This window comes from Crocuta crocuta, unplaced genomic scaffold (assembly GCF_008692635.1).
Source record: "Crocuta crocuta isolate KB4526 unplaced genomic scaffold, BGI_CrCroc_1.0 scaffold45, whole genome shotgun sequence".
Classification (NCBI taxonomy): domain Eukaryota; kingdom Metazoa; phylum Chordata; class Mammalia; order Carnivora; family Hyaenidae; genus Crocuta; species Crocuta crocuta.
In genome coordinates, this window is record NW_027530544.1 from 2,384,786 (window position 1) to 2,528,964 (window position 144,179).

Consider the following 144,179-nt stretch of genomic DNA (forward strand, 5'->3'; position numbering starts at 1 on the left):
TGGTTTCTGTTAATTTTAAAGAATTCTTCCTAATATATAAATCAAAGAAATAATTATATAATGAAAACTTGACCTAGACTGAATCCCAAATCTGGCTGACTAAAGAAACACCTGGAAAGCTCTGGAAAAACAAAGATTCCCTGACTCCACAGGAAAGGCACGCGTTATTTTGCAAACAATGCTCCCAAAGGGATTTTGTTATCAGCTAGTTCTGGAACCACCACCATGAGAAAATAGAGGCATTAGGCATGTCCTTCCTTTGAAGTTTTTTCAAGGTAGTTATAGATCTAAAATGTTACCATGAAAAAAAAAATGAAACAAAAGATAAAAACATTCCATAATAATAAATGATGTATCAGCACCAAAAGAATGTTGCAGAGACCAATTGCAACAGGACTTGGAACAAGGTCATGAACTTGAAGCTAGAGAGGTCAGCGGCAGCACCTGACAGGTACTAGGGACTTAATTAATTCCCTGAACAAAAATTTAAGGATAGAAGGACATGCTACTCAAAGAGGCAAGTGAAGAATATTCCAGGAGAGGATTAAGTCATACTCAACAGCAGAGAAGAAAGTGTGTACATTGGCTTCAAGGACAGTAAGTGAACCAGTCCCTCTGGTTTGGAGGTCAGATTATGGAAGCCCCTCAGCTTCAGGTTCAGGTTGTCCTGTAAGAAGTGGGGAGCCACTGAAGGTTTCTGAAGTTGGAGTGAGGCAGTTAGGCTGTGCTTTAAGACTTGTTAACAAAGTTATCAAGTGTAAAATGTATTTGTGCCACAGAGAGACTAGAGTTAATACTCCAAGTGTGAGCTAGCAAAGGTCTGGTTAGGAGCAATAGCAGTACGAAAATAAAACCAAGGGATTCTCTGCCTGGGAAAACCAGAGGGCCTAAAAGAGGAAGGCCTGAGTGGCTGCGTGACCAGCAGGAGCCCTACGTGGCTGTCCAATCACAACAGAAAACTTGAGAACTCCCCAAAGCATCACTGGTTGAAATGCCATGGGGTAAAGTCAGTAGCAACTGCAGTAACTTTATCATGCCCACCATGAGGCTCTACTGTGAAAACAGAAGCTTTGGGTAGTAGGAGGCAGGTTCCACGCACTCTGAAACAACCTGTTGCCTCCTCAATTACATATTCATTTCCACAAGGTTAGCAACCAAGTGGCTACAGAAATGATCACTCTGTTGACACCAATATGGAAGTATCGAATAGCAACTTAACCTGGTTAATGGGGAAGGGTAGGAATAGTCCACTGCAGGCATGTTCCATGACTCAGCTTAGCACTCAGCTAGAAAAATGCATAAAACTCAGGAGAAAAATTAGAATGGTTATACCTAACCATAAAGATATAACTGCAGGGGCGCCTGGGTGGCTTAGTCGGTTAAGCGTCCGACTTTCGCTTAGGTCATGATCTCGCGGTTCGTGGGTTCGAGCCCTGCGTCAGCTCGGAGCCTGGAGCCTGTTTCAGTCTGTGACTCCCTCTCTCTCTGACCCTCCCCTGTTCACGCTGTCTCTCTCTCTCTCCTAGAAATAAAAAAAAATTAAAAAAATTAAAATAAAAAAAGATATAACTGCAAAAAATAGGTAGATGAGTGGAAAGTGCTTTCTTATAGAGCAACAGATGGAAACACCTTAGAATCTTTTCCTGAGCACTTCAATTCACCCCATTACCAAGTCCTAGACTAAGGAAGGCAGCCTTCTAGACCCTGGAAAACCAGGCAGAGATGATAAAATCAAACTGCATCCACTCCTCTCACCCCATCACCATACTCCATCAGATTGGGTTGATAACTCCAGCTGCTTCTGGTTCTGCCCCCCCAATTGTTTGGCCTCTTAGGTGAGGGTTTCCACCTCAGTATAATGCAGGTGTCAGGTGGACTGGTCTCCTCCAGCCCCAATGCCTGCCATTCCGAAACCAGGAAATGAGCTACAATAAATGAATCACAAGGAAAGAACACAAAGCTCTGAGAACCCAAAAGTCTTCTGTGGGTCTAGACTTTCACTTTGGCTGTGGATTTGTCTCTCATTATTTTACTTTATTTTACTTTATTTTATTTTACTTTACTTTATTTTACTTTATTTTATTTTATTTATTTATTTTTTTTTTTTGGAGAGAGAGAGAGAGAGAGACAGCGTGAGCAGGGGAGGGTCNACCGACTAAGCCACCCAGGCGCCCCTATCTCTCATTATTTTTGACTCAGTATAAAATTAAAACAAAAATTTTCCAGGAATATTCTAGGCACCAGAGGGAAAACAAGCCTGGAATGAAAACCATCCCCCAAAGAAATCTCGGAACAAGGGGGCCTGCATGGCTGAGAGCTCACCGCAGGGTCAAAGGTGTGGCACCAGCTTCCACCAAAGGAGGGGCTGGAACTTGCGGACACTACAGCCAAGTACTCCTACCTTCCTCTCTCCCAGTCAGTACTCCCCTCCCTTCAGGGTCTGCTCAGGCCCACCCTCCTTCCTCACAGCCCTGAATTTTTGGCCACCCCTAGATGCCCTGATTGATCTGTACCACAGAACTTGTCTCTGTTTTCCAATTTCCTCATAAATGTTAGCTTTCCCCCCCATAAAGACCCAAAGTCTCTTGGGCATAGTACCTTTGTTTCATAAACCTCCACAGGGCCACATGGAGGGTAGGTCCAGTAATTAATATTTGCTGGCGGAGGTATAGGTCATTCTACAGGTAAAAAGAACATGACTCAATTTGTACGGTAATAGTTATTCCTTCTTTTGTGCCTCTTATATTCATATGTTGCTTTAATTTTTATAACTACCCTCACTGTCAGATGAGGAAACTAAAGTCACTCACAGAGGTTTAATACCATGACCAAGAACCAGAGCCAGTAAGGGAACAGGATGGCTCTGAACCGAAGTTTAAAGCCAAAGATCCCATTCTACCCTTGTGCTGCTTTCTCCTGCCAGAGATCTGAAGGAGAGCTACTCTGTACTAGAAATCTCAGTCTCTGAAATAAATAAATTAATTAATTAAAAGCATCCTCAACTATGAAAATCTGTAACTGTAGGAGTTGGTTCCCAAAAGATTATGAGAAATAATTCACAAGATCCCAGATTAACAAATTAGCATCAGACCTGGGGGCCCAGAGTGGAGGGGTGGGGGTAAAGAAACAGACCTAAAAGGAAATCTCTCATCATCCCTTTTGCCTTCAGGGGACTCTGCACTCAGGACCCAGGAGAAGAGAGGAGGGGAGGAAGGGGACAGAAGTACCAATGGTGGGGGCACGGGGACAATGGTGGGAAACCTGAGACGCTGGATCTACACAAAAAGTCCCACAGCTCCCTAGTGAGGTGCCCATTGTGAGCATTCACCGTCAGACACCAAGGGACAGCGGGCAGAGGACAATGAAAAGAAGGTGGTGTGAGCATCTGGAAATTCAGCCATATCCCCACGAGCTGCAAACAGGGAGCCATTCTTACTAGCCCTCTTCCTGCCCCAGCCCCACCGGCTGGCTGTCACTATCCCTCTTACAAGAGCCTCAGCAGGTGTGTACAAGGGAGGAAGGATGCACCTGCCGGTGTGTAGTGACAAACACTGAGGTCTGCTTACCTTAAGATTGTAAGAATTGCATTTGCTTGACACACTGACTTAAAACAAATGGAAAGGTATGAAGCCAAAACTCAATAACGAGATAGGAATTCATCTACAGAACAGCACAGGTGGGAGAGGTGAGTGGCTGGCTCAGCAGATCCCAGCCCAGCACGTTCACTTTCTGTGCTTGTGGGGCAAGAATATGGGGAAGTGAAGGGAAAGGGGCAGAAGTCACATGGCATGGGAACCCATCCCAGTGACATGTGCGATGTCCTCACTCTGGATTATGCTTGAGACTGAGCCCACATGCCGCCCAAATGTCCACTTGTACATTTCCCATGCAAATAGTCCTATCTAGGCTTCTCTGGGTGCACCTTCTATCAGTGAGAGAAAAGTGACACAATAGTCAAGACAGGCAAAGACAATGTCTTCTGTGGGGAAAAGTTACTTTCTAAGGCTTGTTCTCTGAATTTTACTACATTTCAGAAAGGATAGATGGGAAGCTTTTAAGAGTGAATAATTTTCCAACCTGCTTGTGTTGGTCTGAATTGGGGTAAAGACGGTCAGGCTTCCAAGTGGGCTTGGCATGTATTTTCAGAATACCAAGAAGTGTTGTTTCCAGAAAGACACTAAATAAAACTTCACATGTTTATGGATAACCTGGACCCCTACCTACATTCTAGGTGACATTCTGAGCCCCTTACAAGGCAAAGGGCCAAGAAATCAACTAGTTTCACAGACTCCAGACTCATATTTGGGGGGGGGGAATCTAGGGGTCATTCTTGTAGACACTGAGTACATGATGACCCCAGAGTGTTCACAATCTATTACTCTGAGGCTGGCGAAGACCCTCGCCAGGATCAAGACCCCTCGCCCATGTTGTTGGCCACATCAGTCTCTTGCTGAGAGGGGTCAGCAAACCTCACACAAAGAAAAACTATTATAAGTCCCCAGCTAGCCCCCTCCTCAGTTAGCTAGTTAGTTATTGCACAAAAGAAGCCAAATAAAGGAGGATGGACCAGCACAAATCCTTCACCACCGTGGAATCATTCTCCAGGCTCAAGCCTAGTGGTATGTGAGAACCAGCATCACTTTGCATCATCAGTAAATGAGGAAAAAGATATGCACTCCCAGTGAAAAGGCTCCTGTGCAAGTCCTCCAGAGTACCCACTACCTAATCCAGCATCCAGTGTCCAGTCACTCCCCACCTAGAGCCAACTCTCCGGACCCCTACCTGTTCCGGCTCAAGGACCCTGACCCACTGAGGGTGGGAGACAAAGGTGGAACCTCAACAGGAGGGAACATTCCAAACTGCTCTAGAACACTGTGGTGCCTTGAAGTGTGGGGAAGAGACGAAGATAGGCTCACAGAAGAGAGAAGGGAAGGAGGTCAAGAATTTAAGGGGAAAGAGAGGGAAAGAAAGTAATAAAAAACAAAAACTACCAGACAAAAACTATTTTTTATTTAAAAAATAAAAACTACCCTTATTGGGTTAATTTACCAGAACCCAATAAGGGACCTTTAGGGGCCCAATAAGGTTAGCAGAAGCACCTACACCTCCCTCAGAGACTTGCATTGTGGATACCTGACACTTTAAAGTGTCAAGGGTTTCTCAAATGGTCCTCTCAAGCCCCCCATTTGGAGATAATTTATAACAAGTCGTTCACTTTGACCTAAAGGATTTTATGAAGTCGGAAAAGAACCCATACCCACCCCCCCTCCCCCGGCCCTTGGAAGTGGGATGCAGCTCTAGGGCAAGCACCTAAAGGTCTGGAGGAGGGTTAGATGGGGACACTGAACATTCTCTGCTCTTGGCACCTGGGGAGAGGAGGGATGGTGAAAAACAGTGGCCTGGGCCCTGGCACCATGCCCACTGCCCAAGTGTACCCCACACCCCCGCCCACTTCCCTGAACTGCAATAGCTACTTTTGCCCTTCTTTAGGTCCCAAAGGCCTAGCTAGGTCCTTCTCTTTCAGCTTTTGATACACAGGGTGTGCCCCCAACCAAAGAAGGCCTTTTCTACCTCTCCCCATCAGTCCATCTACCCATCTGTAGTATCACCCCTAAAAATTCAGTCCTTTGGGTGTTGAAGGGTGCTAGTAGCCACAGTTCCAAGGAAGAGTTCTACCTCAACCACTGACATCTGACGCGTCCTGGGAATTAGTTATCCAAAACTCTCTAACCGCAATGATCTGCAAACAAGGGTCCCTCACCACGGAACCGAAGTAGAAGCTCAGGAGGCAGAAGGAGGGGAGGGGCTTGAGTAAGGAGCTAGGAGAGAAAGTAAGACCGCAACGCCCGAAGCACCAATTTTCCCTGGGACCCCGCGGCTGCCTCTACTGCCTTACCTTCCCACACTCACATCTGGGCTGGGAGGACCTTCACGTGGCATCCTGGGAACTGGGAGATGAGCCCACCCTTTTTCCTTGGGGGCTTCGGCTATTAGCACCCCTCAAATCAAAGGCATCCCCCTTTAGAAAGACGTCTGTCCAGACAACCGTATCACGGTTCCCCAGGACCTCACCTCCCCAAAAGAAAACTCCCGGCTGTCCGGAGTCACTGGGGTCGTTCCCTTACGCTGCCCTCCCCCACCCTCCGCCCTGAAAAACATCCTCCTTGCTGCATCCTCTCCAACTGGGGAGTCGGGGGCAGGCTTCCGAGCAAGGGTCCCGACCCCCGAACCCCACCCTCAGAAACTGACTTCCAGGGGCCGCACGGGGACAAAAGCGCGGGGCGGGCTCACTCACCCGCGCGGCGGAGGCGGCCGGGTAGCCAGGGCACCACGCTCGGCGAGTGCGCCCCTGCTGCAAGGCGCCCAGCGCGGGCCCTGCGCTCGCTCCGCCGCGGGCTGCGGTCCGGGCAGCGGGGGGAGCAGGCGAGGCGCGTCCCGGGCGGGCCGGATGGGACAGTGGTGAGCGGCCGGCGAGAAAGCAAGTGTGAAAGCGAAGAGCGAATGCGCGTGTGTGCGAACACGGAGAGCGCGGCGCTCGGGGTCGGACTCGGACCGCCGGCTAGCAGCTCACACGCTTTGATTTACATGTCATTTGCATAGCGCTCCAGGAATGGCCCCGAGGTCCTTCCCGCCACGCCCACCGTCACTGCGCCTCTGAGCCGGGAGCCCCGAATCCCAAGCAAACGAAGCGCGGGACGCCGCGCCGCCCCAGCTCGTCTGGCTGCGGTCAGCGTGTTATCTCGATTTGTTTTGTATTTTCGCTTGGCAGACCACCCGATATGGGACAAAAGAGGTCCGCTCACTGGAGAAACGCAAAGTAGGCTTCAAAATTAATTTCCTTGGTCTCTGATGTGGCGATTAAAACAACGAATCGAGTAGATCGGTCAAAAGGAGACAATTTTGGTTTTTTGATAAAGTATCGTGAAAAAACAATTCGGTCACTTTTAAAACTAGAACAAGTTCCGTGCCATTTTGTTCAATAAGTGAAGAAATACAGATTGTACAGTCAGGATAAGCTAGTTCTTAAAAGTGTGGAGTTTGGAGTTGAGAACCCTACTCTACTTTCCAGGCGCAAAATTTTGGGCGACTTAAGATCTCTGTTACTCGGGTCTACCACTAAAATGGGGTTAATCTAAGTGCCTCAAAGGAATGCGAGGCTTCAATGAGATATGGCAGGTAAAGCTCTTAGGGAAGTAACTAATATATAGTTAAACTTTTTAAAAAATTTTTCTTAATGTTCATTTATTTTTGAGAGAGAGAGAAAGTGTGAGCGGGGGAGGGGCAGAGAGAGAGAGGGAAACAGAATCCCAAGCCCAACTTCAGGCTGTGAGGTGTCAGCACAGAGCCCTATGTGAGGCTCCAACACCGGAACCATGAGATCATGACCTGAGCCAAGTCGGAGGCTTAACCAACTGAGCCACCCAGGTGCCCTCAGTTATTGTTAACTCAAATGTGCAAGTATGATCAGTGACTCTTTAACACACAGAGCAAGGAAAGACAAGGAGGGAGAAGGGGAAGAAGCTATAGAAGGCAAAGAGATAACGCCCTAAGGTTAAGAGTCTCTGGAAGATTCAGACCAGGGTTTCCCACCCAACTCTGCTGTCAGGCTAAGTAGCCCCAGATCTGAGAAAGCCGTTATTTCATCTTCTTTCTCCCTAGAAGATCCAGCTTTGAATGCATTCTTTGAAATGTCCTCTTAGGAATGTTTTGGAGAAACATAAAAAGTTCAACTAGACATTTCTTTTAAAAAGAACAGAAGAAAAGAAGAGAGAAGAAAAGAAAAGAAAAAGTGAAAGAAAATAATTAAAGTGTAAAGGAAGCAAAGTCTGTGCTGTGGTGGGTAAAGTCCCAGACTGGCAGACATAGGTGTTAGATCTGCTTCTAGCACTAGCTTTGCAGAGCTTGCACAAGACACTCAGTGTCTCTGGGCTTCAATTTTACTAACCTGTAAAATGAGGAGACTCCGTGGGATTTTTTTTTCAGGCCTCTTTCATCTCTGAAATTTGAGCTCCAGGGTTCCTCTGACATCTTCCCTTTGTTGTGTGTTAAGAATCTCTTATTGGTTTGTAAGATACCTACAAAATCTTTTTTTAAAAAAATTGGTTTTTTGACTCGCCTAATCCTTAGTTTGCACCAGAAATGAAATATATTGTAGAATTTCCTGATCTATTTACTTGGAGGTAAAGATCTTTGCAGTGACTACCTTGGTCAACAAAGGGAACTCTGCCAGGCATCTTGCAAGTCTCTCCATTGTCCCAGCCCAATAAGGACCCTAGTCTCTGTGCTTCCAAAACCAACCACTAGCCTCACTTCTTATATAACGACTTTTATGGGTGAAGGTTCGACTTCAGCTCAAGTCATAATCTCCCAGTTTGTGAGTTTGAGCCCTGCATTGTGTTCACTGCTATCAGCACTGAGCCGCTTCAGATTTTCTGTCCCTCTCTCTCTCTGCCCCTTCCCTGCTTGTGCTCCCTCTCAAAAATAAATAAATCTTTTAAAAAGCATATAAATATATGTATGTATGTATGTATGTATATAATGACTTTTGCTAGTTTCTTTGCAGTGTTATCTCTCAAGTGCATCTTGTGGCTTGTTTGGTTTTGCTTTTGTTTTTAGCTTGTGGTCCCTTTTAAGTCTTTGTTACAAGAATCAGTTGAACTTAGGCCTTTTGACCTATGGAGTTTCCCATAGTCTGGAAATTGCACTTTTATGGGGCCGTTCAGCATATTCCTGTCCTTTGCATTTCCTGGAATTTGGCAGCTGATCCAGAGGTTTTACCAGACCGAGGTTTGATTCCTTTTGCAAGACTATAGGTGGTGGCGTATTCTTTGATCAAGAGGCACATGATATTTGGTTTTGTTCTTCTCTAAGGTTAGCAGCTGTTATCGCTCAATTCTTAGATCCATGAATTCACTGAGGGCTGCAAAATGGTGATATTTTAATTCTGTAATTTTGTTTTTATTTATTAGCTGAATGTGTTTATAAGGAGGTGTGTCCTCCCATCTAATATCTGGTTGCCAGGAGGTAAGTTCATATAGGAAAGTCCAGATAAATATTTGCTTCTTTCTTTTAAGTTACCCCATTTTCAAGATAATAAATTGGTTCTGTCATCCTCAGAAGGTAACTTTTAAGTTTGTTTCTTAATATTATTAAAAATTCATGGATTTAATCTACTGCAGTTTTAATCCTTATTAAAGCAAAACTTGTCCCTCTCATCTTTAGCCAGTAGGTAACTTCCTTGCTACCTGATATGACAGAATGATCCAGGCTCATCATACATTTGCTGTCCCAGACATGGAATCATCCACTTCTCCAAGAAGCTCTACTTTCTTTTCTTGACATTTTAAGATGACGGTATAAGAACTAGGGGTATTCATTACTACTAGATTTGTAACCGTCTCTAGGCTTTTTCAAAAGATAGAAGTAGGATAGAATACTTCATGAGTTCATATTAATAGTTCAGATTCAGTTTCAGGACTATGGGGTTTTTATTTAACCTCTTCTATATTACATTACCCTTTCTTTCCTTTCTTGCACACAAAGAATTCTGGTTCTCAAAGATAATAGAATTAAAATATTTACTAATTTGAAATGTACTAATTTGCTTTATCCCACATTAAACATACGATAATCTCAAAGTAACAATATTAATACTACCACCACTGATTCTGATTCTTGAAAAAAACAGTTAATTTTTTGCATGTTGTATCCATTTTATTATAGTTGTACTCTTTTGAAATTATTAGCTTCTATAGCCATTGCATACTATAATATTTTTCATTGAACCCTCATTTGGTCTTAGTTCTATAGGTAAATTATGTATTTACTGCTCACCATTAGTTTCTTTTTTTAATTTTTTTAAAATTTATTTCTGAGAGAGAGAGAGACAGCGTGAGCAGGGAAGGGTCAGAGAGAGAGGGAGACTGCTCCAGGCTCGGAACTGGCTGTCAGCACAGAGCCCGATGCGGGGCTCAAACCCACCAACTGAGCCACCCAGGTGCCCTTGCTCACCATTAGTTCCTTATGTCTCTCTAATCTAGTCACTTTGATTGTGTGAAAGCCTGTCTGCTAGTAGATTCCTTAGGAAACGCTATGGAAATAGTATTCTCTGAGTTCTTGCATGTTCATTATAGTTTGTCTAAGCCATTTATAATTGAAGGCCAAATTTACTGGATATAAAATGCTTGGCTTGCATTTTCCTTCCCTAAAAATCTTACATATACTTTGCAACTTATTTATGGCATAAAGCATTGCTGTCAAAATGTCTGATATAATCTATTTTTCTTTCCCTTGTTACAGAATCTTCTTGCATAGATACCCAAATAATTTTATCTTTTTTTTTGAGCCCAGTAATTTTCCTAGAACATGCTCTTGGTCATTCCAGTTTGATATTTCTCAGGTAGACAGTGTGTCCTTTCAAAATGTAGCCTCAAGGGATGCGTGGGTGATTCAGTCAGTTGAGCTCAGGTCATGATCCCAGGATCATGGATTCCAGCCTTATGTTGTGCTCCATGCTGAGCATGGCGTCTGCTTAAGGTTCTGTCTCTCTCTCCCTCTGCTCCTCTCCCCTGCTTGTGCCCTCTATCTAAAATTAAAAAAATAAAAAGTCTCAAATATATGTATTTAATTTCAGTAAAGTTTTATTTGATTATAGTTTTTAAAATTTGTTTTGTTCCCTTGCTTTGTTTTTTTTAATTTTTTAAAATGTTTTTATTTATTTATTTCTGAGAGAGAGAGAGAGGCAGCCTGAGCAGGGGATGGTCAGAGAGAGATACAGAATCAGAAGCAGGCTCCAGGCTCTGAGCTAGCTGTCAGCACAGAGACCGACAGAGAGCTCCAACCCACAAACTGTGAGATCATGACCTGAGCTGAAGTCGGACGCTTAACCGCTTAACCGACTGAGCCACCCAGGCGCTCCATTGGTTCTCTTGCTTTGGATTGCTTCTCTGGGACTTCTGTTATCTGTATGTTGGACCTCTTTTGCCTGTCTTCAATATTTGTCACTTTCCCTCAAGTCCTTTTATTTTCTTCCTTCATTATTGTTTATTTTAAAATTTCTCCTTGGGGCGCCTGGGTGGCTCAGTCGGTTAAGCATCTGACTTCGGCTCAGGTCATGCTCTCACAGTTTGTGGGTTCGAGCCCCGTGTAGGGCTCTGGGCTGGCAGCTCAGATCCTGGAGCCTGTTTCAGATTCTGTATCTCCCTCTCTCTCTGACCCTCCCCTGCTCACAATGTCTCTCTCTTTCTCTCTCAGAAATAAATAAAACATTAAAAAAAAATTTTTTTTTAAATTTCTCCTCATTTTACTTTCTCTTTAAGGCTTTCTTTGTTGCATTTATTTGCTCCTTTGTTCCTTATAGTTTAATCTTTATTTGTCAGATTTTTAAAAAAATTCTGATTATTCTTTGAGTTCTGATCCAATTTTTTAGTTTCTCTAATTCTGGTTTATGTTATTCTCATACTATTTTCTCAATTTCTTTTAGCTCTTTTAGAACATTACAGCTTTTATCTGTTTTTTGAATGTATCTTTCTGGCAGGTTTTCGTTGTAGGCATATTATTCGGATTCTTACTCACTTTTTAAAAGCAATTTCCTTGAGAGTTAGCCCTGATAATTTTCTGTTGCTCATTTTGATATGAATTTTATTTTCCTAAACTTTTAGAAGAAGGCTTTGTCCAGATAGCTTTTCTGACTTTACAGAGCTACCCATTTCGTTGTTTCTGTGTAGTGTTAAAAAAAAATTGGTGGCTGAATTTCTGTGATTTCCTGACTTTGTTTCTCTCACTCATGTTTATCTGGCTCTTCCTTCTCCTTCCACTCTAATTTTCTCTATCATGTCAATTTTTTGTCCACTTTTTTATTGTGGCAAAACATACATAACATGTAACATTTTAACCATTTTTAAGTGTACCGTTCAGTAGTATTAAGTATCTTTACAGTGTTGTATAACCATTGCCACTATTTCCAGACCTTTTCCATCATCTCAGATAGAAACTCTGTACATATTAAGCAACAACTACTCCATACCCCATCTGCTCCAGTCCCTGGTAATCTCCATTCTACTTTTTGTCTCGATCAATTTGCCTATTCTAGATATCCCATATAGTTGGAATCATAAAATATTTGTCCTTCTGTGTGTGTTTGTTTCATTTAACATAATGTTTTCAAAGGCCATCCATGTTGTACCATTCACCAAAGCTTCATTCCTTCTTATGGCTGAATAACACTCCATTGTATGTATATGCCACATTTTACCTATTCATTCATCTATTGAATAGTTGATGGTTGATTCTACCTTTTGGCTATTGTGAACAATGCCACTATAAATATTGACATATAAATAATTGTTTGAATCCATGTTTTCAACTTTGTCAAGTATATATCTAGAAGCGGAATTGTTGGGGCTCACATGGTAAGTCTAGTTATTTAAGGAACCACTAAAATTTTTAGAGGAAACACCAAACTGTTTCCATAATGTTTGCACCTTTTACATTCTCACCAGCAATGCACAAGGGTTCCAACTTCTCATCCTCACCAATGTTGATTTCTTCTTTGATCCATGTGTTTTATAGACGTGTGTTATTTAATGCCCAAGTATTTTAGGATTTTTAAGTTATCTGTCTGTTATTGGTTTCTAGTTTAATTCCACTGTGATGTGAGGGCAGACATGTGATTTCTATTCTTTTATATTTGTCAATGTGTGTTTGATCATCCAGAATGTGGTCTTTCAGTGAATGTTCCATGTGAGCTTGGGAAGAATGTTTACTCTGCTGTCACTAGATAAAGTAGTCTATGGATGTCAATTTTATCCAGTTGATTGATGGTGTTCTTGAATTCAACTATGTCCTTACTGATTTTCTGCCTGCTGATTTGTCCATTTCTGATAGACAGTGATGTTGGCTCCTACACTAGTAGTGGATTCATCTATTTCAACTTGCAGTTGTGTCAGTTTTTGCCTCATGTGTTTTGTTGCTATGTTGCTAGGCACATACACGTTAAGAATTATTATGTCTTCTTGGAGAATTGACTCCATCATTACATAATGCCCTCTTTTATCTCTGATGACTTTCTTTGCTCTGAAGTCTGCTCTTTCTGAAATTAATATAACTACCACTGCTTCTGTAAATTAGTGTTACCATAGTGTATCTGTCTCCAACCATTTGTTTTGTATTTTTATGTGTCTTTATATTTAAAGTATGCTTGTTGCAGACAACATATAGTTGGGTCTTATTTTTTATATTCTGTGAAAATCTCTGTGTTTTAATATGGCACATTTAGACCATTGAGATTCAAAGTGACTGTTGATATAGCTGGATTAATAGCTACCATATTTGCTACTGTTTTCTACTTGTTCCCCTGTCCTTTTCTGATATTCACTGTGAGGGCCAAGTTGAGCTATGGAGGTAAAACTCATAAAAGTGTGGTTCCCTCTCCCCTTCATGTTTGGGATCTTCTGAAGATTTGAACTCTCGGACTTGTCTGTACTGAGCTTCCATCAGTTTGTCAATTACAGTTCATTTTTTTCCTATGCTGTCACTGGTCAGTGCTTCTGCTTCTGGGTTTCTGCTTTGGTAAGTTGTGATTCTCTATATCCACTTGTCTATCTCCAATATTGGAAGCAGCAATTTGCCCTGTGAGATCACTTTTCTCAAAGATAGAAGAAGAATTGTGGATTAGCAGCGCCTGAGTGGCTCAGTTGGTTAAGGGTTTGACATCGGCTCAGGTCATGAGGCTCAGGTCATGATCTCACAGTTCATGGGTTCCAGCCCTGCTTTGGGCTCTGTGCTGACAGCTCAGAGACTGGAGCTTGCTTTTGATTCTGTGTCTCCCTGTCTCTCTGCCCCTCCTGCACTTTCTCTCTCTCTCTAAAATAAACAAACATTAAAAATTTAAAAAAAAACATTAAAAATTAAAAAAAAGAATTGTTGATTTTTGTTTGCTCAGCTTTTTACTTGTTATGATGAAGATTTCTAAAATTCTTACATGACAAACCACAAACCAGAAGTTTCTTATCAACATAATTAATTTTCTGGATTTTTTTTCAATAATAGCCATCTAACTGGGTATTAATAAGTATATTCCATTGAGGTTTTGATTTGCATATCCCTGATGACTAATGATGTTGAGCATCTCTTCATGTATTGGCCATTTGTATATCTTCTTTGGAGAAATATCTTTGAATTCTTTTGCCCATTTTTTAATTGGATTGTTGGGGGAGTTGTCTTTGAATGGTAGATGTTCTTTATATATTCTGGATATTAATCCTTTGTCAGATATATGATTTGTACATATTTTCTCCCATTCCATGGGTTGCCTTTTCATTTTGTTGATTTTTTCTTTTGATGCACAAAAGTTTTACATTTTGATGAGATCCAGTTTTTTGTTCTTTTGTTGCCTGTGCTATTGATGTCATAAACTACTGCCAAATCCGAGGTCATAAAGATTTTCTCCTATGTAGTCTTCTAAAAATTTTATACTTTTATCTCTTACATTTAGGTCTTTAATCCATTAATTAATTTTTTATGTCGTTTCACATGTGGATATCTAGTTTTGCCAGCAGCGTTTGTTAAAAAACAAAAACAACAACAAAAAAAAACCAACTCTGTTTTCCTCACTGAATGGTCTTGGCACCCTTCTCAAAAATCGATTAACCATATATGCAAGGGTTTATTTCTGGACTGCCTTTTCTATCCCATTGGTCTATATGTCTGTTCTTATGCCAGTATCATACTTTATGACGGCTGCATCTTTGTTTTCAGTTTTAAAATCATGAGTGTGAGACTTCCAGCTTTTTTTTTTTTTTTTTTTTTTGAGAGTGTTTTGACTATTAGGGGGTTCCTGGAGATTTCAGGTAAAGCTTCGGATTTTTTCTTTCTATTTTCTCCAAAAACCAACATTGGAATTTTGATAGGGATTACATAGATTGCTTTGGTATTACTGTCATCTTAACAATACTAAGGCTTGCAACCCATGAACATAGGATGTCTTCCTATTTATTTAGGTCTTCTTTCATTTCTTTCAGCAATGTTTTGTAGTTTACAATGTGCAAGTCTAGCCTTTTTCATTAAATTTATTCCTAAGTACTTTATGCTTTTTGATGCTATCAAAAATGGATTTGTTTCCTTAATTTCCTTTTCAGATTGTCCATTGTTAGTGTATAGAAATACAACTGATTTTTGCTTGTTGATTTTGTATCCTGCCCTATATTGTCAATTTTATTCAGCTCTAAAAATTTCTTCTTAGAAAGAGTCCTCTCCTAAAAGGGAGACCTAGCTGATCATTTCTAAGAATTAATGAGAGCTAAACAGCACCAGGCCTTTTAAACTCTGGTTACTGACTAGAGACGAAAAGGTTTTGCCCAAAGTTCTAGAAAATATATCACTTAGTCTGAAAAAAAATGCCATGGTCCAAACACACAAACCTAGCACATACATCTGGTTTGTCAAAATGAAATAAATCTGCTTCAAAGAGAAACTTGGTTTTTGTCCCGTTAAATATCCTGAAATGATGCAAGTTAGCTCCTTTGCCCGAAAACAAGAAAATAGTTGTAGAATATGTGCCTTTCATTGGTAGAGAGAGGGTGTCTGTTTATCTATACTGCCTTCCCAGGAAGCTTAATTTGCAAGCCCTGGCCTCCATCTGTCTGTGCACATCCTCTACACTCCCTTCCTACCTCTGGATCCCTTCACTGCCCTGGCCCCCTTTGCTGCTGGGCCATTGTTCGGAAAGCCAAAGAAGGAAAGGGAAATAAGAGAAGGTACTTAACCTCTCACAAGCACAAAATAATAAATGACTCCCCTTAGTTTCTGAATTTATTAAATCCACCTAGATCAGCATTGGTAGATTAAGGCTAAAGACTTGCTGGCTCTAAAGTCTGGCTGTATGTTGTATTCACCTGTGGAGATTTTTATCAATACTTATGCCTGGGTTCCTCCTCCAGAAATTGATTCAGTTGGTCTGGGATGTGGTCTGGGGAATGATTTTTTTTAATTCCCTGTAAGTCTGATGTGAGACCAGAGTTGAGAACTACTTATAGCTTAAGTAAAATCCAAAACAGAAACAACAATTTAGAAATCAACCAATGGTGCTTCTGTTTGCTCTTCAGTTCTTAAGGTTAATTATTTGTTTAAAGACCAGAGGAATTAACCTACGAAAATACTGACATACTGAACTCCAGAATGTTTGTAGATTTGTTCCTGTAAATATTTACTATAAATGAATTTTCTATACAGTTGACCCTTGAACAACAAGGATTTGAACTGCATGGGTCCACTTAAATGTGAATTTTTTTTTACAGTACAATACTGTAAATGCACTTTCTCTTCTTCATTTATAACAATTCTCCCCTCTGACTTAGTTTATTGTAACAACAAGTATATAAGATGTATAGCATACAAAGTATATGTTAATCAATTGTTTATGTTATTGGTAAGGCCTCCAGTCAACAGTAGGCTATTAGTAGTTAAGTTTTGAGGGAGTCAAAAGTTATACATGGATTTTTGACTGCATACAGGGCTGGTTCCTCTAACCACCAGATTGTTCAAGGGTCAACTGCCTTTAAATCTTATTGCATGAGGGGCGCCCGGGTGGCTTAGTCGGTTAAGCGTCCGACTTTCGCTCAGGTCATGATCTCGCGGTTTGTGGGTTCGGCCCGGCGTCGGGCTCTGTGCTGACTGCCAGCTCAGAGCCTGGAGCCTGTTTCAGTCTGTGACTCCCTCTGTCTCTGACCCTCCCCTGCTCACGCTGTCTCTCTCTCTCTCCTAGAAATAAATAAAACATTAAAAAAAAAATCTTATTGCATGCATTATCATTATATAATAGAAAAAGTTAGTTTTGGGGGGAGAAGTATTTTTGACTACAAAGCCAGAAATTAAAATATAATTCCTAATTCCAGAAAAATGTTTAAATTAATTTTTAACCATAAAAGTCACAATTCAAATTGATAGGAAAAGAAATAAAGGAGAGAACAGTATAGTAGTAGAAAGTAAAAGGTAACCATCATACTCCCCACAGCTGCTCACTCTAATCCCTCAAATATCCTCTACTGAGTACTTCTTGGGTATCTTTCAGGAAAGGGCTAATTTATTAGATCACTTCGTATAATAATAACTCTAAAATGTAGTCCATGATGTTGTGGCTAGGATGTTAGAAACAAATTTAATCCAAATCAATGATTTCAAGCTGCAGAAGCTCCAGAATTCCAAGAAGTGACTGGAGTGGATGGAGTGGAGACTCAGGCAAGGCTCCCAAGCGCTCATCCACTTGTCCAGAGCAACTTTGCTTTTCTTGACTTTACATATTAGGCTTTCATGTGTGACTTCACAGAACACTTAAAATCTTCTGTTTTATATAGTCAGAAAGAATAACAACAGTTTAAATAAACAGACAAATATGAACTGGAGTGATCACATTGTATTATTTCACATTCTATCATTCACCCTCACATTCTACTGCTAAACCTATAGGTTCTCTATTTGTTCCCCTTCCCCACCAAACACACTGTAGGGGTTTATCTTAGAAACCACAGAAAGAAGTGCTACAAAAACACACCACAGTGAAGACCATATTTCAGGGCCAAATGAGCACATGAAAATCATGGCTGAGAAATCCATCAATTATGTAAAACAAATTTGGGGGCATCTTATATGTAAGACCTATGATTTATAAATTTTGTAAACTCAGTTTTATGTATCTACAACCAGATAATGTCATCTATTAAGATTCCTCTGTTGTACAGAAAAGGAAATGGAGGTTAGAGAATAAGTAATACATGTTTATCTCAAATTCTTTGTGTGGAGGGAATATAGTAGTAAGATCTGAATCAGCCATTTGTTTTGCTTGGAAGCTTTGTCACTAACTAGTTGTGTGACCTTCGACAAGTAGCTTAAATGCTTCTGGGTCTTAATTTTCTAACTGTTAAAAATGAGATATGGGGCGCCTGGGTGGCTCACTCAGTTAAGCACCCAACTTCAGCTTAGGTCATGATCTCGCAGTTTGTGAGTTTGAGCCCTGCATCAGGCTCTGTGCTGACAGCCCTGAGCCTGGAGCCTGCTTCAGATTCTGTGTCTCCCTCTCTCTCTGCCTCTCCCCCACTCATGCTGTGTGTGTGTGTCTCTCTCTCAAAAATAAACATTAAAAAAATGTTTTTAATGAGATAGAAGTGAAATAAACCATGACTTCCTTATGGGTTTGTTTTGAATATTGAATGAGAAGATACACTGCAAAGCATATTATAGAGTACTTGATACCTAATAATTGTTCCATAGATGGTAATTATTATTCTGTGGAGTATCAATTAGTTCTCAGTCCTGCCATGCCAAATTCAATACTCTGGCCTCTGATGGGAAAAACATTTTTTCCATTATTTGTGAATATACAAAGTGAACATATGGGTATACTTATTGTATTACTTACCTGTGAAAAAAATTTTAAAGGTTTTTATTGCAAAACAAAATGGAATTTCTAAGAGGAAAAAAAAACCAGAAGAAGTCCTTCTTTAGGTAATTTTTGCTCTGGATTTACTCCTGCATATTTTACAATGGTCTCCTACAGGTCCATGTACCTACTGGAAAAACCTGTCAATTAAGTCAAGAACTCTCACATAAACAGAAGCCTGACATTAGGAGATTGGCTAAAACTGTAACATTCCAGATTCCTCTTCTTTGTAGGTCTTCCAGGACATCTGGTCACTCTCCCTACCACCAGCAAGACCATACCTAAATGGTTTTAGCTGCATGTCCTCCTTCCCTTTATGGTAATATGAGAAGCAGACTTCAAATCAGTTATGAGTTCCAGTGATAGGGCATTCTGACTGAAAGGTTTTTTCTAACGTCTATGTAGTCATTAATGCTAATAAAATCCACTCAAATCATGACAGTAACAACAATTCTAAATACTTATAGATTTAACAAGATAAACTCAGGATCTATACTGAAGAAAACTGGAAAAAGAACACAACTATTAAAACACACACACACACACACAAAACAGGATTTGAATACACTGAAAGTTATATTATGTTCCTAGAAGGAAAGAAAATACAAAACTGTTAATACTAATAAATTTATTTTTTAAGTTTATTTATTTTGAGAGAGAGTGAGCATGTGAGTAGGGGAGAGACACAGAGAGAGAGAGGCAGAGAGAGAGAATCCCAAGCAGCCTCCATGCTGTTAGCACAGAGCCCGATGCCTGCCCTGATCTCACGAATCATGAGATCATTACCTGGGTTGAAGTCAGAGTTGGATGCTTAACCGACTGAGCCACCCAGGCACCCCTCTAGTAAATTTAATATATACATTTTATGTAGTTCCAATTAGAATTCTAACAGTGTTTTTCTTGGAATTAGGTAAAATGATTCTAAAGTTCACATGGGAAATGAATGCCAAAGAAGAGCTAGTACAACTATAAAAATGTAAGAAAAGAGAGTGTGTATGGGGACAGGCTAACTAAGATATCAGTCGTATGATAAACATTATATATTCAAATCAGTATGGCATTTTGGAACAGAATAAATCATTGGTAATTACATGACAGTGGTTATTAGAAATGTGCCAAAGTGGTAGTTCAATGGGAAATTGTAATGGGAAATTTACTAAAATTTACTAAAAGTAAATTGCAATGGATTAAAGATTTAAAAATAATTTTTTAAAAATGTTTTATTTATTTCTAGGAGAGAGAGAGAGAGACAGTGTGAGCAGGGGAGGGTCAGAGAGAGAGGGAGTCACAGACTCTGAAACAGGCTCCAGGCTCTCAGCTGGCAGTCAGCACAGAGCCCGACGCGGGGCTCGAACCCACGAACCTCGAGATCACGAGATCACGACCAAAGCGAAAGTCGGACGCTTAACCGACTAAGCCATCCAGGCGCCCCAGCAACAGATTAAAGATTTAAATATAAAAGAAAAATAATTTTAAAACTTGAATTAAAAACTAAGAGATTACATGGATAATTTATGGTTTGGGGAGACTTTCTTTATTAAGAACCAATAAAGTATAAAATAAATGGCATAGTTGACCATATACAAATAACTTTTAGCAAAAGGTACTAAAACAAAGTTAATGGCCATCAAGATGTTAGGGAAAATGTTTGTGCCACTATATTCTTGCAAAAGATTCCTTTCTATACAAAACACCCTTAAAAATTGGTAAGATACAACCAACTGAATAGAAAATTATGCAAAAGACACAAATAATTCACTAGTAAGTAAAGTCAAAGATCCGATAAATATGAATATGCCCAAATTCACTAGAGATTAAAGAAACAAAAATGAAAGCAATATAAAATTATTGATACCCATCAAACTGGCATACATAAAAATATAGCCATAGCAAAGTTCCCACTGATCAATTTAAGGAATCATAACTGCAGTGAATTGAAACATCAAATAAATTCAATCCATGAATTCATAATGATACTAAAAAACATGTTGCCATTGAAGGATGCCTGGAAACCAATTCATTACTTTGAAAACTGATTTTTAAAAAAAAACCTGATTTAAAAAAAAAAGAAGCTATCATTTTTCCTGTCTAATGCATATAAACTATATCAATGGGTAATCAAATAGCAGAGGTGAGAAAGTTTTTACATTGTAAATGAAAAAGGATAGAGTTGGACTATCATCATTTTGCAACCCTAATGGATCTGGACACAGAATATCAATGATTGCTAACATCACAAACGGAGAGAGAATCAGGTATTATGTGACTCTGATGGAGGAACAGACACCATCTATGAATTATTCTTACCATAAAGGTCAAACATGACTCTGACAAAGCCTTTAAATTCCAGTAACCAATTCACAGGAAATAACAAGGACAAGGAATATACTCCATTACAACATAGGGATGCAATCTGCAAAATTCAGACTGTGGAAACTTCATAGCACTAACAACAATCTGGTTCTTCCAACAAACAAATTGTAAGGAATGAAAAGATGGAGAAGGAAACTATAAAAAGAACATAAAGACTTTAATTCATTGCAATTTGTGGATCTTATTTGAATTCTTACTCAAATAAAATGTAAACACCACTTGAATATTTTAAAAATTAATTTAAAAAATTATTAATTTTTAAAGATATGTTAATATTAAACTTATCTTTTAGAAATACATTTTTACTTATATTTATGGATGGAATAATATGGTGTCTAGCATTTGCTTTATCATATATGAAACAGGATAATTGGATGGGACAGGATTGGCCACGGATGGATGGTGATTGAGACTGGCTGATGGGAACATGAGAATTTATTATACTATTTGCCTACTCTACGCATATTTGAAATTCTCCATAATAAAAAGTAAAACATGCACACACTTACACAAAGCCATAGTGCCTATTGCTATTTGCTGGTAGTGTGTATGAAGGCGATTCTCACATGTTGCTGGCAGTATTGTAAAGTGATACAGACTTTTTAGAAGGCAATTTGGCAAGATCTATTTAAACAATTTTTTTAATGTTTATTTATTTTTGAGAGGGAGAGAGCACAAGCAGAGGAGGGGCAGAGAGAGAGGGAGACACAGAATCTGAAGCAGGCTCCAGGCTCTGAGCTATCAGCAAGAGCCCAATGCAAGGCTCGAGCCCACAAGCCACGAGATCATGACCTGAGCTGAAGTCAGATGCTTAACCAACTGAGCCACCCAGGCACCTCTGGCAAGATCTATTTTTGAAGATACATATCTCCTGTGACCCAGAGATTCTACCTCTGGGTTGCTATTCCTTAGAAATAGAAATAGAAACAGAAACAAATGAGGCTGCATGACAAGTATGTTTGCTGTGAGAATGTTCCTGGTGGATCACAAACTGGAAAGAAAGTGAATCACAGAAGATTTGGTAGACTGGCCCATTCTCCCTCCAATTAACACTTTGATTTTCTTTTTAAAAAAGTTTTTTTTAATGTTTATTTTTGAGAGGGAGATATAAAGAGGGAGGGGTGTGCTAGTAGGGGAGGGTAAGAGAGAGATACACAGAATCTGTAAGAGGCTCCAGGCTCTAAGCTGTCAGCACAGAGCCCGATGTGGGGCTGGAACATAGGAAGGGTGAGATCATGACCTGAACTGAAATCGGATGCTTAACCAACTGAGCCACCCAGGGGCCCCTAGTTAACACTTTTCTTGTGTGTCTATTTTGCAGAGACTGGAAAGCTAAAGACATACTTCCTGGACTCCTTTGAAGCTAGGGGTTTAGACCTGGCTAAACTAATTCTGCTAATCATTAGTGCCAGTGCGGATCTGACTGACACTGTGTAAGTCTGGAGTCAAAAGTTCTGATGGCAGCCACCTGATCCCCAGGTTGCAGCTAAAGTGGAATGATTCTGGAGCCAGCAGCTGGGACAGCATCTTTCTGACTTTGATGGATACAGATGTCCCCTTAGGGGACAGGTTCTGTGGGACTGTTATGGGAGCCATTCCTGGAAGCCCAGCCTAGAGCTTGTCACTTCGGTCCCTCTAATACTTTTTTTTTTAGTATATGTGCTGCCGAAGCGAGCACCCTCTAATACTTTTTTTAAGCCCTGAGTTCCCCACATTAAATCCTTTTTTACTTAAAATAACTCATTTCTATATTATACAATGAACCAAATTGTTGAATAAATTACAGTATTATATTTCCATATCATGGAATATCAAGCAGCCATTGAAAAGAACAAATTGGATGCATACTGAATGACTTTCTGGTCATCTAGAGGGATTTTCATAGGTACTTCTCAGTACTTAAGAATCGCTTATGGTTTGCCTCCCTTCTTCTCTCATAGGTACTTCTAAGTGTGAGAAAATAAATATAGAGAAAAATGAGTATAACATGACCCATTTTTGTAAAATAATGATCAAGTCCCTGAAATCCCCATGAATCCATGTGGGGTTTTATGAGCATGGAGAAAATACTGAGTTATGAATATAGATTACAGGTGTATAGCTAGGGAATAGAAAAGGCACTAATATGGGAAGAGGAAATGGAGTGGGAGGGTACTGATGAAAAACTAGCAAGCACAATATGATCCTATATATATATACATATATATACACATTTATTTGTCTATGTATATTGCATATATAAAGAATGCTTGAATGGAAAACCAACATGTCTCAGGATGATGAAATTTTAGGTGGGGTTTACTTTCATCATATATTTATATAAAGATCAAATTTTTACGATGACCATTTGGTTTGTTTGGGGTTTTTTTTTGGTATGATCAGGGAAAAAAAGGTATTTTCATTGTGGAAAAGAAAAAGGCCAAAAAAAGTGATTTACAATAGTAGTAAAAGCTGTAAGGTGCCTATGAATAAATCCCACAAAATTTTAACAAGATCTTTATGGGGCAATTAAATGGAACATTATACAATATTAATGGATTAAAGGTCTCAATATAATAAAGATGGCAATTATCCAAATTAACCTATAAATTCAAAGTAATTCCAATAAAATGTCAAGAGGATTTTTCACAGAACCTGACAAACTGATCCCTAAATTCACACAGAAAAGCAAAGGACCCAGAATAGCCAGAACAATTTACAAAATGAAGGAGAAAGGATCACCCTATTAGATTTCAAAATGCTATAAACCTGAAATAATTAAAAGTGTTGTATTGCACAGCGGCAGATAGCCTCAGTGAAATAGACTTGAGAGAGTAGCAATGGGCCCACAGATATTGCAGAACACGGTGAATGACAGAGGTGATATTACACATTATTAGGAAGGACAAGATGACAAACAAACATAGGTTGCTGGCCTCCTTTCACAATTCACCATAGAAATGCTACGGAAGTGATGGGTGGGTTAATGAATAAGAGAATATTATACAAAAACATTGAAAAACATTCAGGAATACAGAAGTGATTTCGTTCCAGTATATATTTGGACAATGGCAGCTTAGAATGGAAGAAGGCAAGGCCCAGAGGACAGGCTGTGAAGAACAATTTTATTATAGTTTCTTCCCTCCCCCACACTGTTCTGGGTGTGTCATTGCTCACCTTGACACCTCTGTGGAGCAGAAGAGTAATGCTAGCACAGTGCTACTGGATGGAAGAATAATATTAGGGCTGCTGATAGAGAGTGGCTAACAACAGGTGTAGATCAATGTTTTGACCCTGGAGCAATCCTTACTCATATCCCAATACTAAGGAAGGAAATCTTGAAAAAGAGCAGAGCTAAGGGAGAAGATACAGGAAAAGCCAATTCATGAGGGTAGGTAAATAGGGAATGATCAAATCCAGGCTGAAATAACAGAAGTCATCAGTCTAAGGAATATTTCCTGCCATACATTGTATAAACGCATTGTAAGAGGTCTTAGAGTATGGATTTCGGTCTCTTCTCCCAGGTATGAATTACCTGTCTAGGTAGCTAGTATTCCCAAAGTAATATGAAATTATAGAGGGGGAAGAATGATACAAATGATACAAAAATGATACAAATACATTGAGGTGTACATGCTCAATGGTTCATGCTAAAGGGAACAGAATCAATAGATCAGAGAAACAAAGATTTAAAATACACATAATAAATATACTGAACAAGATAAAAAGGGTATTGGAAATATAAAGCAGGAACAATATAACAACTGAAATTAAGAATTCAATAAATGAATTTATCAGCAAAATAGATATAAGTGAAAAACAAATTGCTGAGATGAAGATAAGATCATGAAACTCTCCACATAAAAGTTACAAATAAACCAAAAGATGGCAAAAATAAGAGAAAAGTTAAGACACATTAAGATTTGAAGTAAAAACTAAATAGAGATCACAGAAGGAGACAGGAAAGCAAGTTCCAAGGAAATACTGCAAGAAATACTGAGAATTTTCCAGAATTAGAAAAAGGTGTAAAATGAACATTGGGGCACATGTACCCCAATGTTCATAGCAGCACTCTCCACAATAGCTAAAACATGGAAAGAGCCTAAGTGTCCATCAACAGATGAATGGATCAAGAAGATGTGGTTTATCTATACCATGGAATACTACATGGCAATGAGAAACAATGAAATCTGGCCATGTGTAGCAACATGGATGGACCTTGAGGGTGTTATGCTGAGCGAAATAAGTCAGGCAGAGAAGGACAAATATCATATGTTTGCACGTATAGGAGGATTAGGAGGAACTTGACGGAGGAACAAGGGGGAGAAGAAGGGCGGAAATGGTGGGGGAAAGGGAGAGAGGCAAACCATGAGAGACTCTTGAATGCTGACAAAAACTGAGGACTGATGGATGTGGGGGGAGGGGGGATGGGCATGGAGGAGGACACTTGTGGGGATGAGCACTGAGTGTTATGTGGAAACTAATTTGACAATAAACTATTAAAAAAAAATATGAGTGCAAAAGCCAAAAAAAAAAAAAGAAAAAGGTGTAAAATTATTGATTTAAAGAGTTCATAGAGGGGTGCCTGGATGGCTCAGTTGGTAAAGCATCTGACTTCAGATCAGGTCATGATCTCATGGTTTGTGGGTTTGAGCCCCTTGTAAGGCTCTGTACTGATAGCTCAGAGCCTGGAGCCTGTTTCAGATTCTGTGTGTGTCTCTCTTTCTCTGCCCCTCCCCTACTCTCTCTCCCTCAAAAATAAATAAACATTAAATTAAAAAATAAACCACACAGACACAAACACAATATTGTCATATTATTAGAGTAAAATTGAAGATCAAATCCAGAGAAAATTCTAAAGGCTTACAATGAGACAAATTATATCACCTTCAAAGCAGTAAGGCTCTGCTCTATATGTCAGACTTCTTAATAGCCACAGTGGGAGCCAGAAGATAGTGCAGTGTAATATGCAACGTTGAAAGAAATCAATTTTGAACCTATAATTTTATATCAAAACTATCATGTTTTAAATTTATTGATTTTCTCTTCCTTTCTGAGATGGCTTAATTTCCGTCTTTCATTTATTTCCTAAAGTCTGCATTTGCTCCATCTCCTGTTGTCTCATCTTGTCCTTAAACTCTTGCTTCTCTGTTCAATGCTCTTGATTTGAGTAAATAGCTATTTTAAGTCAGTTTTAATATTTCATGGTCAAATATTTAGTCACAGCTTTTATCTATTCTATGGCAACACTTTTCTGGTAAGTGTTTTTAGTTTACAATTTGATTTTCCTATCTCTTTCATTTTTTTCTCTCATAATATTTTAGTATATATTCGCTGCTGGTCCTTCTTGATGACTTGTTTTTTTGAAACGTGTAACAAAGGTTTCCCTGGATCAGTTATCTGCAGAATCCTTGTGTGTCAGAAAGGTTAGAATTTTCCTTAATATTCAGAGTTCTGTGCAGATTTGTTAAGTGTTTCTTGTCCACATCGTAATAGGTATCTGTGTGTTTCCCCGTAACCTAAAGGCAATGGATCTTCTCATGTCATAAACTAAGGATTTAAAATTTTCTCTTTGGGTGTGCTTTACTAGCTCTTTCAGCTATCTGGGGTCATAGCATCTTCCCTCTATTCACTCTCATATGCACCCTGCCTGATGACTACTGCACAGATTGCACAGCCCAATCTGTGGCTGGGTTTTAGAGCTGTCTCCTGTTTTCCCCCACAAATGGAATTTGTACTCCTCTTGTTCATTTTGACTTCTACAAAAGAAGGGAAAGGGCAACTTTACACTACCATCTTCACATTGAAATCCAATGGAAACTATTGTTTAAATGTGAGAGTGAAATTAAGATATTCAAGTCCTTAGAAAGTCATCAAAGACACTCATTGAAAGTGATATCATACAAAAGAAAAATAAACATAGGGCAGCAATGCAAAGCTAAACTTCTATATGACGTCATCATGATTTGAATGTCTATCAGAGCTACGTGCCTACTTCCTTAGAAATTCCTTTGGTCTTGGGAGCCCTCTTTTTGGAAAATATAGCATTTTGAGCTGGAGAGTTTGAGATCATATCTTCTCATTTGGCACTTTTTGGGACTCAAGGTCCCTCAGAGGCACACTTTGTCTTATTTAACTTTAAATGCTCAGTGTGTACTACACAGTAGAGATTTAATAAATTATAAGTGAATGAAGGTCACATAGAATATGAAGAGTCACTTGATCATCTGACTCATGATCCAGAGCTCTTGCTCTTCTAAAGCGCCGTTATTAAAATGAACTTATCCATAGACTTAAATATCACTACCAAGTGTCTTAATATTCATCAATGATCTATTCTGACTTTTCCTCAAACTTTGGCCAAAGATAAAAAACTACAATTTAAATTCTATCCTTTCTGGGTAAGTTAGGGGGTGAAGGAGTTGCTTTATGCACTACTCACCCATTATTACAGAAGTTTGATCAGATGGATTTTTAATCCAGTTGGGATGGGAGGAGGGAAGAGATGATGACAGAGGGTTCAGTTCTCTGGTGAAAAAAATGATCATTGGCTTTGTGGTGGGGGAAGGATGGAGAGGTGGCATATAGGTCACTGCTCTAAATAATAAAGACCTACTTACTCAAATATTTATTTATTGACTTGTTCTAGTTGTGTCTCATCTTCTACCAATCTCCCTGTCCTAAGACAGAAAGTCTGATGGCAATGACCTAAAAAAAAGATTAATTTTCTCTCCATCCATTAAGGCTCTGGGATTTGAAAATTTATTTTCCCCTTACTCCTTTCTCCTCGCCAAACCACAAACAAAATACTACCCTCCGAGAAGGTCTGTTCTGCTTATTTTAGAGCTACTAAGTTTTTGAAATATTTGATTCTTGTAGCCTACCCCATTCTAGGCCTAGAGCAGACAAGTGCAGAATAATATGAAAAGGATGATGGGGTAAATATTACCTTGGCTGTGTGCAACCTACTGAGCAGTGGACATTTCTTGTTATAGATCTTAACAAATGTGGACACTTACAGCTCCAAAGGGGACCAGAATTTCCTCCCAGATAGTTTGTGATACCTCTGCAATTCTTTTTGAAGCATTCATGGAGAAATGAACCCTTTGGGCTGAGCTGAAGTCCTGGAAATGTCTGCACTGTGAATGCAGTGTCGATAGGAGAAAAACTCAAGTAATTTTCTCCACTTGAAACTCATGCAACTTTCTTCATTTGTTTAAAACCAAGTTTAAATAGTGACTTCTGATGAAATTGCCCAAGTGATCAGTTGGAGGATTATTTTACTAGTATTATGCCATAAAGGAAACAGAGATTTTAAAAACATTGTGTGCCTTTCAGAAAGCAAAAGTTAAACCTTAAGTATCTAGTACAGTATACATACAGGTACATAGATCAACTATATATAGTGATTATCATCATCTATTTAGTGTTTATAATTCACAAATTCCAGGAGGAATTTTTATGTATGTATGTATGTATGTATGTATTCATTCATTCATTCATTCCATATTAGACCATACTAGTAGAGAAAGAATGACATACAGCTAGATTCTGGTGAGATTTGGGGCTCCAGACTCAAGTGGTCATGAAAGTTAGATGGTTTCAAGGAGATTTTGAAAAAAAGTAGACTGAAAATCACAATACCTGTTCAAGGATTTAGTTGTATGGCTTTGAGCAAATGTCTTTAATATTTTTTTGGTTTCAATTTCCATAGTTCTTGAAATGAGATTGGACTAGAGAATCCTAAGGTCCCTTTTACCTATAAAATCTCTGTAAAAAATGAGGCAAAAATTATCCACAATCTTTTTTATGCCAGGAGTATTTCAGACTTCTAAGTATGGAATGCTAATAGAAATGGTGATGTTCAAAAATTAGTCCTGAGATAGAATTTATTTTTTAAATTTTTATAGTTTATTTATTTTTGAGACAGAGCATGAGCAGGGGAGGGGCAGAGAGAGAGAGGAAGACACAGAATCTGAAACAGGCTCCAGGCTCTGAGTGGCCAGCACAGAACCCGATGCAGGGCTCAAACCCACAAACCGCAAGATCATGACCTGAGCCGAAGTCAGACGCTTAACCGACTGAGGAACCCAGATGCCCTGAGATAGATTTTTTAATAGAGAGAAGAGTAATATCAGAATTTCTGAATCTTAGGTGACAAATAATGACCTTTCTATAAATTTCTCTAGAGTTGACAGGGCCATCCCATTGAGAGGGAAATGGCCTGTCCACTTCATCTAAAGTTCTAAATACCTTGAGCATAACCTTCACAGTTGACTAACTGAAAGATGTCCAGTCAAAATGCTAGAACACAATATTAAATAGAACCTCAAATCATGGAGAGACCAAAGAACTTTTAGTCAAATCTTCACATTTTATAACTGGAAAACAAAGTTGACACAGAAAAACAGTAGCAGAACCTGAACCTAGGTCTCCTGATGCCCGGCCTGCCTCTTTTCATGGTCCTTTGCGGCCTCTATGGACAGTCCTGGCTTCAAGGACAGATGAATTTGTGGTAAATTTGTGGTAAATCTCTGGGGCAGCTGAGACCACTTGTTTGATCAGAACCTCAGGTTTGAAGAACTGGTCACCAGCTGGACAGGAGCTGGGTCCCCCTGAGCTGTCCTAACATGATGCCACTCACCACCAAGAATGACCGTGTGAATATATCTGGAAATGAACTACAGCCCTAATGTAATCTGGAGTAGAATATAATGGCTAAAACAACTTTAACAAGATCTTAGGAAGTGATAATCTAACTGCATTCTGCTTGGTAACATCACATCCGGAGTTCATCTGTTCGTTGCTGGATTTAAGTTTTAAGACATTGACAAACTGGAGGACATCAAGAGAAGGCAAACAGGATGCCAAGGGCTCTCTAAATGTTGTAAGTCACAGTTTATACAATGCCCTCCAGATTTCAAAGTGCTTTGCCTACATTTATCCCTCCCACAAAGTGGTAAAGTAGGCTGGTAGGATAAATTATCCCTGCAATGGTGACAGAGTTAAATATTTCACCCAATCTCCTATCCTAAATATTAAAAAATATATATCTGTGGCTTCTCCACAGCACAAGTAGTGTGCAGATATTTGCTAAACAAGTGAATTTTGCTTCAGAAGTTAATGAAAGGAATAAAGAATAAAAAATCCAGGGAGGCTAATGCTAGGAGCTTAGAAGTGTGTAATAAAGCTATAAACTGTTGCATGAACTTACTGACACCAAGAGAAAATCAAGTGAAGCAGAGATGACCGTTTGTCAGGGATTTAGTTAAGTCCAACAATTGTTATTAATTGCCTACTATATGACAGGCAGCAAGCACCATGAGGGGTGTCAAAAATGAATAAATCCTGGGGCGCCTGGGTGGCTTAGTCGGTTGGGCGTCCGACTTTCGCTTAGGTCATGATCTCGCAGTTCGTGGGTTCGAGCCCCGCGTCGGGCTCTGTGCTGCCAGCTCAGAGCCTGGAGCCTGTTTTGGTCTGTGACTCCCTCTCTCTCTGACCTTCCCCTGCTCACGCTGTCTCTCTCTCTCTCTCTCCTAGAAATAAATAAAACATTAAAAAAAAATGAATAAATCCTGGTCCCTGCCCTTGAGAAGCATACAGGGTAGGAGAGGTTGATATGTAAACTGATACATGCATCATTGGAGGCATATACAAGGTACAGTCATAGTACCATGGGTTTGAAGAACGAGGAAGAATTTGTCAGGAGGAGACTGGACAAAATGGTGGTCCAGGTAAAAGGAATATACGTGATGCACTTGGGATCTTACCAGTAGCAGGTATCACTGTAGAACAGTTTCCTTCTTTGGGTATAAGAAGGACTTTTAAAGTTCTTTCAAAAACTCAACTTAAAGCCTTACAGAAGTCCTTAACATCTTACCATCTCTGACAATAATTCTCAGGGAGGTCCTACTCAGGCCAACTGCTTTAAATAAAAGAGCGTCAAGTTCTCTAGAAGTCGTGTGCTAAAACGTCACAATAGGAGGCAAATACAAGCAATTCTGAGCAGAAGGAAAACGACAGTTAACAGATCTGAAAAATGATTAAGCGAGTGTTAGCTCACAAAACCCAGCTTTATCTGGTGGAATGCTTAAATTCTAGATTCCTAAACAGAAGTTTTGAGAAGGGGTTTCTTACCCTAATAATGGAAAGTTAAGCCAATTCTATCATCTTTGTTCCCTTCCCATTTTTTCTTCCAGCATTTACAACTTCTGTTGCTTTGCTTTGCCCCGCTGTAATGTAAGCTCCTTGAGGGCAGAGAACATGTCTTATTTATTGTATTCTCAGAGACCAGAATAGTTGCTGGCAAATATTAGAGCTTTCATTTCATTTATTCATTTAATGAAGGAATCCTTAGCTGAAGAGATCACCCCACGATGGGAGCAGTAAATATTTGTAAGTTGTGATTTGGCCCCATGCCCTTTCTCTCTAACTATGCTTTGCAATTCTGCCCTCCTCTCCATGTGGCTCAAGCAGGCTTGTATGACTTTTAAGGCACTTGACATAAATGCCACCATTAGTGAAAAGAAAAGATTTTTGCAAGGCTGACTAAACTCTAAGAGCAGCAGGAATAAAGGAAGAAATGTGTTCAAAGTACTTCCTTGGCTTCTTTAGCCCTTAGTATCTCTACACTTGGTCAGACAGAATCATATTCCTCTTCAGTGGTATCCACAAATACTACAGCTATGTTGATGTTTGCACATTACCTTCACAGATCCAAGACAGGACAGAACGGTGACAAAATGCTGGAGGATGGTTCTTTCCCATTCTACATGGAGTTCACCCTCTCAGAAGCTGGGAGAAACTCCACTAATCAGCTTTTCATATTCTGGGACATCTGAAAAGGCTTTGTGGGGGGTGCTGGGATTTGGGGCCAGACTGACCCTTCTGAGACTATGAAGAGGCACTTATCCTGACTTCTTGTGTGAAGATCTAAAGAGGACTACTGAGAACAGGCATGCCTTTTCTTTTTATCCCACTCTCCATTATCAGTACTGTTATTGAGATGAGACTTAGAACTTGACCAAGAATTTTGTTTTTCACTTGAGATCTTGCTCAGTGGACTCAAACTGATCAAACTGGAACACTGAGGAGTCATCTTTGATTTCTCTTTCATTCTCTATTAAATCACCAAACCTATTGAAAAAATTTCAATTTCTCTCTCCTTTTTCACCTTTATTGCCACTTTTACTTTTGCTTGTCAGTTTGTCTGAACTATTGATAGGTGATAGGACAACCCTCAAATGTGCTGCTTACATGGATGGAGGTGATAGTGAACAGTTAAAAGCTGCTAGTATAGAGAAGCAGAAACTAACTTAGTTCATATTATTTATAAACTAGAGAATGTTCTCAGCTAACAGGCTGATAAAGAGTTATTAGTCCAGAAACGCAGAATTACAACCAGTGCAAGATTTAAAAACTCCTTTATGTTCAAATATAAGGACAAAAAAACAAATAAACATTTCTCATTTACTTAAAAACGCAAATTTCCCAAGCTATGACTTATCTGTTAGCATTTCTTTATCAGTCTGACTTAATTTTTATTTTTATTATTTTTTTTAATAGTTTATTGTCAAATTAGTTTCCACATAACACTCAGTGCTCATCCCCACAAGTGTCCTCCTCCATGCCCATCCCCCCTCCCCCCACATCCATCAGTCCTCNCTTCTTTATCAGTCTGACTTAATTTTTAAAAGGTCTTAAACACCCATTCAGGATAAAACAAATAAAAGTGCCAAAGCTTTAAGAAACCATATGCTGACTTAGGATGTTGTCTACATTTTCTTGGACCAATCAATGTTTTTTAAGAGGTGGAGATACTGGCATTTCTCTCTTAAAAGAAATGTTTATACACAATACTAGCCTGTTGCACAGAGCATCCCTCCCCCCCTCCAACACACACACACACACACACACACAAAAACCCACAATGCCATTAAAAACAAACAGGAATCCTGAAGGGAAAAGAAAGCCTCATTTGAATACAATAAATTGTACCCAGAGACTCCCTTCCCATTATCCTTTAGGACAAGCAGAGAAACCTGACCTGTACCCTTAGCCCAGATGGGTAAGAAAAGACCTCTAAGTAAGTAGTAAAATATTACTTATGATACTCCCAGTTGTCTACAGTTTTCTTCTCTTAACAAATATCAATTTCTTAAGATGAATTGTTTGTACAAGCTCCAGACTGTCAATATATTCCAAAGTAAATTTATTATTCATACAATTAATTATAATACATAATTAATATAAATCATCATTTCTCTAAAGAAATTTAAAATATACATTCAATGTAGCCAAGTTCTATTCTTAAAAAGAGGTACTCAATCCCTTTTCTTCTGAGTTCATTTCTCCAGAAGTCCAGTCCTTAAGGACTTCTGGAGTCTAGCGATATTGGCATCCAGTGCTGCAAGGCCGTTTCGGAAGTCCTGCTCATCTCGAGAAGTGAACGTTGAAAAAGAGGAGATGCTCCAGTCAGACGTCAAGTCAGAATTTAAAAAGCTACCATCACAAACAGCACTGCCTTTCACTTGAATGCCACCGCTCTGACAAGCAGAGGGGCCGGGACACGCCGCCAGCTCTGGTGGCTCCTCGGGGGTGGCAGGGATCTTACAGATGGCTTCCTTGATTTTCTTGAGGAGCTGCTTGTCTTCCATATCAGCTCTTCTGGAAAGTTTCTCAGGTGTCTCTTCTGCTTCCTTTTTGGAAGAGAAACAAACTCTGGGTGCACACGATTTATTGTCTTTTTCAGAGACAAGTCCACTGTTGCTGACCAGCTGTGGTGAAGCCACAGTGATCTGTGGCTGTGGGGATAATCTCTTAGATAATGGCGATTTCTTTTTAGAAGTGCTTCTAGCAAATGGAATGTAAATTGTATTATCCAAATTACACTCATCGTCTATTAAAGTTGTAACTTCGCTCTCCTCATCAGAATCCTGTTTTGAAAGGGTAGGAATGATCCCAGGGGCTGACACTTCCTCCTTGTTCCTTGTGTTACCATGCTGAGGGCTTTTGGAGGGCAAATCATTTTCATAAGGTCTACCTGGCTCTATGTTCTCCTCATTGTTAACTGTAGAAAGTGGCTCTGAATGTGTAAAAGCGTAGTCTGTTTCTAACTTTTTTAGGTAGCTCATTATGGAAGTGTGAGCTGGGATTGGGTCACACTTGGGTTGTTTTTCATAAATGTTCAAAAGTGATTTGGTAAGATTATTTCCAGACTTGCAGTGGGCACTGTCCATACTAAGATCTGAGAGAAGCTTTGCCATACTGCTCTGTAAAGTTCTGTTAAGAAGAAGTTAGTACAGTAATTATTCTTTTTACGTGTTTATTTCATTTATTTATTTATACAGCCTTTTTCAAAGAAAGGATCTGAGGCAAGCACCTGATTCGTAACATTGAAAAAAACAACTAAAAGCAAAAATCACAGAACGCACTCTGGAATAAGTAAATTACAATAACAAATTAATCAAAGATCTTACTCTGTATCAAACCTAATATTATGATATTTAGAAACAGAGGCTCAGCATTCTTTTCTCTTAGGGTATAAGATGCTTTACTGTAGAGCAACATTGCAAAATGGTATAAATTCTGTTAGTAATTAAGTTATTTCTCACCATTCAAAATATATATGCAAAGGACACTGAACAATACTGGGAAAAAAGGATAGCCAGAGATAAATATCTGGTATAATTAGATATGACGAACAGTTAGGTACCAGGAGAAGTGTGATATATGAAAAACCATTCAGGATCTGAAGTTAGACAGAAATGCAATCAAATACTATCACTAGCTATGATCTTAGGCAAGTCACTCAACCTTTCTGAATCTCAAATTCCTCAATTACAAAATGAAGATATCTACTTCAGAATTACAATGAACATTAAGTAAGATAAAATAATCAAATATGAGGGTAAGGTGTTTATTACTACTAGAACAGCTTTAGGCTATATGGGTGTTCATTTGATGGCAGCTTTTATTAGTAGTCCTATTAAAGCCATTTTCTACCAAGCTTTTGGACTGTTTGAATTGAATCATATATATGTTCTTACATATCAATAAGAAAAGAAATACATCAATTTTTAAAAAGATACAAAAGACATCACAGGAAATTTTAAAAGATTAAAACTAGCCAGTAAGCATATTTTAAAAGTTCAACTTTTAACTAGAGAAATTCAAAATTTTAAAATGTGATTTTTTGGGGGGCCTATCAAATTAACATGGTAAAATAAGAATGGTACCCACTGTCAGAGGTTCTTGAAGACGCAGGTACTACGAGTGAGAGTGTACACTGGAGTAACCCTTCCTGAGAGCAAACTGGTAATACATCAGATGACTTAAATATCTGTATATCCCACATTTCTGGACCCACTAGTTTGCACTTCTAGGAATTCATCCTACATATATATGCCAAGAGGCTGTGCCCAAGATACACTTACAAAAATATAATCTAGAATAGAAAATAGATGGATTTAGTATCTTTATCTTCAAATAGAGTAGAATGATTTAGGTAAATTATGCTCTAATTGCACCATAGTTATAGTTGTGCTGTAAGGAATATTTGTTGATGTCCATTACTTAAAGTTAAATTTAAAAGAGCAGTCCATAAATAACATGGAAATTATACTATTTTTTGTAAAAACAGTCACCCATAACAAATAAAATACTAAAAGGAAATCTATACTAAACAGCAGTGATTATTATCTCTGGATTTGGAAAAAGTGGGTTTTTTCCTACAAAAGAAACAACAAATTTTTTTCTAACCTGGCTTACTTATTACACTGTCATCTTACACTTATTTTGAGTTGACTGCTCTTCAAATGGGAATGGTTCTTACCACTTTTCCTCAGACCTTTTTCAAGAAGCCAACAAGCTATTATTAAAAGAAAAAATATGTTGTATGAACATATCTTTAAAAAAATTCTGAAAGGAAGAATGATCCACTAATTAATTTGATCAGACTACATACTGGAACTTTCATTTTTATTTGTTTTTAGAAAAGGAGTACTTAATTTGAGCTTTCTTTCCAGACTTAATAAAAATGTCATCTTCACTGTGAACAAAATCAATGATGAAGAAAGGGAGAAAGAGATAATGACATTAATAAGAGTTTAATCTCTGGAAATTAATAGCAACCATTAAGCTTCTGATTTATAAACGAAATGTGACTCACCATTACCTCCAAAACTAAAAGAAAAATCTCTGTAACTAAAGAAATGACAGTATGTCAAAATTTTAAAGAAAGCAATACGAACACCTGAATAGCTACAAAGTAGATATACTTCTGTTTCTATTCTATGGAATATACTATTAAAGTACATTGATTTTTGATGTTTAGAAAACGGACACATTTTTATAATAAGAAATTCAAGGTTCTCAGCTACTTATAAAAATACACTAATTTTGGGGCACCTGGGTGGCTCAGTCGGTTAAGCGTCCAACTCGGCTCAGGTCATGATCTCAAGGTTTGTGGGTTCGAGCCCCTCATCAGTCTCTGTGCTGACAGCTAGCTCAAAGCCTGGAGCCTGTCTTCAGATTCTGTGTCTCCCTCTCTCTCTGACCCTTCCCTGCTCATGCTGTCTCTCTCAAAAATAAATAAAACATTCAAAAAATAAATTAATTAAAATACACTAATTTAAATAACTATCAGTCCTTGTAACAGTGCTCTAGAAGCTATGAGAATACTACTTGTTTACTGAAAACATATTAATTTCCTCACATTTTAATGGTCTTATAGCATGTGCTATAGCAAAATTTTGAAAAAGTGGTAAGAATATATTTCAAAATTATTCAAGGTTGGAGAAGAGAGAGAGACATGGTTTAGGGTATTTGTTAAAAACTCATATGTGTACTTTCTAGTACCACTATCCTTCCCTAACAGTCTGAAAAAGGCATTTAGAAATTTTTTTGAAATCTTTATAAAAGACTATTTAAAACACATACAAAAAATATGCATCTTTCTTACTGCGATGTATGACTACAGGGAAGATGGACAGAATAGTTGAAAGTGAAGATTGAGCTCTACTGTTAGATGGTGCCGCTTTACCCTCTGGCAAAAGTAAAGTCGTCACAGTAGCCCAGCTATAGTATTGGAGATGTTCCTAATTAACTGAATTGCACAGGGTATCACCAAACATAGTATAAATCACCAACGTGGATGAATTTTTATACAATTAAGCTCAACTATCAACTTTTTGTTTTGTTTTGACAATACAAAAATTATCCATGGGTATACTTGGCATTTTGAAGCTCTTACTGAATGTAGGGGTAGAAACTCTGTGAGACACTGTGCTAATTTAAGCTTGCTCACCACATTTCTTTCTTTCTTTTTCTTGAGAGAGAAGGCACGAACAGGGAGGAGGCAGAGAGAGAGGGAGACACAGAATCTGAAGCAGGCTACAGGCTCTGAGCTGTCAGCACAGAGCCTGATGCGGGGCTTGAACTCACAAACTAAGAGATGAGTCATGACCTGAGTCGAAGTCATATGCTTATCCAACTGAGCCACCCAGGTGCCCCTCACTTACCATGTTTCTATAATCATTTAAAGAGACCTGTTAATCTAACAGGTGAGCTAGTAGTCAAGACACAGGATTTACGCCCAGTATAAGAAGAAAACATCCTTGACAACAATGGAAAAAACTGACAGGAAATATCTTGGAGTCTTAAGAGAGTAAAACATTTACACCTAGTATTTCAGACACAGTCTTCGAAAAGCAGATAATATAAAAGAAGTAATAACCTTTTTCATATCCTATGCTTCTACGTTAGGGTTGGTGTTAAAAGGCTCTACTTGCAAACAAACCCTTTTTCATTCCTAATGAAAAAGCAGACTGTGTTATTTTGAAAGAATGAGCGAGTACAAAGTTAGAAGAATCTCTCAAAAACAAATCCTCTTTTCTCAGAGAGAAGCTGCCCTTTCCAAAAGATAAAGCAAGGCTGAAGAGGGAATCTAAAATCTTGGTTCAGGTCCTAGCGTGGGCCCCAACTAGCTGTGAAAGGCAGGCAAGTCCTTTCATTTCTTTGGGTTTCCATTTATGCTAATTTCTCTAATAATTAAACTATTACTTACTCTGAAAATTGTCCTTACATTTTTGTTATCAATTTTCTCCACAAATGCACCACTATGTTACATGGTATTCAGTCAAGCTGATTCTTAAAAAAGGATGTATCTTCCTATATACATCATCAAAGCACTAGAAGTAAGCTTTTAGTTTGATGACATGGATATTTAGCAACTAAAATGATTACATATATTTGTATTTCACACATGTATATTCGGAATATACAATAAATGTTTGATGAATAAATGAATAATCAAATGAATCCATCCATTCATCCCTACATTTTTCAGGTAAAACAAAACAAAACAAAAAAACCTGCTAAGGTTCACTTAGACTAAATTAGGCAGTTAACCAGGAATTGTTGTTACCAGGAATAAACTGTTTTAGCTAAGGACATACCATGTGTAAGAGAGAAACCCTGGCTAGGGATTAAGAGATATGAGTTCTAGTCCCAGCTTATTAACTTCCTATTAATATTTAACTTGTATGGTCTCAGTTTCCCCATCTGTGAAAATGAGTTTATTAAAATCTTTCCATCATAAACGAGGACAAACAAAACAGACATGAGGGAAGACTTTGGGGGGAAAAAAATCAAAGTACATTATAAATAAAAAATAAAACCAGCTTCTGATTTCATGCTCATAAAGGAGCTAGGTTTAGTAGTATGAAGAAAAGCATTTTGAGAAGAAAAGCATATTCTCAGGCAACTAGATCCTCCACTGCATTTCCTGCTAGAGGCTGAGCACCATGCCCCTTAAATGAGGAGATGCTCCCAGGGACACCCAAGCAACTGGTCATGGAACCTGACCATGCTGAGTTGCTATCCTATTTTTCTTTTCCAAATGGACTATTTGCCACAGGTACATTTTAAAAAACGTTTATCGAGGGGCCTCTGGGTTGTTCTGTCAGTTAAGCATCAGACTCTGGGTTTCAGCTCAGGTCGTGATCTCACAGTTGGTGAGTTTGAGTCCGAGTCAAGCTCTGTGCTGAGAGCACAGAGCCTGCTTGGGATTTCTCTCTCTTTCTCTCTCTGTCTCCCCCTCGCTTGCTCACACTCTCTCAAAAAAATAAATAAGCAAATAAAATAAAATAAAATAAACATCACAAAAATTAAAAATAAATTTTACTGTTACATAATTTACTATAAAATTTACCCCTTGAAAGTGTACCACTGAGTTTTTAGTATATTCATGCAGTTATATAATCATTACCTTTATCCAATTTCAGAACATTTTCATTACCTTAAAAAGAAACTTCCCCTTTTCTCTCAGCCCTTGGCAACCACTAATCTATTTTTTGTTTCCAGGGGTTTGCCTATTTTGAACATTTCATATTAAGTGGAATCATACAATGTTTGGTCTTTTGTGACCGGCTTCTTTTACCATAAATATTTGAAAATAACAGAGTTTTCATCCCAAAATTACTCTTCAAAAAAGGAGACGCTTTCTTTGGAGACTTTATGAAGGCTTTCATGAGAAGGGACATCCTCTCACTTTTACTTTGAATAAGAGTATTAAAAGCCAGGGGCGCCTGGGTGGCTTAGTCGGTTAAGGGTCCGACTTTCGCTTAGGTCATGATCTCGCGGNTAGAAACTCTGACTAGAGCCTAATTAATTATAATACTACATGGATACACAAGTGTCTTTTGCTTTTCCGCATTGTTCGGTAAAAGTTTGAGTGAAATATGAATGTAGAAAAAAAGCAGTATTTCTATGTTAATACAGCTTATACAGAATCATTTCAAATGTTTATAAAATTAAATAGATTAAGTATTATATATATATTATTATCTCATCTATTTTCTTAAAAGTTTGTCATTCAAAATGGATCNTTATTTTATATTTGAACTATAAACTTCCAGTATCATTCAAATGTATGGTTAGATCTAATGATATTCAGGCCCTAAATAATGGACTTCTCCTCTAGGATTTAAGTAAGCAGTTGTAAATCCAATTCTTAACAAAAGTCTCAAGAGAAGACTGTACTTTTAAAGTATGTATCATGTAAAAATAATTGAGGGCAGTGATTTTATTTATTTGAGAAAAGACATGTCAGGGAACAAAGGGCTCTTAGGGGTTGCTGCCAACTCCCTCACTTTACTGATGAAATAACTGAGGCTCAAAGAGGCTCGATGACTTTCCCAAGATCATCTGGCATGAGGGCTTCCTGTGCTCAGTGCTTCATATGAATTATTTCTTAGTGTTCCCATCAACCCTAGTCATGCTCCACTTTCAGCTGAGGTTTAGAGAGGTTAAATAACTTGGTTAAAGCCACACAGCTAGCACAGGGAAGAGCTGGGATTCCATTCAGGTCTCTCTGGCTTCAGAGCCAGAGGGCTCTTAACAATTTGCTAAGTGAGTCTTTAGCTTACGTACATATAATAGGAAGAAGCTCTTTCTTTACAAGAGCCCTTTACCTGGAATCACATGGTTTAAAAAAGCATGGAGTCAGGTTTGGCATTTCTAAACCCAAATGGAGCAGAAGAAAACATTATTAGAAATTAGCAAAAACATTGACAAGAGACAAAGGGGAAGAAAGAGAGCAGATCCAAAATTGTTTTTGAAGTCTATAACTAATCTGACAAGAGGCATATTATTCATATGAAGTCAACATTACCTTGTTAATTCTCTCAGTCGGGTCACCTCAGCGTCACGCTGACGTAATGTTATTCCCAATATTTGATTTTCCTTTTCAGCAGCTTCTAACTTAAACCGGGAGCTTTTCACATTGACTAAGGCTTCCTCCAATTCTGAAACCACAATAAAATTTCAGTTTCCTTTTCCTTTTTAAAAAATGTGACCACAACCACAGATCAAATACATACCAATTTTTATTCTTGTTGTCTCAATGTCAAATTGTTGTTTATTTTCAAGTAAAGTTTGCTCTTTCTCTTTGAATATGCCAGCAAATTTTTTGTTTTCATCTTTCTGATTTTCAATGACTTTTAAAAGTTCTTCATTTTTACTCTGTAGTAATTCCTGGCTCTTCAGTGACTCCTGTAATTGGTTTTGCAGGGACTTGTTCAATGACTGAAGAGAAAACACTGCAAGACAAAACAGATCAAATTACTGTTTCCCTAATTGAAAAAGCACAAACATGAAAACGATCTGTGTATAAAAAAGAGAAGACCTGGAATGTATTGATTTTGCTAACAATTATATGCTTGAGCAGTTCCATGTAAATATTAAATATATTTTTAAAATTTGATGCAGAGATCATACCTTTCTTCTCCAACTAATATTTTGGGCTTTAAGATTTATTTTTCCTTTATTAATGAAAGAATGATACATGCACAAAGTAAAAAAAAATCAAACACGATAAAATACCAATGATACCGAATGATTCTCAGTGAAGAATCTCCCTCCCCACCCCACCTCCACTCTCTTTCCAAAGGCAACCTACAATTAACTTTGCTATCCTTCTGGAAAAATATTTGTGCATATAAGATATATATTTAAACAAAGATGAATCATACTTTTTACTCCATAAGATTAATATGTAAGTAGCACATAGATCTATCACATTCTTTTTAATGTCTGTAAAAGTATATGGCACCATTCACTTAACAAATACAGCCTTGAGTGAAGACTTACTATGTGTGAGACATGGTATTAGACACTGCACATAGAGTAGTGAATAACAGAGACATAACTAGTGCTCTCAAAAAGCTAATAACAAACAAGTAATCATACATAGCGATAAATGCTTTCAAGAAAACAATAAGGCAAATGGGCAGAGACTAAAAAGAGATAAGCTATTTAGAATGGCAACTACCAATCTCCTCATTTCCCTCTTGGCCCCTCCTCTCCCACATTTCCTCACTCCCATTGTTTATTCATAGTGGAATCAGAGTGACTTTTTCCAAGATTACTCTGGTGAAGATGAACACTTTTATGAAGTGTGTATTCTGTTGGGTACTTGTATTTTTCTTATTGCTTTGTAATAGCTATTTATATATTAAGAAAATTAAGCCTTTGTCATTTTATGTAGTATGAAAACATTGTCCCCATTTTGTTAATGCACTGTGAATGTGTTTACAATTTTGCCATGCAGAAAATGACAAAAATTCTGAGGACAAATCTTATCAGTCTTTTTGTTTGTGACATCTGAGCTTTGTCAGGCTTAGGAAAAGATTCCAAGAATAAAAAAAACAAAGAAACAAATGGTTCTAATCTTTTCCTCGTTACTATTATTTTTTTTTCTTTTTCCTATTATTTTAAGCTCTAGGATCTATAACCACAATTTGGCAATATCTGTCAAAATTGCAACTGTATATATCCTTTGACTATTAATTCTACAGCTATTATCTACAAAATGCTCACACATGCACAAAGACATACGTACAAAAATTTGACTGTAGCACTGTTTGCACTGGGAAAATACCTAAATAGCTATCATCAGAGGACTTCAAATACATTATGCTAGAAGCACATAAGCAGAATATTTAAATAATTCTTAAGCAGAAAGAAACATCTATGTATTTTGATACAGAAAAATGCGCACTACAGTTTTTATTGGAAGGGGGAGCTAAGATGGCAGCACAGTAGGAGGATCCTAGGCCTGCCTTATCCCTCGAACATAGCTAAATAACTATCATTCTGAATATACAAGAAATTGACCCGAGGACTGATAGAACAAACTGTACAACTGGAGGGAGAAAAGAGGCCACGTGGAAGAAGGTATGAGGTGCAGAGACATGGTTTGGGGGAGAAACAGATCACAGGTGCTATGGAGGCAAAGAAGGCTTTACATACAAGAACACTTTCACTAAGCCTTTGGCTGGGAAAACAAGAGGGGCTGATTTTCATGAGTTTTTGCAACCAGTGGGGCACAAAGAATGGAGTTTTAGAGGTCTACTGGCTGGGCTGGGAAGAGAGACCTGAGGGGTCTGCCCTACTCCTGGAGAGAAGGCAGGCAAGCAAATGCCAGGGCAGATGGCATGATCTGGGGATCGCCTAACATGTGTTGGGAGAGATGGTTCCTACTTCGTGGAGCACATCTGTGAATGGTAATGTTGCCTCTCCGGGGACAAAAGAGCTGATGGGTGCCCCTTCTCTCCACGCCCCCCTCGGCATAGGTACAGGCACCTGCTGTGGGAGGCTAACCTGGACACTGGCTGGTTAGCCTGCTTTGCTCCAAATCCCATGCCCCTGTGCTCTGGCGCAACTGCCTTCTCAGTCAAACCTGCATCACCTCCAGTGAGGTGAGACTCACCCGAAGACCAGTGCAGCTACCCCCCGCCTTCTCAGCACTCCTTTGAAGTCTGGAATTTTAAAAGTTAGCAGGCTTGGACGGGACAGAACCCAAAGTGCACTGTGCTGCTCCAGATAGGCAAGCAACCTAGAGACAAGCAGTGTGAAAACAGCAATCTGAAAAACACCTGAGAGACACTAGGGAAAATTACTCGCTCTTCTGGGAGTGCCTCCCTGAGAGCAGCATGTACCAGTCCCCTTTCCAGGACAAAGGAGCTGGAGCCCATTTCCTTCCTCTACCCGTAGGCATAAACCAACTTAAAAAAAAAAAAAAATCACAGCATCAACACTGCCAGCACTGGCTGTTTAACCTGCTTACACCAAGACCCACCCTCCTGTGCTCTGTTCGTACTGCTTTTCTCAGGCAAGTTTGCTAAAGGAGCAGTGCAACAGGCCCTTCTCCAAGAACACCGGCACAAACCCCTGCACACATCAGGTCTACTAACGACAGAGTTCTGCAAAGCTTCAGTTCTAGTGGAAGTAGCATCAAGTATCATTTAAGGAGGCCAGACACCTACCTAAAACTGACCACACTCTGGCCAAGGTCCAAACACTGCCCACTGCAGATAAGGAGAACCTCTGCAGAGGACTGACCTAAGGGATAGAGCAGCCAAAACATAGCAGTGGAGTGCATGCAGCACACACCAGAGATACTCCCTGAAGCACCAGGCCCTGGATACTATCTAACCTCTTCATAGAGCCATTACTCTCAGGAACAGGAAACACAACAGGTTTTTCTAACACAGAGAAGAAGACAGTGACCTAGACAAAATGCCAAGATGGAGGAATTCATTCCAAAAGAAATAACAAGAAAAAGTCATGGCTAGAAATCTAATTGAAACAGATACAAGTAATAAGACTTATGGAGATTTAAAAATAACAATCATAAGGATACTCACTGGGCATGAGGAAAGCATAGAAGACATCAGGGAGACCTTTACTACACAAATAAAAGAGTTAAAAAACAATTAGGCAGATATAAAAAATATAATAAATGAGATTCAAAACAAACTAGATGTAATGACCACAAGGATGGAAGACTGAGAGGAATGAATAAGTGATACAGAAGATAGAATTATGGAAAATAATTGGGATGCCTGATGCCTGAGTGACTCAGTCAGTTAAGCATCTGACTCTTGATCTGGGCTTAGGTCATGATCTGATGGTTTGTGAATTTGAGCCCCACATCAGGCTCCATGCTGTCAGTTTGGGATTCTGTCTCTGCCTTTCTCCACCCCTCCTACTTGCACACCCATGCTCTCACTCAAAATAAATAAATAAAAACTTAAAAACATAATTATGGAAAATAATGAAGCTGAACAAAAGAATGAAGAATGATGAATCATGAGAGTGGACTTAGGGAACTCAGTGACTTCATTAAAGGTAATAACATTTGTATCATAGGAGTCCCAGAAGAAAAAGAGAAAAGGGGGCAGAAGGTTTATTTGAGGAAATAATAGCTGAAAATTTCAGCTAATCTGAGGAAGAAAACAGACATCCAAATCCAGGAGTTAGAAAGAACTGCCATCAAAATCAACAAAACTAGGCTAACACCAAGACATATTATATTTAAATTTGCAAAATATAGTGATAAAGAAAAAATCCTAAAAGCAGTAAGACAAGAAAGTTCCTAACTTACAAGGAAACACCCATAAGGTTAGCTGCAGATCTTTCCACAGAAACTTGGCAAGCCAGAAGAAAGTGGCATGATATAGTCAACATGCTCAATGGGAAAAATCTGCAGCCAAGAATACTCTATCCAGCAAGGTTGTCATTCAGGACAGAAGTAGAGATAAAGAGTTTCCCAGACAAACAAAAACTAAAGGATTTCATGAACACTACACCAGCCCTGCAAGAAATATTAAAGGGGATTCTTTGAGTGGGAAGGAAAGATCAAAAGTGACAAAGACTAGAAAGAAACAGAGGAAATCTCCAGAAACAACAACAAAACAAGTAATAAAATGGTACTAAATACATATCTATCAATAATTACTCTGAATGTAAATGGCTAATCAAGACACAGAGAATAATCATAAGAGACATAGAGACATAATCAAGAATGTATATGTTCTAATCAAGACATAGAGTGTCAGAATGGATTAAAAAAAAAAAAGGATCTATACTCTATACTCTGGATCTATACACATCTATACTCTGCCTACTCATTTCAGACCAAAAGACACCTGCAGATTAAAAGTGAGGGGATGGAGAAAGATCTATCATGCAATGAACATAAAAATAAGCTGGAGAAGCAATACTTCTATCAGACTAACTAGATTTTAAAACAAAGACTGTAACAAGAGATGAATAAGGGCACTATATCATGATAAAGAGGACTATCCAACAAGATCTAACAATTATAAGTATTTATGCTCCCAAATTGAGAGTACCCAAACATATAAAGCAATTAATAATAAACATAAAGGAACATATCGATAATAATATAATAATAGTAGGTCACTTTAACATCCCACTTACACCAATGGACAGATCATCTAAGCAGAAAATCAACAAGGAAATAATGGCTTTGATTGACACACTGGACCAGACGGACTTAACAGATGTATTCAGAACATTTCATCCTAAAGCAGCAGAATATACATTCTTTTCAAGTGCACATAGGACAGTCTCCAGAGTAGATCACATACTAGATCACAAATCAGGCCTCAACAAGTACAAAAAGACTGAAATCATACCATGCATACTTTCTGACCATGAAAATTGAAGTCGGTCACAAGAAAAAATTGGGGAAGACCACAAATACAAGGAGGTTAAACAACATGTTACTAAAGAATGATGAGTCAACCAGGAAATTAAAGAAGAAATTTTAAAAAATACATGGAAACAAATGAAAATGAAAACATGATCGTCTAAAACCTTTGGGATGCAGCAGAAGTAGTCCTTAGAGGGAAGTATATAGCAACAAAGGCCTACCTCAAGAAGCAAGAAAAATCTCAAATAAACAACCTAACCTTACACCTAAAGGAGCTAGAAAAAGAACAACAAATGAAGCTTAAAGCCAGCAAAAGAAGGGAAATAATAAAGAACAGAGTAGAAATAAATGACAAACTGAAAAAAAAAACCCAACAAATCAATGAAACCAGGAGCTGGTTCTTTGAGAAAATTAATTAAATTAATAAATTCCTAGCCAGACTTATCAAAAAGAAAAGATAAAGGACTCACATAAACAAAATTACAAATGAGAGAGGATAAATAATAACCAATACCACAGAAATATAAATAATTATACAAGAATATTATAAAAACTATATGCCAACAAATTAGACAATCTAGAAGAAAATGATAAAGTTTCTAGTTCCTAGAAACATAGAAACTACCAAAAGTTAAGCAGGAAGAAATAGAAAACTAGAACAGACTGATACCAGCAAAGAAACTGAATCAGTAATCACAAATCTCCCAAAAAACAAAAGTCCAGGGCCAGATGGACTTTCACAAGCAAATTCAAGCAAACATTTAAAGAAGAGTTAATACCTATTCTTATTAGATTATTCTAAAAAATAGAAAAGGAAAGACTTCCAGCCAGCATTACCCTGATTCCATAACCAGACAAAGACTCCACTAAAACAGAGAATTACAGGCCAATATCCCTGATGAACATGGAAGCAAAAATTCTCAACACATTACTAGCAAATCAAATCCAAAAGAATCATTCACCATGATCAAGTGGGATTTATTCCTGGTATGCAAAGGTGGTTCAATATTTGCAAATCAACCAACATGATACATCACACTAATAAGAGGAAGGATAAGAACCATATGATCTTCTCAATAGATGCAGAAAAAGCATTAGACAAAGTACAATATCCATTCATAATAAAAACCCTCAACAAAGTATAGATGAAGGGAACATATCTCAACATAATAAAGGCCATATACAAAAAACCCACAGCTAATATCATCCTCAATGGGGAAAAATGGAGAGCTTTTCCTTTATAGTCAGGAACAAGACAAGGGTGTCCACTCTTACCACGTTATTTAACATAATACTAGAAATCCTAGCCTCAGCAATCAGACAACACAAAAAAATAAAGGCGTCCAAATCAGCAAGGAAAATGTCCAACTCTCACTATTTGTAGATGACATGATACTTTGTAGAAAACCCAAAAGACCACCAAAAAATTGCTAGAACTGATACATGGATTCAGTAAAGTCTCAGGATACAAAATCAATGTACAGAAATCTGTTGTACTTCTATACACCAATAATGAAGCAGCCAGAAGAGAAATCAAGAAATTGATCCCATTTACAATTAAACCAAAAACCGTAAGATACCTAGGAATAAACCTAGCCAAGGAGGTTAAAGATTTGTATTCTGAAAACTATAAAACACTAATGAAGGAAACTCAAAACAAAAAGCAATGGAAAAACATTCCACGTTTGTGGATTGGAAGAATAAATATTGTTTAAATGTGTATACTACCCAAAGCAATCTACGCATTTAATACAATGCCTATCAATAAACCACCAGCATTTTTCATAAAGCTAGAACAAACAATCCTAAAATTTGTATGGAACCACAAAAGAGCCCAAATAGCCAAAGCAAAGCAAAGCAAAGCAAAGCAAAGAGGAGGCATCCCAATTTCAGACGTCAAGTTATATTACAAAGCTGTAGTGATCAAAGCAGTGTGATATTGGCACAAAAACAAACACATAGATCAATGGAACAGATAGATAACCCAGAAACGAACCCACAACTATATGGTCAACTAATCTTCAACAAAGCAGGAAAGAATATCCAATAAAAAAAGACAATCTCTTCAACAAATGGTATTGGGAAAACTGGACAGCAGTGTGCAAAAGAATGAAACTGGACTGCCTTCTTACACCCTACACAAAAATAAATTCAAAACTGATGAAAGACCTAAATGTGAGACAGGAAATATTCAAAATCCTAGAGAAGAACATAGGCAGTAACCTCTTTAACATCAGTCATAGCAACTTCTTACCAGATATGTCTCCTGAAGCAAGAGAAACAAAGGCAACTTCAAAGGGACTACTTCAAAATAAAAAGCTTCCGCACAGTGAAGGAAACAATCAACAAAACTAAAAAGCAACCTACAGAGTGGGAAAAGATATTTGCATATGACATACTGGTTAAAGGGTTAGTATCCAAAATACATAAAGCACTCATAAAACTCAACACTCAAAAAACAAATAATCCAGTTAAAAACTGAACAGAAGAAATGAATAGACAAAGATGACATACAGATGGCTAACAGAAAAGATGCTCAACATCACTCATCATCAGTGAAATACAAATCAAAACTAATGAGAGGGGTGCCTGGGTGGCTCAGTTAAGCGTCTCACTCTTGATTTCAGCTCAGGTCGTTCTCTCATTGTTCATGAGTTCAAGCCCCACATGTGGCCCCATGCTGAGCGTGCAGTCTGCTTGGGATTCTCTCTCTCTCTCTCTCTCTCTCTCTCTCTCTCCCTCTTTCTCTGCCCCTCCCTTGCTCATAGATGCACATGTTCTCTTGCTCTCTCTCTCAAAACAAACATATAGATAAAACCCAATGAGCTATCACCTCACACCTGTCAGAATGGCTAAAATGAACCACACAGGAAATAACAGTTGTTGGCAACGTTGCAGTGAAAGGGGAACACTCTTACACCGGTGGTGGGAATGTAAACAGGTGCAGCCTATCTGGAAAACAGTATGAAGATTCTTCAACAAGTTAAAAATACAACTACTCTATAATCCAGCAATTACATTACTATGTATTTACCCAAAGGATACAAAAATACAGATTCAAAAAAATACATATAGTCTGTTGTTTATAGCAGCATTATCAACAATAGCCAAATTATGGGAAAAGCCCAAATGGCCATCTACTGATGAATGGATAAAGAAGATGTGGTATATATATATAATGGAATACTACTCAGCCATAAAAAACAATAAAATCTTGCCATTTGCAATGACATGGATGAAGTCAGAGAGTATAAATGATAAACAAAGTAAAATGGTCAGAGAAAGAAAATACCATATGATTTCACTTATATGTGGAATTTAATAAACAAAACAGATGAACATAGGGAAAAAAAGAGAGGCAAACAGGAAACAACAGAGAACAAACTAAGGGTTACTGGAGGAGAGGTAGGTGGGAGAATAGGTTAAATTGGTGATGGGTATTCAGGAGGGCACTTGTTGTGATGAGCATTGGGTACTGTGTGTAAGTGATGAATCACTAAATTCTATACCTGAAACTAATATTACACTGTACATTAACAAACTGGAATTTAAATAAAAAGTTGAAAAAGGATAAAAAATAAAAATGCCCCCTACATGTTAAGTGAATAAATGCAAGCTACAGAAGAACACATTAAGTATAATCTCATTTTTAAAAAAGAAAAAATAGGGGCACCTGGATGGCTCAGTCGGTTAAGCGTCCGACTTTGGCTCAGGTCATAATCTCACGGTTCGCGGGTTCGAGCCCCGCATCAGGCTCTGTGCTGACAGCTAGCTCAGAGCCTGGAGCCTGTTTACAGTTCTGTGTCTCCCTCTCTCTCTGACCCTTCCCTGCTCGCTCGCGCGCTCTCTCTCTCAGAAATAAATAAAACATAAAATAATTAAATAAAATTAATTTTTAAAAAAGAAAAAATAAAACATATATATAGTTCTATTAGTGCCTGGCATACAATAGGAACTCAGTATTTGTGAAACACATCAACTCTATATGAACAGAAGGCATGTGAAAGGAAATACAGCCTTTTTAAAAAGAAATGGGAGCGTATCATTGGGACATAATAGCACAGATCTTTTATTTTTGTTTCTGTGCGATTTTACTTTTAATAAGAACTCCTATTTTTTCAAATGTAGATTAAAAGAAAGTCCTCTTATGACAAAATAATTAAGAAAGCTCAACTCTTTATCAGTATTTCCAGAAACACAAAGAATTTACCATCAGTTCTTAAAGTTCTTTTACCTACATTCAAGGTTGCATTCCAGAGAAACAGGTGCCTTTTGAGTTTTTTCTTGTTCTCTAAGTTGCCGGTTCAAAATTCTCAGTTGCCTAAAGAAAATAATAAAGAAATATGATTCCATGAATCCCAAACTCATTTAACAGTGTACATCTAACAACCTATTAAAAAGGATAACACCTCCCCTCTGCTAACCATCAGTTTATTCTCTATTAATTGAGAGTCTGTTTTCTGATTTGTCTCTTTTTCTCCCTTTGCTCGTTTGTTTCTTAAATTCCATATGGTATTTGTCTTTCTCTGACTGACTTATTTCACTTAGCTAGGTGGGGGGATGGGGGAAGGAGGAGATGGGGATTAATGAGTACACTGATGATGGAAAAAAAAAGATTAAAACAATAAAAAATTAAAAAGACAGCATGAAAAATGGTACCCACTAGGATAGCGGAAGTCCATCTCATCCCCAGAAAAGACAATAACCAAATAAACAAAACAACAAAACCACATCACTGCTACTATTTATAGAGCCTGTGATAGAGCCTGTGATAATTTTTAAAAGATTGTCTGGACAACATTCAACTCTCCCCTCACAAGAAAAAGGTTGACTTTTCTCTTATTTTTCTTCTTTCCTGTTTTTGTTCTATGATTTTCTTGTCTTTTTTTGTTTCCTATCTCTCCTCTTGCTATTTTCTTCTGTCTTTCAACACTCTCTTTTCATTACTGTAGTTATCAACACACTCTTTAAAAGATCTAACTATGAACTAGAATATCTACATGGACTGACGTTATCAGACATGCATCTACTTGGTTTGTCACACACTGAAAAAATTGGGAAATGCAAATCTATGCTTCTAATAATTTCTTTATTAGATGGAAAAATGTAATGGCCTTATTTTAAAAGACAATGCTAAGAAGCGGCAGCTTTGCCCTATAATGAACTTCACAATTTGTGGTCCCTTCACAAATTGGAACAAGCAAAAGGAATGACAAAAATGTTTATTTCTAAGAAGTTAATGTTGAAAAAAGTTATCTCTATTATCTTTTGGAATTAATTACCTGAACATATTCTGCACTAAAATATTTAATTTTGTTACTGAATCTAAAATGATAGTGCTCTACCTCATATCAGTTGCATGTATTAATTCCAGATAGATTAAAGAGGTATACAGAAAATATATAAACAAACAAAAGCAACTATACAAATTTTTGGTGGAAATCTACATAATCTTGAATTGAGAAGACATTCCTAAGCAAGATTCAAAACCCAGCAAACATCAAGGAAAAGAATAAAATACTTGACTGTATCAAAATTAAAATTTGTTCTACAATTAACAGTCTGGAATAAAATACCTGCCACCATATGTAAAAGACAAAAGATCCATTAACACTTAAAGAGATCCTGCAAACTGGTAAGAGAGGCAATAAAAATGGGCATTCACATAAGAAATAGAAATGACCTATAAAAGCAAATGAAAAATGCTTAGCTTCACTAATATGAAGAAATGCGAATTTAAAACAGGAGATACCTTATGGCCACAGGATTCACAAATTGAAAGGAAATAACATTATGTGTTGGTGAGGCAAATGAATTCTCTCAACTGGTGGGAGTCTACTAATAGAACCATTTGAACAGCAATTTGACAGTATCCAACAAAATGTGAAATGTTTATTATCTTTAATAAAATAATTCTAACTCTAAGTTACCTAGCCTCAGATATATAATTGAGCTTTGAACAACATGGGTTTGAACTGTGCAGGTCCACTCATCCACAGATTTTTGATAAACACAGTGTATTACTGTTTATGTATTTTCCTCTTCCTTATGATTTTAATATTTTTTCCTCTAGCTTACTTTATTACAAAAATATAGTACATAATATACATAACATACAAAATATATGTTAATCAACAACACATTCAATGTTACTGATAAGGCTTCTGGTCAACAGTAGGCTATTAGTTAAGTTTTGGGGGAGTCAGAAGTTACAGATTTTTTACTTTCCAGGGTATAAGGACCCCTAACTCGCATTGCTCAAGGGTCAACTGTAGCTTACATGTGCAAAAGCATCTACTACAATATTTAGATATATACAAAAATGTTCACAATGGCAATATTTAATAGTGAGAAGTTAGAAACAACTTAAAATGCTACATAAATTATGGTATATCCATAATAAGAATAATACACAGGGTTTTTTTTTTTTTTTAAGAGATATCTACATGTACTGACATGGAAATATCTTCCAGACATATTATAAAATGAAAAACAGCAAGGTACAGGAGAACACAGTATACTACAATCCCATGTTTGTTTTACTTCAGTTCTGTTTTTCTGAAATTTCCTCTTTATAACAAAGAGTGCAGATCTAGAAAAGGCAACAGAAACTGGTGATCTGTAACTCCAACTGGAATGCTTCTTTTGGTATTTTCTAGGAAAACAGAAGGTACTGAGGTCTTCTTACACCAAGTATGTGACAGAAGCTTTGTCTGATAATCCTTTTGTACATCTACAGTCAACAATTTCCTCTCTTCCCCTATACAGCCAGCCTAAACTTTCATCCTTCATTGTAAGCCTCTCATTTCTATCCTCCTCCTCTCAGTAGGAAACTTTCCTGTTTTCACTAAAAATAACATGGTTTGGGGACGAACTGTTGTCCTTCTGCCCCAGGGTGTACAAATGTATCCATATATAAACTAAACTCATTTCTTTCTTCTAGTCTTAGAGAAAGGGAGCCTCATCAGCTTCCCCAATCCCATTTCCTCCTGTACCCTAAAGGACTCTGCTCCTATTCCACTCCTTTTCTCTTCTGCACTGGCAGCTTCTCACCTGTTACTGGCTCATGTGCCTCAGCTGAGAAGAGTAACAAACTTGCTCCCATATCTTAAGAAAATATTCCCTCCACTCCAACTGTACCCTTAGCGATTCTCCTTCCCTCTCGCTCCCCGCTTTCAGAGCCAGGCTTTTCAAACATGATTTTTCCATAAAAAATGATGTGTGATAAAAAATAACAAAAGATAATCTTTTTAAAATAGTTACACGTTTTTAACAAATAATATGTATTATACTTTCATGTACTTGATTTAAACAGAGGAAAAAAACTGCTGCCATTTAGGTAAATATTTCTATTTTCAGTTTACTCATTGTTTTTAAATATAGCTTTATTGAAATAAAACATATATTAAACACACATATTTGAAATATATACATAACAGATTAGGTTTTTGGACATGATGTGGTGAAACCATCACCACAATTAATATATTCATCACACCCCCAAGTTTCCACATGCTCCATTTCATAATATCCCCTTCCCAAACAACCACTAATTTATAGATTAGTTTGCATTTTCTGGAATTTTACACTATATATTTATACAGTATACAATTATATTCTTTTTTGTTTTGTTTTGTTTTGTTTTGAAAGAAAGCATGAGCTGGGGAGAGACAGAGAGGTAGACAGAGAATCTCAAGTAGGCTCTATGCCCAGCACAGAGTCCCATGTGGGGCTCCATTCCATGATGGTGAGATCATGACCTCAGCTGAAATCGAGTCAGATGCTTAATGAACTGAGCCACCCAGGTACTCCTACAATTATATTGTAAATGGAATCATACAATATATACTTTAGTCTGCCTTCTTTCATTCAGCATAATTCTAAGGCTCATCCATGCTATTGCGCATATCAATAGTTCTCTCCTTCCCACTATTGAATGGTATTCTATTGTTTGGACATACGACTCTTTATCCATTTGCCTGCTAACAGGCATTGATTGTTTCCTATGGATATTCACAAGTGAGCGTTTGTGTGGACATAGGCTTTTACTTCTCTGAATACATACCTAGGAATGAAATGACTGGGTCTTATGGTTTATGTTTAATTTCTAAAAAACTACCAAACTATTTTCCAAAGTATTTGTACCATTTCATAGTCCCACCAGTAAATTATGCAAGTGCCATTTCCTCCATGTCCATACTCACATCTGGGATAGTCTTTAGAATTTCAGCCATTCTGTGGGTATGTAGTATTATCTCATCATGGTTTTAGTTTGCATTTTCCTAATGATTAACAACAATGAAATATTTTCAAATGCTTATCTGATATCCATCTATCTTCTTTGATGTATTGTCTATTATAATACTTTGCCCGTTTTTTGAGTGGTAACAGTTCTTCATACGTCCTATATGTATAAGTCCTTTATTAAATGTATTGCAAATATTCTATTGTTTGCCTCTTCACTTTTAGTAACAGTATATTTTGAAGAGCAAATTTTATATTTTGACGAAGTCCAACTTATAATTTTTTTCCTATTTATATTTTGTCCAACTCGGAATCACTAAGTGATTCTTTTATGTTTTCTATAAGTTCTGTATATTTAAATTATATATTTAAACTTGTGATTTCAGGTTAATTTCTATACATGGTATAAGGTAAAGGTTGAAGTGGTTGTTTTTTCTTTCTTTCCTTTTCTTTTTCTTTTTTTTTTGTATATGGCTCTCCAATTGTTCCAGTACTATTTATTGAAAAGATTATTCTTTTCTTCCCTATTGAATTTCCCTGGCATCTTTGTCAAAAGTTGGTTATATTTATGTGTGAGTTTATTTCTGGACTCCATTCTGTTTCAATTATACATGTCTCTCCTTACACCAATGCCACACTGTCTTGATTACTGTAACTTTATGCCTTGAAATAGGATAGTACCAATTTTATTCTCCTTTCTTTAAGTTGTTTTGGTTTGGTTATTTTAGATTCTTTGTATTTCCATATAAATTTTCGAATCACCTTTCTACAAAAAAAACCTCTGGGGGTTTTCACCACAATTACATAGGATCTATATATAGATCAATTTGGTGAGAACTAACATCTTAACAATAATAAGTCTTATAATCTATGCATCTGATTTCTCTCTCAAATATATCTTCTTTCATTTCTCTCAGCAATGCTTTATACTGTTCAGTATACAGGCCTCATACATTTTTAATCAAACTTATCCCTAAACTGTTTTTTTATTTTTTAAATTTTTTTAATAGTTTATTGTGAAGTTGGTTTACATATAAATTGATCAAGTTGGTTTACATATAAATTGATATTTTTGATGATACTATTAAAAGTAATGTTTTTAAATTTCATTTCAAATTGTTCATCACCAGTATATAGAAATATAATTGTCTATTGTATATTGATCTCATATCTGACAACCTTGCTAGGCTCATTTATTAACTTTAGTTGCTTTTTTGTAGATTCTATAGTATTTTCTACAAAGACCATCATGTCATCTGTGAATAATACAGCCTATACTTTAAAAGGCTTTTATAGGGGCATCTGGGTGGCTCAGTTGGTTAAGCATCGGACTTCAGCTCAGGTCAGGATCTCATAGCTCAAGAGTTTGAGCCCTACATCGGACTCTGTACGGACAGCTTGGGTCCCGGAGACTACTTTGGATCCTGTGTTTCCATCTCTCTCTGCCTCTCCCCTGCTCATGCTCTGTCTCTCTCTCTCTCTTAAAAATAAACACTACAAAAACATTTAAAAAAAATAAAAGGCTTTTATTTCCTTTTCTTGTCTTATTTTACTAGTTAGAACTACAGCACAATTCTAAGCAGAAATAATAATCACTACTTGCTGGATATCATTCAGACATTTTTTAAGCCTATAAAGATAGGAAAAAATTGGCCTAACAGAATTTTTAAATAACAGGATAATATTACAAATACTATTTTATGGGGTGCCTGGGTGGCTCAGTCAGTTAAGTGGCCAACTTTGGCCCAGGTCATGATCTCACGGTTCGTGAGTTCAAGCCCTGTGTCAAGCTCTGTGCTGACAGCTCAGAGCCTGAAGCCTGCTTCAGATTCTGTGTGTGTCTCTCTGCTCGCACTCTGTCTCTCTTCTCTCTCAAAAATAAATATACATTTAAAAAATACTATTTTAAAATATTGTGTATTGAATTTAGGATTACATGGTTTTATCTGAAGGAAAAATTAACAAGTGAAATTAGAATTACTGAACTTTGGGCTAATATTTCTCTATCTGATAAAATACTATTCCTAGATAACCTTAAATAAAGGAAATAGGATATAAAAGATTAATTTTGAATCTATATTGTCAAGATTACTAACACAGTCTACTCTATAAACTTAATTCCCATAGTTGTCTTAGTTCTATGTATAGATTCAATGTTCATCTCTAATCCACTCCTTTATTTGAATTCATCTCTTGGTTGACTGGAATTTGCTATTCAACAAATTTTTTTGTCATTTTTAAAGGAGTCCAAGAGTGCCATATTTCCTAAATTCTTGTACTCCTGAGATTATGACTGCTGCCTTTACACCGAAAGGATTGCTAGGCCACATAGGAGACCCTTGGGGCATACTTACTTTCCTTTAGATCTTTGTAAATAATGTTCTATGATCTTCAGACAATGAATATTCCTGCGAAAAATATCCTGCCTGATATTTTTCTCTTAATATATTATTTGCTTTTGAGTGTCTATCAAAATTAATTTTATTTTGTCCGTAAGATGTAGTGACTTTTTTAGCTTATGTCTTGGTGTTGATCATTATAATAGTTTTCCTGGGATCCTGAATGCCTTACTGATACTCTGACACAGAGCTTTAGATTATTAAATTTCCCATTAAATACAGATCATTTAACATTGTCTTTAATCCGTTTGTTCTGTTCTCTTTATCAGGAATGCTAATTATGCCAAATTTTGCATTCTTTGTTTCTCTTCCATAGGTATCTTCTTTACAATAATTTTTAATTATTCTCTATTTTGTTTCTTCAAATTTATCCACCATGCCTTCAGTCATTTAACAAACATTTATCAGAGTGTTAGGCACAATTCTCAGTGCTGGAAATATAGTAGCAAATAAAAGGGACAAACATTCAGCCTTCCCAAATTCACATAGCAAAGAGAACAGACATTACCAGAGGCTAAGGGGAAGGAAGAAAGGGAATTACTGTTTAATGGGTACAAAGTTTATGTTGGGGATGAAAAAATTGGGGGAAATGGATAGTTGTTGTGGGAACACAGCACTGTGAATGTATTTAATGACCCTGAAATATACACTTAGAAAATGGTTAAAAAGACAAATATTATTGTCATCTATATTTTACCACAAAATAAATCAATACCTTTTTAAAAAAAAAAAAGGGGGTTGGGAAGAAGAATAAGCTACAGCTGGTAGGAGACACTGAACTATGAATTTAGTAGGAACTGAAACCAAAAGGTTTGGGGGGGAAAGAGCAAACCCAAAAAACAACAAAATGAGAGTTCATATTGCTTAGGTTCTAATGGAATATAATAAATATCCTAATGGAATATAAGATCCTTGGCTTCATCATTTGTTTATTTTGATTTCTTTTTGTAAGATTTTTTACCTCATTTTCCTGACCTCGTGTAATTCACTTTTCTTTTCTTTTTTCTGTCTTTTCTCCTTTAAGCATTCTCTTTTTTCCTGCCTTTAAGAAAGATTCTAGGGGCGCCTGGGTGGCTTAGTCGGTTAAGCGTCCAACTTTCGCTTGGGTCATGATCTCGCGGTTCGTGGGTTCGAGCCCCGCATCAGGCTCTGTGCTGACTGCCAGTTCAGAGCCTGGAGCCTGTTTCAGAGTCTGTGACTCCCTCTCTCTCTGACCCTCCCCCTGCTCATGCTGTCTCTCTCTCTCTCCTAGAAATAAATAAAAACATTAAAAAAAAAAAGAAAGATTCTAATATCTTTAATTTCCTTCAAACTATGGAATATGGTTTTAAGTTTTCTTGGGTTTTATTTGAGCAATTCATCTGGTGATGTTTATTCTTGACCCTCTTTTATCTCTTCTATCAGTCTGTTTATTCTGAATGCTATACAAATAAATTCTTTCTTCCCATGGCTTTTGTGACATCCCTCTGCCAGCTTTCCTGCCATATCCTGACTAGCTCCTTCTTGGCTTTCTCTCTCAGTCTCCTCCTGTGTTCTTTCCCTAAAAAGCTGTTATTCCCCTACCAATTTACCCTTGGCTAGGTCCCCACTGTATACCTTCCTGACGAATTTACCACTTACACACTGATAACAAATTGCTTGTTCTTTTCTTTTTTAAGTTATTTATTTAAATTCAAGTAAGTTTCAGAAGTAGAACCCAGTGATTCATCATCTACACATAACAGTCAGTGCTCATCCCAACAAATGCCCTCCTTGTACCCATCACCCATTTAGCCCATCTTCCCCAGTCACTTCCCCTCCAGCAACCCTCAGTTTTTTTCTCTGTATTTAATAAGAATCTCTCATGGTTTGCCTCCCTCTGTGTTTTTATCTTATTTTTCCTTCCCTTCCCCTATGTTATCTATTGTGTTTCTCAAATTCCACATGTGAGTGAAATCACGTATCTGTCTTTCTCTGACTAACTTTGCTTAGCAGCACACACTCTAGTTTCATCCTAGATCACATCACTTCACAAATCACTTGGGGTTTTTTGTTTATTTGTCTGTTTACAAATCACTTGTTCTTAATCACCATTGTCTCCAGTGCCTGCATCAGTGCCAAATCTATAGTAAAAGCTCAATAAAAATGTGTTCAGGGAATAACTTCCAAGTCTGCACTTCCATCCTGGATCTTGTTCCTGTGCTCTACTTATTACCATATATATCTCCAGATGGTCTAAATGACAAACTCAGCACATCTAAATCTTAACTCACAGGCCCTCCCATATCATCGAACTCAAAAATAACATGAAATAAACAAAGAAACAATATATTCTTCCTCTAGTAGCTTCCATCTGGGAGAATTATGTTATCGTCTGTCAAATGATCAAGCCAAAAGACCAAATACCACCCATGACCCATGTCTCCTCCCGCTCACTTCTATTTCTTTTTGTCTTTTGTTTTCTTTTTTTGTTCTGTGTGAGTACATAGAGGTCTCATATTTGAGTCTAAAGTCAGGAAGTGGTCATGAATTCTAACCTGCCCTATAAATATTAAGGAATTCTCTAGCTCAATGGTTCTTAACTGGAAGTAGTACCCCACAAAACCTCACGGAGGAAATTTGGGAATGTGCCAGGGCTTTTGGAAGTCACAATGAATTGGGCACTATAGATATTTCATGTGAAGGAACCAGGAAGGATAAATGTTGAGCATTTTATCAGAAGTCCCAAATAAAAACTGTGCAGCCCAAATTGCCAAAAATGCCCAATTACCATAGAATCACTGCACTTGGCTATTTCTTTAAGCCACAAGGTGGCAATAAACCCCAAGGAAGTCCTGAAAGATCACTTTTCTGGCTAAATAGAAACATGTAGTTTCTAAACGTCCATGCAGGAAAACAAAGGTTTTTGATTGAAAATGCTGAAAAACACTTTCTAATAAACCTTTGTACTCCAACTTCCATTTGTAATGGAAATTACGGATGATTCTTTCCAAATAGTTACCAAAGAGGCACAAAAATTTCTATACTTCTGCTGGAAACCTCATTCTGCTAAAAAGACAAACTGATAAATTCTTTATTTTTCATTTTTTAGAAAGCCAAGTAAACAATGGGAATCACATGCTATATAATGTGTGTCCCCTAAGGACACAGAGCCAAAAAGAACTGGTGCCAAGTCTGAAAAAAAAGTGGTTGAACATCAAACTAGTGGCTTTTTTAAAAAAATTAATCACAAGCAGTGACCAATGAAGTAGTAAGTCTCCTTTTCTTGAGTAGCTTATAAATTAGCTCCTAAAACAATTCTAAAATGTTCTAAAGAAGGAAAATAAAATAAGAAATCCTGATATTCCCATCAGCACATGTTAAAATAGACAATAATCTGAGACTAAGTTCTGGTATGCTTATTTAAGAAAAACCAATTATTTGATGGTCATACCTTTAAAAGCATGTTTCTTTCAAATAGTTTACAGTATAGTTTTCTTCCACAAAATACACTTAAATATTAAAGTACTTAAGTATAAATAAGTTAGATTCTACTTCCTAGCAAAAGCAATGCAGAAGTGTATAAATTAAGATAATTTGACCTCTAAAAGCAAACTGCCTGGTTTGAATCTTCTTATATATGCGACTTTAGACAAGTTACATAACCTCTCTGTGCCTTGGGTTTCCTCATGTGTAAATGAGAGTAACATAATACCTACCTCATGGAACCATTCTGAGAATTTAAAGAGATGACATATATGAAGGACATAGCCTGGCACATTAGAAACATTTAATAAATGTTAGTAGTACTCCTGGCTGTTACCATTACTATTATTCATACTTGTTTTTTATTTTGAAAAATTAATGCTATTACAGGGATTGCTTAGGTCAGAACTGAAGACAGTATTATTAGAATTTAAGTCCAGCAACCTCATCTTATATCATAGTATCTTGGAGACTAATGACCTTTAGAGACATAATCCTAAGCAAGTAAATCTCACTAGGTGTCATGCCTTTGCAGGCTCCAGATCTATAAATTTAAGCTGCTCTCCAACTAGCAATCCTATTTTACTGCTTTCTAATTTCTTAAAAATGTTTGTGCAGGTCCTTGCAGGTCCTATCTGGCACAACGTCTACAGCTCTTACAAGTTTAACACCCTCTCAGGGCACACTCACACCACAGTGCTGCAGAAGCACTGAATATGTATTCTAATTCTCTGCAGAGTATAGACACTGGAGCAGTGGCCTTGGTGGTCATCACTGAAACACTCAAAGTTAGGATATTGCTAATAATATGTAAGTTATTTCCTACATAAGATAGCCAAAAGAAAAAATATCTAAGAATTTAAATGAGTTTTTCCAATGACTTGAGTGTGGTGGAGAAAATGGTGCTCGCCCCTATCAGGTTCTCCTTACCTTCCAGGGTATATGGGCAGTATGGGAAAATTCTATGCCCCAGACCTTTACATTAGGCAGGACCATATGCCTCATTTCCCCATTTTAGCCTACAGAATAGAAGTTGAAGTGAGACTGTCATTTCTGGGCTGAGAGGTACAGAGATGGTGTGCCAGATCCATGTTCTCTCTTCCCTGAAAAACATTATCTTAGGAGATAGTGGCCTCATAAGATAGAGGGAACCTAAATCCTGAGTCCTAGGATAATGGCCCATGCTGGCTCAGCATGAGGGGGAAAGAAACTTTCACTGTGCTATACCACTGAGATTCTAGAATTTCAAATTGCAGCACAGCCTAGACTAGCTTGACAAATACCGAGGAACTTCATCTTCCTCTCTGTACCCTATGACCAAGTGACAATGGAGGTAAAGGAGGTGGGAGAAAACACATACCAGTGAGCATAAGCAACGGAAGAGGAGTTAGAAAATGCTAACAATGTTTAGAAATGGAGAGGTAAAAGTAGAAACACAATAAAACACTAAATCTATTTTTCACACAGAGTCCTAGATACCTGATTTGGCACATTTGTTCTGGCCATGGAACATCTCTGCATATGACAAAAATATTCAAATAACAATTTTTACCTGCGTAACTGAGCATTTTCACTTCTTAGCGGTTGCATGGCCAGTGCTATTTCAACTTGAATGTTTGCATTTCCACTTATTGCTGGAAGCAGAGATATACACATCTCCAATTCTGTAATCAATCTCTGAATTTCTGAATCCTCTATGTACAGGTGAAGAAATGAGTAAAAGCAATACCATTAATTGTTTTTAGATAAGATTATTTATGTGTATTACTAAAAAAGAAAATTTCTCAGATATGTACATACTTGCTATAAACAAACAACTCAATTACTTATAAATTTGATATATATATCTTATTTTCCTCTTTTTTCCTGCCTGCATTTGTTTACTCAAAAGAATTCTAAAGAAATTCAGTAAACTAAAGATTAATCTTCAATCACAGGATTATTACTGTGTTTGTTTTTTTCAGTTAAAGAGTCTAGTAGGAAGATAATTATGTCTCCCGGTTCATATTCCCAAAGGACTAATGGATTCCTTTTATTTTTATTTAAAAAAAATTTTTTTTAATGTTTTATTTCTGAGAGAGAGAGACAGTGTGAGAAGGGGAGGGTCAGAGAGAGAGGGAGACACAGAATCTGAAACAGGCTCCAGGCTCTGAGCTAACTGTCAGCATGGAGCCCGACGCGGTGCTTGAACCCACGAACCATGAGATCATGATCTGAGCCGAAGTCGGATGCTTAACCGACTGAGCCACCCAGGCGCCCCACTAATGGATTCCTATCATTGCTGAAGGGTTTCCTAGAATTGAGTAAAGTATTAACACTTACAACACAACCTTTGATCCTGACATAAAGAAAGAATTCTCTTTAGGTGATTCAATTTGGCAAAATATTGAGGGAGGATCTACTCTGATAAGGTTTTAGTATTTAATTTTATAAAGCAGATGTAAAACAACCAGTTATGCCTCATTTGGTGTCACATCAAAAGCAATACCGTTTTTGCTATTAATTGTGGGGAGTGGATGATTTTGGAGGTGCGAAACAGACACAGGTAGGTGGATTTTAGATCTTTTGTCCTTTTGTATTTACCCCTTCATTTCCATTCAAATTTTCTGTGGACTGAAAACATTTAATAATTATACTAACTCTCTTATATCCCAAAGAGGTAGAAAGTATATTTTAAGTTACAAACTGTTACTCAGTCCCACAGGTATTTTAGCCCCCTGATGTAAAATACACGTACCTAGTAAACATCTGTGACCAATTACTGAGAAGTTCCCTACCAATCCTTCGTAGAGTGGTTTTGCTCATAAGCATTGGAGGCAGAGACCTGAGCTCCGCCATTTTCTAGCAACAAAGCTTTAGTCAAACTTCCTAACTTAGAAGCTTAGATTTCTTCTTTCTCCATTGTTAACTGGAGATAACAATACCTCACAGGATTGCTGTGAGGATTAAATGAGATAATGNTCTTTAGTCAAACTTCCTAACTTAGAAGCTTAGATTTCTTCTCCATTGTTAACTGGAGATAACAATACCTCACAGGATTGCTGTGAGGATTAAATGAGATAATGCATATAAAACAGCACAGTGCCAGCCACATGTAAGTATCCAATAAATGATACCTAACATTATCTTATTATTATTGTTACCATGATTAAGTATTTGGTCAAGAGAATAGTAATAAATTGAAGGTCTGAAAACACAGAGATTTTAATATACTGAACGGATTAATAGTGCTATGTTCTTCCTATAACACATTTTAAGATTTAGAATTTCTTTTTCTCTGCAAATATTAGGTATTCAGTCAGTGCTTCCACAATCAATCACTGTGTTTTCTGAGATGACAAAACTGTAACTAACTCCAAATGAAAGCCATTATTTAGCATATACACACAGAAAACAAATACAACTTGGCTCAAATATCTCATAATTCCATCTGAGACATTTGTTTTGATGTAATTAAAAAACCCACAAGTAAACCAAAAAGGGCAAAAAAGGTTTGGATTACTCCTCCAAGTCAGATTTGTTAAACCTTGCAACAGTTGGTTATTAAAGAAATGATGAGAAGAAAATCTCTGCATCTTTTTAAAATAGGAAAAATTACCAGTCTGTGCTAGAGAGTGAATCATCGTTAGGCGTCTTCTAACCCCTAAAACTTTATGGCTGTAAATTCTCTTTGGCTGAATCTTCCAAGGTCCTTCAGAATCAAGTAGAATGAATACATGCTTGCAAGTAAAAGACTGTTTTGATTCTCTCTTGTACATTTCAAATCCACAGGAAACATAAGAGATCAAAATCTAAACAATAACATAGGCAGAACTCACTTTCTTATCAGCTCAAGACATATTCCTATGGAAAATACCACAAACTCCATGTCAATTTTTCTAAATTTAAATGATAACTAAATAATAAGATACTGCTATTTAGCATTAACACCACAGAAATTCATTTTAAAGGTGCTCATGTACCTTGTTCTGCTACCAGGGCCTTGAGCTCTCCCAACAAATACTTCACGGTTCTGGCTTTTTCGGCACTCTGGTTCACATTTTTTGCCTTCTGTACATCCTTTATTCTTGAATCTCGCACATGTATGTTTAAATCCTTTCCTTCACTTGGGACTTCTCCAATGTGTTCATTGCCACATCTCTCTTCATTATGGGACAGGAAAGCTGGTGGTAACAGAGTGGGGCTTTGGTGTGTCTGACTGTCTGGATGAGAATGCAATAGATTCATATATGTTTGAAAACACTTTACTAAGTCTGGCTCCTTAGGAACTTCGTGTTGTGGCAGAACCCCATTAACGAGACCCGGCTGCTGGAGGCGTGCAATAGCTGGTCTGTCACTTTTGGGCAGGTTGCGTGGAACTCCAAGACCAATATGGAGGGAATTCCGTAGAACATCAGCACAGTTCATAGAAACAGTTTTACCTTGCGATGCAAACTGGTTGTCACCATCAGTCTGAACTTCCTAAAGATAAGAAAACAAGGTAAGTCTTCAAAAATGTGAGCAATGACTTGTAGGAATTAACTATAATGAACTCAAACTAGAAATATTAGAAAATGACTTTTGTAGGATGGAGTTATAGATGACCAGTGAGGAAGCCAGATTTCCCCTCTCCACAATATTCTCTTTTTTTCAAGCTTATTAATTAGTTCGCTCTGCAATATGGGAACATTATAAATCCATGACTAAAATAAAGTCTTTACAAATATCACACATGGTTGAAAGGCATCAAAAATCAGTCCACCTTGGGACTAAAACAAACTCCCACATTAGGAAATTGCATTGCAAGAAAATAAGCTCAAACATGCAAAAAGCTTTTGCACAAACATGTTCACAGAAATGTTATGGTAGTAAAAAGTGACTACTTAAATGTCTACCCATAGGGAAGTAATTACATAGACCACAGTATATCCACTAACCATTCACTTATTAAAAATTCACAAAAGGTATATATTAATAGAGAAACACATTCACAATAAAATGCTAAATAAAAAAATAGTACATAAAACTGCATATTTCATTATGAACATATTCCTAAAAGAAAGTAAACTTAAATAAAAACCAGAAAAAAAACCCAGAGAATTAAATAATTAGAAAGTGCTCCGTCAATATGTTAACAACAATTGTGCTTAAGTGGTATGTATGAGTGATTTCTGTTTTCTACTGATCTTTTTCCCTCCCCCCGCCACATTGTCCATAATGAATAGGTAAAACATTTCTAGTAAAAAATAATTTGAAAAGATAATTAGTATTTACATCCTAGGACATTACAATGCAATCAGTAAATTCAAATTTCTCTCTTAAGGTGACAGTTTGTGAAAGCAAATAATTATTTGTAGAATATATAAAATGTACCCACAGAATGAACCATTGGAAGGCAGGATGGATACTGAAGTAACTGGACTGGGGTGGAGGTCGATAAGCCATAACTAGAATACGGAGTTCCCTGAGACTCTAAAAGGTAAGAGGGAAAAAGTTACCACATCTCATACTGCTTTTACAAAAAGCAGGCAACTTAGAGTTTATATTCATGCTTTTTAAAACATCATTCATACTAACCAGAACCAGACATGGTATGGCAATGTACAGCAGGAATTCCCTCAGGGTTGTTCTTTGAAGCCGAGTTATTCATCACTGACATCTGAGTCTGCACATGCTCACAGAGGGCTTGGTATATTATCGGTGAATACATTCTATAATGATCCTGAAATGACCAATTCTGTGGTATATTTGATGAGTCTCTCTCACTTCCAGTAGAAGTTTCATTAGATATACATTTCTTATTATCTGAAGATACTAATGTGGAAGAAGGAAAATATTCTTGAAACAGGATTCCTCAAAAACTTTTACCATAAAATATGAGGGAAGAAAAAGATTTTCAGAAATAGCTCAATTCACCATATACTTTACAGAAGGGCTTTACTGCTATCACCCCCTAAAGAAAATCACCTCAAATTCTCTTTTAAAAGTAGTTAATGAATTTTGTGAGCTCTCCAGTCAAAAATTATCTATACTACGTCTTTAAAGTCTCTATTAAATAGTACTTGTGAAATCTCTCCTTCAATTATAAGACCCCTCTTTAAGGGTGTTATTTCTAAAATCCAATAAAACTCTTTCACCTTGTTTCTTATCCAGTTCATGCTCTCCGGGGAATACGGAATAGGAGAGACACAATAGTCTGTAACAATTTTAATGCTTGGACCATTTAAAAAAAATCAGAGCCCTGAGATCAAGAATAAAAGTGTGCTTAATCTAGACAATGGGCCCTCAAAGAAAATATTAAGCTGGCATTTAAAGTTTCCAAAGCCTGACCACAACCAACTTTTCCCACCATCCTCCCAATAACCCCAACTCAAATTTCTCATTCCAGTCAGGCCAATTTACACACTCAAAAAGCTTCTCTCACCTTCCTATAACATTACTTGCGATGAACAATTCTTCCAATTCAATTCTACCCACGCACCAAGGCTCATCTGAAGGCTTCCCTCTTCCGTGAAGCCTTTTCCAATCATTCTACTCCAATGACTGCTCTTCACCTTCCCAGAGCACATAGTGTCTATTATGAATTATATGTCACTTGCACATTGCACTATATTGCTTATCTTCCATTCTCTCGTCTATCTGACTAAACTATAAGCTTCTTTAGGCAGGGCTGTATTTTATGTTTTATTATTTGCCCCCATAGAGTCTCATTATTAGTCTACCTACTATGTAGTACAAGGGAGAAACCTGGAATTAATAAACTAATACATGAAAAACAATGTTTTCTACATAGCACTACTCTAGAGATCAGTATCAAGATCTATTTCCCTAATAAGACCCCCTTCACAAACTTTTTCTAAAAGACTGAACAGAAAATGAGTGTTCTTGGTAGACCATTGGTTATCAGGGTACAAAATAAATTCAGAAAATATCTAGCTTTTGGCATAGAATATATATATATATAGCTAAAAGTTACTCAGCTAGTAACTGTTAGAGCTTGTACTCAGGTCTGGGAAAAATGTTCACAGGAATAAATCATCTAAAAAGGAAGTGTACCCCAAGTCTAAATAGAAGCATCTATTCTATGATACAGCAAATGTTCTCCCAGATGTGAGTGTTCATGGCTACCAAGAGATGCTCATACAAGGATGTTCACAACAGCTGTATCTGCAGTAGCCAAAAATGATAACATCCAAATAGCCATGAAGTGGATGGTAGTTTATCCATAATAGAAATGGATAAACTGTGGTATACTCATATAATGGAACACGATGCAGCAATGGAAAAGAACAAATTACTGATATATTCAACTGCCTCTATGAATCTGACAGACATAATGAGTGAAAGATGTTAGACACAGACTACAAAGTATATAACTGCATTTATATGAAGTTCAAATATAGGTAAAATTCTCCAAGATATCTTGAGATACAAGTCAGAAAAGTAGTTCCTTAAGGATAAGGGTAGGTGGTGGTGAGGATGATGACAGGGCAGAGCATGGGAGGGTGCTCAACATGTTCTGTTTCTTCATCTGGGTAGTAACTATATGGGTGTATACATATGCAAAAATTTATCGTTTGTGCAAATGATTTACGCAAGTTACTCCTCAATTGTTCAAAAAGTGAAGTTTTAAAAAATGATATGAAATTCTCCAAATATATATAGATTAAAAATAAAAACACTGCCAAAAGCATAAAACATGTCAAACCAAAAAGTTAAAGGCAGATTAAATATAACTAGTGAAGATAGAAAAAATATCTAAAGAAAAAGACTACTTATTATTTGACTATGAAAATGCATGAGATAATAGATGCTTCTATTTAGACTTGGGGTACATTTCCTTTTCAGATGATTTATTCCTGGGAACATTTTTCCCAGACCTGAGTACAAGCTCTAACAGTTACTAGCTGAGTAACTTTTAGCAAATTACTTAACCTCTCTTGGACTCTTCTTCCTCATTGTAAAAAATACTATAATAGAAGTATCACCTACTTCTAGCACATAGTAAGAACTGCTGCAAAGTCTTAACTCAGACAAGTAAATATTTCATATTCACAAATATTCCCATCTGATATCAACACTATACTTCTAAACATGTGCCCTCTGAGGTGATTAAAATCAAAAAGAAGTTATTCTTCATTATCTGAATAGATGAGCAACAGCAAACTGGTTAATGAACGTTTCTGCAAAAAAAATTACTTCCTATTGGAAATACAATTTTATAATAAGTGGAAAAGTATCTCTAAAATATTTTTAGCTTTGAAATCTAAGATGGTGGAGGGTGAGATCACAGGCAGCCCATTGGCCATCCTCTTACTGGTCTTCCTTTCCTCCTGATTCCTGGGTCTCTCTTCTACACTTGAATTTTCTTTGGTCCCATCCAAGACAGAATTGCATGGTTTGATGAATTCTAGATTTTACACTTAGGGGTCTCAAGCATTGGCTCTCATTCACCTTCTTTTCAAGGAGTGGTTTTCACAATCTCTGATAAAGCTGAGCTACAATATTATGCCTCTGTATCTGCTAGAAGGTGTCATCATCCAACATAAATTAATAAACTTCAAACACATTTCTTAAAAAATCAAAGCCTTATAATTAAAATGACTTAATTTATTCCTTCAACTTAGTTTATACAAAACTCTACTGATAATGCTAAAGATTTGTATTTAAGAGACAAATCTTAAAGCAAATTATTCAAGACAAGTTAAAAATCATAAATTGATATAAGAGTTTGCATTTAGGGGTGCCTGGATGGCTCAGTTGGTTAAGCGTTCAACTTTTGATTTCAGCTCAAGTCATGATCTCACAGTTCATGAGTTCAAGCCCTGCTCCAGGCTCCATGCTGACAGTGCGGATCCTTCTTGGGATACTCTCTCTCCTTTTATCTCTGCCCCTTCCCTCCCCCTACATTTAAATTACTACTAATTTTAAAATTAAAGCAACAACAACAACAACAAAAGAGCCTGTTACCACACAATACAAATAAGATCTATTTTCTTGCTCTTGCTCATTACATCAATGCACCCTACATGAAAATGTTACCTAATGGATTAGGATGACAATATGTCTAACTGGTGTCAGTTGATAACTAGAACTCATGAAAGGGAGGCACTCATTATTCAGTCCACAAGACTTTAGTCCTTGAATCCTAGCTTCTGTACAAGACCTACTGCTTGGATGTACAAGCATTGTCCAATGGTAAGATAATTTCTGCCACACAAATATAAAACAAATAACCACTACAGATAAGAGCTGCTGGATGCCTATTATAATTTGAAATATGTAAAAGAACTCCTACCCCTAATGGGGGCAATCAGTGCTCAAAGTATTCTCCCTGTAGCAGTTTATTTCCCCAAGATAAGGGCAGCAATAGATGTATATTGCTGAAAGCAGAGCCATGTGCCCATAGCATTTGACAGTTATGAAATGTAAAAAGTTGCTTATTAAAAAAATGTTTTTTCTTTAAATGTCAGAAGCACTCTCAAGAAACTCAATGCATTTCTGGAACTGCTTTTCTGCCTCCTTACTCCTAGTCTGCATAAAGTGGGTGAGCTTGACCCCAGAGACATCCAATGATCAGGCAGATTCCAGACAGAAGGTACATAAGATCACACTCCAGAAGATGGTTACTATCTTAAAATTAAAATAATACACAAGATACTACTTAACATGCTGTAATAAATTCCTTAAAATTCTAGAGTCTGAGGATCCAGAATGCCACGTATCTCTCATCTGCTCCTCCAGATCCATCCTCTACTTGTTACCACACTGCTCTCCCTGGGATGTTAACCTATATGGATTACACTGTTAAGACACAGTCCTCATGGGTCTCTTGTGCTCCTATGTGTCTTGCTTAGTATACCAAGGAAGTAAGACCTTAACCTAAACTCTTACCTGGACCATTTCTCAGGGTCGTGTTTGTACTGAATAAACCTTGAGGGATAAGGTAACGCTTCCCTGAGACAAGTGCTCACTACCAAAGCAATGGATTTCCCAAGCTCAATGTTCCTCAGCCGAAATAAACCTCTATGATGAGCAGCATCCATCTGGGTCTATCACATCATCCTCATAGGAATTGGTAGTGATGGGGAAATAAGCTAATATACATGTTGCTTACTTTATTTTCTGTGTGAGTAATAAAGTCCTTTGTCTCTGACCTAGGAATCTTGTGTATCCTGCCAGCATCCATGACATAGTAAGGCTAACTTATTAGCCTGTAAGAATAAAAATCAAATCCCAGACTTGATATACATCAAAAGGGTTCCAGTGGAGTCTGACCCACTGAGAGCCTCAGCAGTACCAAAGAAAGAAGCATAAAGTCAGAGTATTTATTCCCAACCCCCTCTTTGAAGGAAACTTGGGCCAGCTTTGTTCCTTAACTGAAGCTCACAGCTCTTCTCATGGCAGCCTACTCTAAACAATAGTATCTGGGTCCCAGTAACCTCTCCCTAACCTCATCTCTTAAGGCCTCTGCTCCTGCTGCTTGCACTGGGCTAGCATAATCCCTTGTGGTTTCCCTATACCCCACTCACACCTTTGTAAGGAGTTCCTCTGTAAATAAGCCCTCCTTGAATTATCTTAGAGTACTGCCATCTGTTTTCTGTTGCAATTCTGACTAGTAAGCAGTAAAGCTTGGATCCAGCAAGTCGCTACCATGGCACCACTGTCAGCCACATACATTCCAAATGAGAGTTCCCTAAGGAAGAATGCCCCGGACAAGAAAGAACCTGCCTTGAGAAAAAAAGAGGAGACTAGAGGAATGAGCAACTGGTGCTTGCATTCCTTTATTTGTCCACTGGGCCCCAGTAAACATATCTCTGCTTTAAGAGTTTGGACCAGGGGTTAGCACACTTTTCTTTAAAAGGCTAGAGAATAAATATTTTAGGCTCAGCAGACCAGATGGTCTCTGTCACAATACTCAACTCTATTGTTGCAGCACAAAAGTAGTCATAGAAAATACATAAATAAATTAGCATGGGTGCACTCCAATAAACCTTTATTTATACAATAAACAACAAAACATTACTTCTAAAATAAACCAGACTATACTATGCTGATCCCTAGTTTAGACCAGTGTTGCCCAATGGAAATATAATGTAAACCATATATGCAATTTAAAATTTTCCAGTAGCTGTGTTTAAAAAGTATAGATAGGTAAAATTTCAATGTTTTATTTAAATCAGTATATCTAAAATATTAACATTTCAACAGGTAATTAATATAAAATTTTGAGATACTTTTGCATTAAATCTTTTAAACCTAGTGTATACTTTACACAAAGCACATCTCAACCTGGATGCAAAATTTTCACCAGAAATATCTGATCTGAATGTAGATTTAATAAAATTGACAGTTGAAAAAGTAGATTTATACATCAAAGTTATTCCAAACATACTTAAAAGTTTTCTAATAACTGGCTCAAGTATCTGTTTTCAAATTAAATAACATTTGCAATTCAGCTCCTTGGTTGTACTAGCCATACTTCAAGTGCTCAGTGGCTGCATGCACACAAATACCTTCTTGAACAGTGCAAGTCAAGATGATATGAGGCTAAAAATGACTACCCTCCAAGAATAGTAGTTGTTCAGTTCTCTGCCTTAGTTTTCCAACTCAGGACATTCTGGAACTTTAACCTCTACTCCTATGAATGCTCTACTCTCATTTTCTCAGCCTCTTTGCCTAGGTCCAGGTCTCTTAATATCTAGGTTGCTGTGGATAACTTTCTAAACTTTTCTTCTTGCCTATGCTATTCTAATCATGCACTGCTGTGATATTTTTGGCCTGTCTGAACCACAGAACTAGCTAGTCTCATTCTTGTCTATCTGAATTCCCATTGTGAATTTTTTCATCTCCATTTTGGGCTAACTTGGTCTATAGGCCTCCAGAGGGGCAACATAATCAAAACTTGTTTGTTCTAAACTGTTTGCTGAATTCTTACACTTTATAAAGTCAGCGAAGTTAACAGGGAAGGTATAAAATATCCTTGGCTACATTCACCATCAGTGGAAGGCTCTCTTTCCTTCCTTACCTATCCAACTTGGAATTTTACCTTCTTAGGTACCATGTATTCTAACTGTGCAGCTCAACAAGTTGAGTTGTTAAACCTACTTAAGATATATACACATAAAATGATTTTAAATCAATTAGTATCTATAAGTATGTACATGAAACACAACCAATTTGTGGTTATCTATGGAAAGAAGTGGCAAGGAGAACAAAGAGAACTCTAGATAGCTCCCAAATGTCATTCTGAGTTTGAACCTTTTCTTCTACAAAACCCAGTCACTTTTTCCACCTTTCTTCTTGGGAAAGTGATAGTAAACAAAGCAACTACCCAGCAATTAGAAGCTGAATAGAGAAAGAGAAGCATATGCACACATGTACTCCCGAATAACCATATGTTATTAAAAAGACCAACTGCATAATCCCCATAATTTGTCAAAACCCTCATAATTAAAGATTGTATATATATATTAAAGTTTTTATTATTTTTTAAGTAATCTCTATATCCAACATGGGGGTCAAACTCACAACCCCAAGATCAAGAGTCGCATATTCCACTGACTGAGCCAGCCAGGCACCTCAAAGCTTATATTTAAACAAAAATTAAAAAAGGGGGGGGGGCGCCTGGGTGGCTCAGTCAATTAAGTTTCTGATTCTTGATTTGGGCTTGGGTCATAATCTCATAGTTTGTGGGAGCAAGTCACGCGTTGGGCTCAGCACTGAAAGTGTGGAGCCTCTCTCTCTCTCTCTCTCTGCCCCTTCCCAACTTGTGCGTGCTCATGTGCACATTTTCCCTCTCTCAAAATAAATAAATAAACATCAAAAACAAAAAAAACAAAATAGAGAAGATACTTACAAATTTCTTTCCAGATTCCTGAAGGAACAGGTTTTTCATGTCCTTTCTTTTTAGATCCAAATCTTTTGCCTTCTAAAGATCTGGGATTATATCTATTTTCTGAATATGTTATTTCTGAACCTATTAATAATTCAAACAAAACTTCATTTGCATTAAGAGAATTACTTTAGAAAAGGTATTAGCAAAAAAAAAAGGGGGGGGGCATTTAAAAAATTAAAAAACCTGAATCTTCATTTCTTAAAATGTCCCGCAGCAAGGAAGCACAACCATCAAGCCCTTGTACAGTTTCAGTCTGTAAGGAGAAACTCATTTAGAAATTAATATATAAAATTTTAGCACAGAAAAAAAGCAACAAATTATGTAGTTTTGAAACTTCTTTTAGAAACAATTTATTATTGGTAGAAAACGTCTTCAAGCAAAAAGCCTTCATATGTCCTTAAAGCAATTAATACTTATCCTCTGAACTTTTATTCCTGCTTTTTAGCTTTTACCTGAGGACTAACTAAGATAATGTATATTGCAGGGGTGTCTGGGTGGCTCAATCAATCTTCTGACTCTTGATTTTGGCTCAGGTCATGATCTCACAGTTGGTGAGATGGAGCCCCATATCACGCTCAGCACAGAGCCTCCTTCGGGAATCTCTCTCTCCCTCTCTCTGTCCTTCCCCCGCTCTTGCTCTTGCTCTTTCTCTCAAAAACAAATAAAGATTAAAAAAAAAAGATAGTGTATTTTATCTATTCAGTTTAATCTTACCTGACTTTCTGAGTCAGAATGGATAGGATAGCCAGAATCTGCATTAAAACGTGATATCTTTCTTAAATGGGTCCTAGAAAACAAGTTCATTAATATTTTCACAAATACTGCAAAATTTGTTTCCAAAATATATTAGTAAGTAATCATTTTCTTCCCAGTAAAGTTTAGATAAGGAAGCTTGTCCACAGGATAGGACTTACATAAGATTTTATAATGATTACAAAGAGTATTAAACAGTAACATGATCAATATGGGTAGATATGGAAGGTTCCTCCCCAGAGTCTGTGAAGGTAGAGACCTATCTAGTTTTCTGAGGTAGGTAAAACTTAGTCCAGCCCAAAGACTCAAGAAAAACTCTCTTGAGATTTTCTCAAGTGGTGAACTTCTTTAAGTACTTACCCTTTCTTTCCATTTGTCAACTTAGCAGGCCCAATGTGTTTTGCTGAAGATATCACCTATGATATAATGCATTATAGTAAATATACAAATATTTTTCTATTATATTCTCAATAGGCTCTCTTGACCGAACCTGAAATGCAGTTTCCTTTCTTTTTGTGATAAAAAACCATAATGAAATTTACCAGTGTAGCCACTTTTTATTGTACAGTTCTGTGGCATTAAATACACTCAGTGACATTAAATATATCCACCGTTGTGCCTACCATCCATCTCCAGAACTTTCTCATCTTGCCAAAGTGAAATTCTGTACCCATTACATACTAACTTCCTATCCACTCCTTCCCTTAGCCCCTGGCAACCACACTTCTATTTATGGTCTTTATGAATTTGTCTACTCTAGGAAGCTCATATAAATGGAATCATGCAGTTTGACCTTCTATGAATGGCTTATTTCACTTAATCTAATGTCTTGTAATAAGTGTCAAAATTCCCTTCCTTTTTTTAAGGCTGAATAGTATTCCATTTGATGTATATAACATGTTATTGTTTAAAAAGGTGATATATCCTACAAATCCATTTTCAATTGAAATCAATAAATTATTTGTTCTATGTAAAATGTCAAGCAAACAGGACATATATTTGTTCCTTATATTTGTTCTGTTTAAGCTGAAAACAAAGCAGAAGTACCTACTACAGTTAAGTTTGTACTACTCTCAATCTCTGAACATGTTCTACATTCCCTAGTCTTCAAAACATGTGAGTTAAAGATATAGCAGAGTTTATAATTCTGATTCTATTCATTCACTTTATTTACTTATTTAATCTAATTTATTGTCGAGTTGGCTAACATACAGTTATACAGTGTGCTCTTGGTTTTGGGGGTCAATTCCCGTGATTCACCACTTACATACAACAACCAGTGTTCACCCCAAGTGCCCTCCTCAATGCCATCACCCATTTTCCCCTCTACCCCACCCCCCATCAACCTTCAGTTTGTTCTCTGTATTTAAGAGTCTCTTAAGGTTTGCCTCCCTTCCTCTCTGTAACTATTTTTTTCTCCTTCCCTTCCCCCATGGTCTTCAGTTAAGTTTCTCAAGTTCCACATATGAGTGAAAACATATGATACCAGTCTTTCTCTGAATGACTTATTTCACTTAGCATACCTCCAATCCCATCCACGTTGCTACAAATGGCAGGATTTCATTCTTTCTCATTGCCAAGTAGTATTCCATTGTATATATAAACTACATCTTCTTTATCCATTCATCAGTTGATGGACATTTAGGCTGTTTCCATAATTTGGCTATTGTTGAAAGCACTGCTATGAACATTGGGGTACATGTGCCCCTATGAATCAGCACTCCTGTATCTTTGGGTAAATTCCTAGTAGTGCTATTGTTAGGTTGTAGGGTAGTTCTATTTTTAATTTTTTGAGGAAACTCCACACTGTTTTCCAGAGTAGCGGCACCAGTTTGCATTCCCACCAACAGTGCAAGAGGGTTCCCATTTCTCCACATCCTCACTAGTTTCCTGTTTCCTAAGTTGTTCATTTTAGCCACTCTGACTGATATGAGATGGTATCTCAGTGTGGTTTTGATTTGTATTTCCCTGATGATGAGTGACGTTGAGCATCTTTTCATGTGTCTGTTGGCCATCTGGATGTTTTCTTTGGAAAAGTGTCTATCCACATCTTCCGCCCATTTCTTCATTGGATTATTTGTTTTTCAGGTGTTGAGTTTGATAAGTTCTTTATAGATTTTGGATACCAACCCTTTATCTGATATTTCATTTGCAAATATCTTTTCCTTTTTTTTTTTACTTTCTTTTTTTTTAATAGTTTATTGTCAAGTTGGTGTCCATATAACACCCAGTGCTCATCCCAACAAGTGCCCTCATATACATGAGCTTATATTACAGAAAATCAGGTAATGAAAATTACTCAGGATAAAAGCACCCTGCAACAGTAACTATCATATTGACACATTTTCATCAAAACTTTTTTGTAATTTTTATTCTGAAATAACAGTACAAAGAATTTCTGTATACATTTTTTCCAGATTCCCCAACTGTTGACATTTTACTACATCTGCCATGTTCTCTCTCAAAATATATGCAAAAAACAAAATATATACAATAAAAATATATAGAAATAAAAAGATTAGTGGTTTTCCTGAACCATTTCAGGATATGTTANATATATGATACCCTAAATATTATATTAAATATTTACTCCTAAATATTTCCTAAGAACAAGGTCACTTATATAATTATCAAAATCAGGAAATTAACATTGATACTGTATTATAAAATATACTTTATTCTATTTTATTATAAAATATAGACTATATTCACATCTTGCCAATTATACTAATACTATCCTTTATAAAAAAAAATTCTGGTCCATATCCAATGCAGGATCATATGTTGCATTTAATTGTCACACCTCATTAGTCTCCTTTAATCTGGAACAGTTCCTTGGGTTATCACTTATTGTGTTTTATAAGAGTACAAGCCACTTATGTTGTAGAATGTCCCTCGGGAAACTCAGACTTGTCTGATGTTCCCTCATGATTAGATTCAGGTTGTGCATTTTTGGCAGGAATACCACATATGGGAAATTTTGTTCTTCTTAATATGAGTAGGCATATGGTATCAGTTTGTCCCATTACTAGTGATGTAAACTTTGATCATTTAAGATGGTCTCTGCCAGGTTTTTCACTGTAAAGTTAGTATTTTTACCACTGTATTAGGCAATTAATGGGGAGATACTTTGAGATGATGCAGACTTCTATTCATCAGATTCACCCAGTAGTTGTAGCATCCTTTGATGATTGCCTTAATCCCAATTATTTGTGAAATGGTGATTTGTGTAACTTACATCCTCCTTCTATAGTTATTAGTTGGCATTCAACTGTAGGTAATCACTTTTCCTTTGTTGTTTGTTAGTATGGACTCAGTGATTCCTATGTTATACAATGGATTATGATCCATTATCATCATTTAAAATATTTTGATGCTCCAATTGTCCCAGATTCTGTCAGTGGTAGTCTCTTCAAAGTGGCTTCTGTATCATTTTAACATGCCCCCATTATTTTTTGAGCAATTCCTTACTTTCTGTAACATGGTCCTCTGGGCTCATCTTTTGTTGTTGTTGTTTTCATTGTAGTAATATGTAACATGAAAACTACTTTTTAAACAAATTTTTAAGTGCACAACACCACACAGCTGATTACTGGCATGATGTTGTACAGCACGTCTCTAGAACTTACCTATCTTGTATAACTGCAACTTTATATCCAGTGGATAGCAACTCCGCCATTCCCCATCCCTCCAGCCCAGCCCTTGGCATCTACCATTCTGCTCCCTGCTTCTAGGAGTGTGACTACCTTAGGTCCCTTATGGAAGTGGAATAATGCACTGTCTGTCCTTTTGTCTCGCTTATTTCACCTAGCATAATATCCTCAAGGTTCATCCATGTTGCATAAGGCAGGATTTTTCTTTTTGAAGGCTGAAAAATATTCTATTGTGTGTATATAGCATATTTACCCATTTACCTATCAACAGACATTCAGATTGTCTCTACATTCTGGCTACTGTGAATAATGCTGCAATGAACAAAGAATTGCAAGTATCTCTTTGAGATCATGTTTTCAATTCTTTTGGATGAAAACCCTGAAGTAGAACTTCTGGATCATATAAGAGCTGTTTTTAATTTTCTGAGGAACTATCATGCTGTTTTTCATAGCAGCTGCACCATTTTCCATTTCCGCAAAAAGTGTAAAAGGGTTCCAATTTCTCCACATCCTCAGCAATGAAAACAGCCATCCTAAGAGGTATAGGGTGTTATCTCACTGTGGTTTTAATTTGCATTTCCCTAATGAATAGTAATGTTGAGCACCTTTTCATGTGCTTATTGGCCTTTTATGTATCTTTTTTGGAGATAGGTCTATTCAGGTCCTTTGCTCATTTTCTAATGAGATTATTTGTTTTTTTTGCTATTAGGTTGTAGGAGTTCCTTATATATTTTGGGTATTAACCCTTTAGAAGACAGAGGGTTTACAAATCTTTTTTTCCCATTCCATAAGCTGCCTTTTCACTCTGTTGTTTCCTTTACTCTGCAGATGCTTTTTATTTTGATGTATCCAGGCTCATCTTATAATTTTCCTGCTTCAGCTGTGGAGTTGAACATTCCTCTAAGAAGTCATGGTTCCTTTAGTGAATGATATTTAGAAACCAGATCTAGACACTAGATTTTGCTACTGGGACTTCCAATCTTGTCCCATGTGGATTTTCTTAGTCATAATGACTAGCTAGTTGCAAAAAAGTAAATCTTATTTTTAAATAGTTTTCCATATTAACATACCTTCAAAAAATTTTTAATGGTTGTATAATATTTCCTTGAGTGGAAGTAATATAACATGTCCTTGGGTTGCTTCTATTTTTCACAACTGAAAAACAAGCCTGAAAAAAACCTTTCCATATACAGAAAAAAGTATTTTCATACTCAGGATTAAAAGCTTATTTATTTGGTGAAAGGCTATTATTCATTTAATAGCTCTTGATACAAATTACAAAAACACTCTCAAAAAGAAGGAGTGTCTCAAATCACAACGCATGAGAACATAGTTTTGCTTTATCTCACATTTACTTCCACTGGATATTATCATTAAACTTCTTTTCTTTGCTATTTGAGAAAAATATAAGCATTTTTTATAAGTTGTATCTCCTACTAACAGGTGCAAGATTATACTTGAATATTTAGAGGTACCAAAGTCTGTCATTTCCGTTTAATCCACACCCTATGATTTATTACTTCTGTGCACTAGGAACCTAAATTTCAAAAAGAAGGCTTGTTCAAAGTCATACATCTAATTAAACATAGTGTAATGTTTAAAAGGAGGGGCTTTCAGACCACCTATGTGGGTCTGAATCTTGCTCCACTGCTAACAAGTTTTATAACTGTAGGAAAATTATTCGAAGTCTCCATCCTCAATTTTCTCATCTATAAAATGGAGATGATAACAGTATCTACCTCATAAGGCTATTACGAATATATAATGAATTAGAAGTACTTTTGGAAAAACACTTAAGAATAGCATCTACCACACAAGTGCTACATCAGTGTTAGCTATTCTTATCATTAAGATGGTAGTAAACTGTTTTTACAGGGACCAAATTTTGTTGCACGTTTATGCCAAGAGTGAGATAGATGTTGTATCAAATTCTCTCATGTAATCCCACCCCCAGCCCCAATTCTTTGAGGCAGGATTTTATACCTATTTACACCTATTTTACAGCTCCAGGAAAGGAGGCTCAGAGAAGTAAAAAGCACTTTGCTTAATATCACTACCACAGTAGTGGCAGAATTGGAATGTGAATCTTGCAGGTGACCTTGATTACAAAAACCATGTTTTTCCCCCTTGCTGACTGCACATATTCTGAGTTCATTCAATGTAAGAGAAAGATCTATAAGGGTAAGGATGGTCAGGAAGCACTCATGAAGAAAGTCTTGAGCCAGTCTTTTTATAAAAAGTGTAAGATTCACATTAATGCTCAAGAGAGTATCATCGGTGAGTTGATAAATGGAGATTTTAAAAAAAGAGAGACGTGGATATATTTAGAGGATAAGATCATTCTAGGTAGTGAGTCTGTGTGAGAAATAGTTGATTCATTACCTGAAAATCTACTATATGCTAGGTGCTGTCCTAGGCCTCAAGGATATAGAGATAAATTGTGTAGAAACAGAGGTAGATACATTAGCAACGTCTCTAGCCTCAGGAGCAGTTTAATAATAGTACAAAGCACAAAAGGGGGCGGGGCAGCATGGAGCACCCAAACAATGAAGATGTGAGAGTGGTAGGGAAGGCTCTTGAGCTGACGGAAAAGATAGAAAGTGGAGGTAGAGTGACTTCCAGGCAGGACAGAAAGCAAAGTGCAAAGGCATGGAAGCACGAGAGGGCACGGGGCGTCCACGACACTGCAGAACAAACAGGTGAACAGGGTTGGATACACTCGGAGTGCGGGCAGGTCTGGTAAGGCATGCACTCGGGGGATCCAAAAAAATCGGTGTTTGCAAGCCAAAGAACTGAAATTTTACCTTGAAAAAGAAGAGTTCGTGCCGATTTTTAAGCAGAAAAGTAAATCATTCATTTACAACGAGGGGCGTGCTTTTGGAAAGAATAAGGCTGTTGGTGGGGGCACTAACTGGGAGACTTGAGTTTTTACAAGTAGTAGTAAAATATCAGCAATTGTGACGGAAGACCAGAAAATAGCAGCACTTGGTGGAATAGCCAAGAACCTAGATTTGATGCAACAATATACTGAGCCTTGGAGAGGTTAAGTCACCCTACCCAGAGAGGAGGCTGGCCTCGAACTCCGCGCCCTACACCAAAGCCAGCGCTCTGGAGGACTACGATTAAAACAGAACATACATCTATATACAGTACGGCTGTGTTAGGATGTTAAGACTGGGTGTGTCCCCCCCAACTGCCCTCACTCAGCATTTCTAACGCCGCCCGCCGCACTGTCTTTGCTTTTATTTTTTTCTGAGTTTTGCACTTCTCCTGGCCCTTGCCCCTTCGAGTCCTTCTACACCCCCGTAGTGGACGCTTCAGGTCCGCACCCCTCACCTGGCCCGATCGAGATCCGGACCTGACCATCTCTCGCAGCCTCAGAGAAGCCCAGACGGAGGAACGTACGGCCAAACGATAAAAAGAAATTAACCGCCGTGAACTCCCGACTCCCCTTGGCCCGCCCCCCGAGCTTCCGCTTCCGGCAAGGAGCCCGCCGAAAGCCGCGCCTCATAGTTTCGTGAGTGCTGCGGAGGCCTCTCAAGTACTCCCAGCGCAGCATTCTGGGCTTGCGCGATAGACCCCTCCCGGCGCCCGGCTCGTGTCGCATGAAGTCGGTGGGAGAAGTCTACGGACGCCTGCAGGCCCGCGGGGCGGAGCCGGGCGGAGCGGGGCTGGGCCCTGCCTGCCAGGCGGGGGANCGCTAGCCTGAATGACCTGGGAGAAGAGGAGATAAGGATTCGCGAGGGAGAGGACCGATAGACTTCAAAAGGAATTGGCTTGGCTCGGTGTTCTCTGTGCCATTTTGAATGATTTTGGTTTTGATAGTCAATAAAAATCAATCCTTGGTCTGGTTATCTTTGTCTATCTGATGGCAATTTCAAAATTATTCACTGTGGCCCTTGATCTCAGAATGGTTCTCATTAGTTGGGATCTTGTTTTATTTCAATGCATAGCTGTTTACTCTTCATTCGAGGTAATTACTGTTAATGAAGAATGATTCAGTATTCTTACATTATTTAGCATGCTTCATGATTTTTAATGGGAATTAGTCTTTGGTGTTAAAGACATTGAGTTTGGGTTCATGTTTTAAATCGCATTGGGGAAAAATTAAATAAGCCAACTAATCACATTTTTTAATAGGAAGAAGAGCTAGGTTTTGAAAATCTTAATTACAATTAAAATAAAAACTCAGAAACTAAAGTCATATTGATTTTGGGAAACTGGGCATTTAATAAATTTAGCTTTGTATTGAATTAGACTTGAAAACCTCTCCCATCTTCATCCTTCTATAAGTGTTTAACACATTTACTTGAGATTACAGGTTTTTTTCCTTAAATTGACTTGATTTTTAGAAACTTAGGTTTATTTTTCTTAATACATGATTATTTTTGAAAATATAGATAAGAAGTTAAAATCACCCATAATCCCAGAGAGTACTGCTTTTAGCAGTTTGGTGCATTCCCTTCTAGACTTTTCCCAACTGTGTATATATTTATATATATATATATATTACAATAGGATATGATGCATATTGCTGTAATGTGAATGTTTTAATATGTCATCAACATCGCTTCTCAGTAATTTACAATTACAAAATGGCTGCCTAGTGTACCAGTTTTCTACTGTTTGGAATTTTATGCTTCTCCCCTCCTTTTTGTTTATCTGGGTTTTTTTTTTAGTTTTTCTTTTTTCCCCCCTCTTTTAAATTTTTGAGGTAGTCGCTTCCAGGGTTTTTTGTTTTTATTTTCTCAAAAATGTTTTATTGTGGCAAATTACACAAAACATAAAATATACCATCTTATGTGGTTTATCTATACCATGGAATACTACATGGCAATGAGAAACAGTGAAATCTGGCCATGTGTAGCAACATGGATGGACCTTGAGGGTGTTATGCTGAGCGAAATAAGTCAGGCAGAGAAGGACAAATATCATATGTTTGCATGTATAGGAGGATTAGGAGGAACTTGACGGAGGAACAAGGGGGAGAAGAAGGGCGGAAATGGTGGGGGAAAGGGAGCGAGGCAAACCATGAGAGACTCTTGAATGCTGACAAAAACTGAGGACTGATGGATGTGGGTGGGAGGGGGGGATGGGCATGGAGGAGGGCACTTTGGGGATGAGCACTGAGTGTTATGTGGAAACTAATTTGACAATAAACTATTTGTAAAAAAAAAAAGAAATGATAAAAAAATATATATACCATCTTAACCATTTTTCAGTGCACAATTCAGTGGTACTGAATACATTCATAATGTTGTACAACCATCACCACCATTAGCTCCAGAACTGTTTTCATCTTGTGAAAGTGATATTCTATCCCCATTAAGCAACTCCCCATTCCACTCTCCCCAAAAGCCCCTGGAAACCACCATTGTACTTTCTGTCTCTATGATTTTGACTAAGTACCTCATATAAACAAGATTACACAATATTTATCCTTTTGTAACTGGCTTATTTCACTTATCTTTAAAAGTTTGTCCATGTTATAACATCTGTTAAAAGTCCCTTCCTTTTTAAGATTAAGTAATATTTCATTGTGTGTATATAACACATTTTGTTTACTTATCTCTTGATGGACCCTTGGTTGCTTCCACATTTTAGCTATCATAAATATTGTTGCTCTGACCATGGTTGTACCAATATCTCTGCTGGACCCTGATTTCAATTTTGAAATATTCAGAATTGCTGCATCATATGGTAATTTTATTTTTAATTTTTTGAGGAACTACCATACTGTTTTCCACATGGATGTACCATTTTATATTCCCACCAACAGTGATAAGGGTTCCAATTTCTCCCCAGCACTTATTTTCCATTTATTTTGTTGTTCTTTTTTTGGTTTTGGTAGTAGCCAAACCTCATCCTAGTGAGTGTGAGGAAGTATTTCATTGTAATTTTGATTTGCATTTCCATAATGATTAGTAATGTTGAACATCTTTTCTCATGATTATTGGTCATTTGTATATGTATTATCCCAGTACAACACTGTTTTTATTACAGTTGCTTTGAAATAAGGTTTGAAAGCAAGTTTGAAATAAGGAAGTGTGAATCCTCCAGCTTTTTGCTCTGTTTCAAGATTGTATTGGTTATTCAAGGTCCCTTGAGATTCCATATGAATTTTAGGAAGAGTTTTTTTTTTTTTTTATGTCTGCAAAAACTGTCACTGGGATTGTGATAGGGATTAAGCTGTAAATCTCTTTGGGTAATATTGACATCTTAACAATATTAAGTATTTCAATCCATGAACATGGGATGTGTTTGCATTTATTTATGTTTTTAATTCCTTTGAGCATCATTTTGAAGTTTTTATTGTACAAGACTTTCACCTCCCTGATTAAGTTAATTCCTGGATGTCTTATTCTTTTCTGAAGACTAATGTAAATGTAATTGTTGTCTTAATTTCCTTTTCAGACTGTTCATTAGTTGTACAAAAGTGCAATCAATTTTCATGTGCTGACTTTGTATTCTGTTACTTTCTTGAATTCATTTATTAGTTCTAATAGGTTTTTGGTGGAAACTTTAGAGTGTTTTACATATAAGATTACATACTCTCTGGACAAACATTATTTTACTTCTTCCTTCCCAATTTGGATTGTTTTATTTCTTTTTCTTGCTTAATTGCTCTAGCTTGAACTTCCAGTACTATGTTGAATAGAAATGGTGAAAATGGGCATTCTCGTCATGTTCTTAATCTTAGAGAAAAAGCTTTCAGTCTTACCATTGAATATGATGTTCACTGTGAGGTTTTCATATATGGATTTTATTATGTTGAAGTAGTTTCCTTCTATTTCTATTTTGTTGAATGTATTCATCATAAGAGGATGTTGTTTTGTCAAGTGCTTTTCAGCATCAGTTGAGATGATCATGTGTGTTTCCCCCCTCCATTCTATTAATGTGGTATATTATATTGATTGCTTTTCATGTGTTGAGCCATCCTTGCATCCCAGGAATAAATCCCACTTGATTATGGTGTATAATACTTTTAATATAGTGATGAAATCAGCTTGCAAGTATTTTGTTGAGGGTTTTTACATCAATATTCATAAGGGATATTGAGCTGTAGTTTTCTTTTCTTGTGGTGTCTTTGGCTTTGATATGAGAATAATGCTGGTTTTATTAAATGTGTTATGAAGGGTTTCCTCCTCTTCAATTTTTTGGAAAAGTTTAAGAATGGTTAATATTAATTCCTCTTTAAGGTTTTGGTAATATTCACCATGGAAGCCCTCAGGCCCAGGACTTTTCTTCGCCAGAAGATTTTTAAAAAGCTTTTTTAAATGTTTATTATTTTTGAGAGAGAGAAAGAGACAGAGAGCAAACAGGGGAGGGGCAGAGAGAAGGGAGACACAGAATCGAAAGCAGGCTCCAGGTTCAGAGCTGTCAGCACAGAGCCCCACGCAGGGCTCAAACTCACAGACCGTGAGATCATGACCTGATCTGAAGTCAGCTACTCAATCAACCAAGCCACCCAGGCGCCCTTGTCAGGAGATGTTTGATTGAGGAGTCAATCTCTTTATTACAGATCTAATCAGAATATCAATTTCTTCATAATTTAGTCTTGATAGGTTTGATTTCTGGGAATTTGTCCCATTTCATGTAGGTTATTCAATATGTTCATAGTACTCTAATAATATTTTTATTTCTGTACAATCAGTAGTAATGTCCCTACTGTCATTTCTGGTTTTAGTAATTTCAGACTTTCTCTTTTTTTCTTAGTCCATCTAGCTAAAGTTTTGTCAACTGTTGATCTTTTGAAAAATCAACTTTTGGTTTCATGGATTTCCCTAATATTTTTCTATTCTCTATTTTATTTATCTCTGCTCTAATCATTGTTCTTTCAGCCAGCTTCAGGTTCAGTTTTTGTTGTTGTTTCTTAGCTCCTTCAGTTGTAAAGTTAGGTAGCTGATTTGTGATCTTTCTTGTTTTTAATGTAAGCGTTTATAAATTTTTCCCTTAGCACTACTTTCACTGTGTCTCATAAGTTTTGCCATGTTCTGTTTTTGTTTTCATCAATCTCTAAGTGCTTTCTAATTTCTCTTGTGATTTCTTTTTTGATCCGTTGGTTAGGAGTATGTTGTTTAATTTCCACAAATTTGTGACCTTCCCAGTTTTATTTCTGATATCTAACTTCATCCTGTTGTAGTTGGAGAAGAGACTTTGTATGATAACCTGTGTTTTTAAATCTATTGAGACCTAGTTTGTGACCTAACATCTGGTCTATTCAGAAAATGTCCCATGTGCATTTGAAAAGAATGTGTAGGCTGTTGGATAGAATGCTTGATATATGTCTGTTAGATTTATTTGGTTTGTTGTGTTGCTTAAGTCCTGTATTTCCTTATCTTCTGTCTAGTTGTTGTATCCATTATTGAAATTGGGGTATTCATGTCTCCAACTATTATTATTTGGCTGTTTATTTCTCCTTTCATTCTGTCAGTTTTGCTTTATATATTTGGATGGTCTGTTATTAGGATTATTCAGGACTCAGCCCTTTGAACCTGTTATGGAACTTTAGGTCCCTCTAGTGTCATGGTTAGTGACTCTGCTTGACAGTGCTCTAATTTAAAACATTGGATCAATGGCTTTTCCAATTGGCTCACTTTTGAAGTGTGAAAGTGTCTGTTCATGTTAACCCAATTTCAGTTTATAGAAAACAACCAAAGTTGCAAAACATATGAAAATCTAGAAACACAGTTAAGATTTATAGCCAGGATACAAGATTCAAAAAGTAAGAAGCTGTGGGCTGGATTTTAAATTAAATGTTGGAAGTATGAGCTGGGTTCTGCTTAGAAAGATCTGAGACTACCCTGTTGCTTTTCCTCAACCATTTAGTGCCTTCTGGAATTATCTCTACCCAAGGGTTCTTAACCTTTTTTGATCATGTACAATTTTGAGCATTTGCTAAAAGCTTTGTATTTTTTCCCCAGAAAAATGCTAATGTGCACACTTAATATATATATATAGTGTTATCAGAAACATTCAGGAGCCTCTCCAAGGATTTTAGGTTAAGAATCATATTCATACCTAATTCAAAACCAGCTTTCCACATGTGAGTGTCCAGCTCCTTCTATTGTAGGGCACTGGCGATCTTGGATGTTGGTTAACTAGGGATGGCGAGGTGTCTGATTGAATAGTGTCAAGGAGAGAGAGGGCATGAAGCACAGAGAAAATGGAATTGAGCCATAATCTTTGCATTTCCCACTGAAGCTTTAAATGTATCTGCAGTCTTCACTTTAATCAAAATAGCTTCATTTGGGAAAGAGAGAGCCCACTTCTTTTTCTTTATAAAATCCTGATTTTATTGCTTCCTGAATGTTTTTCTTTTTAAAGGAGAAATATAAACCATATGTTACAGGGGTCTCAGTTTGACAGCTTAACTGAGGTCATGCTAGGATTCAGTTATTTCTGGCTATGATAGGAAGGTTAATAGAAAGTATCTGACAGGGGTCTGTTGACATCAAGGACAAAGAAAGCCCCTTTGGAACGATGTCATCACAAGGAAGAAACCATTGGTTTGGGACAACGTGCCAGGTTTGAGGGTCAAGTGTGATTTTAACACAGCACGCTGTCACTTATTGCCCTGCTGCCCCTAAGGAGTTGTGCCTGAGCCAAGGAGAGAAACAATAGCAGTTAAAATGCTAAAAAGTATCTTATGAAAATCTCTGTCAGGTATTGTAGCAGATGTTGGTGGTACCCCATGCAAATGCCTTCAAAAGCTGCTTCTCGTGCTCACCTAGGACTTCCTACCTGTGAGCATTTTCTTTTTTTGCGGCAAAAGGAGCAAGCTTGGACCTTAAGCCAGGCAAGCTGGAAATGCCAGTAAGTTAATGCCCCTGGAAACAGCCCTCAGTCAATGACAGAGGAGAACTGGGTGAGGAAGCAGCGGTAGCTGATGTTGAAGAGCCTCCTCATCCCTCAGATTGGGATAGTTCTAGGATGTGTTTCACCCTGTCTCCCAGCGTCCTGCAGCACAGCTGGGCTTTCGGGATAACTGGCCTGATAACACACTATTGGCTTTCTTTCCATCACTATATTGCTCTTCGTACTCCCTCTCCACTGTTCCTGAAATCGCCTCCCAGTAAACTATTTGCACTCAAATCCTTATCTCAGAGACAGTTTCTGGGGAGAGACTACGTAAAAAGGCACCGAGCAAACAAGACAGCATAAGGTTGGAGTCAGACAGGCCTGGATTCAAATTCCTTCTCACCAGTGTCAGTGAACAACTTAATTTCTCTAAGTCTCTTTCTTCATCTATAAAATGGGGAGGACAAAACTGACTTTACAAGGTCAGGCCATAAAGAAAATTTATATAGAGTGTTGTGCATAGTGGCTGCACATAGTAAGTGCTTAATACATGTTCCAATGATCACTGATAGAGTATTTATAATATTGTTACTACACCACAGCACAGGTCGAGGCCAGCTGTTTTTCACCTTTGGGATGACTGCTGAAGTAGGTTGATTTGGCAGATGTGCTATAGAGGCTGTCTAAGCTTAGTGGTATCAGTGGCTTAGAGGAAGCATTAACGCAGTGAGCCAGGGCAGGAGAGGAGGAAAATGGCAGACATCAAGTTTAGAAGAAAAACTAGTGGCACTGCCGGCTGTGCTTAGTTTCAGTGGATGGCTACAGTACCATCAGTGACTTCATATCTGGGTCCAGTATTCACTGTGGGGTTCCAGTTGCCTTACTCTTGACAGATTATGCTCAGGGCTCCTGAGGTTTAGTTTCTAATTTCAATCCATTTTCTCAAACATGCAAAGCCCCCTTTTGCTTCCATTTAGGACCTTAACTTGCCTTAGGGCCTTTCAAATTGGGGCTATTCCTTCTATTCCCCTTCACTACTCACTCCCAGGCAAGATCCTGTTTGAACCCTTTGGTCACAATAAAAGAGAAGTGGAGAGAATGAGGCAGGTTAGAGGACTTCACACTCATACCCTCATCCTAGTTCATTAGGGTGCGAGGTCTCACCTGCAGGGCTTCAGCCTTTCCCAGCAGCCTCAGGTCCAGGAGCAGATAGACATGATAGGTCACTTTGGCTAAGATGGCAGACAGCAGGGACAATTGCTTGCTGCCCACCCCTGCAGGTGCAGCCAGATGACCATGGTGGGGAGAGTATGTTTCAGCTCCTTATTATTTCACTCTAGGCCAAAATAAAAGGCCTACGGTGTCGTCACTTCATAATCTTCTTTTACTTATTTAGATTCTAAATAGACACATTTCTCCCCAATTCAGTAGAAAAATATGTGTATATGAAAAGGCATGCTAACCTGATTCTCACACAAAAACAACTTTTAAGAGAGAAGAGTATTACAGAAAGAAGGAATCCGGCAACCTTGGCACACCTGGCCTTAAGAACAACAACCCTATAGCCTGTTCATCTCATTTGCTTCCTGGAAGAAAGAAAAATCTTCTAGTGACCTTGTCAGAGGTCTTAAACTCATGCAGGGCAATTCTCCCATTTTATCTGTATATGATGTCAGAAAAATCTGCTGACAGTGACACTTTAATACTGACTTCTGAAACATGCTATAGTACATCTCAGGGTGACTTCCATTAAAATGATTTAAGTTCATGTTTGTCTTCATGTTAGACAGTGAGCTCCTTGAAGGGTGGAATTAAGATACGGTTTATTTGTATACTTCCTAGGTGGAGTTGCCAGGTTTAGCAAGAATACAAAGTGAAACAAAACAAAAATACTAAAAATTATTTTTTATCCAAAATTCAAACATAACTGAGTGTCCTGTATTTTGTCTGGCAGTCCTATTCTTCACATAAAGGTAACCTCAGTAAATGTTGGGGAGTGAGCAAATGAATGAATGACGAGCATCATACCAACAAATGGAAAACTAAACTGGTAAAAATGTGGATTGACCATGTAAAAGATACTCATCTAAGTTATGCCTACGAATCACAAAACATCAAAACTGTTTCTGGTTAACATTCTACCTCTGAAAATCTGACAGCCTGGCTTTGACTTGAGATACATTTTCTATCCATGCTTCGTTAGCCACTTTCATTCAGTGTCCACATGGGAAGAATACAAACCTTCTGTTAATATAGGTGTTTTGTGCCAACACTTTTATATCTCCATTCCACACATTTCTGGTTTTGTTTGTTTGCCTAATTGTTTATTAGTGTGTACCAGTTGTACAAGAAAATTGACCTTGGATGGCGCATGGTTTCAGTCATTCTGAAGCGCGATCATCTCTGTATCTTCCTTTAAAATTGCCAAAACTGTGCTTTTACTCCAGCCGAACCCTGGGGTTTTGGGTAAAGTCATTGACCTTGATTAAACCATCAGGACCAATTCTGTTTGGGGAAAAATATATATCTGGGGTTAGTTCGTTTAACAATCCATCTTAAGAAAGACAAGATATTAATTCTCTCACTCCAAATGAATTCTGCTGTGGCTCCTGCCCTTATTGCCCTCTTTTTCTCTGACCTCTTGCCATCCTTCTCCTCCTCCTCCACTGCTACCCTGACTTGTCAAACCTGAGCTTGAGCCAGAGTCATCTGGGGGGCTTGCTAAGACACAGATGCCTGGGCCCTGCCCCTGAGTTTGTGACGGGGTATTTTCAGGCAGCAGCCTGAGAAGAAGCATTTCCAACGCTTCACCAGAATCACTGTCCTATGCCATTCTTCCCTGCCTTTCCCCTTTGCTTTCAGGTCCTTATTTCTTGTTCTTTACATTTCTCTGTTCGAGGGCAGTGTAATGTAGTAACTTCACTACATTATCTTCACTACATATATCTCCGCCTGCTGTGTTTGCTTTATTTTGTATTCTTTCCCCTCCGATGTGGAACAGTTTACTTACACTTCCTGTTCAATGTAGTTCAGCATTCGGCTGACATGTGAGGCAGAGATCTCCCCATCCACTTCGGCAATATATGTGTAGAGAAACTGGAAGGTGCTAAATGGGATCCGAGGAGGCCCACTGTCATGGTCAGATGATAACACTTCGCACACTATCTTGAGAGTTTTGGCAATGGTCTATAAAGCCATAAGATAAAATGAGGAAGAAAGTCACTATTCCAAACGAAATTAAATTCCTAAGATCAGTTTAGAAACCAGAAAGAAAACAAAAATATTGCTCTCATAAAATGAAATGGGAATGATGTAATACTCTGAAAAGCTTGAAATGTTTTACCCCCAAATGTCATTTAATTCGATCTAAAAACTATTGATGTTCTGGGTGTCTTTTTTTCCTTTCCCTTCTTTGTTGGAGGGATACTCTCAAGGAAAGGTTATAAGCTGCTCGATACTTTATGATATTTATTACTTTAATCAGAATACGGTCACAATTTTTATGTTGTAAAAAATTAAAATTCTTTCTTATTCTTATTGCTCTCCAATGTTACCTCTACAGAGCTATGGTAATTAGTCTAGTTTATATACTCCAGCGGTCCGTGGAAGAATGCCCAGTAGGGGCAAGGAGGGAGGAAAAGGTGAGTGCCTGGGAAGATAGGAGTCCCAGATATAGGAAAAGTGACCCTGAACATTAAAACCCCTTCTTTTAAAACATGTAGACCCATCTAATCAGAACACCCACTCTTTTTTAAGAGAGAGTGAGAATGTGTGTGCACACACAAGCAGGGTAGGGACAGAGGGAGAGGAAGGACAAGAATCCCAAGCAGGCTCCACACTCAGCACGATGCCTGACACAGGGCTCGATCCCACAACCCTGGGGTCATGACCCGAGCTATAATCAAGAGTCAGGCACTTAGCTGACTGAGCCACCCAGGTGCCCCCAAACACCTAGTATTTTATATGACATAACAATCATCCTGTTGTTGCTGGGGAAAAATTAAGTAGATGATGGATTTCAGAAGGTTTATGGTATAGAAGCAAACACTCCTTACAATGAAACTTGAAGATTTTTAAAAATCATGTTCAGAACTGAGGTTTTTTACTCACCTGTGTCTTTAAATAAACCTACTCTTTATATAAATTTCACAAGTGAAAAAGTTGGAAAATTATGGGGTAAAGGAAAGAAGCGATTCAAAGAAAGGATTGTTTAGTTCTGAATTAGCGAACATAGGTCAGCACATATATCTTGGTGGTTTATCCAAACAGATGACGTGCAGATTATCCTTAAACACCTTTTAAGGGAGTTTGTGGATCAGTGAAAAATGAGTCCGGAGTGCTGAACTGGGTATGCCTGGGTGAAGCAAAAGGCAGCTGTAACTATCTCCCCAAAGGCTGCCCAGCACTGTTCTTCCTTTGCAATTGCTGTTAGCTGTTCTGTTCCATTCCTCCCAATGATATAATGGAAGCCTCTCTAATGCTTCTTTAACTGGTGTGTGTTACCGAAGGGTGTAAGTGGGTATGTTAGAAGGTAAATAAGGATGCTGAATAAACTTGGCCATCTTCCTAAAAGGGACAGTTTTACTTGATGACAAGTGATTTAAACTTTTTTGCATTAATTATTAATTTTGATTGATTTAATATTTACATTTTGTTTCTCTGCATTTATAAACATTGATATTTTATGAAATAGAATCATCATACACCGAATTTTAGAATGATAAACCACATTATGTCAAAGAAATGTTGGGTTTGCAGACCTCAGGAGTCCTCACCTGGAAACCCTGTGAAGCGCTGTATTTGGCCGAGTGCCAGGCACTTCCAGGAAGGAGGCTGAGAGGCAGGCAGACAAAAGGCTGGGTAAGAGGCTGTCAGTGAGATGGAGGGGCATGTGTGTGACATAAGGTCAGCAGGACACGGTCTTGAGGTAGATGCGCAAGCATGTGTGCAACGAACTCCATGCTCTCCATTCAGAGCTCATTCTCTCTCCCTCTTAAAACAATCCTTTATTGCCTTTGTTCTGCTGTTCTCTTTCTGCAGGCTCATCCAGGTGGGGATGCTGTTAAGGGCTGAACTGTGTTCACCCAAAATTCATATGTTGAAGCCCTAACCCCAGGACCTCAGAATGTGACTATATTTGGAGATAGGGCCTTTGAAGAGGTGATTAAGTGAAAATTAAGTCATTAGAGCGGGTCCTACCCCAATAGTACTGTTGTCCTTATAAGAAGGGATTAGGACACAAAGACATCAGACATGCATACCCAGAGGGACAGCTGTGTGAAGAAACAGGGAGGCAAGGGCCATTTACAAGCCAAGGGGAGTGGCCTCAGACACCTTGATCTCAGACCTCTAGCCTCCAGGGCTGTGAGACAATAAATTCCTGGTGTTTAAGCCCAGTCCCTGGTATGAGGTACTTTGTTGTGGCAGCTCTACAAGCTAATGCAGGTGCTTTCTACTCTAACCAGCATATTTTTCTGATCACTCAAACACAAACCTTTAAGTTCTATGTCCTTATAAGGTTTATTACATGGATGAATGGGTAAAGAATTCTCTGGACAAGGGGTACCTGGGTGGCTCAGTCAGTTAAGTGTCTGACTTCGGCTCAGGTCATGATCTCACAGTCCGTGGGTTCTGGGTCTCCCTCTCTCTGCCCCTCCCCTGCTCGCTCTCTGTCTCTGTCTCTCAAAATAAAATAAAGACATTTAAAAATTTTTTTAAAAATAAAGAATTCTCTGGACAAGAGCTTTTTGGAAAACTTAAATAAATCTAACATAAACAAGGATCTGCATTCTGTTGCACAAGAGTTTTTGGTCAGGTGGGGATCTACTTCATAAAAAGAGAGCTTTTAAGCATCTTCTCAGACTCATTTTCAAACCCAGAGGTGAAACACTCAGAAAGTGAATCATTTGCTAACAAAATATGTCCTTTCTTCCAATGAACACAATTACACAATCTTCCTTTTCTATAATCAGTCCCAGTAGAACAGGAGGTAATATATGCTAGTCTGACAGAGGGAGTGCGGAGAGAGAAGAGGAATACAAGTCTGTGTGCCACAGTCTTTTGAATCATGAGTGTAGACCCAGAGAGCTCAAGAAAGTACCTGCTATCTAAAATTCCTGCCAATTCCATGTGTAGCAACATGGATGGGACTTGAGGGTGTTATGCTGAGCGAAATAAGTCAAGCAGAGAAGGACAGATACCATATGTTTGCACGTATAGGTGGATTAGGAGGAAGCTAACAGAGAACCATGAGGGAGAAGAAGGGGAAAAATAGTGGGGGAAAGGGAGGGAGGCAAACCATGAGAGACTCTTGAATGCCGAGAACAAACTGAGGGCAGATGGGGTGGAGGGGAGGGGAGGGAGGTGATGGGCATGGAGGAGGGCACTTGTGAGGATGAGCACTGGGTGTTATATGGAAACCAACTCAACAATAAACTATTAAAATAAAAATAAAAATAAAATGCCTGCCAATTGACTGTAGGGAGGAAGTGGTTTTTCTAAACGGCACCGAGGTCATGGCTGGCTGGTGAATTGACAAAGGAAGGAGGAAATTCCTGGGTTTGCCTCTAAGGCTTTGTGACTTAACTAGAATCCAAAGCCTCCACCAGATGGATGGCTCATACCTCCACTTTTAAGTTCCTAGCTATAGTCCAGCATGAAAAAATGGGTAAAATAGGCCTATTCCTGGATTAACAGGGCACCTTTTTATTTACAGATTAGCCCTTTAGGCTGACTTCACCTCTAGGTGTTCTATGATCTTGGGATGAGGAGAGGCACAGTCAGATACCTCAGCACCTCTCAGTATTGAAGGAACCCCTGTTATCCAAAACCAGGCCTGAGGGTATCTCAGTGGAAGCAGAGAAGGGGGAATAGAACCACAGAACATTAGAGATGAAAGAACTTCATGGAACATCTAATTCAAGCTCCTCATTTTAGAAGGAGGTAGAAAGATACAATTCATCTCATGATTTCCCCTCCCCAGTTTGGGAGGCAGACATAGGAAAGTAAACCTAAGCAGCTACACTGAAAGCTAAGCAGAGGGAGCAATGGAATTTAGCTTTCCATACTTACTCTTGGTTACTGTGAGGTATGTGGACAAGGAAAGGACTCACACACCTCATAAGGTGGTGAGGGGCTATGAAGTAGACCACTGGAGCCAGGGAGCAGATAGAGCAACGTGAAAGTGGCTCAGAGAGGCCCTCAGCACCAGCGAGAATGGCAGTGGGCCCAGAGGGGAGGGGCACTGTGCTGTGAGAGAGAAGAGGCTGAGGACTCAGGCTGCAAGCAGCCAGGACCACAGAAACAGTATTTATTCCCATGAATTTCCAAGGACCAAGGGATGTGAGAACCCCTTTCTTTAGTGGTTTGCAGTTCTGAAGTCAACCTTTCCCTATTACACACTCCGCTGTCATCTTAAAGAGTGAAGTAGTGTGGAGAAATCTGAGAGACTGGGCATTTACCTCAAAGCTGTTTCAGTTACTGCATCAGACTAAAACTTCTGCATTGGGTCGAGTCTACTTATTTTCTTACTCAATCCTTTGTGGGTAGGGTACATCAGGAAGATCAGAATTAACTATAGTCTCTGGGTGGCTCAGTCAGTTAAGCAGCCAACTCTTGATTTTAGCCTAGGTCATGATCTCTTGGTTCATGAGATGGAGTCCTGCATGAGACTGCGGTGACAGTATGGGGCCTGCTTGGGATTCTCTCTCTGCCCCTCCCCCTGCTCTCTCTCTCTCTCTCTCTCTCAAAATAAATAAATAAACATTAAAAAAAGAATGAACAGATAAAGTATGTTCCCCTCTCCCCACCCCAAACATTTCTGCATGTACTGCGAATACATTTGTGACCCTATGAGAATTTACTAAAATGTGTCCATTTTTAATGTTCTCTTCTGGATTTCCCCCAATCTTTGGGGGCTAATTCCAAAGAAGTGTGATTGTGATGACAGGCAGAACATCTACTCTGGCTGCATTTTCCTCTCCTCTTTGGAGGAGAGCAATTTATTTATTATATAATGTAATTATATAGGAGAATAAGACCAAAAAAACCACGAATGGCCTCTCCTCGCCTTGTCTCTAAAGAACTGATTATAATGAAAGTTGCAGGGGAAACCCATGGGAGAAGTTGAAACTTTTCTCAGAAACGAAAGTGTCAGATACATATCCCAAACATATTCAAGAACAAAGAATAAGATGGTGTTTAGATTTGTTGACTGATTCGAACTACCTCTGTGTACTATTTGGCTTTGGCAGAGGCAATAATTTTATCAATAACATTCAATCTTGCATGTATTCCAGGGATTATTAAAAACTGTTTCTGATTAATTTTTTTTAATTTTTAAACATTTATTCATTCTTGAGAGACAGAGTGTGAGTGGGGGAGGGGCAGAGAGAGACACACACACACACAGAATCTGAAGCAGGCTCCAGGTTCTGAGCTGTTAGCACAGAGCCCGACGCAGGGCTCAAACTCACAAAGTGTGAGATCATGACCTGAGCCAAAGTCAGATGCTTAACTGACCAAGCCACCCAGGCATCCCCTGATTCATTTTCATTTAAGCTATTATAACAGTGTTTAACAAGAGTGAGTCCATATGTAAGATGATACCTAAATATATATATACATCTGTATATATGTGAGCCATATATATATATGAACCATATATATGGTGCAGTATACTGGGTGCAGTATCTTTTTCTTTAAAACAGAAACATTGCTTTTCTGATTGTAAATCAAGTCAAATTTGGAAGAGGCATGAATTTGTATGAGCATTCTGCATCCATGATGATGTCATGACTATAGATCTGGAAATAGCTTCATATCTCCTTTCCTGCTCTCTCATCTTTGATTTTTATATACAGTTACGCTTATCAAATAGTAGTTTTTTTATAAGGCTGTACCTCTTTTTAAAAGGATCTATTGGTATATCTTCTAGGTATCTGGAACCCGAGTAGAAGCAAATCTACAGCTGGCTCTTGGTTATCTTTAGGATATGAGTGGAGTGGTGATGGAAATAAATCCAAGTGCAATGACTGAAATTCATAAATAATTCCAAAAGCCACATTCTAGTAACCTCTCCCCAGGGTCTGATGACAGTTTTCCCCTCTCTCCTCCTTGCCCCTGCTTCTGGCTGATGAGTAGAGGCAAGACTTAACTCAGAGAGGAGAAATAGACAAGAGAGGCATGCTCTTCCTCAGCCCAGGAGACGGACCTTGTGTGCAGAGGCCCTGCTCTTCCAGGCCCAGACAGAGCCTTTCGCATAAGGAACAAAAGGCAGTAAAGCTCACTTACAACTCCAAGAGAACTGCAAGCAAGAGCTAAAAACTTCAGCCACTCAATCTCCTCCGTGAAGCGACCCACGTTCATTACACTGTTAAACAGATCTGTTGGGAGACTCAGCACTTTCCACATCTGGGCCAGCTCATCTGCATGGATTATCAGTCTGCCAGCAACCTGCAGGCCAGGGCACGGACACAAGACAGAGAGTGAGGGACAAGATGAGAGGATGCCCCGAGGGACAATGGGTAGCAATGCCCGTGTTCTCCCAGCACACAACAAAGGGTTTGGTAGTGGGTGGTGGTCAGGGGAGAACTCAGGCAGTTCTCTGTGCAGGGTAGAGAAATGTTCAGTGTAGTGGAAAGCATGCTGAGGCATAATTCAATCATTTTAACTCTAGATGTGAAAATCATAGGGAAATAATACACTCATATTACATTTTCATTTTTTCTGATGCTTTTATTGTTGCTGTTTTATCCCTAGTTTGTCCCTATAAGGCAGATAGGACAGGCTGAAAATGAAACCAAGGGGCAGAGGACTTGTCTGAGACCACTGCTCAGCAGTGAAATAAAACCTAGATGTTAAGTCTCTTGCTCCTAGGTTCTATGGACTTCTTTGCACTAGACTTCACATGCAACACGCATGCTTTCCCAATAACATGGGGTCTGGGTCTGGATGCCTAATATTACTTGGTCTCAGGTATGTCAGATCTCTGCCACATCTGTTGCATAAGGCACTTGGTGGTAAAGAGGAGGAAGGGAACAAATGGCCAGTTGTTGGCCAACGATGTAATACGGCTACAGAGGCCCCAATGAAGCACTACTGCACCTTCCCTGGCCCTCTGATTCTAGTGAAATGCTAAGCCTCTGGGAGAAAGATAGCTGGCTGTCAGTCCTGAATCACCACAATCCTCTGTCCTGGGTTTTAAAGCAGAGCTTGGTGGTGCTAAACGTTATTTCCTGGGTACCAGCCAAGCTGCAGCTTTGTCAAGTCAGACCTTCCTCATCCATTCACCGGGAAGTTCCCAGAATTATGAGGCTGTGAAGAAAGCCAGGGCTTTCCCCTTTCTGTCTTCCTCTGTGGTGAAGGGATCAGTATTGAATCGAGCCCCTGGACATTCTGACAGCTTCGGGAAACCTGGGATGACTCCACTGATAACTCAGGTTTGAGTCTATTTCATTATCAATCCTATTTCTCCAAGAGAAGATTTACTTCCAAGGCATTATTTAGTGAATGTTATGATGCTGAATGGCCAGCTGACTGGACAGAGGACGGTGAGCTTTCGTTTGCACCCACCTGGGGTCAGCATGCCCACCCTTCCCCCTTGATGCTGTGGTGCAGCCCTTACCCGAGAATGCAAGATCTTTAACAGCTCAGGTGTAAGCTCTGCCCAATTAGACAAAGCCACTCGCTCAGACCGCTCTCTCACTGGAGGGATCTCTCCACGAGACATAGCCCCAAAATAGCTACAAGAAAAAAAAGTTAGGTGGGTGGGGAGGACATCCTATACGCCAGTGGCCTCTGGCTGCTTTGAGAATCCCCTCCTCCTTTTCTTGAGAGAAGGGGGTGGAGAAAGAACATTTGTTAGGGGCTTCTATACACCAGACACTTTGTTTTGTTCATTAATGTACAGGAAAAGCCTGAATGTGTTACTTTCCATTCAAGGTATGAAGAACACTTAGGGAGTAAAAAGGTTTGTTTCTCTCTAAGGATGAGGAATAATCAGTAAAAATTTTGGTATGGAATTCCCGGAAGCATATTGAGCCTGGGTTTTTTTCCCCAGTCATCCCTCCTAAGTGTTTTGCATACACACATGTGTGTGCACACACACATATACATACACACACACATATATAATAAGAGATATATGTGTGTTCTATGTTATAGAACATATTGTATATGTGATATATAATACATATGCATATAATGTAATATAATATGTAACAGTAATTTGTTTCTCCTATATATAATATATATATTTTATATTATTATAGTACATTTATATTATTATAGTACATATAATTATATATGTAATATATTATATAATATAATTATATAATATGTACATACCCATATGTACAATGTACATAGACTATATGTATTATACACTATATGTATGTATATATACACTAATGTATGTATTATACACTATATGTATGTGTATATATATATATATATGAGAGAGAGAAAAAGATCACTGTTATTTTAAATCCCCCTCTTTCTATGGAAGAAGAATCCTAGTACCTAGAGGACTGTCTTTCAAACATAAAATCTTTATTTTTAGTAAAATGGCTATTGACATACTTAAAGTTGATATTAGGTAGTGGGTAGGGATATGTGATCTTGGAAAAAAGTTGGAAGAGCACTGAAGTGACTTGTACAAGAAAGAGGAGGAGACGAAGCTGCTCTAGGAGTGAGCCAGGAAAGGTTTCCAGCTGGAGGTGGTGAGGCTTGGGCTTTCAGGGGAAAGGGAGAAAAGGGCACTAAGGGAGGCTCAGGTGAGAAGACAAGCCGCAGAAGGGCCGAGACCATCTTATGTGGGATGTGTGAAGTAAAACTGTTCTCTACCTTCCCTCAAAAATTTCAATAAAATCTGCCTGGTCATAGAAGTTTTGTGGAGTAGACTTTGTTTTGGTGCAATGTGAAAAAAATGCTGAGTCCTGTTTCAAAATTGGCTTAAGCTAAAAAGGGCTGCCTGCAGCAGGGCAGGGACATAAGCACTTGACACATGGGTCACCAGTACTTGTCTGGAAGGGTCTGTCTCCTTCAAAGCCTTATTTTTAACTATCCCTGGATCACATGCCTCTGCCTGTCTCTGCTTTAGTTTTCATGAATAAATATTTTTGCTATTTTTTTTCCAGATCCAGATAGTTCAAAAGAAGGCAGAGGGCATTTTGTAGAAGCCCATTTTAGGGTCAGGCCATACAGTGATGGGGATGAACTATTGCCTGTCCCTATGCCACAGATCAATGCAGAGCTAAAACTACAAGGACTAAACCAATACCTTCCACGTACCCCTCGGAAGTCAGCAGCAGAGAGGGCAGAAGAAATGCTGTCTGGAGACCTGTTACAGTGCGTGTGAGCAATTTCCATGGACAGATCAGTGTTGGGGTAGGTGTGGCTTCACAGTGACAACAGGAGTGGACTATAGAAACTTGGGTGGCATAAATGGGAGAGGCAGAAACATGGCATCTCATTTGACAGAAGTGACTGTGCAGATACAGTGACACTTGGCGGAAATGTCTTTAGACTTTCTAGCCAAGTTATGTGGAGAATGTGGAAATGAAGCTGTAGTCACGGATTTAGTACCCTGTGGGTTATTTAGCTTCATTTGCAATGAACAATTGCAGGGTTATTCACCTATATGACCAATTTGTGTGGTCACACATACCACGAGACAAGTTTACAGCCTGCTGGTGTCTGGGAGGTGATTTCTTCACTGAGAGCACGTATGTGGGGAAATTCTTGCACAAAATTAAGACATATTTTGTCTTGGAAATACTTTGTGAGGTTTCTAAAGTGCCATGGGTTTGTAAGTCACACAAAACCATCTGATAAGTGCTTTTCAGGTCTGAATTGATGGAGAGTGCTCTCAGGTCCCGCTCTCCTTTTTCATTGCAGTTAAACTACAAACCGATTCTTCACGGATATTTAAAAAATTTATAGCACACGATACAAAATGGGAGCAAGCAGGCTACAACAGTGGAATGTTTTCTCCCATAAATGTCAGGGACAATCGCAAGAAATGTCATTTTCCTTGTTATAAAGCAGCAGCATAATAAAATGGGGTTTTAAACTATTGTATGGTATAAAACGAAGTCTGTCTGAGTCCGCCAAAATAAATTAGCCTTCTGATGCCAAAGTTCAGTCTGTGAGAGAATATATAAAATTTAGAATGGAAAACTAAACAGTGATCATAACTAGCAAAGCAACCCCATTATGTTCCTTTTTACGAGCACCACTGGCTTATTTTCCTTCCATCTGTGAAAGCTTCGTCCTGACCCAAACCAGCAGCGGGAGTGCACCGACCCGGAGGCTGTGAGGCTGCGCTCTGATGACACTGTGCGCCTTCTCGAAGGCGCCCACACCTTCTCCCCACCTGCTCAGCACACCTCATGGCCACCGGCGAGGCTCAACAAGCCTCTCTGGCCGCCCTGTTCCCACTGAAACGCTGCTGAGGAGGTCACCAGTAAGCAGTAAAACTAGCCTGAAAATGGTCCAGGAGGTCTGGACCCAACTCCCAACCCCGGCCTCAAGCCCCTGGCCCCCGAGCTGCGTGCGGGCATGTTGGTCTAAGAAGCAATTTCATAGCCGAGAGGCTTTCTGCGCAGAGCTGTTTGAAGCGGGGCCAGCGGCGCGCGATCGCGGCGCGGGCTCCTGGCCGCCAGCAGCCGCCGGAGGTCGCTGGCGAACGCGGGCACCTGAGCTACGGGCACAGGGTTTCCCGCCGGGCCCGCGCTCCTCGCGCCCTCGGCACCCCGTTCGGCCTCGTTTCTCCATAGTGCAGTGTGCAGTGTGGACGTCTTCATGTTGAGGGAACAGATTAGCTCCAAGAACACTAAAGAAAATAATTCCCCCGAAGACAAGCTACTGAACGTCTGGTTGGGACAGGAAGGGGGCGGGACGGCCGCGGAGGTAGGCGGTCAAGGCGGCGCAACCGCAGAGGTGAGGCAGCTGGGACCGAGCGCGCGCCGCCCAGCCTGCGGCCGCGGCGCCTGGCTCGCCGAGGCGCGCTGCTGCTCTCTAGTGGTGAGACCGGAGACCCGGCCCGGGACGAGACCCGGCCTGCAGGCGGGGCNGGCGTGTGCCTTCTTGCTGTGGGACCCTACTCCTGCTGTTCGCCCCAGGACCCTTGGCCGATTGCTCTGGAGTCCTTTTGTTCAGTCTGGGTCGCTTAGGGGAGGGCAACCCACCCCGGCCCGGTGCGTTTTATTTCTCTGCGGATTTTAAAGCATCCAAGCATTTCGAGAGCTGAACATCCCAAAGCTTCTGCTAACCAGTCCTGATTCCCGGGCTGCAGCCGCGACGCCCTCCTCAGTTTTCCGGACGACCACCCCTCCTCCACGCCCCACCTCCACCTCCTCCGGGAACCTGGGGCTGAGTGAGAAGGGGTACGTACTCAGCCGCCCACTGGATGAGATCCTGCGGCTGGGTCCGAATGGCGGCTTTGGTGAATTGCTTCAGCAATTCCGGCAGCTCCGGGGGGATGCATATTTGCTTATCTGTCTGAGGCATTGACTGGATGACCTAATGGCAGGAGAAAGATAAATAAATTGGGAATCTTTGAATCATAAAATGACAGGAATCCTGGACCGGAGGTCACCCAGCTTCTGTTTGAATTCTCCATACTGGGGAGTTCATTACCCCACAAGGTATATGCATTCAACTGCTACACAACTCCAAAGTTAGAAAATGGGTTACAAGTCGCTGCTTTGTGTTCTTGTAAGTAATTATGTCCTCTACATAAAAACCACACAATACTTCTTCATTTGAAACGTAGAGATCAGCAAGAAGTGAGCAAAAATATCCCCTAACGATGTCATCCCAAAATATTGGACATCTCCTTCCAGAATGTTTTCAATATAAATATATGTGTTTGTAGAAATAAAAAACGGGGCCATGTACAACAGCATATCATGAACATCTTCCATGTCACACACACACAACTCTTATGGCAGAATAAATTGTGGCAAAATTTATTCTGCGAATCCTCTATTATTTGATATTAGGTTATTTCCAAATAAAAATGAACATTAAACAGCCATCTTGTGAACATCTTTCCTTACATCCGCATATATTTATCTTTTCTAATTGTAAAAGAGAAAACTGTACATTTCATTCAAAAAGTTTCAGGACAAATTGAAACAAAACATAACTATCCATAGATGGTACACAAACAGCAGATTAAAAGGTTTTGTCTGCTGTTAGTAGTGAAAAAGACACAAGATAATCAAAAAGTGCCACATTGGGTGCCTGGCTGGCTCAGTTGGAGAAACTTGCCACTTATGACCTTGGGGCAGTGAGTTCACGCCCCATGTTGAGTGTAGAGATTACTTAAATAAAACTTTAAAAAAACAAAACATAAAGCTCCCCCCATCTTCAGAACACATACACGTTAGGCAAACCCCAGCCAACACCGTTCAGATTGCCTTCTGAACATGGAAGAAAGCGAGCGATATCCTAAAGGGCCAAATAAAATGAGTAAAGCAGAAACCAAACCGGTAAGCAAATGAAGAAGGTAAGATGCAAATGTAGGTGCCCCAAACTTGAAACTTGCAGACAAATGACCTGGCAAGTTGCAAACAAATCCAGTCTTAGGCCCACAAAAAGTGAACTGAACTGAAGGACTCTCTTACTCTCACCCCACAAACCTGAAACAAAGTTGCACACACCCTCAGCGTAAACAGTGGAAATATCTGCCGGCTGGCAGGGGGAAACTGAGAATGTGTCTCCATCATTGCTTCTTGTTGGTGGCAAGATCGTCTCCCACCAGTTTGTTGCCATTAACTAGGTCTTAGCTGTTGATTTATACCACTGACCTCATTGGGAAATCCCAAGACAAGAAACTAAAGTGGCCCCAGGTTAGTAGTACTCCATTATCATTCACCGTATGTTCTTTTATTTGGAAGAGTACAAAGATCTGATTAATTTTAGACTTTCTAAAAAGTCAAGTATGCATAGCAAAATTTCAAGAGTAATTACTATGAAAATAATATAAATACCAAACTTGTAGAAAGGAGAAAAGGAATTAAAAACAATAGCAACAAAACATCTTAATCAACCCACAAGAAGGCAAGAAAAGAGTAAGGAAAGCATAGGAAAAAATGGATAAACAGCGTGATAGAAAGGAATCCATATACAGTATACCCGTAATCACAACAAAAAGAAATGGTCTTAAGTGTGGCCATTAAATTACAGAAATTATCAGACCAGATTTTTCAAAAATCCAACTTGAGGCACATCTGAAAACACATAAGGACTCAGAACAACTGAAGGTGAACGGGCTATGGATAAATAGGCGAATAAAACCAAAAGAAAGATGATATAGACATGTTAATAACCGACAGGAAACTTAAAGGCAAAACGCATTATTAGGAATAAGGAGGGTCAGCTCAAAATGCTAAAAGCTTCAATTCATTGAGAAGATAGCATAGTTCCCAGTGAGCATGCTACAGATACCACCAGGGGTGAATGCTAGAGGGAAAGGAAATATATTGTTTAGGGTTACATGCATATTTCATAATATAGCCAGGGATGATAAACACAAATTCCAAATTTGAGTTTCCTCTATTGGGGGAGGAGAGGAATGTCATCTGGGAGATGCAACAGGGATACCACCACTATTAATGACGTTCTACATTTTAAGTTCAAAGGTATCTGTGTAGATTTTTGTTTCATTAGCTTTATGCCTGTGTTTACGTTAGGCATTTTACTTTCTATGTATGAAATATTTCATGATTTAAAAGTTACCATTACAAATTGTTTATTTCTGATAACTTTTCAATCCATTTTATCTAGCAAAGGGCAGTGTCTTATTTTGCTCATATTGTCTGAATATATATTATATATGTATATACACACACATATATATAAACATAAAATTGTGGTTAAGCACACAGAACAAAATTTACCATTGTAACCATTTTTGAGTGTGTGGTTCAGAGGCATTAAATTCATTCACATTGTTGCACAACCATCACCACCAGCCATCTCCAGGACTTTTTCATCTTCCTAAACTTAAATTCTGTACCCATTACACAATAATTCTCCACTTCCCCCTCCCCTTAACATCTGGCAACCACCATCCTGCTTTCTCTCTTTATGAATTTGAATACTCTAGGTACTTCACATAAGTAGAATCATACAATATTTGTTCTTTTGTATCTGACTTATTTCACTTAGCATAATGTCCTCAAGGCTCATCCATGTTGTAGAGTATTAACATTCCAGTGTGTGTGTTCAACCTGTTGTTGAACATTTGGGTTGTCTTTGTCTTTTGGCTATTGTGAATAATGCTGCTATGGACTGGGTAAACAAACACCTGTTCAAGTCCCTCCTTTCAATTTTTTTGGGTATATACCCAGAAGTGGGATTGCTGGATCAGATGGAAATTCTATTTTTTACTTTCTGAGGCAGTGCCATACTGTTCCTTCAAAGAAACTGTACCTTTTGCCTATTTGTATATATTTTGACAGGATATTTTAGTTGTGCAATTTTTTGATTTCTATTCCAAAGGTTAAAATGGTGTCATATAAATGAAAATATTGTCCAAATCTAATTAACCAGGCTTCTATGAGAACAGTGAGAATGATAACCCTTGGTCATTACAGAGCAAATTTAAGCAAAGCCTTTACCCCACTGCCTCTTCTAAGAACATTCTGAGATCTCTCTCCATTTTTGGCCAATCTCTAGTACGTTCTCCATACCTGCACTCTTTTCTGAATGCTTACTCCTTTTTTAACCTCTTGCAATTCTTTCTGCTCTCACCACCCCATTTTCCCCTTAAAAGTCATCAATTACATCTATTAACTTCTGGTCTGTGCCAGATACTATGTTAAGCATTCTATATACATTTTCTCACTTAATCCTCAAAATATCCCTATAAGGTAGATTATATTATCACTATTCCACAGATGATGAAACTAAGGAAAAATAAAACCTCTGAAATGACATGTAGCTCTTAAGTGACAGAAGCAGGATTTGAACACACAGCCTGAAGTAGGAGGTGCCTGTTAAACATGACTGTCCTTTCCTTCTTGAAGTTTCCCTTTGATGGCATATACCATTCTTGTTTTTTTCTTTTTCTCTGCACTCCTCCTCTGCCATTGTAACTTTTTTCCTCTTTCCTCACGATAAACGAGTTTGCAATCTTCCCAAAACACAAGTCTTCAGCATTCTGAGCTCCTGTCTTTCTGTCACTCTTCTTGGAAAGCTCACATCTTCTCATGGCTCCATCTTGTTTGTCCATCCCTGATCTCTCACCTGTGCTTATGTTGCTCACTTCCTACTGTCCCCAGGACATACCTCCATTAAAACTCACTCTCCATCTGCCAACTAAGTCCCCTTCCCAAGTTTGTTTCTGAACATCATGCCCCAATTTTCTCTTGGCCTCCAAGCCCTGGGGCCATCCATTCTCTTCACTCTGTTGACTCTCACTAAATCCCATTGATATTTCCTTTGAAATATGTCTCCAAACCATCCCTTCCTCTCTATTTCTACTCCTTTTATTCTGGCTCAGCCCCTCACCACCTACTGTGCAGCTTCTAACTGGTATCTCTGTCTCAGGTCATTCCCTGGTCTATTCTGTGTGTCCAGTGTGTCCACATCTATATTCTATGCTGCTGTTAATAAGAGAGCCCTGCTCGCTATATGGCAATCATATCCTGACTTTCAAGGTTCTCAGTGATTTATACACAATTTTAAACTAGAATTTTTCTGATACTGTTTACCAACACAAATTTCCAACATGTAGTCTACTCTGGCATATTTCCAAGATATTATATATGTGAAGCTTAGCACTTGTCCATCCATTGTTAATAGAAATCTATCTTGCTTTTCTATTTCCTGCAGTATTTTGCTAATTCTGGCTGGCTTACTTGAAGTGCTCTCTTCTTTTCCATCTGTTCAAACTCTACACACCCCTAAGTTTCATTTTGTGCCTAGTATGCCATAAGCCTTCCTAGAACACTAAAGAATCATCAAGTAATATTGTAATACACATTTTATCATTTCATCCCCCTCTACCTTCTACAGATCTCTATAGCTGAGCTTTCCACAAGTGGCCACACCAGAATGGGTTACAGTTATCTCCAGGAGAGATTGATGGTTGTAAACTTTTTATAGTGACACAAAATTTACAACCATTTTACAACCATTCACCTACTTATAACAGTTGAAATTATATGTGGATCCTGTTTGGCTCAGTCAGTAAACTTCCATATTCCAGTAATTATTGTCTTTGTGCTTCAGGTTTTATGCATAGCACCTGCCAGAGGTGACAACTATACAGAGTTTCCCCTTTTAACCATCATGTTAGAACCATCTCCATAAGTCTGATGAATATGCTTAATTATAATGTATGTATTATTAGTGATAATCATTTGTACATACATTTCAAATACTTAGTTCTAACTTTGATTTAATTTGCTCTTAATTTTCACATTTTTCCCAATAAAGAAGGCACATATGCTTCATCATTATCATCATCACTTACTCATTTTTTGAAATCGTGACTTGATTTGTATACTTATTTATTCTTGGATTTTGGTATAAAATATTCAAAATCTGATAATGAAATTTTATAATGACATGTGTTTATAGAAATAAAAAACAGTGTTTCTAAACAAATAATAATAGAAAATAATTGGTTTAGTTAAGGGGTTTGAAGCTTTTTAATATCTTATGAAAAATATTTTTCAAAATATTTAACTCCATTTACTTATAAGTAGTTGTTTATATCTTTAGAAATATAACACTTTGATTATTAAATAATAGCATTTTTAAAATTCCCACTTTACTGACCAAATGCTCATTTTTTAAAGATTTTGATTTATTTAAAAATACTTATATGAAAATGGACCTTATTTTCTTTGCAAATTGATATATTATGGTCAAAAGGCTTGTAGTCTCCTTAATACTTTAAATATATTATTTATTTTCCTACCATAAAGTATAATTTAAAATTAAGTAATACTCATTTTTATTAATATCTATTACTATTGTTGGGGTTTTTTTTAGAGAGAGAGAGAGCATAAGCAGGGGAGAGGAGGGGGGGAGAGAGAGAGACCCTTAAGCAGGCTCCACACAGTGCAGGGCCCAACATGTGAGTGGATCCCATGACCCTGGGATCATGATAAGGGCTGCAATCGAGAGTCTGATGTGCAAGCGACCCACTCAGGAGCCCTAATATCTATTATTTTTAGGATTATTTAACATTTAGATTTATTTTGCCCTGATAATTTTTTTCTTTGTCTTTCTAAGTATCTTATTTTCATGGAAAAGTTATCAAGTGAAGAAAATGGTGTCAGACAAATTTTGCCAGGGCCTTAACAGACAGTTTCCCTATCTGGGAAATGACCACATGTTTGGGACCAAACGAAGCCAAAGAAAGATTGTAAGTGCTATTCTGGAATAATACTATCAGAAGATGCATTGATGACATTCTATGCAAGACTGATGAGTCAAAGCGTTTCTTTGCAGAGTGGTGAATCTGCAGATGTTAAGTCACTGTTATTTAGTTAATAGCACTAGTTAGAATGCCTGGAGAGGAATGCTTGGAAGAATATTGTTTTGCCACAAAGTACCAAAACAAACTGCTCAGGAAGATGTATATGGAGTAGTAACTAAGTCCTTTAAAACAAATCAGATGTTCTAGATTATGGAAGCACAGCCGTTCCTGCACCGGTGGGAAATCTGTGATGACAAGAACGTGGGAAGGCTTTACACTGTATCTGCTCTTCATGTTCTCCGTGCCTGGGATGCAAGTAAGACATTGTTTTGTTCACAATGAGCTCTTGTCTGTAGTTCCCCTATAAATGTGAATTCCACATTAGAAGATGTTACTAATAAAATCCAAGCCGTCCGTTTTCAGCTTATGTGAAGAAACCGTCTGCTGTTTCCTACCAAGATACCTATCAAAGTAAAAGCTTTTTCTCTGGAGATTAGGAGCTAAACGAAAAACTAGGGGGAAAAAAGTCAATGATCTTTATTGCAGAGTTGTTGAAGAAAGATTATTGTCTTCAGAAAATTGGCTTGCTTGACATTTTTGAGCGCCAGAATGAATTTAATCAAAATCTCAAGGAATGTCTGAAAATAAGTATCCTAACAATGCTTGCAGATTGAAAGGAAATGTGAGGTTACGTGATACTGATATTCTAGCTTCAATCCTAAAGAGACTAGCAGCAAAACATCTGTTAAGTGTCACATTATTTGGAGATACATGATATGAAAAAGTTCAAGTGCATTAGAAATCTATTCACCTTATCACGAGAAGTTCAATGAAAGAAAGAAGAAATTAAATGATCTAGGTTCTGGTTAAGAGTGAGAAAGGCATTTCTGTCAGCTTCAGAAAAATCAATAAATACCCTTGCCTTCTACTATTTGCTAAGAGCCATATATGAGGCAAACTTTCCCACTGATGTTAACTATAAGAATTTGAAGAAAACATCATTAAAAGATATTTGTCAGGAACCTCATGTATTCATTTCAACACAAAGCTTGATATAAAGCAAACTCATGATGAGAAAGTGAGCTTGACTTCTCTATAAAGTTTTAAAATGTTTATCTGGGAGTTTTATTCAAATTAAAAGTTATATCTTTATTGTTACTTTGTATTTTACTTTTTTATTATAGTAATATGGTAAAAATATGCTGAATTTTTGTATAAGCTCCATAAAAGCCCCCCAGGACCCTACAGTTTACCTCAGTGTGGACATTCCATTTATTTCTTTGTGTGCTGTCACTTGAAAAGGGTTGAAGAAGTGCAAGTACTTCTGTTGAAAAACTTTTAAGTTTTCTTTCAACTTTTAAGTTTCAAAGTTTTAAGATTCTGTGTTACAGAAGAAATTCCAGTGGTTATTGAGACCGATTTCTAGTAAAAACTGAGATTTCTGTAACTTAAAAAGAATGTCCATTAGAAAACAAACTGTAAAAATAGTGGTTGTTAAAGGAAAAATTAGCTTCTAGTTTAAATTGCTCACCTAGAGTATGAGAAGCCAGCAAGAAAGTTTGAGACAAGTTAGCAAAATGGGTAGACTTCTTTTGATTGCAGTGAAATAGAATTCACAGAATATTCCATGGGCCAAAGACACCTGGGACTTTCTAAAGGAAACAGGAGCCAAGGGAAAGAAGTAGGAACATCTGGCTAATCACTGGCAGAAACTCCCTTACTGAGGAAGCATTCTAACTAAGGCAGTGTAACCTTACACTAGTTTTATAAATAGGAGCTGGGATTCCCTCATGGGAACTGAGGTTGCTTGCCGGGTTGTTAAAGGAGGGGTCTTTTTCAGATTTCTGACACTTATAAAACACCATAGCATGAGCAAATTTTAAGATGGCCATGTGATTCTAAGACTGAGATCAGCTGAATGCATTTGAAAGCAAAGAAAAGTTTTAATCTATTACTAATCCATTCTTATGTTATAAAGCAGTAACGGCATAATGATCTTTATAATATCAGCCAGTGCGGAACACTCCACCATGCCTCACCTCTACTCTCGAATTGCTTCACTCCTGCTTCTGCCTTGTTTGATTTGTTCCCCAACAATACAATTCTATTTCTTATTTAATTTCCAGTGAATGACTTTGCCCCCAAGGTTGCATTTCACCCAACTATTATCGTCCCTACTCTCAATACATGAAGTCATTTCCTACCTGAGTGAGATCAAGGATGTCGGAACGAATTCACACAGCCATCCTTTGCCTACCTCAATTTATCTAAAAACACATTTTCATGCTTCTTCGCATACCCAGTTTTCTTTTTTAACTATATGCCAAGAGTGTAAAAACTAAAATTTCTAGTCTGTTGTGCCATTCGTGTTTGACTAATAAAAGACTTGCCAGTTTCTCTTCCCCCCAGGATAGTTTCTCTGCAAGGGTCAAGCACAATCCTCAATCCACAGCCAGAGTCGGCAAATGGCTCCAGGGAAAAAAATGGCTTGTGACCTTCAGCTCACTTTGGAAGGGCTCCACACCCTCCTAGAATTTTAATCAATCTAGTAGTCCTCATTGCTTCTAAAGCTCTCTGCTGTCTTTACAATGTCTTAAAAAATGTTTTCTCTAGATTTTTTTAAGTTATTACAGTTGGAGTCTTGAGTTGCTGCACCTTTCTATATTCTAGCTGGAAGTCAGGCTGATTTTTTGTGGCTGCAACCAGAGCTGTACCCCAATACCTCCCAAATCTCTAGTTGTAGACTTGCAACCATGCTGCAGTCATACCTACCAGCTACCTACTGTAGAGTTCCCCCTTTCCCATAAAAGCACCCCCAAACAGACTTCTTTTACTCTCTCAATTGCCTTGTCTAATCATGGTAATTTTTAAAAATGTTTGTTTTGAGAGAGACAGACAGGAGCGAGAGAGAGAGAATGAGAATGAGAATGAGTGGGGGATGAGCAGAGAGAGGAGAGGACAGAGAACCCAAAGCAGGTTCTGTGCTGTCGGTGCAGAGCCCTAGATGAGGCTCTAACTCAAGAACTGTGAGATCATGACCTGACCTGACGCTTAACTGACTAAACCATCAAGGCGTCCCCATTATGGCCATTTTTGATTTATCCTTCTCTTTCACTCCCTACTTGAGTCCCTGATGAGTTTTAGAAAACTGTCAGGAACGGATATATTTAGAACTTTACATCCTGATGCCAAGGAATTTACTTTCTTCTCANGATCTGAAACAAAAATCTGGTGCTACATCACTGCTCTTTCCACACTATACTGCCTCCCTCTCTCTAAATAATGCACTTACACTTTATGGATTTTCTTTAGGACAAACCTAGTCTATTTCAAATATTATGTCCTGCTGTCCCCCTACATCACTGAAATATCCCATATATTCCCATTTGTATCATGAAAAGTACATTTTTAGAATGCTGAAGTGGAACAAAAATTACTTATCAGAGTACACCCTAATTTTTTTGTCCTGGCAGTATGGTAATTGTCTAGCTACATTCCATCCAGTTGCATAGAATGAAAGGATACTGGCAGAAGAAAGGCCTAAGAGCAGTCATTGCTCATTCATGATCTCATTTAATCTTTACAACACCCCATCGGTAGATAGGTTCTAATATTATAATCATTTTACCAATGCCAGGAAACTCAGGCTTAGTTTTCCCACATAAAATGTCTTAACCACTCATATTTATCATGTCACTTTCAAAAATCTTTAGTGGACCTTCATTTCTTTTCTTGTCAGAATGGTGCCCTGTCTGACTTCCAAGTTCTCCACAATTCAACTTATTCATATTAATCAGCTTTGCCTCTCCAACTTTATTTCACAGAAATCTGGATCTTTTTCTATCCTGGGCTTGATCCATGGTCAAGCCAATTTAGCATTTGGATGCCAACAGCAATATTGCTAAGAGCTGTCCTATCTGACCTTGTCCTTTTTTTGAGCAGTAGGTTTTGGCTTTGTTATAGCAAATTTATCAAAATTGCTTATATATAATGCTAGTTGTGGAAGTTGGAGTTCCACATATTTATCATTTAACAAGTGAACAGGTATCTCTTTCAATTTATCTTAAAACAGCCATGATCATATTTCAAATCCCTCATGTTCATATCATGGTCCACAAGCCCAGGGACACACTTTACAGACTGCTACATTAACTGTGCTCCCTAAAGTTGTGTGACACATCTTCTAATTTGGGGATCGGTATACAAAACTGGGACCACCTTGACACTATCTTTCATAAGTTTATTAGCCTTCATTTTTTCAGAGTGAAGTGTCATAATAGCCCCAACGTCATATTCATCCTTTTCCTTGCCCTCCCTACCTCCCATTTCATTATAGCATTCCTATGATTCAGAAACTCAAAGTATGTGATGGCTCTGAGGGAATGCACCACAGTTTTCCATATAAAATAGGGCTCTAGTTTTTTTCCTGCTTCTTTTATCATTCATGATGATGTTCAACATTGCACTTGTCTTTTCCAACGCAAAAGCACTGTCCTTCATAGCAGGGTGAGGTATAATACCCATAGAGCAGAGAAAGCTCTAGTGAAGAGGCAATCTTGGCTATTAGACAGAAGACCAGGATTCTTGTCCTAGGCCTATATTTGATTGATGATGTGATATGGATTATGTGAGCAAATAATCTGATAAAATATTATGGAACAGGACTAGTGCTAAATACTGGGATACAGAAATAAATGCCCTCAGAGAGCTCATGGGGTAGTAGAAGAGATTGTTAGGAAAAGCTGATAAGTGTTAAAAGTCTGCACTAGATACAGGAAAACAGAGTCTCCTAGATAAGACATCTAACACTTGCAGGTAAGAGAAAGTCATCAGAAAATTCTTCTCAAAGAGTGATGGTATTTGAACAGAGACTTGGGGAAGCCTGGTTTGTTCATTGCTGTATTGTCAATTCCCACAATAGTGCCAGGTATAGAGTAGGTTCTCAATAAGCATCTATTTACTCTTGAGAGCAAGGAAGGTTTTTTTTGTTTTTGTTTTTTTAATGGCTAGAACACCTTAGACAAAGGTATGGGAGGATCAGAGAATGTGGTGAATTCAGGGAACTGTGAATAATTATGGAGGATTAGGGTGGGCAGAGGTGGAGTGGTTGGGTCTAGGTCTGGAACTATAGCCCAAGTCCAGAATATAAAAGGCCTGGTAAGCTGTGATAAGGCTTTAGAACTTTATCTTGAAGGCAATAGGGAGCCATTAGAGTATTTAAGCAATAGGCTCACACAATCAGATTTGGGTGTTAGCTTGATATGCTGTTTATATGTTTATTGCCTCTCAGCTCCAAATTCACCCTGCATTCCCTTCTCAGCAAAAATGGAACTAGGTTCTTTAAATATTTCTCCTTTGTCATCTGGCATATCAAACTTTGTTGGTAGAGTTTGACACTGGAGGGATACTGGAGGAGGAAAAGGCTCTCTTGCAGGATCCATATGCTCCACTTGCTAAGCATCAGGAGCATGCAGTTTCTCCAGTGATGCAATCCTTAGCGCACAGCTTCTCCAGCCTCTGGTTCCTGCAGTATGTGATCTCGTGCATGTCTGCCTGCCATACCACATGGCAGCTAGCAGGGCCCGATGGCCTTTCCCTGGCACTTCTCTTGGGAAGCTTTGTAGCAGAGTGCTGCCACTAGGTTTGGGCAGAGAACAATATTCACCCATGGTCATATTCTTTTCATAAATGGTTTCTTCGGCATCCTAGACTGTGGATTTTGCCTGCCTGGTACCTCAGCAATTTCTCTACCATTCAATGAGCCGTGGCCACACCCTCTTTGACAAGCACTTGGGAGGTTAGCTCTTTCTTGGGTGATCTATCTTGAGGGTAGTAGTTGCTCCTTATATTTGTGATTACCGTATACTTTAGAGCTCTCTTTACATCTTAACTAGCCAATCTTCCATTAGTCTAATCCCATTATAGTTAAAAACTCTTTATGTTGAACTCTGTGAAACTTGTATATGATTTCTTTCTCTTTCTTGGACTCTGAAACACATATTGAAGGATCAAGAGCTATGTAGATAGGCTGAAGGAAGTGGAGTGAACCAGGGAGCCTGGTTAAAAGAATATGGTGGCACATTTAGCAATAACTCTTGGGAACATCACTGCCTTTTAACAGTTGCAATGGAGAGGGATAAGAAAGGCAGGAGCTAAGGACTTGGTAACCAATGTAGGAGGAGGAGGAGAAGAGAGTACAGGGTGACTCCTCACTTTTCAAGCCTGGGTGACTGGGAAGATGGTGGTAGAAATGGAGAACACTGAAGGAGGGGTAGGTCACATCCTCCTCCCATGTTCCCTTTGATTCTCAAGAGTTCCATGTATTTTTAAGCCACAGAGACTTAGATTCATAGCCTCCTTAAGTTGAAGAGACACCAAAGCCCAACTTTTCTACTTTTGAGCAATATACACTATTTGTTCACATCAGATAAGTGAGGAAAGATCCATTCTATCTTAATGTTTCATGATTCTAATGTTTTATAAAGTTCTTTTCTACTCTTAAAGCTCTCCGTATGGTAGGCCTTCCTCAATTATTTAATTCCAGTCCCCACAACTCTAAAATTCAATAGTTTTCCTTTTTTTTCAGAAGCCTACATACCTCCCAGTTTGGAATGGCAGGTCAACACATATGTGCTAGGTGCTGAATAATATAGGTTTTATCAAATGTGGAATATAGATTTGTTTCTGGAATTGCTCATTTGGTTTTATTGGTGTGGGCAAAGCAGAGCTTCACAAAAGGCTAGTTTACATGAATGAAAGACTCCAGACACCAGAATCTCAGAGGCAGTTTCTATGAACAGCTCTTGGAACCAAGGACCAGGCAATCGTATACACTTGTTTGGGTTTGGAATAGAAGGTAGTGGGTTTTGGACATATGGTTCCCCTTGCTTGGAGTTAAATCCCCACGTTTTCACAGGTTCTCTGCACTCAAGTCAGTTCCATTGCACCTTCTCAGAGCATCACTTACCTGCCTGTCTCCTTGGCAGCACTTGTCTCAGCTCTAATTGCATTAGTTGTGTGTTTTTTAATGAACACCTGCTACTCTCACTAGACTGTACACTTGAGGGTAGGGACAGTTTCTACTCACTATAGGAACAGCCTAGCCTGGAATATAGTCAGTGATCAACAGACATTTGGAAAACAAATAATTGATAGCAGTTTTTCAAGTGCTACTCATGCCCACTAATTCTCATGCCAATCACCCCATAAGTATGAAAAAAAAAGTGGTTTAGTCAGTAAGGAACTCTGATTCAAGATTCCATTACGTTTTCAAATTACTGTAGTCTGTGTAAGAAATCGTAAAGTAGTAGCTCTAAGTACAAAATATACACAAAGTTTGGGTACAGAGCAGTAATCTCCCATGATTATATTCTCTTAAAGACCACAGCCCCCTCCTCTCGCTCTGTGAACAAAGAGGGATTCAGAATCCAGGTGAGTGCAAGGGCAGGACTCTTACCTCAGACCCAGGCAGCCCTGAGGGGGGCGGGGTAGGGGTAGGGGTTCGGGGCCCTTCCCTCCCTCTTCTTCCCTTGGGGGTTGCTACCTGAGGCTCGCTCTCAAACCGGCTGTCAGCTGTCGGGGACGAGGCGACACCTTGTGCCTGGCCTCAGGCGGAAGGAGGTGTAGGGACAGATGGAGTCCCACACACCCTTGGTGGGGCTGGGGAAAGCCGCAGAATCTGGGAGGGGAAAGGCGGTACCAGCTTTGGGCTCGAGGGACAGGAGAGGTGGGGCCGGACCAGGCTTTGTTAGCGCTTCGCCTTCGCGTGGCAACCCCGACGCCGCGCTGCGTTGCCTGGCAACCGCGGGGGAGGGGCCATGGAGTGACCTCCCAGAGCTGCCCTCCCACAACCCTCCTGCCTCTCTCCCGCGGCGCCCCGCCCCCGCGCCCGCCACCTTCCAGCGGAGTCTGGGTGGCGGAAATTCAGACCTTGCAGGGCTGGAAGAGTTGAGAACTGCTTAGGGTTAGCTTAGTGGTGGGAGGACCAGATGGCCTGGCTGTTCAAGATTAGGGCTGGGGGCGTTAGGAAACCTGGAGCAATGTGTAGCAGTTTACAGTGGGCTTTGTATATTAAAGAGCGGAAGTGGAGAAGCTTAAAATGATGTTTTCGATTGTAGAAAGTGGGCAGGTGAAGCCCTTGGGAATAATTGTAGCGAGCACTTCTTGCAGTGCTCTTTTTGTGTGCCGAAAGGATCTCCAAGTGCATGACACGGATTAATCCTTACAATCTCCCCACAAGGCACGTACTGTTATTATCTCCGTTTTCACAGGTGAGGAAACAGCACAGAGCGGTCAAGTAACTTGCCCAAGATCACAGCAAGTGATAGATTTAGGATTTGAACGGTGTTGCGTGGTTCCAGATTCCTCATTGTTAATCTCTATAATGCTAAGAGAGGGAGACAGTGTTAGTATGGATGTGAGCAGAGCTCGAGATGCCTGAGGCAACAGGGAAAGAAGAAAAATCTTCACCATGTAGCACGGCATTAAAGTCTCACAGTAACTCTGGAGGTATTTACCTCAGGTATTTACCTTTACAAAGGTACCTTTGTTTCAGAAATAAGTTCAAAAGTTTGAGTAACTTGCCTGTGGCCCAACAGTTGGTGATAAGGACAAATTTTATTCCAGCTCTTCTTTTTTTTACACTCCCAAGGAGGCAAGAAAAGACCCATCTTTTTTTTGCCTTACCTCTTGTCACTTCACACTCATTTTAAAAGATGTCCATTGCATCATACAGTCTGAAAAGTCCTTTTACACGCTACCATTCGCTAGTCTAAATCATTGAGTTTGTTCATCCAGGGCCTTCAAAGCTTTCTCCAGTTGTGAGATGAAAGCCTGTTGTCTCTCCTTAAAGCAATTTCAAGCATCAGTGAGTAAGCATGGGGGCTGGGTGTTTGGATTATGCATGCAGAAGGCTTCTCAGAACCTGCTGTCTTCCATTTGTAAAGGGCCCAGTCTTTTGGCATTTGTCAAAGTTTTGCAGGTCCCTGCATACTCTGGGGAGTCCTGGATGATTTGAGGATGGCCAAGTGCCCATAGGTGATGTGGAGATAAAAGAAACTTAACAACTGGCCATCAACTGCTTTCCTGAGCTGTCTGTGGCGGGGCCATCAGACATTGGCACCTGCCCCCGAAGGGTGTGCTTTAGGACTAGAAGGCGACACTGGAGCTCTGAGGGCTGCAGGTGTATCTTGCAGGAGAAAAAGGATGTGATGGCCATCGGGATCTGTTCTGTGTGTGCATGAGTGAAGATGGTGTGCGTGTCTCTTCCTGCTTTCATGTGGAGGATGTGATACAGAGAAGAATGAATAATATGATCTTCATGTCAAAGAAGGGTGTTTCTGGTAAAGCAGTAGCCACCTGGAGATGGAAGATGAAGAATGGACTTTTAGTGTGGCAGGTTCAATGTACGAAAGGAATTTCATGATACTGACCAAGGTGGTCTGATGTCTGTCTGCGGAAGGTAGGTTGAGGGGCAGAGGAGAGGTCTTCCTTGAAATATCAGTCAATAAATTCAATAGATTGTAGTGAAGGGAATATGACTTTACAAGGAAATGATAACCACGAAAGCACTGAAGTTGCTTTCTTCTGAGAGGCAGAAGGTCGGGAGAGGGGAGGAGCACATAGATAGATGTGATTGGTGGTGGTCCAGCTCTTGGTGTGGATGATGGCTTTGTGGGTGTTCATTGTGTTTTAGAATTTACATGTTCTCATGTATGTCAGCTATGACATACAGTCTAAGTAAACTCATCCGATGAGCCACACTATTTCTATTTTCTTGTGTAACAGAGAATGACTGTACACATTTTCATTATGTCATTATCCCTTGTTCCCATCAACATACAGATACGCTCTAATTTCTCCCATCATATTTCCCTGCAGCTCTGCCCCACTGCTCTACTCTCCTTTACTGCATAGCTCATTAAAGAGTGGTCTGTACTTCCTGCCTCTAATTTCTCTCCTTCCAGTCTCTCTCGAGCTTACCTGAATCAGGCTGTCATCCTCGTCACTCCATCAAAACTATTCTTGTCAAGATCCCAAATAGCATGTTAAATTGACAGTTATCTCTTAGCCTCAACTCCACCTGTCAGCAACATTTGACCCTGATGACCAGTCTCTTACCCTTGAAACTCTTTCTTGGGCTTCTAGAACATTACACTCTCTTGCTTTTTCTCCTTCCTCACTGCCTCTTCCTTCTCTTCACTTTTGCTCGTTGGTGTGCCCTCAAATGATTTTGTCCCCCTGTCCAAAATTCTTTTTTTTTTCAAATGTTTATGTATTTTTGAGAGAGAGGCGGGGGGAGAGAGAGTGAGAGAAAGAGAGACAGACAGACAGAATGCAAGTGGGGGAGGGGCAGAGAGAGAGGGAGACACAGAATCCAAAACAGGCTCTAGGCTCTGAGCTGTCAGCACAGAACCCCCTCTCCCAAATTCTCATATTGAGGCCCTAAACCCAAGTGTGGTGGTATTTGGTGGTAGGACCTTTGGGAGTTAACTAGGTTTAGATAAGGTCTTGAGGGTAGAGTCCCTATAAGGTCTTAGTGTCCTTATGAGAGAAGCCATTGTTTGTTCTCTGTGACATGTGAAGATACAGCAAGAAGGTGGCTGTCTGCAAATCTTGGTTAGGGCTTCCCAGGAACCACATCTGCCAGCACTTTGATCTTGGACTTCCAGCCTCTAGAACCATGAGCAATAAATGTCTGTTGTTTAACTGCCCCCCCCCAACCCCAAGTCTTCCTTTTTATTATGGAAGCCTGAACTTAGACACTGGTTCTTTCTTCTCTTTGTGATACTGTAATGTCAGAGAGTCCCAGGATTTACCCTCAGACTTCATTATCCACATATACTCCCTTTTTATTTCATCTGATCTCATGTTTTAGATACTAAATTTATATCTCCATCCCCAATTCTTCCCCAGACTCCACACTAGAATATCTCACTGTATACTCAATAGCACCACTGGGTGTCCAATAGGCTTCTCAAACTTAAAATGTCCCTGACTGTACTCCTAATATCCCTTTCCAAACCCTTTCCCTTCCAGCTTCTCTTTTGCTTTCTATCACTCCTTACTATATTCTTAGATTTTTGTTTTATTAACTGGTCTATATTCTCTCGCTGGAGTGCATGGAGTTTTGTTTTATTCACTATGTGTCACTGGGGTGCCTAGAACAGAGCTGCCCATGTAAGGAGCACCATAAATATTTGTTTGCTGAATAAAATTCTCCTTTTTTTCTTCTCCTTCCACCTCTCATCCTCCGCCTTCCTGCTTCTAAGAGGCCCTCGTGAGGAGTGATCCATCAGTGCCCATTCAGCTTCACTAGCTCAGTATCTGAGAGGCTAAAGTTCTACTTGGCCAAGGAAGGGACAGATCTGCCACCAGGGGTAGGAATCCTGAGCAGACTTAGCGCCATGACCAGCTCAGAAAGTAAGTTCTACCTGTTCTGTGTGGCTTCTATTGTGTTTTGATTTCTCAGGTCTGAAGTTTGCCCTCTAAAAGGAGGAAAGGAGGAAATGAGTTATGGTCCTATATCCTATGGGCGGCTTGGGCCATGGTGAAGCTGGGTCTGAGGAGCAGCAAGGGTCATACCACCTCAGCCTGCCCTGTCGCTGCCTGCCTGTGGGGCTCAGTTGTGTTGTGTGGTTGTCAATGTCCTCATGGAGCCAACCCACCCTATGGACACAGTCTCTCTTCATATATGCAGTAGCTTTCTTTTGCTGCATAACAAATTACCATACATGTAGTAGCTAAATACAACACAAATTTATGAGCTCAGTGTCCCCAGGGCAGGGAGACCCTCTGCTAAGGGTCTTATCAGGCTAAAATACAAGTGCTGGCTGGGGCTCTGAGCTTATATGAAGCTCAGGGGTTTTTTTTTGTTTGTTTGTTTGTTTTACATGCTCACTGACTGCAGGCAGAATTCAGTTCCTTGTTGTCATAGGACTGGAGTCCACATTTTCTTGCTCACTGTTGGCCAGGAATCACTTGCAGCTCCTAGAGGCATCCCTCTGGTCCCAGCGATGTGGTCTTTTCGCGGCAGTTCACAACATGGCTGTTTGCTTTCTCTCCGTCCGTTTTAAAGGCTTGCCTGATTAGATCAGGCTCATCCAGGACAATATCCTTTTTGAGGAACCCAAAGTCAACTAATTAGGGTCCTTAATTTCATCTGAAAATTCCTTTTTGCCCCATAACGTTAATCATGTGAGTGATATCCTGTCACATACACGGGTCCCACCCACACTCAAAGGGATGAGATTATACAAGGCATGTACACCAAGGGGCTGGAAACTTGGCATCTTAGAATTCTTCCTACCACAGAATACATCTTTGTGAGGGGGAAAAAAACAAACCAAGAAGATCCACAGTCTCTCTTCACAGAGAAGGACTGAGACAGACAAGCATGGCCACCTTTGTGGATCTGGATCCCCAGGTCTTCCTGCTATATTTGTGTGCAATGTTTCCTTCAGAACTCTGGAGGAGCAAGACTTCCTATAACTGCTCCCTGATGAACTGTTTATTCCATACAAGTGAAAATGTCCACCTAATCACAGTTTCCTTCTTTCAGGATTTGAGTGATTTTAGAAAATAGGGGACTGTTAACTACGTGTGAGTGGGGAGTAGACAAGGCTGCTCTCCTGTCTTGACACTTGTGACTTCTGTAGAAGCTTTGATTCTCTTCAGAACAGCTCCTAGCCTAGTGACACCTTTGTATACATTAGAAAAAGGTGGTTTCCTAAGGTAGACATAGCCCCTGGGGCGTATGGACGGGTGAGAGGGTCTGGGGCTGGGCTTCACGACCTTCCCTCTCAGAAAACTGCCTGGTTTTCTTTTCTCTGGTGCCTTCTATTTCCATCTCACATTATTCTTCTATATATGCACATCACCCTGTCCCCCGCCAAAAGAAAAAAAAAAGCAAGAGGGAGAAAACTTCAGTCCTTGGCTTCTCTACCTTCCTCCGGGAGAACTTCTATGCATAGGAGTTTAGAAGCCTGTCTCTCTGTGGATGACTCAAATTCACACCCCCAGTTTCAGCCTCCCTCCTCAACTCAGTCCCTTGTCTAAATATCCCAGGATTCCTTCAAACAAGTTCACAGACACATCATTCTTTCCCAAGCCCAGCCTCACACATTCCTAGCTCTTCAGTAGAAATGCCATCTTCCCTGTTATCCACTCTACAAACCGAAGTCACCCTCCACCACTCCCTCTACCCCTCCTCATGCAGCCTACTTGCTCCCCCTTTGCACGGACTGTGACATTGGTTTTTGTCAGCATCACTGTATTTCAACAGTTTTCTGCCTTCTTTGGTCTCTTTCCTTTCCTCTCCCAGGGGTTCTCAATCAGGGGCAATTTTATGCCCCTTTAAAAGATATATGTCAGTGTCTGAAGATACCATAGGCTATCACCCCTGGGAATGCATCCTAGAATTTAGTGGGTACAGCTAGGGATGTTGCTAAACAGCCTACAGTACACAGAATAGTCTCCCCAAACAAAGAATCATCCAGCCCTAAACATCAATAGTGCTGAGATTGAAAAACCTTGTTTTGTGTCTATTCCTCCAAGCTTCCTGAATGTTATAACCTGACTCTTCTTAAGAAGCACTTTGTGTACATTACCTCCTGGTGGGAAAAAAAAATTCCCCACTTCTTATATATATGTATGTCTTTCTCTGCCTCAAATGCCCTCCCCCTTCATTTTTTTAAATAAAATTTTTAACGTTTATTTTATTTTAGAGAGAGAGAAAGACAGAGGGTGAGTGGGGGAGGAGCAGGGAGAGAGGGAGATACAGAAGCAGCCTCCAGGCTCTGAGTCAACACAGAGCCTAATGTGGGGCTTGAACCCACAAAAGGTGTGATCATGACCTGAGCTAAAGTTGGACACGTAACTGACTGAGCCACCTAGGCTCCTCTATCCTCCTCCTTCATTTCTATGCCAAGAAATCTCCTCTTTCTCTTAAAGCTCGTTGTAAGGTGTCTAGCTTGTGTGCTGGTCCATTTGTCCCTCTGGATCCACACTCCACTCTTCTCTCTCCTTATCTGTGCCCCAAGACTGTGTCTTCTTGCTCCCTTTCCCTCTAGTTTCTGGGTGGGTTTGGCCCGTGGGAGGTATCAGCAGGGGATCACATGTTGGGTCTTTACTCCCCAGTTCAAACCTGAGCTTCCTGCCCCTCTACAGCCTCAGCTTGCATGGATCATCCCTTTTTCCATTGCGCCAACTCTTGTGGGGCTCCAGTGACACCAGCTTTGCCTTGCCTCAGGCCAGGAGTGGCGATGGCTCCCCACTGTTGCTCGTCCCTGAGTTCACCACTGTGATTAGTTGTCTGAAGTCTGCCCACACCTCAGTCAGTATTTCCTTAGGTAACCTCTCTCTAGTTAAATCCTCTGAGTGTGCCATCTGCTTCCTGCTGGATCCTCAGGGCCTTGGCAGTCACTTGAGGATTCGCCTTTCTCTTGGTTCCCACACAGAACTTATAGTCGGGACTGTTCCCGTGTCATTCAGCGTGTACATCATTTAAACACCTAGTATTTCCCATGTTTCCCAAACACATTGCTAACTCCACCTGTGGGTGGAGGCTATTTAGTATATCATGTACACACCCATGGCATAGAGGAAGGCTCAGTGAACATTTACTAAGGAAAATCATGATAAAATATATTGAAAAAAATCACCTGATTTCATGAACAAAGTGTTCTGAATTTAAATTACTTATTTTCTTTCCTACCATTGGTATTTGGAGTGATTTGAACTCAACTTTTGCACAACATTTTAAAACCAATGGAGGCATGGGATTGAGGACTTGAGAGTGGCTCTTCAGCTGCTGTTTGTGCTTCCTTCTTGGTTCCTGGTGGCATTCTGTGTATTTATGGTTGCTGAATAGGAACTTGGAGTAAAATTGGGGCTTTCTGTATTGGCTTTCTCCCTTGAAAGCAACATTCTCTCGCTTCAGATCTCTTTGATGTGCTCATTGTATGGCTGGTCTGCAGGGACCAAATGTTCTACTTGCCCCCTGAGTCTAAGACTTGGTGTTGCATTGTGCCCATACATGTGCTTCGTAAGTGTCTTTTTGTCCCACAATTCACTTTGAGCTTTCATTTAAATATTTAATGATGCAAAAATTGGTGTAAGTGCTTCCTTAGGGAATCTTGGGAAAGTACAGGGATGTAATCAAATGGTTTGCAAATTGTACTTACTTATTTATAACTCTAATTTGAAAAGAAGGAGCAGAGTTATTAAAGAGGATGTTCACATTTCACAGACACCTTACCCTAAGGAATGAGGGGTAATCATTCTTAAGAAAAAGGGGAAATGCCAAGTCATTTCTTTAGAGTTATTGCTTCTTATCCTTCCTGTGTTGTAGTGGTTGTTTATGTGGGCAATTAAAAAAGCTATTTCTTCTGGTGTCTGCTAAGTATGTCTTCATCTGCCTAAATCTGCTGTAGGGTCTCAGTTTGACCAAATGATTAGTTATTTTCATGCCAAAAATCCACACCCAAGTTCTGTTTCTTTTGTACAAGAAAGATGACAAAGATGAGTAGAGAGGAGTGGTAGGCATGTTGGTCCACAGTCCACCTTGATTTCATGGAAGGGCTTGGAACGTATGAAGCTGATATGGGCTGATCAGGGGAACATTATGACTTCCATGGACCTTAGGCAATTTTGCCTTCATGGGCAAAAAATATGAAAACTTATATTTTACAACTGTGTTGGCAAGTTTAAGATAAAGACAAATACATTATCTATTGAAACATTGTTGTGGACCCATAAAAACACTGTGGTCCTTAGGTACTATCTCTCTTATGCCTAATGAATGTTAGCCCTATAAATGGGCAATGGGAAAAGACAGTAGTTTGACTCCTCCTTTTCAAGAACTAAGGATGCCTAGATTCCAGTCTATTCTCAACAGTGCCTAAATCAGGAGATTTTGATCACAAGTAAGGTGAATGAGTCATCTTCCTTTGACAGGTTTGGGGTCTTTGGAGGGCTGGGGAGAGGTAAATCACGAAGCTCAGCCACCTCCCAGGTATGGGCTGGTTATCTCTTCATCTTGCCCAAGGATGACATCACTTCTATAAAGATTAGAGATGGTGTTTCAGTCTCTACTAGGGAGGGTCCAGGGTGACTGTCCCATCTCACAGATGGGGAGCCTAAGGCATGATAAGATGAGCTTGGGTGGCCTCTTCACTGTAGCTGATTCAGATTCTAATGCCTTGCTGCCTTCTTGGCAGCAGAAAGAGGAAACACTTAAAATAACTTTTTTCTGACAATAAAAGTCATACTGGTTTATTAAGAAATTTGAAAAAAAAAAAAAAAAACAAGAGAAGATTAAAAAAACCAAACTCTTTTAATCCTACCTCTTAGACCAACCACTGCCCACTGTCCCATGAAGTTGTATAAATGGGTGGACCAAACCCTTGGGACAGGACTACTCAAGTTCCCAGGAGCCAACCCAGCAGTGCTGGTCATTGCTGCTAATTCTGCCTGGTGTCACCCTCAGTTGTAAGATGGCTAGATTTTACTGCATCGTTACCCGCCCCTCCAAGGCTTATAAGCTACAATGTTAACTACAAGAGGTGGATTATAAAATTTATATACAGTATGATCTCAATAATACAGGACCATGCATAAAAAATTGAGGAAGTCAATATAATTACATCAGCAGAGGTACTAGTCCATAGAGGCTCCTGTATGGGTGAGGAACAGCTTTCTGGGGGGCTGGTAGCTTTGCAGCACCACATAAATCCATCCTCACAGGCAATTTCCTGTGCATGGGAAATTACCTTTGCAATTTTGAGGCAAATTCCTATGAATAACATTGCTTCTGTTTCTACTTCTAGAAGAGTTCACTAGGGACAGTGACACCTCCATGCATAGTAAACCCCAAACCTTCAGAGGTAGCTGTCCTCCCTCATGTTCTTTTCCCTGTGCCCACCCGTGAAATGGCAGTTTCGGTAGGCTCCCATTTGTATTCCAAGGCTGGCAGTGGGGTTTCCTAGCTCTCCTCTTGGGAACATGATTCTATTCTCTACATAAAGGCAAGGATACAATTAAAGCTACGCATCAGAGAGCAATCAAGGGAACTAACAACTCTGCGTTTCTGTGAAGAGGATGCCATTGAATGTGGATGGTTTCTGCAGCAGCTTCTCTTACCACAAATGCGGAAGAACAGCTCCTGATGCCTCTTCAGACCCTCAGAGGCAAAGCCTTCCCAGCAGGCAGGAATCTGGCTCATCCCAGAGAGATGGGGACCTGCAAATGGGTGGCCTGGTCCTGTGTCTTATGTTTCCCTTAGTTCCCTAGATCCTGCCTGCTGAGCTTTCATCCTGTGTCTGCTTTCCTTGATGAAGACAGAGAGCATTGGCCTGTGTGTCCCCATCTGATAACCTTCTAAAGCTTGATGGTAGATTTCCTCTAAAGTGTCTATATCAAGTGCACAATGTTAGAATGCCATGCTAAGAAACTAAATTGAAATGGTATATCTGATAATTTAATTAAAAATATTTGTTTGAATAGCTACTATGTGCCAAGCAGGAAAGAAATAGTTAGGGAGGGAGACACAGATCAAACCAGAGGTCATTAGCATGTGCTACCTCGCAGCTACATTCAAAGGCCCTGAATCCTCTTTAGGTTTTTAAAGTGAGCTTTGAAGGCAGATAAAGTTGGGGTGCATCTACTTACACTTTTTAGGGCTAGCTGCTCACCTACCTGAGTCTCAGTTTTGTTACCTACAAATGGGGATAAAAATCCTATTTCAGAGACTGTAGAATAAATGAAATAATTTAAGCAAAGCACAGTTCCTAATAGTGGAAGAGAGACACCCTGACAATGTTGCTCCTTCCTTTAGGTTTTATGGTGATTCAGCAATGGGGACATCGGAGACATTGGATGTAATAAGAAACTTTTTTTTTAAGTGTGAATTTTTATATGTAATGTTGACTTTGCAGATCAGCTATAATTCTAAATTGGCTTCCAACAAACTCAGTTATGACCTGTTATTAACATGCCAACATTTATTCACCCAACAAATATTTCTTAAGTATCTTTTATGGTGTAGTCAATGTATGTTAGGGAACAGCACCCACCTTTAATATAAGCTTGGTCTAGACATGATCAGGAAGGGAAATCTGCCAGGAAGAAAATCCGATATGGCAGGAGTTTCCAGGACAGCGGAAGATGGGCTCAGAGAAACACAGCTGCCATCGGAGACATTTCTCAAATGCTGGCAAAAAACTCCTAACCAATGCCTGACTGTAGAAAAATCCTGGGAGCCTGGACTCTTATTCTTGAATTGCATTTATTCTGGGAACCAAGCAGAGTGCTGTGTCAATCTGCTAACAGGGAGGCAGAATTATAAATAGGATATGTGCTGGAAATAGGAAATAAGATGAAAGATGGCATTTGGGGCTTTCACGGCTCACCCCCCACTCCCTTAAGCAGAGGGAGAAAAGCCATCCAGTTCTGCTGGGGGCAGGAAATTCAGGAGCCATCTTTCTAAGAGAAGTGGAAGGGAGAGAGGAAATAGGAAGTATGGTGGTGGTGAAAGCAGAGATGGGGAAGAACCCAGTGAGGTGCCAGCAGAGGAGCCAACAGGTGAGCCGGTCCCCCAGGCAGATGAGATGACATCAAAGAGAAAAACTCAGTGCTAAGACAGAGTGTGAAGATTTTACCCAGCTGGACAGAAACCTGAAATAGCAAGATAGTAATCACACATGGCCAGAGAGAGGGATTAGGTAGGAAAAGAATTAAAAAGCTTAGGCCATAAAGATGCAATTAGGTGGCAAGGTGAATATGACTGTGGGAAAGAAGACCAGGCCTGATCAGTAGCACTGCCAGGAAGCTCCATTTACCCTCTCCCCCCAGCTCTCAAGTTAGATTTCTTCAAAGGCATTAGTGAATCTATAATCTGAGTGGGGAAAGGGTGTTCTAGCTATGGTTGAAGGAGACTGGAGTGGAAGCAAATCTTGGAATCAGAGGCAGTTCTAGTCTCACTGTTGCAATCAGCTAGACATATGGCCTCAAACAATTTACCTGACCTCTATGAGCTAGGTTTGAATACAGACTCTGCTTTGAACTGTTTGATCTTGAATGATTTTCTTCCCTTATTGCACTGTCAGTGTCAGCAAGAAGACTGCTTGGGATTCCTTCTCTCTCTCTCTCTCTCTCTCCCTCTACCCCCCTCCCATTCACACTTGCACTCTCTCAAAATAAATAAATACACATTAAAAAGAAAATAAAACAGGGCTTGTGAACTAACTGGGAAGTAAGGGATTAGTGCATATAGTGATATATAGTAGATTGTGTCTTAAAGCTGCTGCCATTATAAAATTGGATGAATGTTTAGGGTGGGAGACAATAGTAACCCCTAATGTAATCTCTTCTGTAATAGGGAATAGCTCTCACAGACAATATCCAGCTTAGATGCTAGAAGAATGGATAGCCCTAAGTCTTATTCTAGCCACAGTGTGCCCCTTTTGGCATTGGAGAGAGCCATGCCTCTTACCATCTCTCTCTTGCACAGGTGCCAAGTCTGGATCTGTGCTGCTTGAATCAGGGAGGCCCAGCAATATTTGGAGAGTTCCTAGCAACTGCCCACCCGAGATAAGATGAGAAGGAGATAACACAAAATGGAGGGTCCTCAAAGAGGCACTGAGGGAAACAGTAAAGAAGCACTCTGCCAGGAAGANTCAGTTTTTTAACAGTGTCTTTCAAAAAGTAACATTTAAAAATTTTGGTTAGGGGACGCCTGGGTGGCTCAGGTGGTTAAGCATCTGACTTTGGCTCAGGTCATAATCTCCCCTTCTGTGAGTTCCAGCCCTGTATAGGGCTCTGTGCTGACAGCTCAGAGCCTAAAGCCTGCTTCAGATTCTGTGTCTCCTTCTCTTTTGCCCCTTCCCGACTTGAGCATTCTCTCTCTCTCTCTTTTTCTCTCAAAAATAAACATTAAAATTTTTTTTGGTTAGATCAAATTTATCAACTCCTTTTTTATTGTTCATGTTCTTTGTATTCTAAGAAATCTTTGCTTACCCCAAAGTTGCAAAGATTTTTTCCCCTATGTTTCAATCTAGAAATTGTGTTTTAGGTGTTCTACCACTTGTGCATAAACTTAACTTCCTCCTTTGATCTCTGAGATCCTTGGATCCATGAAGTTTTCCTAGAAGGTCCAGTATCTCTTTTTATCTATAATGGGAATAAACTTTAAGACCTAGTTGGAATCTCATAAATACATCTTCAGTCATTTGGGCTAACAGATACATCAAAAGATAGAAGAAAAAATTTTAAATTCCACTGAGTGGTTCTCCCCTACTTAGGTACCACAAATGTAGAATACAACTAGTAGTCTGATATGGAACCCAAAGGAGATTCATATCTCTCCAAGGAAAAGTTGGCATGTAAGACAGATGCTGACTTAGCTAAAGGAAGAAGGAAGGTGTTTTTGTTCAAGTACCTGGGGAAAAGGGGGGGAACCAGGAGGGAGCATAGTGTCTCTCTTGGGTATTTATGATGAGCCAAGTTCTAGCAACTCAAGCAGTATCTGATAAATATGATCTCACAATTGATGTTGTGAGCAGAGGAACATAAATAGAGGTGGTACAGTGGTACCAATGGGGGAAAGTGTTCTACACAGGTACAAAAGGCCCTTTTCCCCACTTTACGTAGACTCGGTAAGATTTTAACCAGGGACGACTCTGGGGAGTATATGGCCACTGGTTCTGAGAGAGTTTGTAGCTCTAGGAGCTACTAGAGCCACTAGCCTTGGCACAGACACAGACATCAGTGTGGTCACAGAAAAAAATAAGTGGGGAGATGAAAAACAAGAGAAAACCTTTTGAGTGCACAAGAGATTTCCCTTGAAACTCTAAAATATGTAGGAGTAGAGGGTTATTGCCAGTAACAAGACATATTCTCATGTACCACCTCTAAGGGAATGTGGCTTCCTTCTACCTTTGGCTTTTGAGAGTCACTGCTTGTAATGAGAAACATTAGTGACATGGAGCCAGAAAAATAGTCTGAGAGACACTGCATCACAGGAAAGAGAAGGTGGTGGTGGAGCCAAGGTGTGTCCTTGGCTCCATTATTTTCTTGGCCAGGGACTATGGACTTAAGCTCATAAGAGACACAGAGGCAGACACATATCCCTCAGGCCTTACCGCTTTAGTGTGCTCCTTCTTCCTACTGCCAGTATCTGCATTGTGGTGCTTGAGGACTTCATCTGGAAACCTGGAAGGTCACTTGGCCTTAGGTACATGGCAGTTCAGGCATTCTGAGAGGTTAAATGTCCCCTGTTCCCCAGAACATCTTTCAACCAATAAGTAATGGGAGATGATGTGTAAATATCCCAGAAACCTCATCCCTTGGGTGGGATAATTCTTAGGTATGTGTTTTACATTGTTCCCCAGCAGGATTAAGCTGTAGTTGTCCACTGTGTAGTTGGCTTAATAATTCACTTTTTATTGGCTGTCTTCCCCTCCCTGACTCATTTCCTCACGCTCTTGCTGGTATTTCCTTGGATTAAATCCCAAATAAACTACTTGCTCTCAAATCCTTGTTTCAAGGTCGGCTTCTGGAGGATCCCAAACTAAGACAATTCTCCATGATAAGTTAGTTTCACTACAGAAGCATTGCAAGAGAGCTGCTAAGTGAGAGACACCCTTCCTTTTATTCCTTTCTTCTCATCTAAGGGAGTGGGGCTGGCACCCAGAGATCTGAGGGTGTATTGTGTGTATTGTCATCTGTGCAGGCCTGGTATTGTGCAAACATGTTCACAGGCATTGGGGAATCTCTTCATTTAGATCTTCTCAATCTACTCACTGTTAAGTGAAAGAAGGTGACCACCATGGAAAGGGTGACTGAGATGCTATACTGATGGGGGATGAGGAGAGCCATCTTTATTGACAGTGGCATCTCTTGAACTGTGTTCCCTGATGTTTTGGGAGATGCTTAATAGGAGACCAAAAAATCAAGTTCCTAAGGTCACATGTTTAGGAATTGCGGAGTTAAGCAGAGACTATTTTGGGGTAGGACTTCTCAGGACCTTTAATAAGACAAGGTGCATTGTGATCCCAGAGAGATGATGTTTTCCAAATCTCTCTGACCATAGACTTTTTGAGGAAACATCTATTAATACCCTACCAAAAACAATTTGGGAAGCGATGGTAGAGAGACACATATTTTTCTTCTTCCAAATGTATGTTTGTCAATCATGAGTGTTATGAAATGAGTTCTGGCTTCCATCTCATTGATTGAAATGTCTTCTCTCTTCTCTCTTCCCTGTGAAGCTAGACTTTGGTGGGGCTGTTACTTCTTATTGTATATGTAAAGTACCATAGTCATCGTAAGACCCAACAATTGCCTGGCCTTTGCAGTCTCCAGACTGTGTTCCCATGCATTAATTCCCACAACAACCCAGGAGGTGGGTCTTCTTTAAGATCTTTAAAAGATTCTTATATATTTATTTATTTTTGAGAGAGAGAGAGGTAGAGGGAGAGGGAGAGAGAGAACGAGAATGAGCAGTGGAGAGGCAGAGAAAGAAGGAGACACAGAATTCAAAGCAGTCTCCAGGCTCTGAGCTAGCTGTCAGCACAGAGCCCAACAACGGGCTCAAACCCATAAACCGTGAGACCATGCTCTGAGCCAAAGTCAGATGCTTAACCAACAGAGCCACCCAGTGCATCTAGATCCTTATTTAATAGGTGAGGAGACTAGAGTTCAGAGGTTTCCCAAGGATCTCTTGGTGGTACATCAGTACAGGAAAACTGGGATTTGAATAAAGGAACACAAGCAAGAGACTCTGATTTTCTTCAGATGGTTTGAACTTTGAGTAAAGATTCAGTTAAAAGAGCAGACTTTTCTAAGACTTTGGGGTTTGAAAAGGTCATTGGACCAGGTCCAGAAAGATATGAAAGCACATGAGTTCTCAGAGTATGATGTTTGGGATTCCATTCAGGTGGCCTGTGGGCTGGGTCCATGATACCACCAAAGGGAGGTGGCATCCTGGAGAAGATTAAGGCTTCCAAGGCAAACCTTGGGTTTGATCTTTGCTCCATCATTTAATATCTGTGTGGCTTTGGGCAAAGTACTTACACTATCTGAACCTCAGTTTCCTCATCTATAAAGCAGAGAGAATAATATTTCTCATGGGACTGCTGTGAGGATGACATTAGATACTATACCTAAACTTCTTCACAAAGAAGGTCCCTGGCATATAGTAAGATGAAAAAGAAAAAGCAGCTATTACTAGCAGAATAGTATCCACAATTTTTACTTTCTGGCATGAATTAATCATTTAACAAAAACCAGAGGTCATTTTTGTTGGTGCCTTACTAGAAATAGTGTTGTTTTCTAATGACTTCTGGCAGTAGTTTTAAAAAAATTGTTGTTGTTTGTTTTGGGTTTTATTTTATGTAAAAATAGGACTAAGTGAGATAGGTCTTTGCAGTTTTTTTTTCCTCCAGTTACACAGCCTGTCTATACTCCCTCACACTCCACCCCGCCCCCTGAAAAGAAGGAAAAAGAACAAATTGAGAACGTATGGAACCACAACTCAGAAATCTGAGCGTTTTCCATTTCAGCTTTTCTTGGAATAATTTGATGAAAAGCCTGTGCTGTGGTTTTAAATGGCATTAGGGTGCCCATCTTCTGTCCCTATCCCTAAGCTCCTGAACATGATTTATATTTCCCTATTTTAAGCTAGTGCAGATTTATGAGACTTTAAACACCATAGTTGAAGTTATTGGAGGTTTAAAGGGATTAAGCAGGTCCAGCAGTACCTGGGGGGGTGGTGTATAGGTTGTTTAAAAGATTTATCGGTATTTCCATGTTAAAATCCACTTTTCAAGGATTCTCATAGCCTGAGTCTGAATCTATTTATTTTGGGCAGAAAAATGAATTTTTAGGATTTCTCCTCGATGGAAAAAAGAATCCATCCCTCTATTGCTTCCTGCTTTGTTTTATGGGCTGTGCCTCTGCCCTTTACTTCTTCATGTTTCAAGTCTAGCTTGCTCTGTCTTCTCTGGAGTTTCCTTTCTTCTCTCTGTCCCTGTCTTCTCTCAAGCAGCCTCTTGATATTCCTCTATGTCCATGTGTTCACAAGCTCAACTTCTGACCCATGAACCTAACAGCAGCTGGGAAGGCGTCTGATTCTTCCCCGCTTGAGGGGGTCAGGAAAACTTGAAGGCAGGGGAGGGCTGCAGCGGGTGACAGATGGCTTCGTAGGTGGGAATGCCTTATGCCACAGGGGTGACAGATCCTCAGGTTTACACCAGAGGGTGCAATGACTCCGTTGCTGCGAGGGGCCGGTTGGAGTCTGGAGTTTCCAAATAAAGTGCCCATTCAAGGCAAAGAACACAAAATTCCTAGGCAGTTAGGTTTAAGAGAGGCTGTATTGAGTGACATTGAAAATAGGTTCAGGGCACAAAGTGGGCACACGATCTTTGTCATTTTCTACCAATGCTGTGAAAAGCCAACGTTCTTCTCATTGCCAACTATATTCTCATCAGCCTCCGCTTTTTACCTCTCAGATTTCTTCCAAGTCCCAGCTCTGCCCACCCTGTCAAATCACTGTGGGTGTAGGGAACATGAACTCATTTTAATATCAGCCTGAACCAGACATCACTGGGAAGGAAATCAGAGAAGCTATTCCAAAGTCAAGTAAAAATAACTTTAGTGAGTGCATACTCTATGATTTAATTTATATGAAATCCCTAGAAAAGACAATTCTAATCTATAGTGACAGAAAGCAGATTGGTGGTTGCCCAGGGCCAAGGTAGGGGAAGATGAACTGAGATGGGCCACAAGAAAATGTTTTGGGATGCTGGAAATGTGCTTTGTCTCGATTGGGGTAATGGTTGCACAGGTATATAATACCTTAAAACTCATTAAAACGTACAGTTAGAACACATACAAGTTATACCTTGATCAAACATTTTTTTCAGTGTTTATTTTTGTGTGTGTGTGAGAGAGAGAGAGAGAGAGAATGAGAGAGAGAGAACAAGTTGGGGAGGGTCAGGAAGAGGGAGACACAGAGTCCGAAGCAGGCTCCAGGGTCTGGGCTGTCAGCACAGAGCCCAATGCGAGGACTGAATTCATGAACCATGAGATCATGACCTGAGCCAAAGTCAGACGCTTAGCCTACTGAGACACCCAGACCCCCCTATACCTTGAGTTTTAAAAATGTATCCTGTGTGCATCCACATTCCTCACCCCTCTATTATGGACAGTGGAGAGCTGAGTACAAATATTAGAAGGTTCCCCAATTTGTGGATGGTTGTTTACCCAGCCTATGCTGTCTTTCTACACAGGGCATGGGGATAATCCAAAGCAGTGGATAAACACTTAATCCATTTTAACTGACTTTGAAATACTTTCTATGCCTTTACTTTCCCTGAGTACAACCTGACTGACAAGGGCAGAGGGAGCAGGAAGCCAAGAAATGTGGTGGGGAAGCCAGATTAAACAATTACCAGGGAGAGACAAGCACAGGGTGAATGACCACACAGATGATAAAGAACTGTTGACTTTGTAATGTGAACTGTGCTTTGTATGAAAGTGTAAAGGGATTGGTGAAGGGGAGCAGATGCTCCTTGGAAATCAAACCAACCACACTGAATGGTCCTGGCATTGAGATTATAGGAGGTCTTCACCAACTTCATCTTTTCCACATCTCTAATTACATTTTTGATATTGCTTAAGTCAGGCACAGTGCCCTGTTCATTCTGACTCCAAATATCCACTTTAAAGTTGGCCAGGCTCACCTAAAGGATGATGTAAATAAATCAAGGATAGAGGTAAGATTTAGGACATTGGAGTTTTGTCCCTGCTGTGTGACCTTCTGAAAAATTACTTAACTTATTTATTTGCTCACTTATCCATTTATTCAATAAAATTATGGAGCACCGGCTATTAATCAGGTGTTTTGCAAGACACTGGGGATACATGGCTCTAGGCATAACTTTGCTCATTTTTAAATACTCATTCTGGGATCCCTGCACCATCCCCCCACTGCGTCAGTGGGTAGCATGGGCAGTGATGTAGTCAGGTTCTGAGACCCTCAGGGCTATGCCTCAATGATAAAACTGACTAGGAGGCATAACAAAACTCAGACTCCCTAACTTCTCTGATCTGTATCTTTTCCAAAGGATAATTCTAGGCCCCTTAAAGGATCTTTGGCATAACAAGTTCCATGGAAATGAAATTAAGCATTTTAGTTTTGTTTGTTGAAAAAAATGCCCTCAAAAAACCTTCTTAGGCAGTTTTTAAATTAATTCCTCATTGCTTCAAAGCACCAACTCATATATAGTTATAAACTAAGTTTACATTTGATCTCATGCAGAGCAGTAGACCAAGGCTTTTGTCCAGCTGTCCTCCCTGATCTGCAGCATCCCCTGTCCTATCCACCTCCCCCTTAAGCAAGATATAGAAGTCAACAGACACAAAACTGCTTCTCTTCCTGAAGTTCTTCTCACACTTATCTTTAAGTATACAGGACCTGGTCCTTTTTAGGTCATCAAACCAACTCTCAGAAGAGTCTGACAGAGTAGGATTCTAATTCTACTCTGTCTATTTATAATATGTGACCCAGGAAAAGTTCCCTAAGCTTTTTGTGCCTCACCTGGAAGTGAGAATAACAGTATCTACTTTGAGTTGTTGTGCAGTTTAAATAAGATAATAGATATAAAAATATCTAGCAATTGTAGAAAAACCAATTTGTGGCTGATATTAAAGCCAAGCAGAAATGAAGTCTGGGCGCTGACAGGAAAAAGTCCCCCACGGAGACAGAAGTATTCCACTGATTTGTGGAACGGAGGAACCAGGACTTTCAGTTATTGAGTGGGTGGTAACTATGGGGGATAGGACCATCAGATTGTTAAACTCATACTCCCAATCTGGAAGAAAGGTTGACATTTTTATGAGGCAAATTAAGTCATCCACATGTCCTTGACCCAAGAATGGAAGAGTTTTTCTCTTTAACCCAGTATCCAGCTGTAGGAGGAATGCATATGGAACAATGTTGGAAGAAAAGTCATGCCTAGCTATCTGTGATGGCCGCATCAGCAGACATCACAGTCAGATTACTTCCACATTCCCTTAGGAAAGGTTCAGATCTCCTGGTCCTTTCCAAAGAGAGCACTGTTCCACCCAACAGGTCAAAATTAGTGTCACAAAGAGGGCTGAGAACCCGAAGACAGAGTATGCCTGCTGATCCAAGAACAACAGACAACTGGCTCAGGCTGTGATTAAAGTTGGTTGGAATTCACAGCCGGCAGAACAATGACCACATTCATGAACTGAACTTCTGCTTACTCTCCTATTCCAAAGTCCTTCATCTTCCTTCCACATGGACAGCCAGCTGTGCTGAGAGATTTGTGTGTTAGCACCTGGCAGTATTGGATGGACTTGATTACTGTGTAATAGAATCTAACATGAATGACTTGAAAGTATACTTAAAGGATGCAAACCTATCTGTAATTACTGGGGACCCCCCCCCCCACGGCCCCTACCAAAAAAACCCTACTAGATTGTAGAGATCTTTATGGGCAGGGACTATATCTGTCTTCCTTACTGCTTTATATTCAATATCAAATAACAGATCTTTTGGGGAAACTGGCCATCTTGGTTTGCCTGGGACTCTGGTTTTAGCACTAAAAAGTCCTGCATCTCAGGAAACCTCTCTTTCACAGGCAAACTAGGATGACTGGTTATTCTTGGCTTGGCACATAGTAGCTGCTTGAAAAATTGTTGTTAAACAAAAGAAGTTAAATGAGCAGTGGAAGTGTAGCTGGAATTATGATGCAGGAGTCTACCTTCCGCAGATATTGGTTTGAAGTTGAGTTTGGTGAAACCAGTACGCTATTTTGATGAAATATAAGCCCAGTCTTGCTTTAAATATCATCTCACTTCTGTCCCTTCTTTTGACCTTTTTAATTTCTTTTTTTTACAAATAGTTTATAGTCAAATTAGTTTCCACATGACCTTTTTAAAATTTTTTTAATGTTTTACTTGTTTCTGGGGGGGGAGAGAGAGAGAGAGAGAGACAGACAGACAGTGTGAGCAGGGGAGGGTCAGAGAGAGAGGGAGATACAGAATCTGAAACAGGCTCCAGGCTCTGAGCTGGCAGTTAGCACAGAGCCCGACGAGGGGCTCAAACCCACGAAGTGTGAGATCATGCGAAGCTGGACACCTAACTGACTGAGTCATCCAGACGCCCCTCTTTTGACCTTTTAATAATACATCTGGGCCATCAGTCAGCAATAGGCTGCACAGTTTCAAAACTGTCAAAACATGGTGAAAATATGACAAAGATTTCTAAAGTCTTTTCCCATTTGGTAATTTTCTTGCCCCATCTATATAGAAGCCAGGTGTTTTAAATTGATCCATAATATACACTTGGGAAGGAAGGAGCATTTCTCCAATCAAAGTAAACAATCTTTTGTTGAGTGACTGCTCTGGGCAATGTGCTGGGTGCTGCAGGGCATTCAAAATTAGTGAAACAGAATCCTTGCCCTTAGCAGCTCTCAACCTAGCAGGGGTGCGTGTGAATAAACATACAAAAATATTTATGGCATGAAACAGGCTTGATACATGCATGCTCTTTTAATGATTTTAAGTTGTGCTCTATGTGACTGTGAGAGAGTGGGAGATCAATTTTGAGATGTCATAGAATGCCTTCCAAAAAGAGGTGGGATTTAAAGTGTGGGCTTTGAAGAAAGCATAGGACATCAAAAACTGGCTATGTGGTGAGGAGGAAGCAACTTACCAGGTGGAAGGCAGAGTATGGGTATGACAACCAGTTGCATTAGGCTATTCATCATATGAACCTGACTACAGGGCTCTAACTAAATGGAGGCATATTATTCCCATATAACAAGAAGTCCAAGGCTTTGCAGGAACTCCAAGGTGGCATCAGCATCCAAGGCTCCTTCTGTTCCATTATTCTTAGCTTGTGGTTTTGTTGTCTTCTGCTCCCAAGATGGCTTCTCAACTTCCAGCCTTTTGTTTGTGGACAAGGCAGGAGAAAGAAGAAAGGAAAGAAGGAACAAAAGGAGAAGAGAGAAAGGAGAGGCATGTGGGAGGGAAAGATAGTGTCCGTATGAAGAGGGCAAACATTTTCCCCAACTCCCAACCTGACTCTCAGAGTCATGTCTTATGAAAAGAAATGGGTTACACGGCCCCCCAGCTGCAAAGGAGTTGGGCAGGGAGCATTTTAGCTCGGCACATCGCTCTTCTGAATAATATGGCAATTCTCTTAGTAAGGAGGCATGAATTTGGGGTAGGTAACCAGCAGTGCCTGTGCCTTTGAGTAGAAAGCTAGAGAGGGGACAGGCAGGGGTTGCTGGGTAAAGGAGAAAGAAAAGTAGAATCTTGTACATGAGATGGAGTATGAGTGTATGTGTAGGCAGGACAAGATAGAGTGGGATGACTTTGGACGGTATGGAAAAGAGTAATCTGAAGAAGATAAGATTGGAAAAATATAAGCCGAATGGAGGAGTCATGGGGTTTTCATTTGGCTCTTTAATTTCCCTACAGAAGGTCCAGTACAGCCTAGATGATTCTGTTTCATGTTCTACAAGGTGACATTCATCCTTTACTCACTGCCTTCATTTTCCTCAGTCTCACGTTATCAAGCATCTTGGATAGAGAGATAAAAAACACCACTTTCACACTTGTACCCTCATGTCATATAAAAAGATGATAATGGAAATGTTTAAACCATTTTCTTTCCCTAAATTCACCTGTTATCCATATTTTAATTTTGTATTATTATTATTCATGCATCCTACTGATCAACTCCTTTTTTTTTTTTNCTGATCAACTCCTTTAACTTCCTTGGGCACCATACTATATCAGCCTTTCCACCATGAAACAATTGTGAGTTGTGCACTGCTAAATATCAACCAGAAGAAATGTATATACAAAAACATTATACTTAAAAATACACACACACATATATTTCTGTGTGTAGATTTCTGATTAGTATTTAGCAACGCTAAAATTGTATCTTATACACACACACACACACACACACACACGTTTCCCATCCATAACTGTCTTTTGAGAATCAGATTTGTTCTTCAGGTTTGTGATTTCTTTTTTTCTTAATATTTTTTAATGTTTTATTTATTTCTGAGAGAGAGAGACAGCATAAACAGGGGAGGGCCAGAGAGAGAGACACACAGAATCCGAAACAGGCTCTAGGCTCTGAGCTAGCTGTCAGCACAGAGCCTTACATGGGGCTCAAACCTACAAACTGTAAGACCATGACCTGAGCAGAAGTCAACGCTTAACTGACTGAGCCACCCATACCTTGATGCAGTTTGCTTTGGTCACACTCTAAGCTACAATTCTAAATAATTTTCCCATTGCTTGCCTCCAGCCTTTTTTTTTTTTTCAGGATAATAGTTTCTGAAGATAACTTTAAGCATTAAGAACAGTTGAAGAACCACAAAAAATTTACTAGCATTAGAGGAAATTATGACATTGTTTATTAGTCTAAGTCAGGAATCAGCAAAACTTTTATTGTAAAAGGCCAGATAGCAAATATTTCCAGTTTTGCAGGCCATATGGTGTCTGTCACAACTCCTCAGCCCTGCTGCTATAACACAAAAGCAGTCACAGACACTAATTAAATGAAGGGGCATGGCTGTATTTGAATAAAACTTTAATATCAGACCCCTGCGCTAAGTGAACAGCAGAACGAGATTCTCTCCCTTACTCTCCATCTCTTTCTCTCTCTCCTTTCTTGTTGTCTTCTTATCACCATCTTTCTTCCACTTATGTTCTTATTCCTTCTTCATCCCAACCTATTTCTCACTTTCTTTTCCACATCTTGATTTCTTTCTTGTCACTTGCTGCAAGACATATCCCCAAGGAATGCTTGGCGGATCCTCCTTAGCCTCCTGAGATGGCATCAGAGAAGAAACTTTACTCTTCTTTGAATCCACTTGGTGACACAGAGAGGCTCCTGGGGCTGACTGGATTATATGTCTGGTGACTTTCTTAAGCATATGTAACTCTTTTTGGGTAGCTTAAGATATGCTTTAGTTTATTAGCCACAGAATTCCTTCTGGCTTCCTTGGACCTGAATCTTTGAGATGGCTCTCTTACAATGTCAGTGGAAATTGGTGAGTATTTGAATGTTCTATAACGTTTTTGAGTGCTCTTGTCTTTTCAGGATAGGCACGGCTGGCAGGTAACATGGGTGTGCAGTCTATGAGGACCACTTCCTTAGGATCTGGAGCAAATCCATGTTATTTTACCTGCTGCAGATTTCCTCATCCAGGCACGCTTTTTGGTCACTACAGGCTTCCCCTGAAGACAGGATGAGAGGGAATTCGCTTCAGTTGGAGCAGGAAAGATTAAGAGTAGAGGTCAGGAAGAACTTTGGTTCTGTCACAACTGTATATTGAACAAGGCCAAGACCAGGGGATGTTTTGGCGTTCCCTTGGAATTGTTAAAAGAACAGGACAGATTACTTCCTATGCTTACTCTAAACAGAAAATAGTGTGACAAAGGAAGCAGCTTTGTGTTAGAAATTTCCTGTGCAGTATGGGCTGAAGGCTGGGAATCAAGATTTGAAGCCCAAATATCTTCCACCAGCTTCCTCTATAGAGACCAACCCTCAGGATGCTGGCTGATCACTGCAACAGGGAGGGCCACCCACCCTTCCAGTTTCGGAGTGACTCTGATAGTTTTCCAGCTTCAGAATTTTCCATCTCCTCTTATTTTCTCAGTTGTCTCTCAAGTCTGCATAGCTAGTTCCATTTTGAAAACCAAAATGAAACAAACATTTGGAAACTTGATCATACTGTGGAACTACTGTCTGTCTGTCTGTCTTCACTGCCCAAACTTGAGGGACAGACGATTCAGGTCTGATGTTTCCATTCGCTTCAGGACACACTGGCCCCTGTCCTGTCTGCAGCCAGGTTCCACCCTCTGCTTTCTCTTTCCAGGTCACCTGTAGTCTGCACTGACCAAATCCTGTCTCCATACCCCGGTCCTCACTGCCCCTCACTTCTTGTGACATCTGACATTTTGGATCTGTCGGCCTGCTGACACTGCTTGTCTCCTGTCTCCATGGCCAACATGCTCCTGTGACTTGTCTGTCTCTGTTTCTTTCACATATTGGCTTTATTTCCATACCTTGCCTGGGAAAGCCAGTTGTCAAGCTATTGTAGAAATTCAAGATTATGGAGTCGATGCCTGATTCAGATGGTGTTGGAGGGAAAGGAGGCAATGGATGCCATTTCAAAGAAAAACTTTGGCTTAATGACAGCCTGGAGGCAGGAAAGTGAAGGGGCAGGGGAGCCAGGCAAGTCTCCTATGGTTCTAGTCTGTGACACTGGGATAATGAAGTCAGTAAAATCAGGAAGAGGTGCTGGTTCCGAGGCAGATTTGATTTGAGTAGAAAGCAGGACATAGAAGTGGATAATATGTCCAAAGAGGGAAAGTTAATGGAAATGGATAGAAAACCTCACGGAAATGGATAGAAAACCTTTTATCTCATTTGCCGTTGCTGCTTCAGCCAACTCCTGGCTCCTTAATCAATATTTCCAGCTCCCAAGCTGTCCCAGGCTCTGCACTGACTGTTCTAATTGCTGGCAGGACATTACTACCTGGATGCCTATCATCCCTCAGACTCCTCAGGTAGGAGGAGATGTGTTACAGGGAAGAAGGTTAGAAAACTGGCCTAGGAGTTGTGAGTTCTGGGGTTGGCTGTGTGACTTGGGGCAAGTCACTTTACTCTCCAGTTTATAGTTTTCTCATCAGTGAACTGAGGGGTTAAACTAAATAATATCTTTCAAAAAGTTTTATTTATTTATTTTGAAAGACACAGAGAGAGAGAGAGAGGAGGGACAGAGAGAGAGGGGGAGAGAAAGAATTCCTACTTGGCTCCTCACTGTCAGTGCAGAGTCTGACGTGAGTCTCGATCTCACAAGCCATGAGATTATGACCTGAGCTGAAATCAAGGGTTGGATGCTTAACTGGGTGAGCCACCCAGGCACGCCTAAAGTAAGTAATATTTAATCACTTTCCCGTCTTTCCCCAGTTTGGTTTTACCCCTATATATTTTTTTCTTCTGTTAGTGGTGCTACCATTTTTTTAGTTGCCTAGTGCCCAAAAGTGTCCTGAACTCCTGTTTACCATCATTCCCTCTTTCCTGCCCACATCTTCTCCCCTCCACATATAAGCTTGCAACACATGCTATTGCTCTGTCCTTCTTATTGACTTTCACAATCTTCTGCTTCAGTCTCACAGCCATACCCTCCTTGACATGCTTACCACCTGCTCGCAGACTGTTGCTATGGACTCTGGATTCTCCCCTGCAGTCTCCAGGACATGTCTACCTTCCTAAACATTTCTTCTACCCTGTCCTATTCTGTTCCATTCCTCCTGAAATCTTCAAAGAGGAGCGGAGAGAAGGGAGTGTCTGTCAAGACTGAGAGATTTTTTTCCCCCAAAATACTTGTACCTGAATATCTCTCCTCCTTCCTCCACCCTGGATAGTTTTGTGCTCCATGTAAGAAAGACTCCCCAGGGGATGATTCTCTCTCTTTCTCCTCATTGTAAAGGATCACATTATGAAATTTTAAATATTTAAATGTAATGTATATATTTTGAGACCATGAAAATCCCATATAATCCTCACAAGATAACTGTTATTTCCTTATAAGTACATGGAGCTTTACTGCATTCTATTTATTTATTTATTTACAAAAGTTTATTTATGAGAGAGAGAAAGAGAGAGCAAGCTGGGGAGAGGCAGAGGGAGGGGGAGAGAGAGAATCCCAAGCAGGCTCCACACTGCCAGCATGGAGCCCGATGTGGGGCTTGAACCCACGAACCATGAGATCATGACCTGAGCTGAAGTTAGGTGCTTAACCAACTGAGCCACCCAGGCGTCCCTATCACATTCTTTTTAACAAAACATATTTTTAAAAATAGCTTTATTGAGGTATGACTGACGTTTGATAACTTGCTTGTATTTAAACTGCACAATTTGATCAGTTTTGACATAGGTATACACAATGATTGACACAACCAAGAATGTATTTATCACCTCCAAAAGTTTCAGTGTTCCTCTTCATCGTCCCACCTTCCTGCTCCTCCCTCCCAGTCGGCCCTGCTGGTTGTCTCCAGACAACCACTGCTCTGCTTTCTGCCAGCATAGATCACTTTGCATTTCCTAGAACTTTATATAAATGGAATAATTTAGTATGTAGTGTTTTTGGCCTGACTTCTTTCACTCAGCATAACTAGTTTGAATTTCAGCCACATATTATTGGCATAGCAATAATTCTTTCCTTTTTATTACTGACTAGTAGTCCATCGTGTGTATACACGGTCATTTGTTCATCCTATCACTTGTTGATGGATTTTTGGATTGCGTCCAGTTTTTGGCTATTATCATTAAAGCAGTTGTGAGCATTTGTGTACAAGTCTTTGCATGATATATGTTTTTATTTCTCTTGGATAAATACTAAGAATGATTGAGTCATACAGCAGGTGCATGCTTAATTATTTAATAAACTGTCAAACTGTCTTCTGAAGTGGTTGCACCATTTTCCATCCCCCCAGAAGTGAAGGAGAGCTCCACTTGTTTCACAGTTTCACCAACACTTGAGATGAGCAAGTCTTTTTAATTTGAGTCGTTTTAACAGGTTGTGGTTTTAATTTGCATTTCTCTAATGACTAATGATGTTGAGTATCTACTCAGGAGTTTATTCGCCATCCATATATCGCTAAGATGGGTTTCTATTCAAATCTTTTGCCCAATTTGTAAAAATTGGGTTGTTGTTTTCTTATTTTAAAAGTTTAAGAGTTCTTTATGTATTCAAGATATAGTCTTTCATCAGATATGTGATTTTCAAGTATTTTCTCTCATGGCTTATCTTTTCATTATCTTAATAATATCTTTAAAAGAGCAGAACTTCTTAATTTTGTTGGAATTTTAGAATTTCAAGTTTATAATTTTTTCTTTTAGAGATTATGCCTTAGGTGTCATATCCAAGAAATCTTTGCTTACCCTAAGGTCACAAAGATTTTCTTCAATGTCTTCAAGAAATTTTATAGTGTTAGACTTTACATGTAGGTCTATGATCCATTTTGAGTTAATTTTTTTGTACATTGTGTGAGATATTGATCTAAGTTCATTTTCTTTTTGCATATAGGTATTATGTAGGCAGAATAATGCCTTTCCACAAAGATGTCTGTGTCCTGGCCCTCAGAACCTGTGGATATGTTATGTCACATGGCAAATGGGAATTAAGGTTTCAGATGCATTAAGATTGGTAATCAGATGACCTTAAAATAGGGAGATTATCTTAGATTTATCTGGGCGGGCCCAATGTAATCACAAAGGCCCCTAAAAGTGCGAGAGGGGGACTGAAAGACAACCAGAGAAATGGCAGTGTAGAATGAAATTGGCCTGTATTGTTGGTTTTGAAGATGGAAGAAGGGAGACATAAGCCAAAAAAAGGCTTCTAGAAGAGGAGAAAAGCAAGGAAACAGTTCTCCCCTAGAACCTTTAGAAACAATAGGAATCCCTTTTAATACCTCAATTTTAGCCCAGTGAGACCTGTTTTGGACCTTTGACTTCCACTACTGTAAGATACTAAAATGTGTGTTGTTTCAAGCCACTAAGTTTGTGGTCATTTGCTATTGCAATCACAGAAACTAATACAGGTTTTCAGTTTTTCAGGCACTATTGTAAAGACTATCCTTATTACACCAAATTCCCTTTCTTGAAAATCAGTTGAACATAAATGTGTGGGTTTGTTACTGGACTCCATTCCATTCCATTGATCTATTTTTCTGTCTTTATGCCAAAATCACATTGTCTTGATCACTGTAACTTTATAGTGGGTCTTGAACTTGGATAGGGTAAGTCCTCCAACTTTCTTCTTTCTCAGTTGTCTAGTTTATTTGGATTGAATCAGCTTGTCAATATCTACAGAAAAAATAAGAAAAAAAATGGAAAAGCCCCACAGGACAATCCTTCTGGGATCTTAATTGGGATTGCATTGAATCCACAGATCAATTTGGAGAAAATTGATGTCTTAAGCATTTTGAGGCTTCTGACCCATGACACAGTATATCTCTTCATGTATTTAAGTCTTCTTTAATGTCTTTCACCAGTGTATTGTAGTTTGCAATGTGTGGGTCTTGCATATTTTTAATCAGATTTAACCTTCATCTTCAATATTTTTCCAAGCTAATGTAAGTAGTGATTTTTTAAAATTTCAATTTCTAAACTTCATTGCTAGTGTGGAGAAATAGAATTAATTTTATATTGGTCTTACATCCTGAAATCTTGCTAAACACGTTATTAGTTCTAGAGGCATTTTGATAGATTTCATGGAATTTTCTAAGTAGCCAATCATGTTGTCTGTAAATAAAGACAGTCCTACCTCCTACTCTCTAATGTGGATGCCTTTTATTTCCTTTTCTTGCCTTATCATACTTGTTAGAACACTCAATACAATGCTGAGTAGGAGTCAGACTGGACATCCTTGTTTTGTTCTGATCTCAAGGGAAAAGCAGTCTTCTACCATTAAGTTTAGTTTTAGCTATAGAGATTTTTTAAAAAATGTTTTTATTTATTTTTTGAGGGAGGGAGGAGCAGGGGGGGTGCAGAGGATCCAAAGGAGGCTCTGCACTGACAGTAGTGAGCCTGATGCAGGGCTTGAACTCACACACTGTGGGATCAGGATCTGAGCTGAAGTCCAATGCTCAACCGACTGAGACACCCAGGTGTCCCTAGGGCTTTTTTTTTTT

At 39.1% G+C, this 144,179-nt stretch overlaps 2 protein-coding genes across 5 annotated transcripts; both read right to left on the minus strand.

Annotated features, from left to right (window-relative positions):
• Positions 1 to 32,979: 32,979 nt before the first annotated feature.
• Positions 32,980 to 80,615, minus strand: CCDC14 (coiled-coil domain containing 14). Of its 3 annotated transcripts, none has more exons than XM_077767622.1 (13): positions 80,513 to 80,615; positions 73,884 to 73,939; positions 73,485 to 73,557; positions 72,954 to 73,023; positions 72,732 to 72,872; positions 65,450 to 65,686; positions 65,250 to 65,344; positions 63,856 to 64,354; positions 61,446 to 61,587; positions 50,045 to 50,127; positions 40,666 to 40,884; positions 40,458 to 40,590; positions 32,980 to 34,066 (listed from the first exon to the last, which is right to left on the minus strand). In XM_077767622.1, exons 1-13 carry the CDS (start codon positions 80,540 to 80,542, stop codon positions 33,130 to 33,132), a joined length of 2,715 nt encoding a protein of 904 aa, XP_077623748.1. In that variant the 5' UTR covers positions 80,543 to 80,615; the 3' UTR covers positions 32,980 to 33,129. The 3 variants fall into 3 exon arrangements, with proteins under 3 accessions (XP_077623748.1, XP_077623747.1, XP_077623749.1); XM_077767621.1 differs by having other exon boundaries at positions 72,732 to 72,851; positions 80,513 to 80,600; XM_077767623.1 differs by lacking the exons at positions 72,954 to 73,023; positions 73,884 to 73,939; positions 80,513 to 80,615 and having other exon boundaries at positions 65,450 to 65,609; positions 72,732 to 72,851; positions 73,485 to 73,537.
• Positions 80,616 to 89,279: 8,664 nt separating this feature from the next.
• ROPN1 (rhophilin associated tail protein 1) lies at positions 89,280 to 115,191 on the minus strand. 2 transcript variants are annotated; one of them, XM_077767738.1, is made up of 6 exons: positions 114,964 to 115,191; positions 101,373 to 101,500; positions 97,602 to 97,719; positions 96,269 to 96,430; positions 89,988 to 90,163; positions 89,280 to 89,482 (listed from the first exon to the last, which is right to left on the minus strand). In XM_077767738.1, exons 2-6 carry the CDS (start codon positions 101,486 to 101,488, stop codon positions 89,416 to 89,418), a joined length of 639 nt encoding a protein of 212 aa, XP_077623864.1. In that variant the 5' UTR covers positions 101,489 to 101,500; positions 114,964 to 115,191; the 3' UTR covers positions 89,280 to 89,415. The 2 variants fall into 2 exon arrangements, with proteins under 2 accessions (XP_077623864.1, XP_077623865.1); XM_077767739.1 differs by lacking the exon at positions 101,373 to 101,500.
• Between the last annotated feature and the right edge of the window lie 28,988 nt (positions 115,192 to 144,179).

Bases quoted from the DNA above. Each gene is read 5' to 3' on its own strand.
- CCDC14 (XM_077767622.1), bottom strand. From the start codon at position 80,542: ATGGTCAGGTCCGGATCTCGATCGGGCCAG. The intron at 65,687-72,731 runs GTAAGTATCTTC...CTTCCACATTAG, and splicing joins AGGAATCTGGAAAGAAATTT to TATCTTCAGATAATAAGAAA. The intron at 40,591-40,665 runs GTATGTATTTGA...TTGTGGTTTCAG, and splicing joins GACAACAAGAATAAAAATTG to AATTGGAGGAAGCCTTAGTC.
- ROPN1 (XM_077767738.1), bottom strand. From the start codon at position 101,488: ATGCCTCAGACAGATAAGCAAATATGCATCCCCCCGGAGCTGCCGGAA. The intron at 97,720-101,372 runs GTACGTACCCCT...TTTTTCTTGTAG, and splicing joins CTCATCCAGTGGGCGGCTGA to CTATTTTGGGGCTATGTCTC. The intron at 90,164-96,268 runs GTAAGTGAGCTT...ATGGCTTTATAG, and splicing joins CTTGCAGTTCTCTTGGAGTT to ACCATTGCCAAAACTCTCAA.